The sequence below is a fragment of the Syzygium oleosum genome, unplaced genomic scaffold, assembly GCF_021117445.2.
Source record: "Syzygium oleosum isolate NSW1041296 unplaced genomic scaffold, Sole_v2.1 Sole_v2.03, whole genome shotgun sequence".
In the NCBI taxonomy this organism is placed as follows: domain Eukaryota; kingdom Viridiplantae; phylum Streptophyta; class Magnoliopsida; order Myrtales; family Myrtaceae; genus Syzygium; species Syzygium oleosum.
In genome coordinates, this window is record NW_026607487.1 from 14,556,384 (window position 1) to 14,699,134 (window position 142,751).

At 41.1% G+C, this 142,751-nt stretch overlaps 9 protein-coding genes and 4 long non-coding RNA genes across 18 annotated transcripts; 10 read left to right on the forward strand and 3 right to left on the reverse strand.

Moving 5' to 3' along the window:
- Positions 1-7,747: 7,747 nt before the first annotated feature.
- LOC115689806 (acyl-acyl carrier protein thioesterase TE3, chloroplastic) lies at positions 7,748-11,046 on the forward strand. The gene is made up of 5 exons (XM_030615961.2): positions 7,748-8,128; positions 8,424-8,524; positions 9,413-9,522; positions 10,388-10,483; positions 10,564-11,046. Exons 1-5 carry the CDS (start codon positions 7,923-7,925, stop codon positions 10,681-10,683), a joined length of 633 nt encoding a protein of 210 aa, XP_030471821.2. The 5' UTR covers positions 7,748-7,922; the 3' UTR covers positions 10,684-11,046.
- A 2,345-nt stretch (positions 11,047-13,391) lies between these two features.
- On the forward strand, positions 13,392-62,902 carry LOC115689802 (universal stress protein A-like protein). 2 transcript variants are annotated; one of them, XM_056310061.1, is made up of 4 exons: positions 13,392-13,821; positions 14,233-14,324; positions 61,463-61,581; positions 62,566-62,902. In XM_056310061.1, exons 1-4 carry the CDS (start codon positions 13,635-13,637, stop codon positions 62,642-62,644), a joined length of 477 nt encoding a protein of 158 aa, XP_056166036.1. In that variant the 5' UTR covers positions 13,392-13,634; the 3' UTR covers positions 62,645-62,902. The 2 variants fall into 2 exon arrangements, with proteins under 2 accessions (XP_056166036.1, XP_056166035.1); XM_056310060.1 differs by lacking the exons at positions 61,463-61,581; positions 62,566-62,902 and adding exons at positions 16,619-16,737; positions 17,773-18,158 and having other exon boundaries at positions 13,406-13,821.
- LOC130137795 (uncharacterized) lies at positions 19,711-25,051 on the forward strand. Of its 2 annotated transcripts, none has more exons than XR_008816235.1 (3): positions 19,711-20,064; positions 20,408-21,391; positions 24,315-25,051. It is a non-coding gene; the product is annotated as an uncharacterized LOC130137795 (long non-coding RNA). The 2 variants fall into 2 exon arrangements; XR_008816236.1 differs by having other exon boundaries at positions 19,720-20,064; positions 20,408-20,481; positions 24,799-25,051.
- LOC130134541 (universal stress protein A-like protein) lies at positions 32,224-34,134 on the forward strand. Of its 2 annotated transcripts, none has more exons than XM_056310058.1 (4): positions 32,224-32,658; positions 32,865-32,977; positions 33,519-33,637; positions 33,887-34,134. In XM_056310058.1, exons 1-4 carry the CDS (start codon positions 32,442-32,444, stop codon positions 33,963-33,965), a joined length of 528 nt encoding a protein of 175 aa, XP_056166033.1. In that variant the 5' UTR covers positions 32,224-32,441; the 3' UTR covers positions 33,966-34,134. The 2 variants fall into 2 exon arrangements, with proteins under 2 accessions (XP_056166033.1, XP_056166034.1); XM_056310059.1 differs by having other exon boundaries at positions 32,229-32,658; positions 32,886-32,977.
- LOC115662029 (uncharacterized) lies at positions 35,828-37,737 on the forward strand. The gene is made up of 4 exons (XM_030584200.2): positions 35,828-36,265; positions 36,770-36,861; positions 36,996-37,114; positions 37,373-37,737. The coding sequence occupies exons 1-4, from the start codon at positions 36,040-36,042 to the stop codon at positions 37,449-37,451; spliced, it is 516 nt and encodes a 171-aa protein (XP_030440060.2). The 5' UTR covers positions 35,828-36,039; the 3' UTR covers positions 37,452-37,737.
- On the reverse strand, positions 37,785-40,256 carry LOC115662030 (endonuclease 2). Its single transcript, XM_030584202.2, has 9 exons — positions 40,061-40,256; positions 39,789-39,960; positions 39,103-39,210; positions 38,954-39,009; positions 38,759-38,842; positions 38,595-38,687; positions 38,414-38,481; positions 38,182-38,255; positions 37,785-38,093 (listed from the first exon to the last, which is right to left on the reverse strand). The coding sequence occupies exons 1-9, from the start codon at positions 40,169-40,171 to the stop codon at positions 37,999-38,001; spliced, it is 861 nt and encodes a 286-aa protein (XP_030440062.1). The 5' UTR covers positions 40,172-40,256; the 3' UTR covers positions 37,785-37,998.
- LOC130137796 (uncharacterized) lies at positions 52,321-52,877 on the forward strand. The gene is made up of 2 exons (XR_008816237.1): positions 52,321-52,459; positions 52,540-52,877. It is a non-coding gene; the product is annotated as an uncharacterized LOC130137796 (long non-coding RNA).
- Positions 62,903-74,074: 11,172 nt separating the features above from the next.
- On the forward strand, positions 74,075-75,446 carry LOC115689833 (uncharacterized). The gene has a single exon (XM_030615997.2). The coding sequence runs from the start codon at positions 74,216-74,218 to the stop codon at positions 75,209-75,211; it is 996 nt and encodes a 331-aa protein (XP_030471857.1). The 5' UTR covers positions 74,075-74,215; the 3' UTR covers positions 75,212-75,446.
- A 2,298-nt stretch (positions 75,447-77,744) lies between these two features.
- On the reverse strand, positions 77,745-79,030 carry LOC115689817 (ribulose bisphosphate carboxylase small subunit, chloroplastic-like). Of its 2 annotated transcripts, XM_056309904.1 has the most exons (3): positions 78,767-79,030; positions 78,311-78,445; positions 77,745-78,193 (listed from the first exon to the last, which is right to left on the reverse strand). In XM_056309904.1, the coding sequence occupies exons 1-3, from the start codon at positions 78,938-78,940 to the stop codon at positions 78,179-78,181; spliced, it is 324 nt and encodes a 107-aa protein (XP_056165879.1). In that variant the 5' UTR covers positions 78,941-79,030; the 3' UTR covers positions 77,745-78,178. The 2 variants fall into 2 exon arrangements, with proteins under 2 accessions (XP_056165879.1, XP_056165878.1); XM_056309903.1 differs by having other exon boundaries at positions 77,745-78,445.
- Positions 79,031-81,745: 2,715 nt separating this feature from the next.
- Positions 81,746-89,929, reverse strand: LOC115684134 (uncharacterized). 2 transcript variants are annotated; one of them, XR_008816002.1, is made up of 3 exons: positions 89,810-89,929; positions 89,198-89,252; positions 81,746-81,834 (listed from the first exon to the last, which is right to left on the reverse strand). It is a non-coding gene; the product is annotated as an uncharacterized LOC115684134 (long non-coding RNA). The 2 variants fall into 2 exon arrangements; XR_008816003.1 differs by lacking the exon at positions 81,746-81,834 and adding an exon at positions 87,814-88,432.
- Positions 89,930-90,053: 124 nt separating this feature from the next.
- LOC130137801 (uncharacterized) lies at positions 90,054-95,579 on the forward strand. Its single transcript, XR_008816244.1, has 2 exons — positions 90,054-91,587; positions 95,147-95,579. It is a non-coding gene; the product is annotated as an uncharacterized LOC130137801 (long non-coding RNA).
- Positions 95,580-101,340: 5,761 nt separating this feature from the next.
- LOC115664858 (uncharacterized) lies at positions 101,341-102,184 on the forward strand. The gene has a single exon (XM_030586739.2). The coding sequence runs from the start codon at positions 101,506-101,508 to the stop codon at positions 101,854-101,856; it is 351 nt and encodes a 116-aa protein (XP_030442599.1). The 5' UTR covers positions 101,341-101,505; the 3' UTR covers positions 101,857-102,184.
- Positions 102,185-138,287: 36,103 nt separating this feature from the next.
- On the forward strand, positions 138,288-139,272 carry LOC115663219 (LOB domain-containing protein 41-like). The gene is made up of 2 exons (XM_030585239.2): positions 138,288-138,477; positions 138,623-139,272. Exons 1-2 carry the CDS (start codon positions 138,288-138,290, stop codon positions 139,228-139,230), a joined length of 798 nt encoding a protein of 265 aa, XP_030441099.1. The 3' UTR covers positions 139,231-139,272.
- The last annotated feature ends 3,479 nt before the right edge of the window (positions 139,273-142,751 follow it).

Consider the following 142,751-nt stretch of genomic DNA (forward strand, 5'->3'; position numbering starts at 1 on the left):
TGCCTCTGGCCGGTCGCCGAGGTCCGGCAACCAGCTAGAGGAAAAATGGAAGAAAAGAAAAAAAAAAGGAAAAAGAAAAATAAATAAATAGTTCGAAAAAATATTAAATTATTATTAAAAATTATCCATATCAGCGTCGGCCGCGCTGCGCCACATAGGACAGCCGGCGTCCATGTCAGTGATTTCTGGCCAAAATTCCAAATGAATTGAATCGGCACAAATGCAAAAATTTTAGGACTTAATTTGCAAAAAAAAAGGTTTATGACTGATTTGGCACAATTACAATAGATTTAGAATTTTTTTTGGTTTTTTTTCCCGATTAACTATAGTCCAAGCCATGTATAATTGCACGAGCTCATAATCGACTAAGGTCGCTGCAAATAATAAAGTCGGATCAACCAAACACGAGGCTGCCGACACAGTTTCCGACACGGACGAGATCCGAACTCATCCAAAAGCCCCACGAGGTGTCGTGTTGCGCCCCACGCGTGCGATCTGGTACGATGTGAAGACTCGCCCCATCTTCAAGGGAATGGTGGGGGGCTCGATTCACTGTACGCGCGGACCTCAAATGGAAGGGCAGGTGCATTGCGCAGTGGCCAATAATTGTCGCTCGTGGTGATTGGGGTGTGACACATTTCAAACTCGCTCCCCAAGTTTTCGAAACTGAGGTAGGTGACGGGTTTGTCCTTTATCCCAATTTGTGCAGTCGGAGAAGATGGCTTGTCATGTGAAAGCAAGGCCAAGAAGAGACCCCGTTCCTTTGTGCAATAATAATTCGTGATAGAAGTAGTGCTGTGCGTGTGCGTGTGCGTGTGGATAACATGCGACATATGTAACGCGTGCGGTCGCGCGTGTGGGGTAGGGAAGGTACGGTGGAGACGACGAGGATTTGCTCAGTGAATGGCCAGTGAAAAGTCACCGGCCGGTCGGGGCCCCTCTCGTTCTGGGCGCCTCCCTGTTGATCCGTCGCCCGTGTTTGTTTGACACGTGTTCGTAAAATTCTGCACGTCTCAATGAACGTGCTGTACAAGTAATATAAATATGAGAAAAGTATCGTCCCACAGAAATTGATCATTAATCAATCAATTAAATATTAAAAATATATTAATTCTAAAAATTATCTAACATATCAAAATAGAATTGAGAATAAATAGAAATTGACAATTTTAAAAGCGAAATTTTAGAAACTAAAGGCAAATAATCAATCAGATAAAATATGTTAGAGTATCCACTACAAAAAAACTGATTTTTTCCGACGAAATTTCCAACGAAAAATTCTGGAAAATTCGTTGGAAAACGAATTTCCAACGAATTTTCCAACGAAAAAAAATTCGTTGGTAATAGGTCGTTGGAAAATTTTCCGACGAAAAATTTTAATTTTCGTTGGAAATTTGCGACGAAAATATTTTCGTTGGAAATTTCGTTGGAAAACTCGTGACTAAATTCGTTGGAAACGAATTTTTTTTTCCGACGAATTTTTTTCGTTGGAAATTACAAATTTTTTTTTGATCGAAAAATCGTGGAAAGTTTTTTTCCATCAAATTTTTTTTTTGGTCGAAAAATTTCAATTTCAAAAATTTTTTTTTTGGCCGAAAAATGGCCCTCGCCGGCGGCGAGGGCCGAGCTCGCCCAGATCTGGGCGAGCTCGAGCTCGTCGCCGGCGAGGGCCGAGCTCGCCCAGATCTGGGCGAGCTCGAGCTCGTCGCCGGCGAGGGCCGAGCTCGCCCAGATCTGGGCGAGCTCGAGCTCGCCGGCCATGGCGAGCTCGGCCCTCGCCATGGCCGGCGAGGCCCGCGGACCGGCGAGCGGCGGTTCCAAGCAGCTCACGCGGCCGAGAAAGGAAGAGAGAGATCAGGTCGGTTGGACGGTGGCGGTGAGGCGGGATGGGTGGCGGCCTCGCCGGCCATGGCGAGGGCCGAGCTCGCCATGGCCGGCGAGCTCGAGCTCGCCCAGATCTGGGTGAGCTCGGCCCTCGCTGGCGACGAGCTCGAGCTCGCCCAGATCTGGGCGAACTCGGCCCTCGCCGGCGACGAGGCGTCGGGGGCGGCCCATGGTGGCGTCGGGAGCGCCGACCGCCGCGGGGGCCTGGCCCTGGATGGCCGCAGCGACGCCTTCGGGGACGGAGCCGACGTCGCGGATGACCTGGATGCCGATCTTGGTGTCCATGGCACCGGAGCCGAGTCGGAGGAGGAGGGGGGGTGGCGGGGGAGGCAGCGGGGAGAAGGTGGAAGGCGAAGGAGAGACCGAGAGAGAGAGAGGAGGAAACAGGGAGCGAGTCAAGCGTCGAATGGACTCAGCCGAGTTGAGGGAGAGAGGGACTCGGAGAAGGGAGGCTTGGGGGGAAGGAGATGAAGGAGACGGCCATGGCGGAGCAGAGGGAGCGAGCGAGAGAGAGACACTAAAATAATTGCCCGGAAAATTAAAATTCGTTGGAAATTTCCAACGAATTTTCCAACGAAAATTGTATAAACTGAAATAATTGCTCGGAAAATTGAAATTCGTTGGAAAATTCGTTGGAAATTTCCAACGAATTTTAAAAATGCCGAACGGTACCGGTTTTTTTGTAATTCGTTGGAAAATTCGTTGGAAATTTCCAACAAATTTTTTTTCGTTGGAAATTTCCAACGAATTTTCCAACGAAAATTGTATACAATGAAATAATTGCCCAAAAATTGAAATTCGTTGGAAAATTCGTTGGAAATTTCCAACGAATTTTCCAACGAAAATTGCACAAACTGAAATAATTGCCAGGAAAATTGAAATTCGTTGGAAAATTCGTTGGAATTTTCCAACAAATTTTCCAATGAATATAAAAAATGCCGAACAGTACCGGGTTTTTTGTGCTGTAGGAAAAATCGGGTCAAGGCCAAGAAGAGACCCCGTTCCTTGTGCAATGATAATTCGTGATAGAAGTAGTGCTGCGCGTGTGCGTGTGTGGATAACATGCGACATATGTAACGCGTGCGGTCGTGCGCGTGTGGGGTAGGGAAGGTACGGTGGAGACGACGAGGATTTGCTCAGTGAATGGCGAGGGAAAAGCCACCGGCCGGTCGGGGCCCCCTCTCGTTCTGGGCGCCTCCCTGTTGATCCGTCGTCCGTGTTTGACACGTGTTCGTAAAATTCTGCACGTCTCAATGAACGTGCTGTACAAGTAATATAAAGATGAGAAAAGTATCGTCCCACAGAAATTGATGATTAATCAATTAATCTAATATTAAAAATATATTAATTCTAAAAATTATCTAACATATCAAAATAGAATTGAGAATAAATAGAAATTGACAATTTTAAAAGCGAAATTTTAGAAACTAAAGGCAAATAATCAATCAGATAAAATATGTTAGAGTATCCGATTTCAGCATAACCACTAAATATGAATTTCAGATTATTATGCATACAAGGAAAATATTAAATATGTGATAGAGGAATTTCCTAGTCTATTTACTATCCTATCTCTAGGTATAGCAAACCTATTCAGTTATCAATTCACTAAATTTCTATGTGAATTTAAATAAACATAAGTGCATTAAAATCTGTGAATATTCCCGGTTTACAATGAATCTTTTGGATCATCTTATCACCGAAAGCTATGTAAATTTAATTCATGGTTATATATTATAAGGAGCAATTGCATATTATCACTTCTCGATCTCAAATATGCACATCAGATCATTCAAGTGATAGCCAGTCACTTAAAGGCATCAAGCACAATAATATATAACTCACATGAATGAAATCACTTGCAAAACATAAAAAAGCATGAAATTCATATCATCATAATTAGGCTACATCGTAGCTTTAACAAAGAAAGTTAGAACATAATAGAAGAAGAAACGAAAATATAAATTAAACCAAACATCTTGAATCAAAAAACAAGAATTCTGTCACTACTTTTATCTTCTCTTCAAAATACTTGAAAAACTCTCAGAACAATAAAAAGAACGATCTAAAGAAAACTAGCTGTCCGTCCAAGTTATCCTATTTATATGGTAACATCCAAGACTCCTCTTATAAGACAATTGCTTCTTTTTCGCATAAATCGCAGAATTCCCAATGTGATATCCATCATCTAACTCTTTTCTGGGTAGTATATTCATTTCCTTCTTTTTGCGATATTTTCTTTATTTTCTCCATTTCTTTATTTTCTCCATGTCTCATTACGCTGCATAAAGAAAGAAACTTTGAGTAAATAGAAGGGAATCCAAATATTTTCTCACAAATATTACGTTATTTATTGCTTAAAATAGGTAAAATAACTCTACTTCAAAGCAAAATAGATCCCGCATATTTCTCTTTATTGGTACCGACTGATTGTACTAGATGTTTAGGCTCGAATACTCTTCTACGAAATATTGCTTTTTTCTCCCTTTCATATCTGCTCTCGACTAATGATAGCCCCAAGTTTGATAGGTGACCCAGTGAATCAGTGATGCACGAACCTCGTAGTTTATGTCTATCTAGACCATCAGTTCGTGACTTAAAAGTTTTGACTCGGAATTTGATTTTGAATTTTCTATGATATGGACATACACGGAGGTTGACTGCTATTTTGTTTTGTTCGTCGAAGTAATTGCTGCTTGGATTGGACTCTTTTAATTTGGGATGTAAGTTCATGTGTTTCTTGGTCCATGATGTAGTTGTATGTGTTTGACAGTGAAAATTGTTCAAAAAGTTCTAAACCTATTGTAAAGCTGCAATTCAATTCTAAAATTTTTAATTGTGTCTATTTAGTCCTAAATCTTTTGAGGATTTGTCAATATAGTCCTTCCAACCAATTTTGATCGAAAATCGTTGACGTGGACGCTAGCCGTCTTAGTGGCGCGACCGACATTGACGTAGGCAATTTTTGTATTTTTTTAAATTTATTTTATTTTACTATCTTTTCCTTTTCCCATGTAGCCGGCTGAGGCTTACTTACACTTAACATCAAAACTCGAACTAAATAAACAAACATCAACCAATCAAATCAAGAGTACTAAGTAGATCAATCTAACTTAGCCTCTAGAATTTCACTTATCTTGAATGAAAGGTTAATTACTTCAAAGCAAAATAACCAGAGATTGAAAATAACAACTCCCAATCTTTTTGATATTAAGAAGACGAAGTCCAACGATTCACCTTGTAAACACTTGAAATATGGAATTAGAAGCTTCAGTAATACAAAAGTGGGACCTTCGCTTTTGCTCAAAAGGTTAGAAGGTAAAAATCGAAGAAGAACGTGACGTGAGACTTCCTTTCTTTCTTGCGAGAACAAGCTGGAATCCTTTTTAAAGCTCAAAACTTGTAGTGATCTTATGCGATCAAGAAAAGGGAATTCTACTAGGAAGACTATACAAGAGTCACAAAGGGATAATAACGATTAACTAAGGTGAAAATAATGATGACATTGAGTTAAAAACACTAAGTGGAGAATGAATAGAGAGGTGTTCAAATTAGAATGGGACAGATGACTTAACTATACAGCTCCAAAGTAGATATTATGATAAATTACTAAGATATCTTGCATTTCAGTACATAAATAAGGGAACCAATGTCCGTTTTAAACACTGATATTACGGAAAAATATCTTGAACCCACTAAAATGTTAAGCGAAAAGTATCGGACAATATGGGAATTATAACTCAGTAAGTTTCTAACTTGAAAATTATTAGATACACAATTTAAAGCACATCAATCCCCGACAACAATTACAGCGGCGATATGTTTTTCGCCGCCAGCCTAGATACTCAACCTACACGAAACCTATCAATTAAATTTTTAACAGAATTGCATTCAAGAAGCCACAGACACAAAAATACCTTTCGGATTTCCCTCACACTACAAAGTTAATAATTCAACTGAAATTTCTACTGATGGCATTTACCATATTTATATCCTACATATTATTAATTGATGTAGGAATTTCCATATGTTACAGTCGTGTTTGTCGGTAGTAGGCGAGTATTGCCTAAGTGACGGCGGCCCTCACCTGTGGTCGGCAGCTGCAGGCCAAGGGAAAAATGAAAAAAAAAGGAAAATATAAAGAAAAGAAAAAAGGTAAAAAAAGAAAAAAATTACAGAAATTTTCTATATCAATGCTGGTCGTGCCACATAGGTTGGTTGCTATCCACGTCAGCAATTTTCAACTAAAATTGGCTGGAAAGATTACATTGGCAAATCGTCAAAAGTTTAGGACTAAATTGATAAATCGTTGAAATGTTTAGAACTAAATTAACACAATTGAAAGGTTTATGACTAAGTTGGCCAAAATATTTAGGACTAAATTTGCATAATTGAAATATTTAGGACTTAATTGACCGCCGTACAATAAATTTATGACTTTTTGGACAAATACCCGGTGTTTGATGTGTCCTTTTGAAATAAGAGAAAGTACTAGTGCACTTGATTTTAGTGCCACCGAGTGAGTTTAATTAACCTTATAGATACATGCAATTTGATCTATCCATCCGAATAGTGAATCATCTTAAAGCTAAATTAAGATCTGTTTAATATTTCGAGACAATTACCAAAGAAGGTCTAAAGCTATTGTACGTCAGCGTCGGCCGTGTCACATAAGACGGTCGATGTCTACATTAGTAATTTTCCTCAAAAATTGATTGAAAGGATTACATTGACAAATTGTTAAGTTGTTTAGGATTAAATTGGCCAAATTGAAAAGTTTAGGATTAAATCGGCATATATCAATAGGTTTGTGACTTTTTTTGATGATTTTTTTCTAAAATTTCTAATGCCATAATTAGATTGTGCATTGTAGATAAAGGGTCGACAAATGGTTAGGTGTGATTGGTGGTGGTAGAATAATTGACCGCATTGGAGGAGCCAACTTCTTGAGCCCGAGAAACTATTACTTTCTCTATCAACTACAATATTCCCGATAAAGAGTCAATTACCACATTCCAACTATTTGAAAAATCGATCACTATGTGTCGAGCATCATGAATTCTCTTATTTTCTGTTAAAAAAAAAGAAGACAATTATATTACACGCACGAATATTGGCACGGATGGACGGGAATGTCGCGCATCAAGAGCTCCTAAATCTGAGTGGGCTCATTGCTATTCGATGAACACGTGAGGTGGGGTGTTAAATAGCACGTCAATGAGTAGGACACTCCAAAGCGGCACTTCTCGAGTTCACCTGAAAGTTTTCCCCAAACACCAATTGAAATATTCGGGAATAATGGTACAAATGATCCCTAAACCTTTAATTTATTCAATGTGATACCTGAACTTTAGCTAATCGTGCAATGTAATCCCTGAATTTTTAATTTGTTCAATATAGTTTCAAAAATTTTGGCATGAAAATATTCAATGTTATCTCTGAACTTGAATTAATAAAAGGATAATATTGAACATTTTCATATAGTTCAAGAATTATTTTTTTTTGGTCGAAAATGACTAAATTGAATATGTAACAAAAAATTTAGGGATCATTGCATATTAGGTTAAAGTTCAGGATTCACATTGAACAAATTAAAAGTTCATGGATCACACTGCATATTGGATCAAAGATCATGGATCATTTATGTCATTTTCCCAAATAGTTACCGAGGGTTTGGGCTGGTCAAGAAGGCAAGTTAATCCGACCTGCCGTCGGCCAGCAGCCCAGTCGGGCCTGACTTGTGGCCCATTGGATACTGGGCCTATACCTGGTTGAGGCCTGGCCCAAGTCCAATCCAAATTGCTCAATTCCTTCCAAGTCGTCCTCGTCAAATTAGAGCCTGCGTGCATCTGGTGCGCCTCTCGTTACATTAGAACCGTGCGATTTTGGTCCGCCTAGAAATCTTTGTTGCATGGATCGTATCGACATCGCCCTTTGAAAAGGGCGATTTGCTTCGGACACATCCATCATTCCTCGTCCGCGGTTCCCGTCTTTTTGCAACTTGCCGAATCGGTCGGGCCGGCCGCCACTTGTCGAAGATGTTGCTGCAAGCTCTCGCCTCGGCTTCGCCCGCGCACGCGACCCTCCATCTGCCCCGTGCCGCCGCTGCCTCGCTCCCTCTTCGTCGCCCTCCGCCGGCTTTCCCGGTCTCCCGACCGGCGCCGGCGCCCCTCCTCCGGCCGCTGTCCGCCGCGAGGGGCCGGTGCGCGCCGTCGGCATTTCTTGATCTCAAAGGTGGCACAGGGTACTCGCCCACTTTTTGTCGAACGCATTTTTCTGGGGCATTGCGATGATGATATCTTGCTTGCGTTAATTGGGTTTGCGAGAATTTTCCTTTTCCGTGCTTGCATTGATCTACTGTAGTGGCTTAGCTAACTTTGCTTGAAGCTATTGATTCGAGGGCGGATAGAGATTAGAAAGAGTTACCTGTAAAATCTGAGCAAGAGAATTACCTGCAAAAAACGAAGGAGAAAGATTAGAGAGACTGATCAAGTGGTGGTGATGACTGATGAGGTTCGCAATTCTTTTCGTTTTCGCAGAATGAGTGGGTTCATTGATGTAGAGCTCAAGGTCCGTGACTATGAATTGGATCAGTATGGTGTGGTGAACAATGCAGTCTACGCGAGCTACTGTCAACATGGTGAGCCTTGTAGTTTCTAAGTTCTGCGTGATTTTTCTTTATAGCATATGCCTTGTTGATGACATTTTTATAAAGCAAAGGCCTTTCCCGCATCCGGTCCTGCACCCTTGTGTGGTCGAGATTCTTTTTAAGGAAGGTTTGAATAGGAGGAGATAAGTTTAGTCTCCTACTCATGTCACCTCATTCGAGTAGCATCTGGCAAAGGCTAGTAAGAGCAACGTAACTACAGAGTTGGTTCTCTTCAAATAGTCATAATAAGAATAACTTACAGGAATAATGTTGAAATTCGTGGTTGTGGCCTAATTCGTGGTTTGCAAGAGAATCTAGGGACAAAGGTTAGAGCTTTTCATGAAAAGGGAATAAAATGGCTTGGAAGATATTGGTCTGGTTAGATTGCAATCTTCTCAAATCTCCATAGCGTTAGTTTGTCAGCTGTGCTGCTATACCTTTTGTGATCTGGCGGTTCCATCCTTTTTTCTGGGGATTCATATGTCAAAACCAGGAAACATTTGTATGCAATGTCCCACATAGAGCTTTGGGAGTGGTCTTGACTTTCTGGTGATTGAAAGGAGAACTCCAGTCCAATTAATAATATTCTGCTGGGGTTAATAATAGCCGAAATCTCATACTTCCGCAAATTGTTTCCTACTTCTCTTTCTAATTGAGCTTCTTTCCTTGGATCGGAATATGCTAATCATAAGACAATAATGACTTGTCTCAAAAGGCATTGTTTTGGCACCCTGCTTTGTGGTTGGAAACTGAGAGGTGAAGGTTCTCCTTCTGATGATTTTTCATTTTGTGCAGCTTGAATATTTTCTTTTATTCGACTAGATTAACAAGTCTGCGCATGATTCAACAACAGAACTAACTGTTTTGGTTTTAAATCAGGTCGACACGAGCTTCTGGAAATGATTGGAGTAAGTGCTGATGCTGTGGCCAGAACTGGTAATGCACTGGCATTATCAGAGTTGTCACTCAAATTTCTTGCTCCTCTAAGAGTATGTTTTTCATTTGTAATTTATTGCAAAGATACTTCAAGATAAATTTAATGATTTTTGGTTGTGAATTGTGGTATGCCTTGCCTTGCTTTCTTTGGGGTCCTCTTCACCTTTAAATTGATTTATGCAGAATTTACACAATTTTGATCCAAATCAGAGCTGGTTTTGCCCTACAAAATGTTCAATAATTCCTTATGTTGGCCCAAAACTATTGTAGAAATACATTTAGCACCTATATAGAGTTCAATTTAGTGGCAACAATGACAATTCAATAGAAAGATCGAGATATTTAAGGTCCTTCAGAGTTTGTCCTTGTCTTCTTTTCCCTCTTGCCTTTCATTTCATTTCACTCTTTCTTTTTTCTGAGAAAAAAATTTAAAATATTAAAGAGCACATACCGGGTGCCTCCTCTCTTGGCTAGCATTTCTAGCGTATTCATTTAAAAGTAGAAGTATTCTCTTTCAATGTGACAATAGCTAGTATTCCTTTTTGGTAAGGGCTAATGAGAAAAGAGAGGGAAATCCTAGGAGATTTCTAAGGAGCAGATGAGGGAATATAGTCCCTGAGTGGGCACAATCGCATAGAAGAATCTATACATGTACACTGAGTGAATGTAAAAAGGATTGGTGATTGGTGATGCTGTTAGGGAGACAGATGAACCTACATATGCTGTCTGATGGCAGTAAGGAACTCAAATGCTCCAGGTCCCTCCTATGCAAATAGACACAACAGAACGTTTTGCAAAAGCATTGTCTTTAACACTATATATGACTAAACGAATATATGCAGAAGTGCTTGCTTGTGATTGTAATGTCATTCAATATTCATTGACTAGTTGTTTTATTATCCATTCTTGTGCGACCAGAGTGGGGACAGGTTTGTTGTAAAGGTGAGGATCTCTAACTCATCGGCCGCTCGCTTATACTTTGATCACTTCATTTTCAGGCTGCCAAACAACGAGGTCTGTTTATCAACTACATCTTGCTATATCATACTAGATCTTGTCTTGGCGCTGAGATATTTTTGTTACATGTTTGACAGCCTATTTTGGAAGCAAAGGCTACGGCTGTTTGGCTTGACAAGAACTATCGTCCTATCCGTATACCACCAGAAATTAGATCTAAGTTTGTCCAATTCGTTCGTCATGCGGAGGCCAACTGATGTGCAGAAGAAGTGGCGATGGAGTACTTGGTTAGAGACCCCTCCCTTTTGCTGAGACCCCTCGTTTGAGCTCAAAATATGAAGACAGACAGGGAAAGGGAAAGAAAAATGCTACTGAAATTACTTTTAGGATAGACATCCACGAGGAAGAATTTTTGCACATGTCAATTCAGCTCTTTCCTTCCACACGAGCAGCTCATAGAGTTCAATTATGTTCGGAGCATACGATGTAGTCCTTCAATCTAAACTCCTGTAGTTGGGCATCTGTGGGAATCAACCAATTAATTGCGAAATACGTCTCTGTAACTGTAAAAAGTATCTTTGCATCAAATGACACATGAGGGAATACCTAACTAGTTGCTATGTACCGCTTGCAGATGTTACTGATTAATATACACGGAAACTATCCTGGCACATGCATCTATACCTCTCTACAATGGTGTCTTGTCCAAACACAAGCTCTAACACGATGATAACTTTTCTGTGCTGTACACTGAGGCAGGATGATAACTTTTCTGTGCTGTGCACTGAGGCAGTTAGCACCTTTAGAAGAAATTTTTGTGCTTGCTCAATTCAAGATTCACTAAATGAGAGACTCCAGAGGAAGAAACCTTCTTTTGTCTGAGTTCAAAGACTCAGTCGTTCAAAGTGTGTACGTGGATCTGTTTCATAGGTATTTGACAAGAGGAAAGGAGATAGTGTTTTTTTGTGTACTCATGCATGCTTGTGGCTACAAGTGCCTAGAAAGATCTAGAGAGCAGTTCCACTTCTTCCACAACAGGTAATATCAGGTCAAGTGGTCGTGCATATTGAATATTACAGTTGGCCTGTAAGCGTGACACAGTTTGTCATGTTCTATCAGAGCATATTGGTAACCCCAGAAAAAGGGGAATGATTCATATTTACAACGTTATCCTACACGGTTTGAATTGAGTCCATCTCGGGCTTCTTTTCCCGGGGAAAGACTTGACTGCATACTAGCGAATTTGGAGTTCAAATGTGTGAGCTTCAGTTTCTATTGACTGGGAAGTCAAAAAGTTTTTCTTTTGCAATGCATACATCGACTGTCATTGATTCGAAAGCCTAACATTCCTCGAGTTGGTCTCGCTAACTTTCCAATAAGTGAAATCACGGCAAATTGCAAATTTGTATCACTTTTATTATGCAGTTGCTCTCTTTAGTTACTCTTGGTGCTGAAGAAGCTGCTTAGCAAATATTGTTTCTTCTCAGCTTCTTTTTCTCCGAATAGATCTGCCAGAATGTCGGGGTTGTTAGTGGTTACTTAGTAACCATTTCTAATGAATGTGAAGTTCGATTCATATCTGTAGGTCCGCAATGATATGGAGAGAATACTGTGTATGTTCATGAGCATCTTCATGCAGGCATTAGCATAGTCAGAAATCGTGTCGACAATATGCAGCGACTACAATATCCACCCGAAGTTATTTCCTCTCCCTTTCAGATCACAGGAAGGGTCCATAAACTCGCTCCAAGCTGATTAAACCATTTGAGAACTTGCAAATTTTCTGCAGTTGGGTATCGAAGCCTACCGGAAAGTTGGTGCTAAAGGGCTATCCTGGATATCGTCGATTGTTGAACGCGTTTGTCTTTTGTGGCTAGTAACGTGATGACTCTACATGAATCAGATACAGAAAATAGAAGTAAGTATTTCTCGTGGGTGTCACTCCGTGTGGAACTGATTGCATTCAGCAGTAATGAGCACATGGATATGCGTATAGTGACTCCACCTGATGCACGAAGCGTGTGAGAATAGAGAAACTTCTAGGTACTCTTTAAAGCATAAAGTGACGCCTTTCTTCGTTTGAATTCAATCATCATATGCAGAGTAGCGTGAAACTTACAATGTCCTTCCCAAACGACAACACATGGGATACCAGTTAGCGAAGTGACTAAAAACCTCTCGTGACAACATATTTTTTGCCGAGAAATCTTAGGGTCCGCTTGTTTGAAAGAAACTGTTTTCGGAAAATTGATTTCCGCCTTACCAGTATTTGGGGAAAACTAATCGATCCATAGGAAAGGTTTTCCATGGACTAAAAACGACAAGCTTAGATATGGGGAAAACAACTCTCCCTTTTGGCATGAAAAAAATTGCTTTCCCTAAATTACTGAACAAATGAAAACTAATTATTTTTTTTAAAAATGATTTTCATGAAAAATATATTCGTTTATCACGAAGTTTTCAGTAAAACAAGCGCACCCTTGATGTAGGTTTCACGGTCGCTATCTGTGAAAGTACGCTGAGAATCCATACAGGTTTTACACCCTTGAGTTCAAGAAGCAATGAAAGATTGACGGTGCAAAGTGTGTATTTGTTTAATGAAAAAATTTGGGTGCTAAACTGGGGTTGTAATGCATAGCACAAGTTTTGAAATTAGTGTAATTGAAGATGATTTCTACAAATTTTCCTTTCTAAATGCAATTAACTTTCAGGTTAGTGAGAAACGAGTCTTGGAGAGTAATGCCCAGATGTAATTAACTGCAGACTGCCGTGCCGTGTGCGCACACGGTATACTCTCGAGTCTGGAGGGTTCCCTCTCTTCAACTCACCTAACCGGTTCCCCCCCACCAACTAACTTTGGAATGACCCGCCAAAAATTACATGCGCGCTTTGACTGGTAGTTGAGGTAGAATGGCTTCGACACATCAACACACTGTCGTGAAACAACGTTGTTTTTCTGCCACTAGGGTTCTGATTGGTTATCTCCATCCTGGTCTACACAATCCATGGTGGTTCAGGAACCACCTGATCACCTTGGACTGGAGTCTGGATTTCACTGGGAAGAGTAGGTGATGCAAAACCTTGCAAGGATAAGGATCATGACCCCGAAGCAGTTGGTTCTACCATAACTAGCGTTGATCCAACGGGGAGGGGACAGAAAGGATCTTGACGAGAGGAGAGCGTCCATCATTCTGAGAGTGTGAGAGAAATGGAAGAGGGAGGGACGAAGAAGAAGATCATGGTGGCGATTGACGAGAGCGAGTGCAGCCACCTTGCTCTGCAATGGGCTCTTGATAACTTGGGCCACACCATCGCCGGCTCCGAGCTCATCGTCTTCTCGGTCCAGCCTTCATCTGACTACGGCACCGTTTATGCTGCTTCTTATGGAGCTGCCCGTAAGACTCTCTCTCTCAAATCTGTACCTTGATCACTGAGTTCGAGTGGATCATAAAAAACTGCCCGCTGAGCTTATGAAAGCTGTTAATTCCTCGCGACTGTGGTGGATTGTTGTTATGTTGAGATTATCTTTTGATCATCCCGGTCGGTTAAGAATTTCTTACATCAATTCGCCTTGGTTGGGTTGGCTCCTTTATTATCTTTATCTTATTTTATGCTAGAATTGTTGGGGCTCACTTGCTGAATCTCTCCCTTTCTTTGCTCCATTTTGTAGCGCAGCTGGTTAAATTTCACTTGCTTAATCTAGTATAAACCATCTGGATTCTGCGTGCTCCTTTTCATCTTCTAACTTAATCTTTCTTTATCTGGGGAAATGCTTATGGTTCTGGATAATTCATTCTACCGTGCAGCTCCAGACTTGATTAGAATCCTACAAGAAAATCGCAAGAAGCTTACTTCAGCCCTACTAGAAAAGGCCAAGGAAATCTGCTCTCAGCATGGGGTAAGTAAGAGGACCACAGTTTGATTCGAAATATTTTGTAAAAATCATACTGCGAATCCACATCCATGTTTTTGTTTAACACATTAACAGCGCCGAGTGTGACATGGGACAAGAAATCATAACAGATGAAGTAATCAGGAGTCATAAATACTATGGTCTAGGTAACAGAAGACTTCACTGAAAACACTTATTGTCTGGTACACAGGACGATTCATTTTACTTTGAACACTTGTACACAATGCGCTGAGCGTTCCTATGCTTGCACCAACTCCTAATATATCAACTCCACACTTCGGCATTTCCTAAAGTAAACCCAGGTCGTAAGTCAAAAGTTGGAAGGTAGAGAAGGCAGAGGACTTGTGAGATAATGTTGCTGCTTCTAAAAAGGGATGCACAGGAGTTGCTAGTTGTCATTAATGGTGCAAGTCCGTGTAGAAGGAAGCTTGCTTATTCCTTCAGCGGGCAAAATCTCCATAACTAGGAAATCTAAGCATCAACTCGTTCTCTCTCTCTCAATCACATTTGAATCTTAGCATTGAATCGTGTTAACACTTCTTATATGGGTGGACTTTCATGCTCCTCCTTGTCGCTTACTCTCTTCTTCTAGTTATCATTCATCAACATTTCTTTTCAAGATTCATCGCGCGAAGCAAAGTCCACAAGTGATATTGGCAATTTATTCATCTTTGTGATGGCATCAATGTCCACGGACTAGGAAATACTGGGTTCTGGGCTGAACAAGTCATCAATTGATTATCATTAGCAATTGTATAATGTTACTATGGGTATGTTTGGTAAAAGCTCTTGGACAATTGCACTAGTCAAATACGTATCCATCCTAACTAAAGGCATTAACCGAAGCCTAGAGAGAACTTCATTTCCTGTCTCTAGCTGGTTCGGCTGAAAGGCATCTCTGTTCCCTCGAAGTGTTCCCCTAATGCGTCTGACATGTGCTCTCCTGCAATTGAAGGTTGCTCAGTGAATTTGATCTATTTGATCTATATAAAAAAGTGCTGCAGGAGAGGACATAATAGAAGAATAAAGGAAATGGAAGGAAGTGAACTGTTATACAAATAGCAAAGTAGGTGACAAATGAGTTATCTCCAGGAGACAGCCAGAACAAGCATAAGTTGGGAGTGGTATGTCCAGCTTGTGAAGTACTTGTAGTCTTACAAGAATAGCAGCTTCTTACAATAAAATTCTATAATTTAAAGAGGCCCAAGAGATGAAAGTTAAAGCTACCAAAGCACTTTATGTATTGGCTAAATAGCAAGCCAAGGATGAGGAGCTACAACATTAAAAGATAAAAGAGAGAGCCGACCATGAATCTGACAATAACCTGGCCATCTTACAGATCCCAGAGATTCAACAATGAAGCCTTTTCCATCTTTCGACTTTCCTATTTACAGCCTGATTACATCAACTTCACTGATCAATGTCTGTCTACATAAAAAACAGCTTGTCCATCTCAACTGCGGAACAGTTGAAGAGGAATAGATTGACAGCTTTCTCTTTTTAGTCCAATCCATCGTCATTTGTTGAGATGGATCATTGTCGATTAGTGCAGTTGTTGAAGGATTTGCACCACTAAGTTGACCAAGTTCATTGCTGTTGCACAGTGATAAAACCTACTGATGATCTGCTCAGCTGACAGCTTAGTCCTTCACTAGTATAGCGAAGCATGTTGAACTTGATATGCACTATCGCTTCATCCATTAGAGAATCCTCCGCGGATAAATAGATGAAATACAACAGACGAGCAAATTGCTAGTAGGGTATCGAATTGAAGTTTCGAGTTTGTGAATTTTGAGAGTCAAAGGATATGATAAATGGGAAGATAGTAGGTGTTGAGGGGGAGTGCAAAAGTCAACACCTAAGATGCTCGTTGACATCATCCATTGCCTAAGTAGATATGCATGTACAATTTGTCTGAGCAGAGAAAAAGCAAACGTTCCTTCTAAAGTGAATGATGGTCAATGGATTACTAATTTCATGGTGGTGAGTTTGCGATTATGATTTGTTCTATCAAGATTAGTCATTAGCTCCTCATCAGATGATTGAGCTGTCCATTTTGGAAGAACATGGAAGTTTAATTTGTGGAGCAAGATGACCAGTTCACTTTCATGAAAGCAGCATTTTGTTTCAGACATATTATCCAAGATCAGGAATCCAAAGCTCCCGCCTTCAATAACAATTTGGATACTTTAATTCTGTGAATTTTCTTCTGTATATGGTTCATGGAACTATACTAATTCCAGTAACTGTCTAATTTGATGGAATGCATTTTAAAATAGGTCAATGCAGAGACGATGACAGCAGTTGGGGATCCTAAACAGGAAATCTGCACGGCAGTTGATGAACTCAACATCCAGTTTATTGTGTTGGGCAGCCATAGTCGTGGAGCAATAAAAAGGTTGGTCACTTTCTCTGTCTTATAGGGCTGAGCTCAAGTTAGTTTGAACTGCCAAGTGCCGAAGCGCGCAGAACTTAGTTTTCCAGTTTCGTTTGGCCGGGAGTGTGCTTTCTTATTTTCCATTAACAAAATGAACTGACCTGTGTCATGGCAGTTCGGTTCGGTCTGAACTTTTCTCTGACAATACTGAACAGCAGAACCAAACTGAAATTTTCCTCTCCTTTCTTTTTTTTCCTTTTTCACTTTTCTTGGATATGGAGGTAGTTGTCAAAGAGGTTCTAAAGTGATTGAATCAATTGAAATTCAATAGGCAATCCCAGGACACGTTTTTTGGTTGCAAAAATTCGTAGTTCTAGCCTTTTGCCTACAACTATTACTAATTTTCACCGATTCTTTAGTCTGTGTAGCACTGGTTTGATGTTTACTGTTTAGTTAGGCCACCTTTTAATATGCTAATATTTTGAAAAAGAAAATGATTAATAAAGAAAAGAGAGAAATCCAATTCAGTTTGGAACTGAACTGGACTAGCCCATTCAATATAATTAAGCTTGGTTCCAGACCCTTTAATTAAGTTTGGTTTGTAATTTTCTAAGTCTAGATGGTCCTTCAGTTTGGCCACGAAAGCCCAAACCTACTAGGACTGAACCTATTCTGATAACTTTCTTTGTGATGACATGGCGCCATGATATGTCTATAGAAACTAGGTCACACGTATTGTCCATTGTAACCGTGTCTTTTACCATTGATGATGCTCAGTTACTATTGTTCTCTGTCAACTTCATTCTGCATAATTTAACCTGCGGATGACTAACATGTTTAGACTTGGTTTGCTACTCAAATTGTAGATAGCATAATATTAGTCACCTTACTATTAGGATGCTTAAAGCTATGTCTATATCTCGTGTTTCACATGTAAAAGTGATATGCTTGAGAATTATTCTGGACCCTGTCGAATTCTTTCACTTGTTTCCGTTTTCTGGGCTCATCTGTGAGACCATCTCCCGTATGCTTCTCAATGCCACTTCACTGTCACAGGGCGTTTCTAGGTAGCGTCAGCAATTATTGTGTTCATAATGCAAAGTGCCCTGTCCTTGTGGTGAAGAAACCAGCTTGACCTATCAGCATCAGCCATTTCCTATCTGAAGTTGAAAGTCAAGAAGTTCAGCAGAAGCTAGTACTATAGTTGCAAGCATCACCAATTCGTGTCATTGATGGGGGGATGGAATTTGTCGTTGCTGAGGTTGTTGAAACAGTTCAATAAACCTCTAGTGCTGTTTCATTACTTCATCACAGTGTCAAATATCGATGTCTTCCAATGTGATATATGTTTAAGGCGTGTAATATACTTGCTGATCAGCCCTCAAACCTTCACGCTTTGTGCATTCTCCAATCTTGTACATACAATATTATTCTAGCTCTTACACTGGCGACTCTTGGTATCGCAAGTAGATGTTTAATGACGGTGCTTCATATAAAGTTTCATTAATCAATCTCATCACTCATTAGTCTTTAATGTCACACCTCGAATCCTATCAGAATGGCGGAGTGACACGGCCATTCTTTCACCCAAAAGACGCGACTTCAAACCATATCCAAAGTCCCCATCGATGTTGCTCACTCTATTGGCCACTAACTGAAGAACCTGATTAGATTAGGAAGGAATGGAATGAGTAAGTATAGTTCGGTGGCTAGTACATTTCTTCTAAGCAAATGGAGTAGCTACTATGCATATATATAAATATAGAGCAATATCAGAAACTTATAATTCAACTCTTTAATATACATATCAATTCATATATGAGTTATTTTATTTCAACAAACTTTATATAATTCAGAAATACTAATTTAAATCATCATCTCATTTCGAACATCAATGACAATCTCAACCAAATCACACATTAATAGTTCATTCTATCGACTAAGCTCAAATCACATCTCAACGGTTCATTCCATCAACTAATCTCAAATTACACATTAATGGTCCATCCATTGACCAAATCCATGCACAAATTTTTAACCATGATCACGCATAACGTCTTGTGATAAGGCGACCAAGCTCCACCCCTTGGCAAGGTTTCCACCTATATTACTAGTAGCTAGCCCACAAGGATATCATAATATTAGTATGCAGACCCAGAAACCCCTCTGTTGCGGAAGCCAAACGATCGAACAATAAATTTGACAGAATAAGAAAATAAATCGAACACCAGATTTATGTGGTTCGGTCGTAGTGACCTACGTCCACAGGGAGAGCAGCACAGAATTCCACTATAAATCAAACGATACAACGGAGATTACAACCACACTCGAGTCACTCAAACACTCTCGGTGTTTTCTAAGCCCCAATTACACCCAATAGCTCACGCAGTGTTTAGCCCCATAATTCCTCACGAAATAATCTCTCAATCTCGCGAAGGAATTATACACAAATCTTACCACAAGATTTAATCGCTACGATCACTTGAACTCTTGGTGTAATTCCACGAACAAAACCACGAAGATTGCCCACCGCCAAGCACTCGGCACGCTAGCGGCGCTTCAAGAATAACTTCACGTATTCATCAACAACTGCGTGCCAATCTTGCGGCAAAAGAACAGCCCTTATATAGCCCAAAGAAAAATTAAAGTGGCCGACTTCAACGTGGAAGAGATATTACACAAAATTCAGTCAACAAGTCCAAGTTTGGACTTTCCTATTTCGTCTTTCTTCTGCAGACTTCAAGTGGGATTATATTCCCTTTCTTGACACAAGTCCACGATTTGCTTTCTTTCATAGTCAAAGTCCAACATCCTTTGGACTCCAAATTGGAAATAAAATCGCCTGCAACTAGGGGTGAGCACGGTTCCAGGGTAGAACCAGGAATCGAAAAACCGAACCGGTGGGTCCGGTTCGGTTCCCGGTTCTAGGGTGAGAGGTTCTGGTTCCCGGTTTCAATGTTTTAGGAACCGTCAATTCCGGTTCCGGTTCTCGGAACCGGAACCGGCTCAGTCCCTTACTAAAAAGTAAAAACCCTAACTTCCTTAGTTTATTCCCAAATTTCCCCACACTCAGTCACTCCTCCATTGCGCTCTCTCTCCCACTCCCAACACCCACTACTCGACGAAACCGTCTCGCCTCTCCTCGCTCCATTCGGCGTCCACCTCGGCTCTTCCTCTGTCTTCATCAACCGCGGTCTGGCTCGTTCGCGGTCTCTGCTTTTTCTAGGGTTTCCGATTCTGGCTAGAGGGCGCAAGAAGGGAGCGAGCAAGGACAAGAGTAAGCGTCAGTTGAGTTTGGGCGATCTCGTTCTTGCCAAAGTCAAGGGCGACCCTGCTTGGCCTGCCAAGGTTCACGCTTTTTGCTCTGTATTCCCTTTGATTGTTGCGTGTTTTTATCATTTTTGTTTGGGTGTTCAAGCGCAAGTTTTTACTTTCTGTCTTCTTCTTTTTTTGCCTTCTCGCGGTTGGAAAATGGTTTAGTTTGATTTAATTTATGTTGTGAAGTGAATAGGTGGTCGGCCGTTACATTTGGGGAGGCTGGTCTTTTTGGATTTTCTTACTTGCTTGCATTGTGTACTGTTTCTGCCCAACACTTTGGGAGTGAACCTTTCTGGATTTAATCAGTGTGATGCGGTGCGCATCTTTTGTATGATGGTTGCTCCGTGAATGATGATTTTTTTTATGTCTTCAGATTAGCAGGCCAGAGGATTGGCACCAAACTCCTGATCCAAAAAAGCACTTCGTGCTCTTTGGAACACAAGAGATGTAAGCTCACGATCTGCTTGTACCACTTGTTTATTTATGTATGAGTAGTTAGCTTAATGGCTTTATTGAGTTTTGTGTATAGTTTCATTCCTTTCATGCAGTAACTACAGTATCGTGTTCATGAGCGGCTCTCTATCTTTGTTTTTTTGGATAAACCTTAAGGTTATTAGACAGGCGAGTTCATCCACAAGAAGAAAAAGAAAAGAAAAAATCCTATTAGTTTGTCTTCAACATTTAGTCAAAAGGTTCAGCCCGGGCTTCAAGACTGGCTTGAAGCCAGCCTTAGTTTCATCTTTGTGCTATTTCTTCTATGTAGCACACATGCTTTCCAATTTTTAAGTGATTGGCACTCCCTTGCACTTGTTGCTTGTGTTTATGGATTTTTTCAGCCCTGCTTTCCTAGTGTGCGGGATTCCTGTAAGCTTGTCACCGGCTATCTTAGTTGGATGTTTGGTAGGACTGCCCAACATCACCTACATCTTTAGAAAGAGATGTTGCAGCTTTTGGAAGCTGGAGAGCAAATGCATCACAGTGCAACACTTTCATAGCTGTATGACCTCAAAGATACCAAATAGCGTCCGAGTATCGGATGGAAGTATGTCCTATGTAGTTGTTAACATGGTCTATCTGTTGTTCCAAGTTATTGACCTTTGTAGTAAAACTGAAAGTCGTGGACTTTTTCCCCCTTGATGAGAGAAAATAAAAGTTCGATGTTTGCTTCTTGAGAGAAGCTACATGGTCTGTTTGGTGTAATAAAATAGCCATGCTGAAATTCTTTGTGATGTAGTTGTGTTGTGATGAATTGGTTGGCTGGAGCAACTTCCTAGAAATAGCTTTAAGGTGCTGCCTTTGCATGTCAGTGGAGCTTTGAGATATTTGCCAAAGATGTTGTAAAAGCTGAAAAACCTTGGTTGTAAAAGCAGATGTCGCGACCTCCCTAAACCGGCCCCGCCGCCTAAGGGGTTAGGCTAATGGATTACTAAGTTAAACCTAGCTCGAGCTCTCCCAAGCTCATACCAATTCGCGACTTAAGTTAAAGTTATTAACATGGAAATCAATTTCACCTAGGAGTCGCCACTAATCAGTTTTTGGTGGGTCGATTAGACACCCAAGCAAAGCAGGGGAGAAATGCTTTACTTCTACGAACCAGAGATTCAATGGGTACGGGGACTTGATTACACTAATTGACCAACTAGTGCCCTTTCGGTACCTAATCTTGCTCAATTCACCACCTAACGTGTTCACACTAACTGGGAGTTTAAAAAATTCATTCCTAACCAAGCTAAGGGAAGCAACAATCACTACATGAACCTAACATGCATAATCAACCACAAGCGAGTTTAAATTAAACATGCAATTCAAAGCGTGCGAATCAAGCGAGGAGCAATCAAACATACGCTAATCACACAAAAAGGGAGAGAAAAGCAATTCTGAAGCCCAATTTCCAATTTTTGGATTTTCGAAATTTTTCTATTTTTTTTTTTAATTTTCGTTTTTTATTTAAAAAAATAATAATTCCCTAAATCGGCCTATGCTCGGTTTACGTGAACATGAAACAACTCAGAATATGAATATTACGAGAACCGGGCTCAAATCAACCGTTTCAAGATCGAAACTTGGTTTGGGCATTTCGTCGAGCATTTGGTGTGCATTAAAATGCCCCAAATGGCTTCCTCGAGCCATATTCGTGGCCTTCAATCTTACTCCGTGTGTAATATCAAGTGGAACCAAAGTATCAAGGTTATATTATCACATGCAAAGAACAATATTAGCTAGAAATCACAACCTAAAACGCACGAGAACCAAGTTGGAATCGGCCTCCAATATGTGGGTTCGGGCTGCTTTTGCAAATTTGGGTTTAAACCCAGGTCAAGCAAACCTGTTGCATGCCCAGGTTTAAGCCCCGACACTCATCACGTGCAAGATCTATGGGAAACATCACTTCATCTGAGAGAATATACGTAACATCTACTTTTAAATGAAACAAACATCATGGAGAATGATCAAGCGAACACGTCGAAACAACCCCCCCAAGAAGCATACATGCATGGTTCATAATGACTAGCCATGAATCAATGTGGGTTAGCTTGGCTTTTGACTCAAGTTGCAAGCGATCTCATGGTTCACACGGGGCTTCAAAGACCAAACCAAGTGGATCTCAGCCTAATTTGTACACCCATATAACATTCATCAAGCTCACGAAGGTAGAAAACGCATGCAAAGAGGAGTAGCAAGTCAAACATTTAGGGCTCATGAAGGAGCTCTAACACTTACAAAAATTCCAGCCTCAGAAATCAGTTCTCTGGGCTGGTTTTCTCTTGATTTTTTCATAACTAAAACATATTCAAAATTGAACAAAAATACATGTAGGATACTCACCTTGCTTCCTAGTTTCTCTTTGAAGTATCCCTTGGCCGAGGGAACCAAAAACCTGTCTTCCAAGGGCGCGGGGAACTAGGCTTCTTCAAACTGGAAAATGAGATCTGCAAAGAAGGAACTGACAACGAAGGTTTTTGTTGGTCTCCAAAACCAGAATCAACGACCTCCTTTTCTGACTAATTTGACACTAACCCAAACTAGATGTATTTTAGTTTAATTTTAAAGTCACAGGTATCCTCATATATTCCTCATGTCTCTCAAAAAATCCCACTTTCCCTCACCAGTAACCGTCTGACTTCAACACTTAGAAGATTTCTGGGTTTCTCTCTTGACCCGAGAATGGGCTGCTTTTCGAAGGGATTTTGGGTGGCTTCCCGACATCCATTTGGGGCGTGCGACCTATGGTTGGAAATATCTTTGAATGTAGTTCCACTCTCTAGTTGAAGGTTTTGGCTAATTTTGGCTCGAAGTTCACGAAAATCTCACTTTCCTTTCCAAAAGTCAGTCTGGAACTTTTCTGGGTTTGTTTTTTTTGAGTTGCGTCTGAGGGTGAGTTTTTGGAACGACCGTGAACCCCCTTCCTCTTGTCTCATCCCTTTATTTTTATCCCCCAAAAGAACGTGCTTCAGAGATCCTATCCATCAAATCCAACCCGATTTTTAGCCCGTGATTGCCCACTTACCAAGCCTGCAAACTGAGTCTCTTCACCAACTTTCTGACTCCAAAATCATCATAATTTGCAGCTGTTGAGTGAGCAGGTTTGACTGAGATTATCACGTGTCTTCAGTAGCTTATCCCTGGCAAATTTTTGTCCATTTGCACTCCTAATGATGGTCTCACACCTCGGCCAGAGTTCACGCTGATCGGCTGGCTGAGTAGGATATGGTGGGGCCACAAATTTGGCTACTCAGCAGCCTCGAATTGAGACCAAATCGTGGACCGGTTTTTGGAAGCTAATTTAAGTGCTTTAATCCATTCATTTGGTCGGAATTTTTGATCAGTTTGAAAGTTGAAGTATATTAGTTTAAGATGATAATCAGAATTTGCAATTTTCGATGCCCAAGTTTGCAGGAAAGTCCCTCAAAATTAGCCACTTTCTTGTCCGAGAATGCCCGATTTGAGCCAATTTAGTCCTTTTGGCTTGATCTGATCAATTTTACCTTGCCCGTTTTCAATTTCAAGCTTGATTAGGGGTAAAAATGATGATTTAAGGGCTTGGGGGCAAATTTTACAAATTTTGCGATTTGGTCCCCCAACTTTTGGAAATTGTATTTTGGCCCCAACTTGCTGGTTCATTTGCAATTTGATCCCTCTGGTCTCGGTTAGCTACACTCGAATCCTTGGCCCTTGCTCTTCCGTTTTTTTTTTTTTTTTATAGAATAATTCCAAAATATTTTTGTGGAAAAACAAGCTCCAATTTTTTTTTGAAAATGATTTTTGGGCAAAAAATTTAGGTGTCAACAGCAGACACTAGCACAGACAGAAGAATGGAAGGGCAATTTGTTGATTAGAATCTCTTCCTTCTAGCACTTTGCCTTATGTCATGCTTTTGATCTTTTCTTTTTAAAGTATATCTGTATTGTCCCATAGGAAGTATCTTTTGATGAACCATAGAAAAAGCAGGTTGTTGCCTTAGTCATTAGTACGAGCTTTTGATTTGAGGAGTGAAGTCACCCATTAGATCACTATCTTTTGTTTTGATTTAGAAAAAAGCAGGTCCTCTTTCCATTTTACTCTTTTGTTTTGATTTAGGCACTATCTTCTTGACTTGATGAGAGTAACTCCTCGTGTTGCAAACTATACTGGACCTGGATCTCGATTTTGTATTTTGAGACAGGAACTAGTCACAGCTTTTTGCCAGGTAGCTCATGCTATTACTGTAGTTAAGTGGTTCAGCCATCTTCATGATTTCCTACTTAAAATTTTTCTATTGAGAAGGCCCAGGCTGCAGAAAGATCGAAACATAGTTTAAGCTCTGATACTATCCGTGACTCACCAACTGATTCTTTAAGAGTTGCCAGAGATAACGGGCTTGGGAATGCTGATGCTGGTGTTGGAGGATTTTCCGACAGTAAGGTAGTTACCTTATCTTTCCCCTTCAATTGGTATTGGGCAATTATAGTTTAGTTCTATCCAGGCATTTGTAAACTTGGCATTATATCCCCTGAATATCACATCAGGGCATTGTGTATGTATCATTCAGATGATCTACTATTGCGTTTATTTTCGTTTTGTTTAATTCAAAACGAAATTAAAAAAAAGAACCTGTTGGAACCTGGAACCGACCCTGGAACCTGTGACAGGGTAGGTTCCAGGTTCCACGTTCCGACGGGTAGGTTCCAGGTTCCTCATTTTGAGGAACCTGTACCCGAGGGTAGGTTCCAGGTTCCAGGCGGAACCTACCCGGAACTTGGAACCGCTCACCCCTACCTGCAACTAGGAAACGAAAATTGCCATATACCGCATGCACATAGGAAATCCAAACTTTGAAATATTGAGACCTCCACAAATAAAAATTAATCTCGGGTTGGATTTCGTTTATCGGGCTCAAACTCGAGACATATTTTCAACATCCTCAATGGGTTTACAACGATATTGAGCACCAACACAAACTCACAACAACATTCTTCACAAGTCATAAGCCAATTCGAAATCAATATCACAAAACAGTTTTACAAACCATTTCATATAATCTTTCTCATAAACCAGAATACTTTCACAAACCAAATATATAACTTCTGGCAACTCAACTCATTCGCTAGAATAATTTTTGTAAAGTATTTCTCAAATCATTTCATAACTCATTTAGTAAACTAGAGGGAAAATATCACCAAAAATCTCAAACCATGCCACTTGTGACAAATTTACCTTAAAATTTTTTTTGTGATACGAAAAACCCTAAATTATGCCACTTGTGACATATTTGCCCTACAATACTTTAGCCCCTAGGCATTTTCGTCCTTTTCGTTTTTCTATTTTTTTTCCTTTTTTTTTCTTTTCTTCTCTCTTCCCTCCGCTGGTGTTGGCGTCGGGCGAGGGAGACCCTCGCCGGCGTCGGGCGAGGGCTGCCCTCACCGGCTTCCCTCCGCCATGGCCGGCGGAGGGAAGAGAGAAGAAAGGAAAAAAAACAAAAAAATGAAAAAAACGAAAATGCCCATGGGCCAAAGTCTTGTGGGGTAAATGTGTCACAAGTGGCATAGTTTAGGATTTTTTGTGTCACAAAAAAAAGTTCAAGGTAAATTTGTCACAAGTGGCATAATTTGAGATTTTTGGTGGTATTTTCCCTAAACTAGATTCATAAAGCAATATATATATAAATTTTCACAGTACCTTTCGCAATACGGTTCTAAAACTATTCATAAATAACCAAAGAGTAATAAATGCTCGATCCATATTTTTCTAATAAAAATGCCATTTCGTAACTCGTAACATATCTAATCCATATCGCATTCGAAATATAAATTTACAAACTCAAAGAAGAGATAGCATCACTCATCTGGGAATGTCTAAAAAACTAAACAAGGAAGCTCACTCGAACTGACTTAAAAAACAAGTAAAACACTATCCTGACTACAAAACGACTCTTACGCGACAAAAAATTGCTCACTCAAAGCGATTATTCAAATCTAAGTGTAACATGAAACTCACACGCGAAACCCTAAAATTCTCAATCCAACCAAACCGTTGCTCTAAACCAATATCAAGTCAAACCCTATGGCTCCACAATGCAATAATTTACAATTTCCATGAAATCTCATAGCTCAATAATTCAAAAATCGGACTTTGCGATTCAAATTAAGCATTAATTCGAAAAATTTTCCGATTGGACGAACGAAGAGTGCAAACACATACCGAACATTGTGAATCAGGGTTGAATCAACTTGGCAAAGTCCCTGTAACGTGTACGCACAAAATCCCTTTTTTTTCCTTTCTTTTTCTTTCTTTCATCTTCTTTTTGTTGACACCTAAATTTTAACTAGTCATTTAGGAGCAATTACATGGAAAATTAGGGATTAATTTTTTAACCCCTAAACAAAAAATATAATTAGATGGCATAGCATATAGTTTTTTGGAGCATTTATCATATAGCTTAATTGCATTTTGTATGTTAATTTGACTGGCGTCAGATGGATCTAATTGGATGGATAGAATATTTTAAGATTATTGAACTAGTGCGGGTGGAGTTTTGAGCACAATTAGTTTGTTTGGGTCTATGAAATAGAATTAATTGAATCACACCCATGGGCGAAAAATATGTTGTGCTCAATTGAGAAATTAATGTTACCAAAATTTTGGTCAATTAGCAAAATATTTCGAAATGGGCATGATCTTTCGAACACTTGAGGCGGCGATCCTCTTGGTTAAGGGGAAGGAAAGAAATAAAAGGAAAGGGGAGGAGGATCAGTAGATTTGGTTTCTTTTGTATCTCCGTGCAAAGGGGAAACAATATAAAGAATACAAAAGAGGAAAGTGGAATTTGGTCAATAAAGGGGCATATATTCTGATCAATACCAAGGTGGTCTTCATGCATCCATTGGCGTGAACCGAAAGAAAAGGACACAATAATGGGAAGGAGCTAGAATATAATATATTCTAAAATACTCATAAGAGGAAATTAGACTTAGGGTGTATTTGGCAACCATTCTATTCCCGAAAATAGTTTTTGTTTAGAAATTATTCTTTTTTATTTCGTACCCGTGAACAATTTCTAAGTATTTGAAAGTATTTAGTAACTGCGCAAAATTTCTATTATTGAAATAGAAAAAGAATAGAAATGCGTTTGGTAACGGCACGAAATTTCTTTTTATTAATAATATTTTGAATTTTTTAATATTTCTTTATTTTTATTTTTATTTTTATTTTCTTCTTCTTCTCCTTCCTTGGCCATGGCCAGGTTGCTGGCGTCGGCCACAGGCTAGGGCCGGCGAGGGTGGCTCGCAACTTGGGCGAGTGCCGCCCTTGCCAGCCCCAGCCGGCGGTCAACGACCGGCCACAGGCCAGGAAGAAGAAGAAGAAGAAAAAAAAATTTCTTTTCCATTTCTGATTCTTGTTTCTAGAATCAAGAAGCAACTCTTTTTTGCTTTTTTATTCTGTTCCAAAACTGATTCTGAGAACAAATTTTTGTAAATTTGTGCCCAGGAACAAAATTTTATCAAATGAATTTTGTTTCAAAATTGATTCTAAGAATAAAGTAATAGAAATAGTTACTGTTTGGCCGGTTGCCAAACGTGCCCTTACTCTCTTTCCTTGAAAGCCCAGGTCTTCCCTAAAAGGGTCACGTATAGATAAGAACGGGAGAGCTTTTCTTTTGGTCTGACCACATGCGAGAAACACAGAAAGAAGAGACAAGAGAGGAGAGAGAAGATTTATCTTCTTCCTCGGGCGTGTGCCTCCACTATCACGACCGAGGGCTCCACGACCAGACGTTGTTTCTTGCTGTTCTCGGACCTCCTCGTGGCTATTCTCCACTCATCGCTGCGTCACCTAAGTAAGTTGGCGGCAGTCCGTGAAAAAGTTGCTGCTGTTGTGCCCACCTCCGACAACGATGATGACGAGGAGCCGCTACGACCTCTAGCCCTCGGCGTCCCTGCTGTTTGTGCTGAACCAACGAGTCACATTGTCGAAGCTCTCTGTCCCGTGATGACCGCTACGACCTGCTTCCTGTCTTGGCCCCGGTGACGTTGCTCCTATTTTGTTTCGACGAGGACCCGCCGTCCACGAGCTGTTTCGCCCTCACTTGATGCTGTCCTTGCCGCGAGCCCAACCGAGACTGAACTTCTACGTTTGGCTGGATCTTCTCTGATTTTGCAGGTTCACCCCAAGGCTGGCCTATTGTTGACGGAGTCAAGATATTACGTCCAAGCAACGTCCAATTTGTTGATACCCTTGCCGAATTACTCATCATTGTTACTGTTTGCCTGTTCACCATGAGCCCCTTTGCTGCTAGCCACTTGCTTTGTCACCAGCACGATCCACGAACCACCGTCCGTCGGTCTAAACTTGGATAGCAAATATTCGAATTAGGTAAAAATCTCATATAATTTACTTTTCGAGTATAATGTTTCCTTGTTTGAAATATTACAATCTTATTTGAATCTTTGAATGATATTATTGTGTCCACTAAGTTCCCGAATAGCCTTTAAATTAGGAATTATTACCTAATTCTACAACGTGCATATGATCGACGGTCCAATTTCATGCTCGAAATATGACTCGCGATCGCACGGAAAATCGTTAATCCGATCTCCCGCTCGAGATATGATTTGTGATTGTGTGAAAGATTGGCCAATCCGATCCTCATGCCCGAGACATGATTCGTCAATTTATTGTTTCTAAATTTAAATGGATATGGATAATATTTCTTGTGATTGGGTGTTGTGTTCATTTCATTGCTATTTCTTTCCGTCTTTTGTTTGAATTGAATTGATTGTCTTTCCATAAAAAAATACAAAAAGGTTAGGTAAAATTTGAGTAGATAATATATTGCATGTTTAAGATAAATTTTGATTATTTTCTTAGAATAGATTAGATTCTTTTCTTAGATATTATTATTACAAGTTTAAATTAGGTTAATTGCTTATTCCGAATTTAAACTAAAAAATATAAAAAATACCACGTGCATGTCATATTAGAGTAGTTGCATACTAATTAATTCTTGTCATTAGACATCTCACATCTAAGTTCATTTGCATGCCATATTAGAGATAGTGCATTTAATTATTGTTAGAATTAGGACATCTAGGTAAATCATATGTCGCATGTCATGTTAGACTAGTAGCATGCATTGCATATAGTTTAATTTTCACTAAATAAGAGAAAACTCCAAAAATACATTGAATGGAATTGCGTGTTAATTAGAAACCATATTAAGGTTGTCAATGTGATTTTCTAACTAACATTGCAGATACTTTCGTTGCTTTGAGGTAAGTCCCTATCTTACAATTTATTTATTGCTTTGCGCTATTGAGTGTTATATTATTGGTTGCGCAATGCAAGTTGCCTGCATAATTTTTTTTTCTTAAAAGAGAAAAAATACCGAAAGGGCGTTAGAGTAATATAGCGTAATCAAATCCCTAAATCCATAATCTATGGTTCGTAGAAGTAAAATAAATCTCCAAGTACTTTACTTAGGTTTCTAATCTACCCAAAAAAAATAAATTAGTGGAGACTTCAAAATGAAAGATCTTGCATATTAAATAACTTGAATCTAAGTTGCGAATTGATATGTGCTTGAATGAGCCGAGTTAAGTCTGGGCTTAATAATTCATTAGCCGAACGCCTGGGTGGCGAACCCGAGGGAAGGTCGCAACACTTTTCTCTTTCTTTTCCCTGTTCGACCTCCTCTGTTCCTTTTACAATGGGCCGAACGTCCATTTTTCCTTTTTCCTTTTTTTTTCTTGTGGGCCCCGCCCTTGTCAAAGTTAAAATATTACAACTAGGTGAACCACAAGTTTCTGTAGATTTTACTTTTATTAACCCGGGACCCTTTCATTCTTTTCAGCTCTGTGACGTTGAAGATGCTAGACAGACCCTCTTTTTCCGCATGGTAAAGTACCCACCTTTTGCTGGTCCCCAGGAATTATCAGGACATGACTTTCCTTGGCGAGGTGAGCCAACAACAGTGAAAAAAGAAGCTTTCTTATGACCTGAGAGAATTGATTTTTGCTCGATCCGCGGAGCACCGAAAGTAGTAGAGCACAGCTGCTTAACGGACGACCTCAGACATCCAGAAAAACGTCACATCATATGCCAGATCCGAAATTAATAAGAACACCGTCCATCTTCTAGCTTTAGTCATCTGTTGAAATTCGATGGCTGGGAAAAATCGCATTGCGTTCGCAGGCAAGAAAGCGCGGATGCTTTTGGATCATGATTTATCAGCGGTTTGGCTTAATCACTTTCATGGGGTCCAATTTCTTTGCCATGTACCCTAATACTTTCCTTTAGTGGAGTGAGAGAGACTATTTGAACGATGCAACATTTAGTAAATAATTTGAGCAGCTATCCTATCAGTTGATTTTTATGGAAAAACTATTACTTGGTGCATGTAAAGCTCAGTTTACGTAAGCGCTTAGATTTGTAGGTCTCATATGGAACTCACATGATCCTATAACTCACATGTAGTGAGCTCATTTGTATCGGATGTGTGGAAGAATAGCTCGGATTTTACATGTTGCTCTGAATGATTCAATGATAGGTCCTTTGAGTGGCAATTACTTTGAAAGCTTTCCTTTCTTTTTTTGGTCGGAAAAAGCTTTTCATTACTATGTTTGTTGTTACAGAATTTTGCGAGAAAAGTTTTAGTACGAGTATGGAATGAATAGCTCCGCGCAGACTTCTAACGGATAGGAGTTTCATTAGCTCCTTTGGTGGTCAAAGACTTGTGTTTCACAAATACGGTCGATCTTACGACACACGGCACGAAAATATTTGCAATTTTCTACGATAAATTAGCTAAACATCGAATGAGTGAATGTGTGAGTTAAATCACAAGCTAATCTTGTGGATACTTAGAAACATAAGTGATGAGTGTATCGAAAATCTTAAAACTTTCCATAAAAGTGCAATCAAGCTCTAAAACTTTCAAAAAGTGTAATTAAGTTCTAAAACTTGTCACGAAAATGCAATTGAGTCCTAAAACTTGTCAAATTGGTCAAATCAAGTTCTTTCGTTGATTACGTTTTTTGAAATTTTTATGATTCGATTGCACTTTCATGATATGATTTAGGACTTGATTGCTTTTTTTGGAAGATTTAGGACTCGATTGCACTTTCTTGACAAGTTTTAGGATTTGACTGCACTTTTTAAGAGTTTTAAGACTCAATTGCATTTTCATGACAAATTTTAAGATTTGTAATGTATTTATCTAAAAAATTATTGTGTTTAGAGCTCGAAAGAGAAAATCAAACAGTATATGACGTGGGACTATCCTATGTTGATGTTCGATTACATAGACAATGAAGTCAAGTTCCCAATAAAAAGGCACCAACGCATTTCATAGTTCGACCAAGAAAAAAGGACACATTTCATAGTGCCCATGATTTGACACATTTGAATTACTCCAGCAGCCTCGGAAAGATTTTGAGGAACCAAAAAGGCCACCTTGCAATCAGCCTATGGACCACTTGTCTCAATGGGACTTGCTCCTTTCTCTTTTGTGTCTTGTACCTTTTCAACTATAATATGAACTTTCTGACCAAAAAAAAAACTGTAATAAGACCTTCATTCGCTATTTTGCAAGATGCATCATATGATATAAAGTCAACATCTTTATTTGATTCAGCATGCAAACAAATGGCCCACGTTGCTTATTATTTCACATGTGATCGACCTCTCACACCCTTAGGTTTGGTGGAGTTGATTGCTTCAGCATTCAGGTGACAGCTTAACCAGAGGTCCCGGAATTGGAATTTAGGTTCTTAATTATTCTTTTAAACGAGGCAATAAAGTTTGCCTCCTATGGGGCCCTTCCCTTCTTTTAAGAAGTCTTGTGCATATTGACGACGGATGCAATTTTGAACATCAGAAGTGAGTTTCAAAGATCAACGCCGTGGCTTTTGAGGTAAAGAACTTGTAGAGAAATGGAAGGAGGAGGGAAAGGGGAGAGCAAGAAGGTGATGGTGGTCATAGATGAGAGCGATTCCAGTTACTATGCCCTCATGTGGGTGCTCAACAATCTCAAGGAATTGATCACTAGTTCTTCGCTGCTTCTTTTCGCCACGCTGCCACCTCCGAGCTGTAACTTTGCGTTCGGAGCTCCGTTCGGTTTGGCTCGCCTATATTTTCAAGGCTTAGCAGGTCAAGTACCAACTTTGGTTGCTTCATTTCCTCTTTGTCCAGTGTTCGTTTTTCAGATATATTCCTGTTCAAGTAGTTTTCATTGTTCTGTTGAGAGATTGTGTATGGCTGGAGGCTATTGGTGGTTCTCAATCACTTTGCCTTAAAAAATTGAGGTTCTTGCCTTGTGTTCCTGAAGTTGATAACTATTGTTTAATCTGATGAAGATCTTTTGGAACGTAGGACAGCCCTGGAGGTTTTTAGCACGGCACAAGAACAAAGTAAGAAGATTTGCTTGGGAATCTTGAAGAAAGCCGAGGGCATCTGTGCGAGTCGAGGGGTACTGTAAGAGGATACTTCTCTTCACCATCTTCATTCTTCTTAATCTTTTCTAATCATGGTTTTATGGTCAATATTTAGACAATCTCAAGAGATGGCATGTTCATTGTTATCGCTTAATAAAGGTATGGCGCAAAAAAAAGGAGAAAAATTACTGTTGATCAATATTTTCCTACAAATTTTATTTGAGGAAACCTCCGCCTCTAACCTTTCAAAAGCATATAGCGCAAGGGCCTCAGCCTGGTAAAATATGGGAAATCACCACTTTTCTTATCAAACTTCAAATCCTGGCGTTATCAGCGAAACCTATCAGTCTTATTGCATCGCGGATTTGAAACGGGCTAGAAAAATATGGCTGCTACTTCATACAAAAAGTATGTTCAAGTTTGACTGCAAATTCTCGATCTAGCTCCCTTTGAAGCCAGCATTCCGGTTGCACAATCTTTCAGAACTTGTATTTGAGTCATACTCTTGAAACATCAGATTCTGAAAAGTTTTCCTAGGGTATTGCATTTCGAGAGGTGAATTTTGTTGTTGGACAGGTGAAAGTGGAGACGCTCATGGAGGCTGGAGATCCTAGGGTTACCATATGCAATGCAGTGCACAAGAACAACATCGATCTTCTTATCCTGGGGCATGAATCTCATGGAATCCTCAAGAGGTTTAAATTTTTTCTATTTGAGTCATGAAAAGTTGGTGCATATAATTCACGGACCGCAGGTTAATCGGGCCATTTTGTCAATTTCAATTCCATACCGTTACTCCAGCATTTCGTCTATCATTTTCTTCTTATGATATTTAGCTGATGTTTCCCATCCTATTGTTAATGACAATTGACAGCATAGTGCTAGGTCATATATCAAAGCATAAAACTTGGTTCTGTATAATGAAGTTGAGTTGGTCGTTGCAGGGTTTTCTTGGGGACTCCAAGCGATCACTACTTGAATAATGTGAAGTGCCCAATACTTGTGGTGAAGAGGCCAGAATAAGCGTTCGATAACTGCTTATATGGGTTTATGTCAGCTATATGACCACCAGAGTGTATGTATTAAAGTCCTCACTGTGTAAGAAGTAGCAGATTATCTCATCTGAACTAAATCTGTCAGATCTGTAAATTCATATTCAGAACCGTCTATAACTAATCACAGTTCACAAGAATCCAAGTGCGATTACCTCAGTCACCATAACCATGGTCTGTAGCTCTGTCTATCTTATTAGTGAAAGAAATGTTCTCACTTAAGAATATATATCTTCTTTTCAGCAAACACTATCTCGATTAACAATGCTCTAAACATTGATTGTATTGTCATGTTCTATGCAGAAGAGTATCTTTCTCTAGTCAATAAAATATCTTGCAGACACCAGTGAGACAACATGGTTTCCTGGTTAGGACGTTACTCCACATTCGCAGTTGTAAGAAGAGAATAAGTTGACCCTCGAAAAGCTTTGAGCAAGCCTGATTTTCTTCTTCAGTTTATTAGATTGAAAAGGAGCATATTAGTCGCTCCTGCAAAGAAAAGCAGAGAGCATTGTTTTAGCCAATTTAATGGTTTCAAGAGTAGTCTATGCAGTATGAGTGGGTCATCTCAAAAGATCGGTGCACGTAAAAAAGAGTTGGAAGGAGCTTGAATCTATCCTTTTCCTTAGCTGTCCGATCCAATGCTTTAAGGAGCATTGATCGTGAAATGAGAGAGAAAAGGAATGAGGAACAGAGCTTGGAGCTAGATGTTGTCATGCCTACTGTTAGAAATAGAGCGCCTTTTATCGAGTGTAAAACACAAGTACCACTTATACATGTTCGAGGGAGATTTGCAGATGCCATTAGAATCTAACTAAAGAAACTCCAAATTCACAGTGATGACATATTTCATCAGGTTTCAACACTGACAATGGCTAGCTTAGCAATCACTCGATAACTAGTCTAGATATAGAAATCAAGGACAAGAACTATCACTTACCGTGATATGTTTCAATGGTCTTGAAGTTGATTGAACAGATGAATCGTTAGTCCAGACATAAATGAGAGAATTGGAGACAGGAATGGACAAATGTTGCATTCCTAGCTCTCGACATTGCTCCTCCTAATAGAAAGAGAATCCATCCCGGTTCGCTGTCAACATAGTCTGAATGTATCCATGGTGAATGTTCATTTGGTACACGTCAAGTGGCGAAAAAGAACATATTACGCATAACTGAAGGAGGATGGCTCTGTTTCTCCCCTGAAACTTGCACCATGCTTCATATTTGCCCCGAAGTTTTACTCTGTTTCGGTTTACCACTTACCTTCTCACAATCTGCGTCAATTTCATCCCAAAATCCTCATGATCTCTACCGGTTCTTTCGTTTTGTCGTTGGAACTCAATCGCTTTCGAACTAAATGGCGTACAAAAGGAGAGCAAAGTTCTACATCACATAAATTATTGGTATAGTTACGGCCCGTTGCGTGCGCTTCCAGAAGCGTGCCTACAATATCTCGAGCATTTTTACACGAGCTTTACTAAAGTGAGGCGTACAGAGCGACACAAAGATTAACTTTTATGGGGGAAACCCATATGGGAGACAAACTTGCATAATCCAAATTGCCATTTTTCCCATCCTTCCATGGATTTTCGCCGCTGGAGAAGAACATGCTCGTGGCGTTTCTGCAGACAAACCGCGTGGCAAGAGCAAACCAAAGGATAAGAAATAATGCAAAAGAGAAGAAAACGAAACGCTAGCGAAGAAGAGGCTTATCCATTTTGTCTCTAGTTTCGTCTTCGTCACTGTAGGCGCGAAACTCCGAAGTCGGACTGGTTGTTCTGACCTTCGAAGAAAAAAAGAGAAAACCGCCTCCTGTTTCCCAACTACCATGACGGACCAATCGCTTCATCTCGAGAACCTCGAAAACCACCGAGGCACCGTCTTTCTTTCGACCCTTTTGGCACGTTCACACGCTCATAAACTCGTCGTACGAGACAAAAAGCCGGCGGTTTCGATCAGGAAGTTCTCACCGTTCGGTGTGCATCGTCGTCCCCCTTTTTCTGTTGGTAGTAGCCGAGGTTCTTGTCGTTAAACCTTAGAGATATGGCGGAGGTAGTGGCGATGGATGGCGTGGACAAGAGGAAGGTGATGGTGGCGATCGACGAGAGCGAGTGCAGCCACCACGCGCTCGTGTGGGCCCTCGACAACCTCAAGGACTCGCTCTTGAGCTCGCCGCTCGTCGTCTTCATGGCTCAACCCCCTTCTCCGCAGAATCTCTCCTTCGCTGCTAATCTCGGCCTTGCTCGCATGTACTGCCCTGTTTCTGCCGGTAAACCCCAAAACTTATCTCTTGCTCGCATGTACTGCCCTGCACACACTCTCTTTCTCTCTCTCCTTCGCTGCTAATCTCGGCCTTGCTCGCATGTACTGCCTTGTTTCTGCCTCTAAACCCCAATACTAATCTCTATCTCTCTCTAGAAATATCGTTCCTTTTACGCTTATTCGAACTTCGTTTCTCTCCATTCGTTCGTGTTCGGGTTGGTAGGTCCTAATGTGGTTTGATTTTCATTAATGTTGAGGTTTCATAATCAGGTAGATTTTGTTATCAGCTTAGCTTGACTGAAGGTTGTCAATGATTCTTATTCCCCTGTTATCACTCTGGTTCTACCCGGTGAACTTATAGCTTGTCGCAGCGTGCAGGATACATACGTATTCGGTTTCAATTAAAGAAAAAAACAGTTTTCCTTGTAGTTTGCATTGAAAAATTAAAGGTTTTTTTTTCGTATATTACAATATGTGAAGGATTAGTTGGATGTTGCGTTTGCAATTACAGCTCCAGACTTTGTGAATTCCATCCGAGAGCAACACAGGAAGCTTACGCTGGCTTTCTTGGATAAGGCCAAGGAAATTTGCGCTGCACGAGGGGTAATTCGTACAATTCCCTTTGATTGTTGTTCATGTTGGAACCAACGTGAGTATCAGGATAGGACACGCTTGGAGTCATTGGAATGAGCTTGTTTGTGAAGAATTTGAGTTTGCACTCTGTTTTGAAATTGCAGGTTAGTGCAGAGACTATTACAGAAGTTGGGGATCCGAAAGTAGCAATATGTGATGCCGTTGAAAAGAACAATGTCACGCTTCTCATTTTAGGCGACCGCGGACTTGGAAAGATCAAACGGTTAGTCTCATAGCTACATTAACAGAGGCAGAGGAGATGTCATTGTTTTCCTCTGACTTCCATTACTCATGCCTGATTGATTTACATTGTGCCACTCCCCAGTCGGACATATTCTGCATTTGCTAGTATAAATAAAACTCAGACGGTAAACATGAGCCAGAGCCATGGAGATGAGGAACTGCATGTGATTTAATCAAGGATCCTTCTCATTCTATCTCAATTTGTTGATGTGATGTTCTATCTTTTTCTAATTTACAGGGCTATTCTTGGGAGCGTGAGCAATTACTGTGTTCAGTATGCAAAGTGTCCTGTTCTTGTTGTGAAGAAGGCGGACTAAAGATAGGAAAGTTGGTACATGTTTGTGTTAAAATCTAATTGACAGTTTGCATATGTCAAAGGCAAAGGATACACACAGGCGAGGGTTTCATCCATTGATCTAGTTTAAAATATCTTGGCTGTTGAAAATATATGGAGTGTGGTTGTGTTATAAATTCATTCCCTCTGTGTCTGTTGTTGCATGCGATGGGACTAACAATCTATACTTGTAGTCTCATCCACACCTGTCAATCAGAAGCTGTACGATATTGTTCCACTCCCTTTATACTTTTGCACCTCATTTTGTATCTGTGAATTTCTCTATCTGGTGAGTTGACTTCTTTCTTGATAAACATATTAATAGACAGAATGTCTTTATCTAGTGATAATGGACTGAACAGTTGTTCAACACAAGAAGATGCTTAGTAGTAAGATATGAGCACCTGACCACCTATACAAGCATGAACTGCAATTGTAGTCTGTGATAGCTCTCTGTTACTCCAATATGCGTTACATCTTCACCTTATCCTCCTTTTAGTCCCATAATTTCAACGATAACTTGAAGCCACTCACTTGAAAATGCGGTTTAGAGTGGCTGCGAGTCGAACCCCCCCTTTAGCTAACCGAAGATGAACGGTTGGTAAACGGGACAGGAAATATGCATCTGCGAGATAATAGCATGCTTATCGTTAGTCATTTGCTATGAAGACTGTCTGAAGAATCTTCCAACTATTAGCAGTAGAATCGTGTACCTTTTAATACCGAACCTTCACTCACACCTTCATATGCCCACTGACAGGCTGCGGTGATACTTTCGGATGCATATCTGTGACATTCATTCATTCTCATCCAGTGTATGATAGATAAAATTTGCTGACTTAGAACAAATTTATGAAACATGTGATAGTTGATGATGGAAACATCGACAATTCTTCAACAGATTGTAGAATTATTTTTTTTCTCTAGTGTGGTTATTTAACGTACGTGTCTGGGCAAGGTGGCTTGGTAGAACTGCAGGTCTCCCAGTCTTTAACTTGATCTGCCCATTCATTCTGTCATTGAACATCACAAAGTAAGAAAAGAAATGTCCATCTCAGTGCATTCAACTCTCGAAAAAATAATAAAGTTCATTCGATAGATCTGCAAAGTTGCATATGTTAGAGACCGTGATGTTCTGCTGAATCGCGTCGACAAGGCCGTCTACGTTGGAGCTGTAGTATCTTTCTTCGGCTGTCTCAATTATATTATTATCCCAAACCTGCACAATTCACAAGTTCAATCGCAATTCTGCCGTAGCATTAAACTTTAGCATATATGGAGTTTGCATACATGGTGGAGGACTTGTTTCTGGGTGTACCAGCGGACGTCAATGGTGTTGGCCCCTCTGTCTGAGGTGAAGCCTACATGCAGAGGCTGCACATAACATGGCATAACAATAAACTTAGATGGTGGTGCGTTTCGTGATATAGAATACACGCATATATGTCCATACAATGCCGCATCTCGTTTTAGGAAGCTGTGTACCTGATGAATGTCTCCCATGAAATGAGAGAGAAACATGAGTGCTTCTGTAAGATTATCTGTTGCAAGTTCAAAGGAGGAGTTGCTTAGTGAGATCGACCAGACAAAATACGAGAAAAAGACTGGGGGAACGATGATTAAATAAATCTTACATGCAGCTCGAATAGAATTGCTTCCATAATCAAGAAGCTGGGAGGTGTAATTGTTGATGGCTCCTGCAACACACCGTCCCTTCTCTCCATTGTCATCCTTGCAGTCCCCTGCACACGTAAAGCCAATTCTCAGGCTCTTGATGATTCTTAGGACACTCACCGTTCTGGTACTTTCGAAACTACATTCGTTCAAGAGATAGAGAGACGACAAAATCACGGTCTAGTTCCTTGGGTGACATATCTTGAGTATGTCCAGGCTATAAAACTACATGCAAACAGTTCTGATGGAAGAAGTCTGCTTTTTTAAGGGAAAAATTATCCTGTGAACTTAGTACATATACTAAACTGAATATGAATCGTCTAATTTGGTCGGTTCCCTGTCCGATCTGGTCTAGGTTCAGTTCAGTACATATACCACACTCACGTAAAGACTTCTCTTTACAAGAGGGATTGTGTCGTTTTGACCTCAAACGTAATCAAAGCCACCGTTGCTGTGGCATAAATTTAATCTTGGCGACTTTTTGTCATGTAAAGATATCGAAGATTGATCTTTCGTTTCATCCATGTGTTTCTACTCTTTCTACAACATTAACAAGAAATTCTAGGAGTGGCCTGGTAAGGGAAAACGATTCAACCACAGACAAAGGGGAGAGACAAAAAAGGGAGTTGTGGTAGTAATGACATACTGCTGTACTGGTACTTGCAGAGGTTGTCGGGCGTATTGATATAGTGAAGCTCTGAGGACCAGCGATAACGGAACTTCACTCGGTCCGCCCACGCGCACACGCTCGCCAAGTCCTCTGCCGACTCCGGCAGCAGTTGCTTCACCGCGTCCGCCGCGGCTCCGGTCAACCGAGACTGTCCACGACAAAATCCCGAAACCCGTACAGACTTAAACTATAACCATAAAGCACAACGCGCTGAGCGAGCCCATTTGCGCTGTTACAGATGAACTCACCTCAGCAATCTTGCAAATGGTATAGTGCCCATCAATCCCCCAGCCGTGAGCAACTCGAAGGATCGACATTGCCAGCACGAAAGCCGCCATTTGAGCTCTGTGGCGCTCCATTTTCTTTACCTGGGAAGCAACAGGCAATGTGGGACTCAAGACTGACTCACCTTATATGCTGCTGTGATTGTGATTCGTGTTGTCATATATAAGGGAACTGGAAGATAAAAAAGGAGAAAGCCGAAAAGGAAAGAGCCCCTCCTTTAACGGTTCCGGGTGCTGGGGTTGGTGTGAACTGTACGACTGAGCAATCTCATGGATTGCTGCTGCGTGCCCCATCAAATGTCTTGATACAGACATCAATGCTGTCCATTTTCGTGCATGCTACCAGACAAATATGGCAATGGATCTTCACATATTACAGATTCTTTTCTTTTTGTGACGATGGAGCGAAACCCATTAAGTAAATAAATCCGGGTCCATTCAGATATGTCATTAACTTGATGAATCAGATAGGGTTGATTTGCGCTTTAGCGATGTCATGCAGTTGCCCTTACGAAACTTAGTTCACGAGTACGACATGATTACGTGGTTGGGAAGGTAAGGAGTCGCGTTGAAGTGTCGGATTTGAGGGACTGAAGGAACGTCGCCATACCTGTGGGCTCTTAAAGTGACAACTGATGCCGGTTCTTCGGCGAAAGGGATTCTGTCTTCATGGACTTGATTTTATTACAAGATCTTAATGATCTTAAGAAAGGAAAACGTGTGTGGGCTGTTGTTTCCTCCAATGCATGCGTGTAGAAATGGCAAATTTGAAACGGGAAAAAGAAGAAAGAAATCAAGGCAATAGGATTTCCATTTCTTACCCTTTCCATCTCTTGTTTCTTAGTTTTTCGTGCACGAAGACCGAATCTATCCCTTCAATCATATTGAAAGTAGGCCATTCATGTCCAGACCGGAAAAAGCTTAACGAAGAAATCATCTCATTTTGATCCTATCCCAAAATGTCGAAGAACACTTGTCTCTATTGGTGCATAATATCTTTCCACAAAACTTGGAATATTGCGTTTGAAATTCCAAACATCAAAACATGGGTTTGGCCCAACAAATCTCGGGACGTGCTGGCCCATGGCACGGTCCACTCAGAAAACGGGTCGGGCCTGGCATGGCAAACTACAGTGCCATGGCCCATCAGTGCGTTGGAAATGTCATTCGACTCTCTCTCTCCTTCAACTTATGCGATTAGTGCTCATCACATGGGTCATCGAACTTCTAATTTGTGCAACTGAATCTTTTAAATGGTACAATTTGTGCATTCGAATTCTTGGTCGTCAATACAATTATAAACTACTCACATTGTTGCTGACATGGTCATTTTATGTTAAAATAAAGAACACGAAATTATGTGAAAATCTTAACAATTGTTTGTTCAATCATGAGTAAAAGTTCTTAGAAGATGAAGAGAAGAACTAATACAAACGATAGAGGAACACAAGGTGGAATTTCTAGAGGTGCGCACCGGTCCAAGGTGGACCCTAGAACCGAACCGGCGAACCGACCCCAACCAAACCCATTTTAACTATATTTGTTATTTGTTTTGTTTTTAGGTGACCATAATTCATATTTTATGTTATGTTTTTTGAACTTTTTATTGTTTTTTTTTTACGTGCTCTTCTTTTATGGGTTGATGCTTTTGGTAAGTGGAGATTTTGTTGTTGCTGCTTTAGAGAAAAATGACACAAATGGTCCTTAAATTTTGGTCCAATGTCTAGTGCCGTCCCTAAACTTTTAATTTGCTCAACTTGATTACCAAACTTTAACTTAATGTGCAATGCGGTCGCTGAATTTTTAATTTGTTCAACGTGGTCTCTAAACTTTTTTTACATACTCAATTTCAGTCTATGGACAATATGAAAATGTTCAGTGTTGTTATTTCATTAATTGAAGTTCGCGGAATTTGCCGATTTGGCTTCTAATGTGACACGATTGAACAGTGAACAAGAAAAAATTACAAGTGGATTATCTACATAAGATATTCAACTCAAATTAAGATATAACAATCCTTTTAATTTGTTCAATTTGGAAAAAAATTATTATTCATGTTATTCAATGACGTGGATTATTCAAGGTTGGACTGGCCCAACCCTAAAACTGCCCAACCGTAGGAATTTCCTACACAACTTTAGGACACTAAAACTTAGTTCATTTACTTAATAGAAGTCTAAAGTATCGAAAAAGAGATATATATTAGAGACATAAATAATTAAACATAGATCATGTAGGAGTGAAAGCTAATCTATTACAATTTGTATAAATTGTAACATGAAAACTTGTCAAATAAGATGCTTAATTTACCTAAAAAAGAAAATTGACGGGTCGTGCCAGGCACAGGCCCAACCTTGCCCGAGATCGGCAAACGCTGTTGGTTAGTCGTAGGTAGCTCTGTGGTACTTGTTAATAGTTTTTTATTTCTTTTAGCAAAAAAAATAGTTTCTTTTATTTCAATTTCAAATATTTTTAATTACTTCTTCTATCATCTTTTTATTAGACTTAATCACTAGACTAAACACTTTTCCCTTTATAAGTAAGGTCATGGCAGTGTAATTATTTGTATCGATTCCAAACACTTGATTATATTCTACAAGTTACAGGACTCGACGTCATAAATTAAAAGATTGAGAGTTCAATTATAAAAATAAAGTAAATTGAAACAAAAAAAACATAATTACCCCATCAAAAAAATTAGATATAACAAAGTGTTTTGACCCAAAAACATATTATGCTAAAATGATTTTGTTGTGAAAAACATTGGGCTATATTTTCGGTAAAGTTCCTCTAATCGTGCTTCTAATTTATGAGTTACAGCTTATATTATTGACATTACCCGTATGAAAATTCAACTAGAACTAAAGGTAGGTAATGCCAATTCATTCAATCAACCAATAAAATAACTAATTGGAGAAAATTTCCTTCAATTAGGGATGGGGGAAACCCTAGCTATATTGGTGAACAAACGATAGAACGCACACAAGGGCTGATGTACACTAGAACATTATTACGTGGAGCTGTAACTAAGTACAAAATATGTCATAAAACGTCCTAAAAATATTTACAACATTATGATGCTTCGTGATCTAAAGTTCAAGTGCCATGACTTTACTATACATTGGTGTACTTCTGAAATTTCCTGAAAGCTAAGTATATACTAACGGCAAAAACCCCATTGTTGCACCGACATGAAGTACTTCATCTCCATCTTCGTAGATAGCAAGCCAGGCAATAATCAGCTACAAAAGCTAACCTTAATTTTGCCATTTTGAGAGGAGTGGTTGTTGATCATTAAACCTTTTTTTATTTAATTATTCCTAGCACTTACTTTATGGTACTCCATTATGTTACCAAAATAAATCAAGAGATAAAGAAGTTGTACAATTAAGTGCGCATAATTAGAATTGTTAATGATAGAAAAGAGCAAGGCTTTGATTGTTGGCTTGGTGATGGGGACGTTAAGTCCAATTTTCAATGACCTCCTACCTAATACAAAGCTGACAGGTGGACCGCACTAATCAATTTCGTGCTTGTTGTCATAGTCCACATTGTTTTTTGGACCTTTTCTTTTTCTTTTTAATTTGCGCCTCTTTTGGGAGTAGTTAGTCAATGATTAATAATTAATATAAGTTTTTAATTATTACAATCGTGGCCAACCTATTTGCTCCAAATCTCTATAGAATTGAGGGTCGATCATGATGGTTATTAGGGGTAATCGATTTTAGAGTGGGTCAATTCCTGCTCTGAAACTAGACATGATAGGACCGTTTCCCTGTTCATGAAATTGGGAACTGACTATTTTCATCTGGGAACTTGATCAATCAATCTGGTTCGGTTCCTTAGATGGACCGGAACCGACTATGCAGAATTTTTATATTAATTTTTGTTTCTTCAATTATGATTGCCACCAGAATCGTATTGTTCTTTTATTAGATAGAAAGATTATTACAACTTACAAGGTTGTCATACGAGCCTATACACGGATCATGCACCGAGAAGTGTCACTATTCATCTGAAGTATTGCGTGCTACATAGTAAGTGCCACTGTTCATCGGAAGTATTGCGTGGTTCATAGATTAACACAAATACGCTCCTAGAGAACAATGATCAATGAAGTTACATCCGCATGCGGTAACATCACTACTAGTGCCAACCTCTTTCAGTCATCCGATGCCTATGTGCTTCTACAATAATGTGTATTAAGGAAAACGATGTACTCTTTAGTTTGAAAGAGAAACATAATTACAAAAGAAGAAGAAGAAGAAGAAGAAGAATATCAAGGTATTCCAGCCTAGTCCAATCAGTCTAGCTGTGTACAAGGAACCGGGAGCCGGATCAGTTATTCTCAATTACAAATTTTGGGAATTAGGAACCGGTTAGTCCGTCTGTTTTCCAAGTTGGATCGAGATTGGTACTCATCCCTAATAGCTATTATCGTGGTTTGGCTTAATGATAGGCTAAGATATCTTCATCCATGAACAATTTTGAGGGTGCACGAGTTTAAAATAAGAAGGACAAACGCACTTGCTAATGCATGGGACCAACCTCATGGCCCTTGTTTGGCAGTGGGACAAACCCTGGAGATGGCAAGCCTCAAAAGCATATTCCTCCCTACTTTTGATTCTTTCTTTGATGCAAAAACCCCCCCACGAGGGAGCATCCCAAATGTGCCTCAACAGCGCTGTCGTGAAATTGAACTCTCTTTTAGGACCACCATCTTTATGTTATTGGCTACTCTTAAGGAAATCTCAAGAGCAAAACTATTTTTTTAGGGCAAAGAGAAAATTCGAACTATCTCTACTTGCGCCACTTGTAGCTGATAAGCTCCCTTGCAAGGGTGCAGCACGGGTATCACGATTGCATCGGATAAGTCCCGAAAGTTGCGCATGGGGTTATTAATTGCACAGGTTTACGAAGTGAAGAGCTCCAAGCCAGACGCAATGTTGTCGTAAGGCAAACAAAAAAAAAAATATTTGTAGATGTAGGTTTTATAATCAATACGAGAAGATTAGCTCAAGCTCAATTGATGAGGTAGGGACCTCAGAATTGAGCACTAGCAAAAGCATCGTTTCGAAAATTGGGTTAAGTACATTTTTATTCAATTTATTAGAGATGTTTTATTTTTTGGAATGGAATGTGAGTTGTTCTTGATACTGCCTTTTGAGGATATATATAGGCAAAACCTATACATATTATCCTTTTTCGATAAGGTTTCTCCCCTCTTTTTTTTTTTTTTGCTTCTTTATCCTCTTTTTTATGCTTCTTGATATAGTGCTTTTGAAGACAAAGCATTTGCATCGTGTGGTTGACATACAAAAAGAAAAAAAAAAAAGCTTTTCGCACAATTAGGTAAGGCACGTAAAGAGCATTTGAGTTCATTTCTCATTTGGAAATGGTTGACCAAAACCGATACGCGATATTCATCATTCCTATTAATACATTTGAATTAGCCTTTCACGGTGGCAACTCGTCATTATATCTCCATTTATATAAGCATATTATAGGAGGCTAGCCCTAGGCATTACCTCCAATGAATGCCTAGTGAGATTTTAAAAGGATAAGCCGAGTTGGTAGATTCCGAGCCTCTCGTTTCCTTCCTCACGAGAAATTTCCCTTGGCAAGTTACGAGAGTGTGTCCTCAAAAAACAATATGTTCCTCGTGCTTACGCACGTCACTATTTTGAAAATTAAAATTGAGACAAGTGCACTACAAGTCCTAAAACTTGTCACAAAAGTGCGTTTGAGTCCTAAAACTTGCAAAAAGTTCAATCGAGTCCTAAAACTTGTAACAAAAGTGCATTTGAGTCCTAAAGTTAACACCGTTAAATTTATTAACGGAAAACGCTGACGTGGCGCTGACGTGGCGCTTATTAATCATTTCTCTCTCCTACGTGGAAAATGGTTTAAGCAAAAATGTCAACGTATGCAAAACGACGTCGTTTTTGGACGTCCCCCTTTCTTCTTGAACGTCTCTCTTTCCTTTCCCCTGCGTCGTCTCCTTCCTTCTTCCTTCTGAACGTCTCTCTGAACCGTATGCTCCGATTCAACCTCTGCCGGAACAACATCTCTTCTTCTTCTTCTTCTTCTCAAATCGATGTCCTCTGAACCCTAAGCCCAGAGTCGTCGTCGTCCTTCTCTCCCTCTATACGAAATTAACATTTGGTCTCCCTTTGAACCCTAAGCCCCAAATCAAGTTCGACGATCTCGAGTTCCCTCGTGATTTGGGTCTCCTCGCGAGTTGGAGTTCGACGCCCATCGTCATCTGGAGTTTAATCGTGATCTGAAGTTCGTAGAGTTCGAGTTCGAGTTCGAGTTCTCTTCTTTGTCGATAGCGAGTTTGTGCGAAGACCTGTCCTGCGGGAGTCTCGACGGTGGATCGAGCGGCTTCGACGATGGAGACGGCGACGGCGACGGGGACTCCTCCTCGCGCAAGTATTGCTCTCTGCATTATAGCATTTGGGTATCGAGCGACGTGTGTTTCTATTCCAGTTCGGTTAGGACCTGCGTGTTCGGAGCGATTCGATTTGCGCTGCGATTTGCGATGAGGTAGGGTAGGGTAGGATAGCTGTTTGCCCGAAGGCGCTCTCAAGTTGATGCACAATCAACTATTAGCAGTCATCCTCCGTCCTCATTATAATGCTTAAACCTCTACCGAAGAGCATGATGAGTCAACTGAGAGTGATGGAAACTCAAAGTGCTGCTTCCGATATCTTCATAATTGATTCAGTAGACATGGGTTAGATTTTCCATTGATTGTAGAAGTTTAGGTTACCTGGGATCAGTAGACATAAATTCAACTCCGGAGTGTGCTGATGTACGCACCCTTCTCGTAGTAGCCAAATCATGCTATCCTATTTCGGAATGTGAATCAGCTACTTCTCCATTGGTCATTGCAAGTTTAGAAAACTTTGTGCAGCAGAATGTGTTCTTCATCATCTGATTCGGTCATCGGTCTTGCTCCAAATATTTTATCTCTGCACTATTTTTTTTTTACTTTTCACATGTTCATTATTTTTGCAAGATTCTTTTCTGCTATGAAGTTCTAGGAGCTGCTTCAATGGCAAAGGCACATCCCCAAGCCAGTGCACAACCTCGGCAATTAAGAACTTGTCCTCGAAAGCATGTTGCTGTAAAGCGAAAGGCACCATTACAACCCAAGGCTAGTTCCCAACCTCAGTCATATCATGCTACAACAGCTCAAAAACATGGTGTAAAGCGAACAACACCGTCACAACCCCAAGCGAGTTCTCAGCCTCAGTCATCTCATGCTACAACAGCTCCTCGAAAGCATATTGCGGTGAAGCCAAAGCCACTATCACAACCATAGGCCAGTCCCAGCCTCAGTCATCTCAGGCTATAACAACTCCTCCAAAGCCTATTGTTGTAGGACCATATATGGAAAAGCCCAAGAATTATGAATAATGTGAAGGTCGAACCTGCTCGACCTCCAAAGACCATATAATTGGATTGACATATTTGCTAAAAATGGTTTTTTTACGTGAATTTATGTCAATTATCAGCTGGTTTTTTGTATGAGACATGTAGCTTTGTTTGTTCGGAACTTGGCAGACAACTTTTGGACAACTTTTGGTCTAAGCCTAATCAAGTTTCTATTTTTTTAGGTGAATTTATGTCATTTTCGCTAAGCTAATGCAGGCATTTGTTGAACAGAAGCTTTTGTTCTCGATCATTAATCAGTATGTTGAGTATCAGATAGTGCTTGAGTTGCTACTTGCCTTTAGTACACTGAAAGTGCAGACATTTTGTTGAACAGAATATTCATCATCAATCGTTATCAGTACGCGCAGTATCAAAGAGTGCTCGAGTTGCTATTTGTCTGCTATAGCCTGATTTTTGTGTTTCTGCTCAACTTGGGCTTGTACGAGCAGTTGTATAGAACAACATGTAAACGAGAGTTATCTAGACAGAATTTAGATACATGTCAGGGTGTGGGAATCGGAATGCGATGCACCAATTTGTTAGAACAACATGTAAACGATAGTTTTCTATGTTTGGGAAAGCCTAGTTTAGGTGTATAAATGTATACTCATTATGTTTAAGAATACGTTAGCACCAACTTTGGCCAATGACAATGTTATTAAATTGCATGAGTGCATGGTTGGTTGATCAGATTGCCTATTTTGGCCATCCAAGATCGAAGTTCAGATTGCGAACAAACTAATCGAACATAACAATCGAAAAATAGGGTAATCTTGAACATTGTTATATGATCAACAGGGACATAATCCATGATAACATTAGATTTCATTCCCATCTCAATTACCCACAACTAGTCTTACAAACTTACAAACTTAGAAACAAGGTACTATGGAAGACTTAGAAAATTCCCACACGAAGAAATCGCAGCAACCCGGACCATCAAACTTAGCACATCCATGAAACCTTCTTCCTGCGTTTTTCCTTGTCTTTGCTGTAAGAATTGGTGATTGAAGACCACAATAGCATGTTGGCTCCGACTCGACCTCATTAGGAGTTACAACACTTGATTCAGATGTTGGCACTCTCATTCTTCTAGTCGTCATATTATAAGAACCTAATTGAATTATATTACCTGTATTTTGATTCTTTCCAGATATAAGTATATTATCAGTATCTTCAGACAACAAACTACATTAGCACAATCTTTCTCAAAATGGTTCATGCTTGGCATCATATGTCAATTGAGAAGAAACTCTAGAAAACGATAACAAAGTCGAAAATTTCATATATAATTAGGAAGAATCTGACAGACAGTATACACCACAAAAAGGGGGGAAGAACAGTATTGGTGCCAAAACTTGTGTACGGAGGCCACTTTGGTGCCAAAAGTTTCATTTGGATCACTTAAGTGCCAAAAGTTTACGCCGACGATCACTTAAGTGCCAAATCGGAGAAAAAACGATCACTTAAGTGCCAACGGCGAGAAATTCCGACCAAATTTAATACGTGGCTTTTATATTTAAATTTTAATGACACATGGCATTTCCATATGTATAATTCAATTTTTTAAATATTTTTTTCTGATTTTTTTCTTTTTTCTTTTTTCTTTTCTTTTTTCATTTCTGTCTTCTTCTTCTTCTTCTACCATGGCCGGTGGGCTGGAGGCCAACCACCGGCCATGGCCGGCCTCGCCGGGCGTCGCCTTCCTCCGGGCGAGGCCCGGCGAGGCAGCCGTGGCCTCGGCGAGGGCCGGCCGGCCTCGCCGGATCTGGCGAGGCGAGCCCTCGCCGGGGCTCGCCCTGCCCAGGCGACCTCGACCCTCGCCTGGGCAGGGCGAGCCCCGGTGAGGGCTCGCCTCGCCAGATCCGGCGAGGCCGGCCCTCGCTGAGGCCACGGCTGCCTCGCCGGGCCTCGCCTGGAGGAAGGCGACACCCGGCGAGGCCGGCCATGGCCGGTGGCCGGACGCCGGCCATCGGAAATAAGAAGAAAGAAAAGAAAAAAAAAGAAAAGAAAGGAAAAAAGAAAGAAAAGGAAAAAAAAGAAAAGAAATGCCACATCACCCTCCGGCGAGCCACATCAGCCTCCGGCGAGCCACATCAGCCTCCAGCGAGCCACATCACCCTCCGGCGAGCCACATCAGCCTCCAGCGAGCCACATCAGCTTGAGAAATTAATAAAAAAATGCCACGTCGGATTTCCGGCGAAGTGGCACTTAAGTGATCGTTTTTCACAACTTTTAGCACTTAAGTGATCCGATTGAAACTTTTGGCACCAAAGTGGCCTCCGTACACAAGTTTTGGCACCAATGCTGTTCTTACCCCCCACAAAAAGTATATCAAAATTCCTCAATCTTTCGACACACAAAATTTCCACCATATGGTAAAGCAACTCACTAATAAGGACCAGAAGAGAAACATTTGAAGCTAATATCACGAGTCAAGGCTCAGCTCTACATAAACCAATCAAAAACTCGAGACAAGAACCATTTCTCATGCGGTCGTGAACTGAAATTAGAAACCCAAGCAGCTATCCTACCCTACCTCATCGCAAATCACAACGCAAATTAAGGGTCAAAGCATAGTGGACTTCTTATCTGTTTGAACTTCATGTATTGAAAACAGGAGTCAAAGTTCAATCTCAATTTCACAAAGAATCTTACTGCGAGAAAGGTGTGTACATCAGCACACTCCGAAGCTGAATTTATGTCTACTGATCCCAAGTAACCTAAACTTCTACAATCAATGGAAAATCTAACACATGTCTACTGAATCAATTATGAAGATATCGGAAGCAGCACTTTGAGTTTCCATCACTCTCAGTTGACTCATCATGCTCTTCGGTAGAGGTTTAAGCATTATAATGAGGACGGAGGATGACTACTAATAGTTGATTGTGCATCAACTTGAGAGCGCCTTCGGGCAAACAGCTATCCTACCCTACCCTACCTCATCGCAAATCGCAGCGCAAATCGAATCGCTCCAAACACGCAGGTCCTAACCAAACTGGAATAGAAACACACGCCGCTCGATACCAAAATGCTATAATGCAGAGAGCAATACCTGCGCGAGGAGGAGTCCCCGTCGCCGTCGCCGTCTCCATCGTCGAAGCCGCTCGATCCGCCGTCGAGACTTCCGCAGGACAGGTCTTCGCACGAACTCGCTATCGACAAAGAAGAGAACTCGAACTCGAACTCTACGAACTTCAGATCACGATTAAACTCCAGATGACGATAGGCGTCGAACTCCAGCTCGCGAGGAGACCCAAATCACGAGGGAACTCGAGATCGTCGAACTTGATTTGGGGCTTAGGGTTCAAAGGGAGACCAAGTGTTAATTTCGTTTAGATGGAGAGAAAGACGACGACGACTCTGGGCTTAGGGTTCAGAGGACATCGATTTGAGAAGAAGAAGAAGAAGAGATGTTGTTCCGGCAGAGGTTGAATCGGAGCATACGGTTCAGAGAGACGTTCAGAAGGAAGAAGGAAGGAGACGACGCAGGGGAAAGGAAAGAGAGACGTTCAAGAAGAAAGGGGGACGTCCAAAAACGACGTCGTTTTGCATACGTTGACATTTTTGCTTAAACCATTTTCCACGTAGGAGAGAGAAATGATTAATAAGCGCCACGTCAGCGTTTTCCGTTAACAAATTTAACGGTGTTAACTTTAGGACTCAAATGCACTTTTGTTACAAGTTTTAGGACTCGATTGAATTTTTTGCAAATTTTAGGATTCAAACGCATTTTTGTGACAAGTTTTAGGACTTATAGTGCACTTGTCCAATTAAAATTTCTTACCTGGATATGTACGGTTCAATAAGCCCCAAAATTATATACGGTGCAACATTTATTAAAAACTGATGGCTGCTCAGTACCTCAGGAGTTTGACCAGCCAACCATATCCCGCCACGTGTCGGTGTCTAGATGGTCGGAGCTGTCCGTAACCTGAAAACCATAAATTTGATCCGTCCCGCTGGCATACCGAAATTATTATAGGGTCAGATTTTGCGCTCGTTTCTGGAAAACTCATCGTACGACAAAATGACGTAGCCTCACGCCACTGCATCCATCTCCAAAATGTTAAATAAAGACCCCCTCGCCCCTTTTCTGACATGGACGGGAAAGTCCCGCAACGCACGACCAATCATCGCCTTCCACGTCATCCCCCATGAACCGGGTCTTAATATTTTTTTTTGGGGAAAATTTCAAACCAGTACCCAAAGTGAGGTCATTTTCTAAAAAAAGAGTTCAAAGAGGACATAATATCAAATAAAGGCTTAAAGTGTCAAATCAGTCTCAAATAGGGACTCGAAATGCTCAATTAATCTCAAATGAGGGCCTGAGTTCGCCGGTCAAATGCTCACCGACCGGTGAACAGAGGTCCTTACTTGAGACTAATTGGGCACTTCGGATCCCTATTTAAAATTAATTTGGCATTTTAGGCCCTTATTTGATATTATGTCCACTTTAGACCTTTTTTTGATAAAATGACCCACTTTGAGGCTGTGTTCGTTTGAGGAAAAATATTTTTCCGGAAAATATTTTTCACGTTTTCCGGTGTTCGGGGGCGGAAAATGTTTTCCGTGGGAAAACATTTTCCTTCCCCACCCCCAAATCCTTCATTGTTTTGAGGAAAATGATTTCCTCTTTTCACAAAGAGAAAATCATTTTCCCCCAAATTGAAGGCAAAATTGCCCATGGGAGGGAAAATATTTTCCGTGGGAGAGGAAGTTGATTGCCGGTCACCACCGTTGGCCGCCGGTCGCTGGCCGCCCGCCGGTCATTCAATATTCAATGACTAGTTGTTTTATTATCCATTCTTGTGCGACCAGAGTGGGGACAGGATTGTTGTAAAGGTGAGGATCTCTAACTCATCGGCCGCTCGCTTATACTTTGATCACTTCATTTTCAGGCTGCCAAACAACGAGGTCTGTTTATCAACTACATCTTGCTATATCATACTAGATCTTGTCTTGGCGCTGAGATATTTTTGTTACATGTTCTACAGCCTTTTTTGGAAGCAAAGGCTACGGTTGTTTGGCTAGACAAGAACTATCGTCCTATCCGTATACCACCAGAAATTAGATCTAAGTTTGTCCAATTCGTTCGTCATGAGGAGGCCAACTGATGTGCAGAAGAAGTGGCGATAGAGTACTTGGTTAAAGACCCCTCCCTTTTGCTGAGACCCCTCGTTTGAGCTCAAAATATGAAGACAGACAGGGAAAGGGAAAGAAAAATGCTACGAAAATTACTTTCAGGATAGACATCCACGAGGAAGAATTTTTGCACATGTCAATTCAGCTCTTTCCTTCCACACGAGCAGCTCATAGAGTTCAATTATGTTCGGAGCATACGGTGTAGTCCTTCAATCTAAACTCCTGTAGTTGGGCATCCGTGAGTCATCAACAACTGTTAGCATAAATCTGGCACTCTTCCTCGAAGAAAATCGTGACAACCTACGAACATCCAAGTGAATTATTTCTGTAATATCTGTGGTTTCTCTAACAACCATACTGAACTGCACTTTCCGTCGTTGATCAAAGTCACAGCACTTGCATACATTCAGTTCATCAGCAACATAATCACATAGTAAATTTCTTTCACTTAGAACCTTCAGGCTTCTATCGCTAATGTGCCTCAAACGCATATGCCACAATTCAGACTCTCGAACAGATGCATTCAACGTCTCCGCAGCGAATTCCGTCAATGTCTCACCTTGAAGCTCATACAGACCACTTTGCTTGATTCCTTTTATTATCACCAAGGCACCTCGAACAATTTTCAGAACTCCACATTCTGAAGAATATCGATACCCAGCTGAATTTAGGGCACTCAAGGAAATCAGATTTTTCTTCAACTCTGGAACATGTCTTACTCCAGTCAATGTCCACACAATACCATCATGCATTTTGATTCTAACATCACCAATACTAATAACATCGCACTTTGCATTGTTCCCCAACTGTACTTTACTACTATCCGTGCACTGATAAGTAGTAAACCAGTTCCTGTTTGGTGTAGTGTGAAAAGATCAACCATAATCCATAATCCATCCATCAAACGATGAATCATCAGTGACAGACAAGACATAATCAGAATCATCCAAATTACTGTCTGCTATAGCAGCAACATCATCCGCAGACGCAACTCTAATTTCCTTACTCTTGTCATTTTTCAGCTTAAAGCAATCCCTTCTAAGATTCCCCATCTTACCACAACTCCAAGAGACAACACCACCAGTCCTAAACTCACTATGTCTATTTGAGTTCATACTCCTCCTACTAACACGTGTACCGGTTCTTCCTCTATTTTCATCTACTAAAGCAGCAGATACATATTCACCATATTCTCTTCTACAGATGTCTTCACTCAGAATTAAATCTCGAACACCATTAAACGTCAAACTTGTCGACCCAAAGGAATTACTAACAGCAGTAACAGTAGTATTCCAACTATTATGCAATGAGGATAATAGAATCAAATCACGTACCTCATCTTCAAAGTCAATATCAACTTAACTCAATTGACTAACGATCACATTGAATTCATTAACATGATCAATAACTAACGCACATTTGCTCATCTTCAAATTAAACAGACGTCGTATCAAGTAGACTTTGTTGATTGCAGAGGGCTTCTCGTACATGTCCGACGGGGCTTTCATCAAACCCGTAGTGGTTTTCTCATTCGCGATGTTAAACGCGACGTTACGAACCAACGTCAGCTGAATAACACCCAAAGCTTGTCTATCCAACAATTCCCAATCAGCTTGCTTTATCGTCTCTGGCTTCTCCCCAGACAGGGGCAAGTGCAATTTCATCTGATATAGATAATCCTCAATCTGCATCTTCCAGAAACCAAAGTCATTCCCATCAAATCTGTCGATTTTCACTTTTCCTTCTTCTGCCGCCATCGATTCGCTTCAACTCAGCCAAACTTAGCTCTCATACTAATTGTTGCGGAAGCCAAGCGATCGAACAATAAATTTGACAGAACAAGAAAATAAATCAGATACCAGATTTACGTGGTTTGGTCATAGTGACCTAAGTCCACGGGTAGAGCAGCACGGAATTCCACTATAGATCAAGAGATACAACAGAGATTACAACCACACTCGAGTCACTCAAGCACTTTAAGTGTTTCTCAAGCCCCAATTACACCCAATAACTCACGCAGTATTTAGCCCCGCAATTCCTCACGAAATAATTTCTCAATCTCACGAAGAAATTATACACAAATCTTACCACAAGATTTAATCGCTACAAACACTTGAACTCTTGGTATAATTCCATGGAGAAAATCCCACACCAAGCGCTTAACGAAACAGAGCTTCAAGACTCACATCAACGGCGACACTTCAAGACTTCTTTGTAACCAACGAAACAACCCACTGCCCACGGAGATAATCCAGAAGCACTCGACGAAACAGCGCTTCAATATTTCTCCCTCTCTGTTGACAGTCGCGGAATAACAAGCACTCAAGAATGTGGCACTTCGAGAATACCCCAAAGGTCTGCACCAATCTTGCGACTATCTTGACCAAAGGAGAAAACATATAATATATATACCCATGGAAGCCAACTTCAACACAGAATAGGAAAACCCACGTGACATGCTTAGCCCAACTTTCCTTTTCTGTTTTCTTTTCTTTGGCCGACTTAAAGAAAAAAAAATATCCGAATATTTTCTTTCTTCTTATTGTGAACCATGCTGACCAAGTCAAAGTCCAACATAAAGTCCATGTGGACTTTTCAGTTTGAGAACACAGAACTCCAATTCTTATACGGAATGTGCTTCAACAAACTTGGATCTATCCAAGGCCAATTACCAATTATTAATCGTGGCTTCAAAATAAAGAATTCAAGGATTGTTCATCATTCTTTATTTGGATCGGGTTTCGTACGATGGGGTCAAACTCGAGACATATTTTAACAATCTCCACCTTAGCTTGACGTTTGTGCTAAGTCACAATCGCTTCAATAGAATCCGAATTTCGCTACTACTCTTCCATAGCCCTCGATGGACTCAACAGCCATAGACATCTTTCAAGTCCAAGCCTCGTTTGAACTTCGCCAGAGCCGTGGATCTCATCAGAATACCAACTCCACATGCACCTTTAACTGCTCCACAAGGATTTTCCGATACAACCTCCTTAACTGCAGATAAAACAAAACCATCGTTGCATCCATATCTGTCAGGAGATCGAATACGCACCTTGTCAATATCAACAGTTACAGCAACTATTGGCTCAATAGGCTCCATCTCGCTATAAGCACCATATGTGTTGTGTCGATTACTTCATTAGTACTCGTTACCTCAGTAGTTTCTGGTTGCAACTCCACCTTAAGCTGAACACCGTTCAGATCCGTATGAACATTGCCACAAACATTCCTTGCCAGAAGTACTGGAGACTTGTCAAACATAACTTCTCTGCTGATAACATGTGAATTTAATTCTGGACACCACAACTTATAGCCCCGCTCACCTTGTGCATAACCTAGGAACATGCACTTTCTTGCCCTTCCATCAAGCTTACCATCACTTGCTCGAACATAACATGGACAATATTCTAATAACAAAATAATCAGTAACGTTACTTGACCACACTTCTTCGGGAGTCCGACATCCAATCGCAGTCGATGAGGATCTATTCTTCAGGTAGCTCGTCGTACTAAGCGCATCCACCAGGAATCTCTTAGCCACAACAGCACTAGAGAGCATTTTATGGGCTGTCTTTAATAACGTTTTGCTCATCAACTCTGCAACCTGTTGTGGTTCATTGGCACTAGTGCGGTGTTTCACTATGCCTTCCGTCATGCAGAATTCGTTTAACAGCTTCGAGCAAAACTCCATACTATTGTCAGTCCGCACCTACTTGATCGTTTTACCAATCTCCTTTTCGATCAAAGCTCTCAACTGCCTGATCCTGACAATAGCATCAAACTTGTGCCTAAGCACAAACACCCAAGTCTTCATCGAGTAGTCATCAACAACTGTTAGCATAAATCTGGCACTTTTTCTCGAAGGAAATCGTGACAACCTGCGAACATCCAAGTGAATTAATTCTACAATATCCGTGGTTTCTCTAACAACCATACCGAATTGCACTTTCTGTCATTGATCTAAGTCACAGCACCTGCACACATTCAGTTCATTAGCAACATAATCACATAGCAAATTTCTTTCACTTAGAACCTTTAGGCTTCTATCGCTAATGTGCCTCAAACGCATATGCCACAATTCATACTCTCAAATAAATACATCCAATGTCTCCGCAGTGAATTCCGTCACTGTCTCACCTTGAAGCTTATACATGCCACTATGCTTGATTCCTTTCATTATTACTAAGGCACCTCGAACAATTTTCAGAACTCCACATTCTGAAGAATACCGATACCCAGCTAAATCTAGGGCACTCAAGGAAATTAGATTTTTCTTCAACTCTGGAACTTGCCTTACTCCAGTCAATGTCCACACAATGCCATCATGCATTCTGATTCTAACATCACCAATACCAATAACATTCCATTTCGCGTTGTTCCCCAAGTGTACTTTACTACTATCCATGCACTAATAAGTAGTAAACCAATTCTTGTTTGGTGTAGCGTGAAAAGAACAATCAGAATCCATAATCCATCCATCAAACGATGAATTATCAGTGACAGACAAGACATAATCAGCATCATCCAAATTACTATCTGCTATAGCAGCAACATCATCCGCAGACTCAATTCTAATTCCCTCACCCTTGTCGTTTTTCAGCTTAAAGCAATCTCTTCTAAGATGTCGTCTCTTGCCACAACTCCAACAGACAACACCACTAGTCCTAGACTTACTAAGTCTATTTGAGTTCATACTCCTCCCGCTAATACGTGTACCAGTTCTTTCTCTATTTTCACCTACTAAAGCAGCAGATACATGTTCACCAGATTTTCTTCTATGGATGTCTTCATTCATAATTAAATATCAAACGTCAAACTTGTCGATCCAGAGGAATTACTAACAGCAGTAACAGTAGTATTCCAACTATCAGACAATGAGGATAATAGAATCAAAGCACGTACCTTATCTTCAAAGTCAATATCAACTGAACTCAATTGACTAACGATCACATTGAATTCATTAACATGATCAGCAACTGACACACCTTTCGCTCATCTTCAAATTAAACAGACGTTGCATCAAGTCGACTTTGTTGATTGCAGAGAGCTTCTCGTATATGTCCGACAGGGTTTTCATCAAACCCGCAGTGGTTTTCTCATTCACGATGTTAAACGCGACATTACGAGCCAACGTCAGCCGAATAATACCCAAAGCTCATCTATCCATCAATTCTCAATCAGCTTGCTTTATCGTCTCTGGCTTCTCCCTAGACAGGGGCAAATGCAATTTCATCTGATATAGATAATTCTCAATCTGCATCTTCCAGTAACCAAAGTCATTCCCATCAAATCTGTCGATTTTCACTTTTCCTTCTTCTACCGCCATCGATTCGCTTTAACTCAGCCAAGCCTAGTTCTGATACCAATTGTTGGGGAAGCCAAGCGATCGAACAATAAATTTGACAGAACAAGAAAATAAACCGAACACCAGACTTACGTAGTTTGGTCGTAGTGACCTAAGTCCACGGGGAGAGCAACACGAAATTTCACTATAGATCAAGCGATACAACGGAGATTACAACCACACTCGAATCACTCAAACACTTTAAGTGTTTCCCAAGCCCCAATTACACCCAATAACTCACGCAGTAATTCCTCACGAAATATTCTCTCAATCTCACGAAGAAATTGTACACAAATCTTACCACAAGATTTAATTGATACAAACACTTAAACTCTTGGTATAATTCCATGGAGAAAATCCCACGCCAAGCACTCAACGTGATAGAGCTTCAAGACTCACATCAATGGCGGCACTTCAAGACTTCTTCGTAACCAACGAGACAACCCACTGCCCATGGAGATAATCCACAAGCACTCGACGAAACGGCGCTTCGATATTTCTCCCTCTCTGTCAACAATCGCGAAACAACAAGCACTCACGAATGCGGCGCTTCAAGAATACCCCAAAGGTCTGCACCAATCTTGCGACTATCTTGACCAAAGGAGAAAACATATAATATATATACCCATGGAAGCCAACTTCAACATAGAATAAGAAAACCCACGTGACATGCTTAGCCTAACTTTCCTTTTCTGTTTTCTTTTCTTTGGCCGACTTAATGAAAGAGAAAATATCCGAATATTTTCTTTCTTCTTATTCTGACCCATGCTGACCAAGTCAAAGTCCAACATAAAGCCCATGTGGACTTTTCAGTTTGAGAACAGAGACTCCAATTCTTATACGGAACGTGCTTCAACAAACTTGTATCCATCTAAGGTCGATTACCAATTATTAATCGTGGCTAAGGAAATCTGCTCTCAGCATGGGGTAAGTAAGAGGACCACGGTTTGATTCAAAATAGTTTGCAAAAATCGTACTACGAATCGACATCCATGTTTTTGTTTAACTCATTAACAGCGCGAGTGCGACATGAAAAAAAAAATCATAAGAAACGAAGTAATCAGGAGTCATAAATATTATGGTCCAGGTAACCGAAGACTTCACTGGAAACACTTTTTGTCTGTTTCACAGGACGATTCTGTTTTACTTTGAACACTTGTACACAACGCGCTGAGTGTTCCTATGCTTGCACCAACTCCTAATATATCAACTTCACACTATGGCATTTCCTAAAGTAAACCCAGGTCATAAGTTAAAAAGTTGGAAGGTAGAGAAGTCAGAGGACTTATGAGACGAATGTTGCTGCTTCTAAAAAGGGATGCACAAGAGTTGCTAGTTGTCACGAATCTTGCAAGTCTGTGTAGAAGGGAGTTTGCTTATTCCTCCATCAGGCAAAATCTCCATAAATAGGAAATCTAAGCATCAACTCTCTCTCTCTCTCTCTCTCTCTCTCTCTCTCTCTCTCTCTCTCTCTCTCTCTCTCTCTCAATCACATTTGAATCTTAGCATTGAATTGTGTTAACACATCTTATATTGGTGTTGAATTTCATGCTCCTCCTCGTCGCTCACTCTCTTCTTCTAGTTATCATCCATCAAATTTCTTTTCAATGTGTATGAGTGAATACATATTGGCAATTTATTCATCTTTGTGATGGCATATCTTCTCAATGTCTGTACGAACTAGGAAATACTGGGTTTTTGGCTGAACAAGTTACCGATTGATCATCATTAGTAATTGTATAATGTTACCATCGATTTGTTCGGTAAAAGCTTTTGGACAATTGCGCTAGTCAAATACATATCCACCCTAACTAAAGGCATTAACCAAAGCCTAGAGAGAACTTTATTTCCTGTCTCTAGCTGGTTAGGCTGGAAGGCATCTCTGTTCCCTTGAAGTGTTCCCCCAATGCGTCTGATATGTGCTCTCCTGCAATTGAAGGTTGCTCAGTGAATTTGATCTTGTTATAAACAAACGCGGAAAAACAAATTCAGAACACAAGGATTTACGTGGTTCGATCACAAGGTGATCTACGTCCACGGGCGAGGCAAGACAAGATTCCACTATAATCAAAGAGCGTACAGTTTTCAGAAGTCGAAAAACGATTTAACAAGACCTCACGGCTGACAAATCTCTTCGAAAACAAAATTCTCTCATGTTCAATGAAAAACCCTAGCCGCAGTATAAATAGTGCTCCCCAGAAAAAATTTCTCGGGGGCTACGTCCCCGAAACATTTGTTCGCTTGCTCCAGCTCGGATGGATCGCCATAGAGATTTGTTCGCTTGCTTCGAGTTGGGCCGACAGGCCCAACCCTCCGCGTCATGAACAAAATCTCAATTTTTTCTCCACTTTCGGATCGCACAAAAAATATGTCCAGTCGGGTAATGAACCGGACCGAATACATAAAATTCAAGACATATTTAACAAATCTATTTGATCTATATATAAAAAAGTACAGCAGGAGAGGACATAATATAACAATAAAGGAAATAAAAGTAAGTGAACTGCTATACAAATAGCAAAGTGGGTGACAAATGAGTAATCTCCGAGAGACAGCCAGAACAAGCATAAGTCGTGAGTATGACCCTAGAGTGGTATGTCCAGTTTGTGAAGTACTTGTAGTCTTACAAGAATAGCAGCTTCTTACAATAAAATCCTATGACGTTAAGAGGCCCAATAGATGAAAGTTCAAGCTACCATAGCACTTTATTTGTTGGCTAAATAGCAAGCCAAGGATGAGGCGCTGCAACATAAAAAGATAAATAAGATAGCCAAGCATGAATCTGACAATAACGTGGCCGTCTTACAAATCCCGGAGATTCAACAATGAAGCCTTTTCCATCTTTCAACTTTCCTATTTACATCAACTTCACTGATCAATGTCTGGCTACTTACAAACAGCTTGTCCGCCTCAACTGTGGAACAGTTGAAGAGGAATAGATTGATAGCTTTCTCCTTTTAGTCTAATCCATCGTCATTTGTTAAGATGGATCATTGTCGATTAGTGCAGTTGTTGAAGGATTTGCACTACCAAGTTGACCAAGTTCATTGCTGTTGCACAGTGATAAAACCTACTGATGATCTGCTCAGCTGACAGCTTAGTCCTTCACTAGTATAGCGAAGCATGTTGAACTTGATATGCACTATCGCTTCATCCATTAGAGAATCCTCCGCGGATAAATAGATGAAATACAACAGACGAGTAAATTGCTAGTAGGGTATCGAATTGAAGTTTCGAGTTTGTGAATTTTGAGAGTCAAAGGATATGATAAATGGGAAGATAGTAGGTGTTGAGGGGGAGTGCAAAAGTCAACACCTAAGATGCTCGTTGACATCATCCATTGCCTAAGTAGATATGCATGTACAATTTGTCTGAGCAGAGAAAAAGCCTATCTGTCTAATGTGATAGAATGCAATTTAAAATAGGTCAATGCAGAGACGATGACAGCAGTTGGGGATCCTAAAGAGGAAATTTGCAAGGCAGTTGATAAACTCAACATCCAGTTTATTGTGTTGGGCAGCCGTAGTCGTGGAGCAATAAAAAGGTTGGTCACTTTCTCTGTCTTATAGGGCTGAGCTCAAGCTAGTTTGAACTGCCAAGTGCTGAAGCGAACCGAACTTAGTTTTCCAGTTTCGTTTGGCCGGGAGTGTGCTTTCTTATTTTCCGATAACAAAATGAACAGACCTGTGTCATGGCGGTTCGGTTCGGTCTGAACTTTTCTCTAACAATACTGAACGGCAGAACCAAACTGAAGTTTTCCTCTGCTTTCTTTTTTTGCCTTTTTCACTTTTCTTGGATATGGAGGTAGTTGTCAAAGAGCTTCTAAAGTGATTGAATCAATTGAAATTCAATAGCCAATCCCAGGACACGTTTTTTGGTTGCAAAAATTCGTAGTTCTAGCCTTTTGCCTACAACTATTACTAAGTTTCACCGATTCTTTAGTCTGTGGAGCACTGGTTTGATGTTTACTGTTTAGTTAGGCCACCTTTTAATATGCTAATATTTTGGAAAAGAAAATGATTAATAAAGAAAAGAGAGAAATCCAATTCAGTTTGGAACTGAACTGGACTAGCCCATTCAATATGATTAAGTTTGGTTCCAGACCCTTTAATTAAGTTTGGTTTGTAATTTTTTTAAGTCTAGATGGTCCTTCAGTTTGGCCACGAAAGCCCAAACCCACTAGGACTGAGTCTATTCTGATAACTTTCTTTGCTATGAGATTGCGCCATGATATGTCTATAAAAACTAGGTCACACGTATTGTCCATTGTAACCGTGTCTTTTACCATTGATGATGCTCAGTTACAGTTGTGCTCGGTCAACTTCATTCTGCATAATTTAACCTGCGGATGACTAACATGTTTAGACTTGGTTTGCTAAGCTATGTCTAAATCCCGTGTTTCACATGTAAAAGTGATATGCTTGAGAATTATTCTGGACCCTGTCGAATTCTCTCACTTGTTTCCCTTTCTGGGCTCATCTGTGAGACCATCTCCCGGATGCTTCTCAATGCTACTTCACTGTGACAGGGCGTTTCTAGGTAGCGTCAGCAATTATTGTGTTCATAATGCGAAGTGCCCTGTCCTTGTGGTGAAGAAACCAGCTTGACCTATCAGCATCTACCATCTCCTATCTGAAGTTAAAAGTCAAGAAAGTTCAGCAGAAGCTAGTACCATAGTTGCAGGCGTCACCAATCCGTGTCATTGATGGGGGGATGGAATTTGTCGTTGACGAGGTTGATGCAACAGTTCAATAGACCGCTAGTGCTGTTTCATTACTTTCTCACAATGTCGAATATTGATGTCTTCCAATGTGATATATGTTTAAGCCGTGTAATATACTCGCTGATCAGCCCTCAAATTTTCACGCTTTGTGCATTCTCCAATCTTGTACATACAATATTATTCCAGCTCTTACACTGTGGCAACTCTTGGTATCGCAAGTAGACGGTTAATGACGGTGCGTGAGATAAAGTTTCATTAGTCAATCTCATTACTCATTCGTCACTAATGTCACACCTCGAATCCGATCAGAATGGCGGAGCCGTCCTTCCACCTGAAGGACATAGCTTTGAACCATAACCAAAAGGCCCCATTGCAAGTAGACGTTTAATGACGGTGCTTGAGATAAAGTTTCATTAATCAATCTCGTCACTCATTAGTCACTATTGTCACCCTTCAAATTCTATCAGAATGGCAGAGTGACACGGTCGTCCTTCCACCTAAAGAAGGCAGTGTCAAACCATACCCAAAAGTCCCCATCGATATCGCTCTCGCTCTATTGGCTACTAATTGAGTAACTTGAAAAGATTAGGAAGGATTGGGATGAGTAACAACAACTCGGTGACTAGAACATTTTTTCTAAGCAGATGGTGTCACGCCCCGAACCAAGGCCGTGATGTTCGGTCCTTAGCCCGGTTGTGGTTTGCCTTTGTTCCGGGGATCTTATCTCAACGTCCCGTTATTGTTTCCTTCGATTAAGCACAATCGGAAGCAACTAACAAACAATAACGAGAACACAACGTGAGCTAAGAAGCATATTATACAAGCACGCATAATTTACATGATAGACGATTATATTACAAGCCTTATTTTTACTATGAGCCTTCACGTCTACTCATTTACATCTGGATCATGTCCGGTTCTTTACGTGCTATCCGCTCATATATTATCCGCATGGTTGGGTTAAACCTAGCTTCACTACCGTCCCTTCACCAAAAGCAAAAAGGTTAGCTTCTTCCCGAGCTTAGTCATCTCACTACAGCCCGTCTCCGGCGACCCCGGGTGGTCCACTAAATCCCAGAAGGGGCCCGATCACATCTCCATCCATTAAAACGAACCATGCCTCATTTCGGTGGGGAACCATCTCGTCCGCACTCTCTTGAACCCAAACGGTAATACTACACTTACGGTAGGTAATTTTGGTTTCAACATCAACTATGTCTACCATGCGGACATGCATTTCAATCGGAAGACCGAAGTGAACGGGAGGTGGTAGGGCCATACCTACAAAGCTAAAAATATAAAAAGTGAGTTACACAACTCAGTAAGTTAAATTCACTATATCTCGGCTAAGAAATAGCCTCGCTATTGAACAATAGAAACAACCATTACCGTTGACTTGTCGATGGTAGATCAATAGCAAATGCACCTTACCTTGCCTAGTGGCTAAACATGTTATGCTCACTAAACAAGAGAACATCAAGCATGGTATTTTATGTTGCATGCAAAGATCGACACATGGGATTCATTATTCATTAACCGAAATCCATCGGTTCCTCCGATTTTCTCCGGGCATCCGAGTCTCCCTCGAGCATCGCCTCGAAATCCATCAATGACGGCATTGTCTCGAAATCCATCGATGATGGCATCGCCTCGAAATCTATCGGTGGCTGCAACGTCCTGAAATCCATCGGTGACGGCCGTAGTCCCTCATGTGATCATGCAACAAGCAACAAACAATCCAGTTCTTATCTTGACAAGATTAGCCCATGCAATCATGCGGTGCTCATGTGTGAACCATGCTCTAATGGGCGAAATGCCCATCATGCCAACCACGGTCTAGGGTTCTCTCTCTCCTTCAACTTATGCCATTAGTGCACATCACATGGGTCATCAAACTTTTAATTTGTGCAATTGAATCTTTTAAATGGTGCAATTTGTGCATTCGAATTATTGGTCATCAATACAATTATACACTACTCACCTTGTTGCTGACATGGTCATTTTATGTTAAAATGAAGAACACGAAATTATGTGAAAATCTTAATAGTTGTTTATTCAATCATTAGTAAAAGTTCTTAGAAGATGAAGAGAAGAACTAATACAAACGATAGAGGAACACAAGGTGGAATTTCTAGAGGTGCGCACCGGTCCAAGGTGGACCCTGGAACCGAACCGGCGGACCGACCTCAACCGAACCCATTTTAACAATATTTGTTATTTGTTTTGTTTTTAGGTGACCATAATTCATATTTTATGTTGTTTTTTGAACTTTTTATTGTTTATTTTTTTTACGTGCTCTTCTTTTATGGGTTGTTGCTTTTGGTAAGTGGAGATTCTGTTGTTGCTGCTTTAGAAAAAAATGACATAAATGGTCCTTAAACTTTGGTCTAATGTCTAGTGCCGTCCCTAAACTTTTAATTTGTTCAACTTAGTTACCAAATTTAACTCAATGTGCAATGCGATCGTTGAGTTTTTAATTAGTTTAATGTGGTCTTTGAACTTTTTTTACATATTCAATTTCAATCTATGGACAATAAGAAAATGTTCAATGTTGTTATTCCATTAATTGAAGTTCACATAATTTGCCGATTTGGCTTCTAATCTGACACGATTGAACGGTGAACAAGAAAAAATTACATGTGGATTATCTACATAAGATATTCAACTCAAATTAAGATATAGCAATCCTTTTAATTTGTTCAATTTGAAAAAAAAATGATTATTCATGTTATTCAATGACGTGGATTATTCAAGGTTGGACTGACCCAACCCTAAAACTACTCAATCCTAGGTGTGACATCCACGATTCGGATCCCTAATCAACCAAGGGAGATGGCCAAGAAACAGGTATATGGATCGACCCGAGGGTCGGCCATAGGCCAAGTGATTTGGTCAAAATGAGCAACCAAAGGATCGACTATGGTTCGGTCGAAGGATCGACCATGGATCGACCTGGGAATGTGTAGTGGATCGACTCATCATTCACGCAATCGATTAGAGTAATTCGATCATGGAACGACCGTTCAACCAAAAGGGTCGGTCGTGGGACAATCACGCACCGAGCCGATCGCTGAACGGTCATGGATCGATGCCACTCGGACATGAGCCAATCGCGGGTGATTCCGCTTGGTAATGCACCAGTCGCAGGCAACCATAAACCAGTTCCGTGCGATCGTACGTCGGTCATAGATTGATTCCACGCGACTACATGACAACCAAGGGTCGACCATGGATTGTTAATGCTTAAACATGGATCGATCGCGAATCAGCCATGGATCATTCCGGTGGATCGAGATAGGCCATAGATCAAGTCAGGAACACTGTCGCTCGATCACGAGCCAGGCTTAGTACCGGTCGTGCGAGCTAGACCCTGTGCCTTGCCGTGTGTCAGGCCCCGTGCCCGATCGACTGGGCAAAGGCCAAGCCCCATGCCTGATCGAACGCCCGTTCCTGTGCCTGACAGTTATGCCAGGCACCGTACCCGACTAGACCAGGCTCAATGCCCTGTCAGGTGCTTGACAGGCCAGGCTTAGTACCTGGCACTACACCCGTCCATACCTTACTTGTGCCTGGACCGCCAGATTAATTCGGTCTTGTGCCAATCAGCCTGGATGTTGGTCCGGCTAAGTTTGGCTATTCTCAGGGGTACTCCAACCCTGAACCTTGGTTCGAATAAGATGGTCGATCGTGTATGGTCACGTAAACCCTCGAATACCTTGATTTGTTGACAAAAAGCAGGGTAAGATTTTAGAAGCCTAATGCCCAATAGAAAGGCAATCTGTTGGCTTAGGCAATTTGTGCCAATAGTTTAGTGTTCTTGAAAGACTAGAGGCAAGTCACACGCCTAGGATTTAGTGGGCAAGAAGACAAGTTGATTTAGTCAAGTCAATGGCTTTATTAGAAACTTATTTTGCAAGTTGGCCAATAATATAGACCAATCTTAGGTGTCCCATAATTAATGAAGGTCATTAAATGAGAAGGACACCTCATGGATTCTAAAACCATCCTCCTCTTAAAGAAGACTTGGAGAGCAAGTTAGAGAACCAAACTTGGAGAGCAAGTTAAGCATTAAATACAAGAAGATTATTGGTCCAATTGGCAAAACAATGATGAGGTTGAGGCCTATAAATAGAGGAGCCCCCTCTTGCATTTCCACCCTTTGGCTCACCATTCCACCATCACCACTCTCTCTCTCCCTCACGCACTCACTCTCTCTTGGCCGCCATCTCTTTCTCGGCCGCGCCTGTACTTGTGCCGCGCGGTGTCCTTGCTGTGCCCTTGCCGGTTGGCTCACCCCTAGGCCACACACGGCCACGATCTTGGAGGATAGTAAGTAGACCTACTAAACTTTGGTTAGGGCGATGTGTTACATTGGTTGAACGAGTCATGTTCTTGTTGTGCTTGTGTAGTATAGTAAGAAGACTTACTAAACCTTGGCTAGGGTGTCGTGTTATATTGTTGGACGAGTCATGTTCTTGTTGTGCTTGCGTGAATTTCGTTGATTATGAGCACTTGATATAGCTTACCACGCATGTGTATGCAATTTGTAAGGTTTGCTCATGTGTGAAAGCATGCCCCGGGCCATGAACGAGTTTCGCTTGGTTCGGATCGGCGTCGAGGCATGTCAGAACGAGTCTTGCTTGGAGGGTCGGTATTGAGACGTAAGTGTTCATAATCAATGAAATCCATGCAAGCACAACAAGAACATGACTCGCTCAACAACGTAACATGATACCCTAGCCAAGGTTTAGTAAGTCTTCTTACTATACCACACAAGCACAACAAGAACATGACTCGTTCAACCACGTAACACATCGCCCTAACCAAAATTTAGTAGGTCTACTTACTACCCTCCAAGATCGTGGCCTTGTGTGGCTTAGGGGTGAGCAGAGTGGCAAGGGCACAGCAAGGACACCGCGCGGCACGGGCACGGGTGCGGCCGAGAAAGAGATGGTGGCTAAGAGAGAGTGAGGGCGTGAAGGAGAGAGAGAGTGGTGATGGTGGAATGGTGAGCCAAATGGTGGAAATGCAAGAGGGGGCTCCTCTATTTATAGGCCTCAACCTCATCATTGTTTTGCCAATTGGACCAATAGTCTTCTTGTATTTAATGCTTAACTTGCTCTCTAAGTTTGGTTCTCTAACTTGCTCTCCAAGTCTCCTTTAAGAGGAGGATGGTTCTAGAATCCATGAGGTGTCTTTTTCATTTAATGACCTTCATTAATTAGGGAGTCTCGCTTGGTCCGGATCGGTGTCGAGGCATGTCGGAACGAGCCTTGCTTAGAGGGTCGGTATTGAGGCGTACGGATCCAAGCGTTGCTTGGTGTAGGTCGGCGCCATGACCAGTCGGTTCAGGCCACGAGCTTGGTTTCGTACCCGGCATGACTTAAGGCTTTAGAGGTAACATGGCATGATATACACTTCGTGTGATGTACTCAAGTTGGTATGATACTTGTTGACATGATTGCACAAGGGAAAAGAATAGCCGTCGCCTTGATTGGGGACGTTGCTTGATTAAGTTCAGATGCTTGATGAGTTCGTTGTCGGAGGATCGTCGTAACCCTTGGATTATGGGACGTTGCCCGGAGAATTTTCGGAAGAACCATACCAACGGTTAAGATAATGAATCTCTCGTGTGCATGCTTTTGGTTAAGATGTTGTTGCTTGAATAGAAAAGCATGTTGAGATCATCTTATGCACAAGAATAAGTGTGTTTGAAGCATCTTTGCTATTGATCTGTTGTCAATTGATATGGCTATGACATATGCTTTGTTTGATGGCGAGGCGTCATCCTATCCGGAATTTAGTAAGTTTTGCTTACTGAGTCATTGACTCACTCCGTTGTTTTTCAGATTTGTAGGCATGGAAATCTCACACTAGTTTTGGGAGCTGTAGTCACGCTAAAGGAGATAGGAATTTCCCCCAGCCTACGCGCATACGTATAGTGTGTTGAAAAAGGAAAAAAGGCCCGTAGAAAAGGAGCTTGTAAAATACACTCATATAATATAAGAAGTAGTGTATTGCAAAGTTATTTTTCCTGACTGCTTGTCTGGTTGTTTGTTGTACGCTTCCGCATGCTCTTAATGAGAAGATAAAAGAAACGGAACGGCGACGCACATGGAACGTCACATTAATAATCCCGAGGTGAGGATGTGACACTAGGAATTTCCAACACAACTTTAGGACACTAAAACTTAGTTCATTTACTTAATAGAAGTCTAAAATATTGAAAAAGAGATGTATATTAGAGACATAAATAATTAAACATAGATCATGTAGGAGTGAAAGCTAATCTATTACAATTTGTATAAATTGTAACATGAAAACTCGTCAAATAAGATGCTTAATTTACCTAAAAAAGAAAATTAACGGAGTGCCAGGCACAGGCCCAACCTTGCCCGCGATCAGGAAGCGTGATTAGTTAGGATGCGTTTGGTTCAGCTTTCCTAAGGTGCTTTATGAGAATGCAAATACCTTTAACTTAAAGCCTCTTGCATAAATGCAAATTGTGTTTGGTAAAAAATCCTTTGTGAAGCTATTTTGAGCCAAGTAGTATTTGGCAAAGGAATTTAGGATTTTTTTTATTAAAAAAAAAAAGTTTACCTTTCACTGGAGCCAGCGATGGGCTACAGCTGCCAGCGAGGGGCTACAGCCGCTCGCAAGCCAGATCTGGTGCCGGCGGCCGTCGCCCGAGGTCGGGCAACCTCGCCGGCCTCTCGATGGCGCTTCGCCGTCCCGATCTAGCCTCGGGTGGCTTTGGCCGGCCGCCCTTAGCCCAAAAAAGATGAACAGTCACAAGGGGCAAAATTGAAATATTAAATAATTAGTGAGGGTAGTTTGGGAAGAAAAAAACTGATTTCAGCATTAGGCAAATGCTGAAAGCTCAAAGTTGGTCTGGAGCAACCTCGGGCTTTTCGGCATTCCCAGTGCTGGCTTTCGGCCGAAAGCCCATTGAAAATGCTCGCCAAATACCTCAGCATTTCCCCAAGGGGCTTTCGAGGCCGAAAGTCCCTTGGGAATGCCGAACCAAACGCACCCTTAGTCCTAGATAGCTCTGTGGTAATTGTCAATAGTTTTTTATTTCAATTTCAAATAATTTTAGTTAATTCTTTTACCGTCTTTTTATTAGACTTAATCATTAGACTAAACACTTTTACCTTTATAAGTAAGGTCATGGCAGTGTTATTATATGTACCGATTCCGAACACTTGATTATATTCTACAAGTTACAGGACTCGACGTCATAAATTATTGAGAATTCAATTGTATAAAATTAGTAAGTTGAAAGACCAAAAACATAATTACCCCGTACTTTTTTATATGTCCAATGTAAAAAACTAAAAAATAGATATGACAAAGTATTTTGACCCAGAAACATATTATGCTAAAATAATTTTGTTGCGAAAAACATTGGGCATTTTCGTGAAACTTCCTCTAATCGTGCCTCTAATTTATGAGTTACAGGTTATATTATCAACATCACCTGTATGCAAATTCAACTAGAACTAAATGTAGGTAATGACGATGCATGCAATCGACCAATAAAATTACTAATAAGAGAAAATTTCCTTCAATTAGGGATAGGGGAACCCTGACTATATTGGTGATTAAACGATAGCACGCACACGAGGCTGATGTACACTATACCATTATGATGTGGAGCTGTAACTAAGTACAAAAAAGGTCATAAAATGTCGTAAAAGTATTTGCAATGTTACAACGCTTCGTGATATGAAGTTCAACCGCTGGACTATACAATACATTGATGTACCTCAGAAATTTCGCGAAAGCTAAGTATATGCTAATGGCAACAACCCCATGGTGGCACCGACACGAAGTACTTCATCTTCATAGATAGCAAGCCAGGCAGGCAATAATCAGCTACAAAAGCTAACCTTAAATTTGCCATTTTGAGAGGAGTGGTTGTTGATCATTAAACTTTTTTTATTTAATTCTTCCTAGCACTTACTTTATGGTACTCCATTATGTAACCAAAATAAATCAAGAGATAAAGAAGTTGTACAATTAAGTGCGCATAATTAGAATTATTAATGATAGGAAAGAACAAGGCTTTGATTATTGGCCTGGTGATGGGGACGTTAAGTCCAATTTTCAATGACCTCCTACCTAATACAAAGCCGACGTGTGGACCGCACTAATCAATTTCTTGCTTGGTGTCATAGTCCACATTTTTTTTGGACCTTCTGTTTTTCGTTTTAATTTGCGCCTCTTTCGGGAGTAGTTAGTCAATGATTAATAATTAACATGAGTTTTTAATATGACAATCGAGGCCGACCTATCTGCTCGTAATCTCTATAGAATTGAGGGTCGGTCTTGATGGCTATTAGGGGTAATCGGTTTTAGAGTGAATTAGTTCCAACCCTAAAACTAGATCTGATATGACCGTTTCCCCATTCATAGAGTTGGGAACTGACTCTTTCTATTTGAGAACCTGATCAGTCAATCTACTCTAGTTCCTGGGTTGGAGTGGAACTGGCTATGCAAACTTTTTATTTTAACTTTTTGTTTCTTCAATTATGATCGCCACAAGAATCGTATTGTTTTTTTATTAGATAGAAAGTTGATTACAGCTTAAAATGTCGTCATATGAGCCTATACACAGATCATGCACCGAGAAGTGTCACCGTTTATCTGAAGTACTGCGTGCTACATAGATGAATTGCGTGCTACATAGATGAACATAATCTCTCCCAGAGAACAGCCATTGATGAAGTTACATCCGCATGCAATGACATCACTACTAGTGCCATCCTCTTTTAGTCGTCTGATGCCTATATGCTTCTACAATAATGTGTATTAAAGAAAACATTGTACTCTTTAGTTTGGAAGAGAAACATAATTACAAACGAAGAAGAAAAAGAATATCAAGGTATACCAGCCTAGTCCAATCAGTCTGGCTACGTACAAGGAATCGGGAACCGGATCGGTTATTCCCAATTTCAAATTTTGGAAATTAGGAACCGACTGGTCCGTCCAATTTTCAAGTTGGATCGAGACCGGTACTCACCCCTAATAGCTATTATCGTGGTTTGGCTTAATGATAGGCTAAGATATCTTCATCGATGAACAATTTTGAGGGTGCACGTATCCAAAGTCTCCTATGCATATGTCGCATATAAATCATTGGGTAAGACCTATACAATCCTCCGTCAGGCTTAATTACACTCGATCATTGGCAAAAGCGATGTTTTGAACCTGAGATTAAAATAAGAAGGACAAACGCACTTGCATGGGACCCACCTCATGGCCCTTGTGTGGCAGCGGGACAAACCCTGGAGATGGCAAGCCTCAAAAGCATATTCCTCCCTACTTTTGATTCTTTCTTTGATGCAAAATCCTCCCACGAGGGAGCATCCCAAACGTGCCTCGGCAGCGTTGTCGTGAAATTGAACTCTCTTTTAGGACCACCATCTTTATGTTGTTGGCTACTCTTAAGGAAATATCAAGAGCAAAACTATTTTTTAGGGTGAAGAGAAAATTCGCGCTATCTCTACTTGCGCCGCTTGCAACTGATAAGCTCCCTTGCAAGGGTACAGCATAGGCGTCACGATTGCACCGGATAAGTCCCGAAAGTTGCGCATGGGGTTATTAATTGCACAGGTCTACGAAGTGATGAGCTCCAAGCCAGATGCAATGTTGTCATAAGGCCAAACTAAAAAAAATTATTTGTAGATGTAGGGACCCTAGAATTGATGAGGCAGGGACCCTAGAATTGAGCACTAGCAAAAGCATCGTTTCGAAAATTGGGTTGGGTGCATTTTTGTTCATTTCATTAGAGATGTTTTTTTTTTTTGGAATGGAATGTGAGTTGTTCTTGATACCGCATTTTGAGGATATATATATATATAGGCAAAACCTATACATATTATCCTTTTTAGATAAGGTTTCTCCCCTCTCTCTTTTTTTTTTTTTTGGCTTCTTTATCCTCTTTTTTATGCTTCTTGATATAGTGCTTTTGTAGACAAAGTATTTGCATCGAGTGGTTGACATACAAAAGAAAAAAAAAAAGAAGAAGCTTTTGGTACATCTTTGCAAGGCACGCGGAGAGCATTTGAGTTCATTTCTCTTTTAGAAATGTTTGACCAAAATCAATACGCGATATTCATCGTTCCTATTATACATTTGAATTAGCATTTCACGGTAGCAACTCGTCATTATATCTCTACTTACATAAAGCATATTATAGGAGACCAGCCCCTAGGGATTACCACCAATGAATGCCTAGTGAGATTTTAAAAGGATAAAGCCGAGTTGGTGGATTCCGAGCCTCCCGTTTCCTTCCTCACAAGAAATTTCCCCTTGGCAAGTTACGAGAGCGTGTCCTCGAAAAACAACATGTTCCTCGTGCTTACGCGCGTCACTATTTTTGAAAATCGAAATTTCTTACCTAGACATGTACGGTTCAATAAGCCCCGAAATTATAGACGGTGCAACATTTATTAAAAATTGATGGCTCACTCAGTACCTCGGGAATTTGAGCAGCCAACCATATCCCGCCACGTGTCGGCGCCCAGATGGTCGGGGCCGCCCGTAACCTGAAAACCACAAATTGGATCCGTCCCGCTGGCGCACTGGAATTATTATTATAGGGTCGGATTTTGCGCTCGTTTTCTGGACACTCATCGTACGAGAAAATGACGTGGCCCCACGCCACTGCATGACTTCTCGGGAATATTGCTGAGTCAGCCGTCCCCATCTCCAAAATGTTAAATAAAATGAAGACCTCCCCCCCCCCCCGCCGGCCGGCCTCTTTGCTGACGTGGACGGGAAAGTCCCTCACCGCACGACCAATCATCGCCTTCCACGTCATCCGCCACGAACCGGGTCTTAACGTTGTTTTTATATTTTTTTATGTGTATATATATATATGGAATGCAAGGCGGGACAATCGTTTTCCCCCGAGTTTAATAGCCCATTAAATCACTATTAAAAACAAAATTTTATGTTACACGACCGCGATTAGTTAGGAACGAGGATTGAATTTGCATCGTAAAAGCCTTTTGATTGCCGTAGTTTCGTCACCGTATGACCATGTTTACATGTCTCGTTCGACCAGCATAAATGCACTGATCTATGCAATTTAAAATAATTTGTTCATATGCCCGTTTGATTAGGTTATTAGCGAGAGGTGCATTAAGCTTTCGATGTAATCACGTGATTAAAAAGGACTGACATGACCAAGAAAGGATAAAGAAAAGGGCAAATGACTCCTTTCCTGGCATTTTGCCCTTATAAAAAGAAGAGACGGAGGAGTTCTCCAAACCTCCTTCCTCTTCCTTTCGCTTGAAGCTCCATAAGGAAAAAGCTCTGCTTCTTCTCTTGAATTCTTCTCCTTCCCTCTTTCGTTTCGCCGTCGAAACACCCCCGTTCGCTGAACGATTCTCTTCGATCCGACCCAGTTTTTCGTCTTTTGCAACGAAGAGACGTGGTCATTGAGATGCCGCTCATAAACAGAATAAGCGACTTCGAAGCGGGCATAAGCTCTCTGCAAGACCCATCTTTCCTCTCGCAGTTTCTCTCGTTTTCCGTCAGAACGATCTCGCAGGCCTACGGTTTCTGGAAGTGGGGCGCTCTGGTCCTCGCCCTCGTCGCTTCTTTCGGCACCATAGTCAACCGCATCAGGTTCCTCATCATCAAGTACCAGAACGACCTCGTTTCGGATCCGCCGTCACAGTCCCGACCCTTTCTCAGAAGCTGCCTAGATCGTAGCGAGGAAGACGATGCCTGCTCGTCAGCGTCTTGCTCTGCTCCTTCTTCGGAAACAGAGGAGGACGAAATCGAGCTTGTGAGCTCGCCCCTCGAAGACCCATTTCGAAACCGCGAAGTTTTCGTCGTCAAGGGCTCGGCGAGTTCGCAGCGCGAGGGCGTGAGCTCGAAACTGCGGCGACGGCAGAGCTTCTTCTGCGACCACTTGTCGGACTTCTGCGACCGAACGGACGTCGTCAAGCTCTGGAATCTCGGGCTCGAGATTGAATTGGACCCCGAAGGGGAATCTCCGACTTCTTTTGGGGACGCCATCTCCGTCACCGACTTGAACACGGGACAGAGATTGAGCTCGTTCTCGTCCGGCACGTCCGGGATCCCGGCGATTTCCGCCTCGCCGCTGCGGTCGCCGGCGGCGATCGTGTCCGCTGGAGTGAGCAGCTCGGGGAACATGGCGCTGAGAGTGTGGGACACGCGCACGCGCCGCCGGGCGCCGGCGATAATCGCCGAGTGGGCTCCTCGGCCGGCGGGGAGCGTCGAGCGGGTCGACTGCGGCGGCGTGGAGAAGCTGTTCTTGGAAGCGGGCGGGGAGCTGATGCTCGGAGACATGAGGAACGTCAGTTCGCCGCTGAAGCGCGTGGCGGAGGCCGACGTCGAGACGTGGTGGGACGCCGACGCGGTCATCGTTTCGGACGAGCTGGTGAGCGAGTCGAGGGCCAAGCGGTTCTGACGGCCGGGTTGCGAGTCAGGGGTTTTCCTTCATTTCGCCGGCGGTCCGGCGTGCCGTGCTCTAGAATAACGGCCGACGTGGTCGGATAGGAAAAAGAGAACGTGGTGGATTTGACTCGCGTCTGTAAATACGAGTTGTCCTTCCCAATTTCCTCCTCAATTCAAGAAAAGATCAATTTAACAAATGATTTGGACAGACAACATATGTTAATGTATTGATGTTTGATTTCTACGTAGCTTCTGCTTCGGTACACAAATCTTCTTTCCTGATAGCTTCCTTGCAAGTGAAGGGCTAATGATCCTTCTTCTTCTTCTTTCAATTTTTGTTCTTTCTGGGACTTTTCTTGCCAAGTAATTGCTCATTCGAAGGCGATGGGTGTTCACTTGCGTACTAAGACTATACCCGTGTTGTGTTTTTTTCACATGTGCCGTCTTTTCCTAGCGATAGCTCCATCGACAATGTAGAAATGCCAAACACGGTGCGCGAATAATTTCTTACACTCCAATTTTTGACATCACAGGAGAGAATCCGGCATACATTTTTTTTATGGCTCTTCATGATGTTTTCTGCTTCCAAGCATCGACATTGGCGAATTTGCTCGGCCCACGAAAGCTCTAAATTCTTTCAGGTCAAAGGTTGATTGCCCACTAACTCGCAGCTGAAAAGAAAGGTTAGCTAAAGAGAACAAATAAAGTAATGCCCTGCTACTTAAATTAAGTATCTGAAATTCTGAATTCTGAATTTTTTTTTTGGGGGCTAAAGTATATCAAATTGTGAATTGGAGATTGGAAAGGTCGTTGAGACACGTGAGAACCTCATTATTTTGGAAGGACATACAGACAGATTCAGGACATTGCAATCAAGTCCAGCAAGGAAATGAAAGGTGAGTGCTAACCCCATTACTTCAGTGATTGTACGTCTGTGTTCCTTAATCGGAGATGGGAAGTCTGTTGTACCTAATGAGGTCGGGCCATTTCTCTTGAAAGGCTACTTGGCCCTCGCCGGCTTATCTTCGGAAGCTCCGCGAGCAAACATGTCACGGGTCAGCGCATACAAAGCTCGGCACGTCTATCTCGAAAGCGCTAACCTTAAGAAAAACAGAGCCGGGTTTATGAGCATGCAACTTGAACCCGTTCGTATGTGCTCGATCTGGGACTTCGTTCACTTCAACTGCAACAGACTGGCTTAGCGACGGCTAGGCTGCCCGCTTCAAGCCCTGATTGACGCTTTACGAGCCAGGCCGGGCACGGCGAGGATAAGATATTAAAGGGTCATGCTAAGCATGGCCTATTAATGTGGTCCATGCAGAAGACTAGATTATGACCTCGCCCCATGATTACATGAACCGTATGGGCAAAAAGAACAACGATGCCTCGTGATTTAACTTTTCACGTTTTGTATTTGTCTCTTATAAATTCCGAAATTCTTAAGCTTAAGCGATCCTTATTCTCACTACAAATGCAATCTCTTAAGCACTCTCATGCTCCCTACGTTTTCTTAATAAGTTTAAGTAGGGAAAATCACTCAATCAAGTACTAAACCATTTGTACGGATGCCAACTCAATCATATACTTTCCGATTTTGCAAATTTAGTATTAAACTTTTGCGCGAAATTCCAATGTACTCTTCCTAACCAATTTTCGCCGGAAATCGCTAACGTAGCAGTTCAATCATCGCCGGCCATCCTCATGGTATAAGACCACGTCAGTGATTCCCGGCAAAAATTGATCGGAAGGACCAGATTGAACTTCCACCCAAAGGCTTCGTAGTGAATTGGCAAAATTAGAAAGTTTAGGACTGAATTAACATCTGTATAATAGATTTATGACTAACCGGATAATTTCCTCAGTTTAAGTCTTATATTCTCGTGCACTCTTGTTACTTAGAATCCCCGTCTAAACACCTTGTTCTTTCGTTTAGGAGTCTGTTGACAAGAGACTTGTCGTACTTTTATGCCTTGACTAGGCAAGTGAGGCGGCCGACGAACTGGCTCCACCCGGACCATCAATTGAATGATTGAAGCCACTTGAAGGGGTCGCTCAAACATCGCGGCGCCGAATGAAGTTGAGAAAGGGAAGTGAAAAATGAACAAATTCTAGGACGGGAATAAATCAAAGAGCAAGCGAGAATGAAGTCGATAGAATATTCTTTCCTGGTTTTTAACTACATGCAATTTCTTTGGGGGAAGGATCATGCTTGGCTTGAGCTTTTAGAGAGCTCAAACTGTACGACTCTGTACAAGTCGTAATGTGTAATTAGTTTCCCAGTACGAGGTCGTTGTTGAAGGTTGAGCCTGTCTATCTTATCAGATAACAGCAAATGAAGAACATGTTTTCCTGGATAAGCTTATAGCTGAAAACCGTACCCATTTGCGAATGTGCTGCGGATGGAACCGATCATAACAGTAGGAAAGAGTATAAAAAACACTCGTATTTTCTTTTTTGCAGGACTGAAAGTTTTGGGTTCTAATGTTTCTTGACGTGTGATTAGTTTGACTTAGTAGAATGTGTGCAGAGAATCAAAGACGACCCAGTTTGGTGTGATAAAAGGACTTGATCTGACATTAGATTTACTCAATTATGTACATTGAGGCCCTTCTATCATTCCGGGTAGTCCAAATTGATCAAAAAACACCACAAGGGAAAAAGACAACAACTGCAGCAGGCATTGCGAAAGCACAAGTGATCCAAAGAGTTCAAAAGAAAAGTTCACGGCATAAACCCTTTATTCAACCCGAGCGGGTAGTGAATTTAGAAGCCCCGGGGGCTTGTAGGCGATGAAGCTGATGCACTGCACTTGGCGCTTGTTGTCGAACCCGATGATCCGGATGAACGAGTGGGGATAAGCCTTCTTGGCCTCCTCCAGCTCCTTCAACACCTGGGCCGAGTCAGTGCACCCGAACATGGGGAGCTTCCACATTGTCCAGTAGCGCCCGTCGTAGTACCTGGGGGACTTGTGGTTCTCACGTTACACGAACCCCTTTTGCGCGACGTTGAGGATCACAAACACAACATCAGATTTGGGAAGGCACATTCCTAAATGAGTGCTATTTAGAGACATCTAGTTGAGTATTTAGAGAGGATGAAGAGGAAACGTCACCTCGAGCTCAAATTCAAGGCAGGGAATCCATCCCATGCGAAGGAGGTAGTCGACTTCCTTGGCCAAGGATTCGGGAGAGAGGGGAAGGAGGTAGGACAGCATCTCGAACTTCTTCTTGCCGACCGGAGGCCACACCTGACAGTCGCCATGACAGTCTTCTTAGTACCATGTTCCACTCTTTAGTATTTTTGTCCTAGAGCTCGAGTACATAGAAATCTCAAGATCGATTAAGTCCGAATGTCGCACCGAGCACGCCATTTCGAAGCCGAGTTGAGTTTAAGTACAGTGGAATTGAGTCCATTTAATTAGTTATCTAGAGATTAGCATTGTTGTTGTTAATCATCACAAAGTGAGGCAGTAGACATAAAATGCAATTGGATCTACATATCCTAGGGTCCACATTTATCGGAGAGTGATAGTAAAGTCCACCTAATGATAACAATCTAGTGTAAGCACCTGCATGCATTGGACTCTTCCACCATTGCTGGAGAGAGAGGTGATGTCCTCGTTCGACTTGCGGATGACCGGGAAAGCGGAGGCGGACTTGAGGCCAGTGAGCGGGGCGACCATGGCGGCTTGAGCCGGGGCGGCCTGGACAGCCGGGGACGAGAGCATTGAGGACAAGGCCATCTCCGATCTCCCCTTTTGTGCAAAACTGTCTTCAACACCACAAAAGGCTTATCGCTCTCTTCTCGTTGCTTGAATGCACATTGCAAACCATGCCCTCTATTTATAGCCCCACTCGACCTCTCGATTTTTAGGATGTGAATTCCACTTGAATTGGGAAGAAAAATATTATAATTTGCGAAATAAATGAGAAAATGGGAAAAAAAAAATCGTGGGCTTGGACGGATTTAGCACTCGGGCCATTTTATCCGGATAAGAGACGGGATAGACACGAAAACGCCTCTAAGGAATTGATGCTAATCAAGAGTGTGTCATCTTGAATTTTTTTCACTTTTTCTTTTAAAAAAATTTAATTATTTTTCCTCGATTTTTACATGAGCATCTCGAGTCTTCCCATTTGATTAAGAAAGAGGACAAAAAGGACCACCAATTGGGAGAATTCTATGACAAATATGTCTTAATCTCGTAGTGGTCCCGACCATCAATTGTTCGTTTGGTTCGATGAGGACGAATGAGCCAATGCTTTTCAGTACTCATTCGCCGGATCCGCGTCGGTTTTGAACGAATCCAAGTTATATTGAGATATCGATTGCAAGAGTTTGGAATTTGTGGCCACGCTTTCATGGTACTGAAAGCCTTGGTTATCTTTGATCTTGGTAAATAAAGCCTTAATTGTCTTAAGATATTAGGAGATTGACACGACGGGCTGATTACAAAAAAGTCCTACATCTATTTTACGGTTGTTAATTTGGTACTGAACCTTTCAATTTAGCCTATTCGACGGAAAAAAAATTGGCTTAAACATTTTGACAATTTGTTAATATAATCATTCTCATTAATTTTGGCCGAAAATGACTTATATAGAGGGATAAGTGCACCGGAAGTCCTAAAACTTATTACGGAAGTGCAATTAAATCTTATAACTTGAATCAAGTCCTAAAATTTGTTAAATTGGTGCAATCAAATTCTTCCGTTAACTCCGTCCAATTTTGTTAAAGGAAATTACTGACGTTGCTATTTTAAATATTTTTTCTCTCTCTTACGTGGCTAAAACATGAAATATATGACTAAAACGACGACGTTTTGATCCAAATATAATTTGTAATATAAATTTTATTTGAATAAAATTAAAAAATAAGCTAATTAAAAAAAACACACACACACAAGTGAGAAACCAGCAGCGAGTCTCCCCCTCCCTCCCCCCCGGCGATGGTGGGGGAATGGTCAACGGGGTCCCTTGCCCAGATGTGGCTGAGGGCCAGCGACCCTCGCCGCCATGTTTTTCACCTACCTTTCTTTAGTTTTATTTTTTTATTTAATTTGAATAAAATTTATATTAAAAATTAGAAATATACCAAAACGATATCGTTTTAACTATGTCATCGCCACATACGATAGAGAAAATAAAAAAAATTAACATCAGTATTTTCCGTCAGCCAAATTTTGACAAAGTTAATGGAAAGACTCGATTACACCAATTTGATAAGTTTTAAGACATGATTGCATTTTCGTCAAGTTTTAGAATTCAATTGCACTTTCGGGACAAATTTTAATACTTCCAGTAAACTTATCCCTATATATTATATGGGGTAGATGCCCTTATTAATTCCGCCCACATTTACCCAATATATGGTATATGGTATTTTTTTTGTCGCTAGTGCGAGGGCCGTGACCCTAATTAACTCATCGCCAGCCACAATAACAAATAAAATAAAAATTTTAAGAATGTCTACGGCGGCGCCAATCGTGCCAGATAGGACTACCGATGTTCATGTCAAATATTTCTAGCCAAAATTAGTCGGAACGACTACATTGACAATTCGTCAAAAGATTTAGGACTAAATTTGATCAAATTGAAAAATTTGGTCCGAATTAATATCCATAAAATATATTTATGACTTTTTTGGTAATTTTCCCTTGATATTGCCCGGGGCTAATGGGGATTTGCGGCCTCGTCGAGGAATTAGGTGCTCCGTTCTGATTCAATCATGTTCTATCATCTACCCACAGGATCCTCTCTCTCTCTCTCTCTCTCTCTCTCTCTCTCTCTCTCTCTCTCTCTCTCTCTCTCTCTCTCTCTCTCTCTCTCTCTCTCTCTCTCTCTCTCTCTCTCTCTCTCTCTCTCTCTCTCTCTCTCTCTCTCAAGCTTTGCTTAACTTGATAAAGATCATTTCTTGTGGCGCACCGCAATTCATTGAATTCGATGATGGGGTCTCACTCTCGATGCTGCTTCTTATCTTGCACGATAGAGATCAACCGTTTAGTTTGTGGTTATGGAGTGGCTTTAAACGAGAGGCAAAGACTGCCTCATCGGTGTTCTTATGGTGTTCCCTTCTTTTTTTCCAAGTCTAGAGAACTCGTTAAGTTTTATGGTTCCTGCTCTTCTTCTTCTCAGACTGATCAGATCACCGCCAGCCCCGTCGTTTTCATCTTCTTTGTCCCCAAATGGTTGAGATAAATTTTCACGGGTCTAGCTATAGTCCCCCGACTCCCCACAGGCACGGCACCACCACAATCTTTCGCCGTTGGATTGAAATGTGGCAGAGCTTATTCGTTCTAACATATCTCAGTTTGGGTTATTGTGCTATTTTGCTTTTTGATCCAATGAGCTCACCCGTTAAACTTTGAGCATTGACTCAAAGTGTCACACCCTGAACACAACCAAAACGGGATCATAACACGGCCGTCTTTTTACCCAAAGGACGCAGCCTCAACTTAAACAAAACCCAAATAACATCATAGCTTTCTAAAACCATCAAAAGGATATATACAAATCCAACAAAAAGCTATTCCAATAGCTCAACGTCACTATGTATAACGTACCCAAAATCCCACAATCAAAAAGAAATCCTCCGACTAACGCCCGCTCACGCCCTACTTGCGGCCAGCAGAAGAACCTGAAAGATATGTAAGATAAGGGGTGAGCTACCACGGCTCAATGAGTAACATATTTCTTCTAAGCGGATCGAACAATCAGTATGCAATAGTATCAAAAATATCACAGCCCATAACTCAAACTCAATGTACAATATAGCCAAAAATATCTCAAAGGTATAATAACTTTTCAATAAAAGTCATCCGTATCAGATTACTCAATAAAAACTCACTTAACAACAATAGCCAATCATCAATGGTCTATCCATTGACTAATCTCATCACATAACACATTGATGGTTTATCCATCAACCAATCTCATGCTCGTCATCAAACTATGGTCAAGTTTAACGCCGTGACAAAGGCGACCAAGTTTACCCCTCTTGGCAAGGTCTACCACCTATTATAAGCCGGCGGTTCGGCCCAGAAGGATATCCTAACAGTATGCATACTCCCCCCTCAACGGGTTCTCAACATAGGAATACGAGCAGCAGCAACTTATAACTCAATCCAGAAATCCATAATCAACACCAATAAATCCATTTCACAAAACATTTCGCAACAAGAATAGCCCTCGGCTAATCCTCTTCACAAAACCTTTAATATAAGCATTCACAAAAGCTTCATTTCAATAACGTCATAAGACTTTTCAACTCATTTCACAATCGACAAAAGGTAGTAAATGATCGATCCAATTTATGCAGAAAACATGCTCCACTGTATTAAAAATTATATCTCATTATCAAAATATGAATTTGTAAATTCATAGAAGATATAATGTCCCTCACCTGGTAATCCAAAAACTAACCCATATGTGTTACTCGAGCCGACGGTTTCAAAATCCTATCAAACATACGGAAAACGAATCAAAACGAGTAATACTTCCCCCTAACGTGCGATTCGAATAAGCTAAGGCTAACTAGCCAATAATCCGACATCCACGTGCCCACAACGGCTTTCTTAAAGGAAAAAAATCTAATGCCAACCACAACGAACAACTCGCGCGCCAAATTTCCACGCGCCATAACTTCCTCCACCGGACTCCGTTTTGTGCGCTCTTATAGTCAAAACGAAACTCATCTAGCATACTATGGATGTCCCAACACAACCAACCCAAACAACAGCCCAAAAACGACAATAAAAGCCCTGAAAAGTACTGTTCACGAAATTCCAGATTATGCTCTCAACTTGAAAATTTGATTCCGGACAAACCGTAACTCCAAATCGATATCCGTCAAAACGCACAGCCCCACAACACCATAATCTTTCATTTTCATGGATATTTAAGACTTGACAACTCAAAAACTTGGACTACGCAGCTCAAATTCACATAACTCTTATTTCCGAGCCCTAATCGAAAAATTACTTCGATAGGACTAACGAGGGTTGCGAGTACTTACTAGTCGTTGCGTTAAGTAGTCGGAACGGCTCGTCGAGGACCCACGCGCACAAACCCTCCCTTTCACTTCTTCCCTTTCTCCTCTCCTTTTTCCTTTTCATTTCCTCTGTTTTTCTTCTGTTCTCCCGCGACCAGCCGCTGCTTTCTTCCTTTTATCTTCACTTTTTGACTTTTTCTTCTTTTTTTTTAATCCTCCTTCGGCCTAAGTCTTTTGACCTGGTCAAAAGAAGAGGCAAATGTTACATTCTACCCTCCTTAAAAAATTTCGTCCTCGAAATTTAGCTTTACCTTAACTTTCAAACAAATGAGGGTATTTATTTCTTGCTTCCTCCTCAAGCTCCCATGTGGCCTCTCTCTCAGTATGATTTTGCCATTGAATTTTCACATAAGGGATTGTGTATCGCCGCAGCACTTGCTCCTTCTTATCCACAATGCGAATAGGCTATTCTTCATATGTCAGGTTTTCTCTTAACCTCAAAGGAGTGAAATCCAATACGTGTTCAGGATTTGGCACATATTTTCACAATAAAGATACATGGAACACATTATGAACTCCAGATAACGCTGGTGGCAAAGCCAGTTTATAAGCAACTTCACCAATCTTCTCCAATATCAAGAACGGTCCCACATATCTTGGACTTAGTTTCCCGCGAGTGCTAAATCTCATAACACCCTTCATAGGTGAAACCTTTAGGAACACGTGATCTCCCACATCAAATTCTATCTTGCGCCTCTTAAGGTCTGCATAGCTTTTCTGACGGCTTTGAGCTATTTTCAGTCGCTCTCGAATCAACCTGACTTTTTCTTCTGATTGTTGTATAAACTCAGGGCCAGTCAACCTCTTCTCACCAACATCGTCCCAACAAACCGGACTTCTGCATTTTCGACCATATAGTGCTTCAAAAGATGCCATCTTAATACTGGAATGGTAGCTGTTATTGTAGGAGAATTCTGCCAAGTGAAGATAGTCATCCCATGAACCACCAAAGTTAATAACACAGGATCGTAGCATATCATCTAACGTCTGAATCGTCCTCTCCGATTGCCCATCTGTCTGTGGATGAAAAGCCGTACTGAAGTTGAGTTTAGTACCCAACGCCCCTTGTAAGCTCTTCTAGAAGTTGGATACAAACCTAGGATCTCGATCAGAAACTATGCTCACTGGAACCCCATGAAATCTCACTATCTCATTGACGTACCGCTTAGCCATGTCTTCAAGTGAAAGGCCAAATCGATACGACAAAAAGTGTGCCGATTTAGTCAACCGGTCGACAATCACCCATATAGCATTCTTGCCGCTTGGCGTTCTCGGTAAACCGACGATGAAGTCCATGGTAATATGCTCCCATTTCCACTTAGGTATCTCAAGTGGATGTAGTTGTCCACCTGGTTTCTGATGTTCAATCTTTACTTGCTGACAAACCAGACATTGATCGACAAACTTTACAATGTCTTTCTTCATGTTGACCCACCAGAAATGTCCTCTCAAATCTCTATACATCTTAGTACTTCCTGGATGAATCGAGTATTTAGTGCTGTGAGCTTCCTGCAATATTTCCTTTTTCAACTCAGGATCATCAGGAACACATAGCCGACCACGAAACCTCAATGACCCATCTACATGAATACTCAAATCCAACTGTCTCCCAGCTTCTACGCCTTCTCTGATCTTTCCCAACTGAGAATCATCATTCTGTTTAGCCTTAATTTTGTCAATCAATGTCGGTTGTACTCGAAGATTAGCTATCTGAGCACCCAATTGATGCACCAACACCTCCAAATCTAGCTTCCTCATATCCTCAAGGATAGGCTGCTGAGAAGTGAGCAACATTGCCATGTTTCTAGAAAATTTACGACTTAAGGCATCCGCTACTACATTTGCCTTACCTGGGTGATAATTGATGGATAAGTCATAATCCTTCAAGAGTTCTAACCATCTCCTCTGCCTCATGTTCAATTCTTTCTAAGTAAAGATGTACTTCAAACTCTTGTGATCAGTAAAGACCTCACATTTCTCACCATACAAGTAGTGTCGCCATATTTTCAAAGCAAATACAACTGCTGCCAATTCAAGATCATGAATGGGGTAGTTCTTTTCATGTCTTCAACTGTCTAGAAGCATAGGCCACCACTTTATTGTCCTGCATAAGAACGCACCCTAAACCTTCTTTAGATGCGTCACAATAAATTGTGAAGCCACGAGTTCCTGAAGGTAAGGTTAATATGGGAGCCGTCACTAACCGCCTTTTCAATTCTTGAAAACTGCGCTCACACTGATCAAACCATACAAACTTAACTCCCTTTTGAGTTAGGCGAGTAAGTGGACCAGCTATTTTGGAGAATCCCTCTACAAATCTCCTGTAATAGCCAGCTAGCCCAAGAAAACTTTTCACTTCTGTTACATTGGTAGGGCGATTCCATTGAACAACCGCTTCAACTTTTTTGTGTCAACTGCGATGCCATTCTTCGAGATAACATGACCCAAGAACTCAATATGATCAAGCCAGAAAGCGCACTTACTGAATTTAGCAAACAATTTCTTCTCACGCAAGGTCTGCAACACAAGCTTCAAGTGTTGTTCGTACTCCTCCAAACTCCTCGAGTACACCAGGATATCATCAATGAACACCACAATGAATTGGTCGAGGTAATGTTTGAATACCCTGTTCATCAAATCCATAAAAGCAGCAGGCGCATTTGTCAATCCAAAAGGCATGACAAGAAATTCGTAATGCCCATACCTCGTTCTGAAAGCAATTTTAGATACATCATCTGCTTTAATCTTCAATTCATGATATCCAGAACGAAGGTCGATTTTAGAAAATACCCGAGCTCCCTGAAGTTGATCAAACAAATCATCAATCCGTGGCAAAGGATATTTATTCTTGATCGTTACCTTATTGAGTTCGCGGTAATCTATACAAAGCCGCATGCTACCGTCCTTTTTCACAAATAGGACTAGAGCTCCCCAAGGCGAGGCACTGGGCCTAATAAAGCCCTTATCCAATAATTCCTGCAGCTGTGTTTTCAATTCTTTCAATTTAGATGGTGCCATCCGATATGGTGCCTTCGAGATAAGTCCTGTACCAGGCATCAGATTAATAGAGAACTCAATCTCTCTATCAGGTGGCAAGCCGGGCAAATCCTCAGGAAACACATCAGGAAATTCTCTAACAACTGGAACATTTTCCAGCTTCACAACTTCTTTACTAGTGTCTTTTACGCAAGCTAGATATCCATAACCACCTTTCCTTAGAAGCTTCCTCGCTTGCACTGCCGATATTAATCTTGGAAAAGTACCCTTACAACTTCCCGAAAAAGAGAATTCGGGCTCATTTGGGAGTCGAAAGGTAACTTTCTTTGAATGACAATCAACATTAGCATGATATGTTGATAGCCAATCCATCTCTAAAATAACATCAAAATCTCGAATATTCAACAACATCAAATCTCCAGGCATTTGAACATTATCGACCAAAAGCATACATCGCTTAAATACACGGTCCACAATAACGAAGTCACCCGTAGGGGTCTCAATACGCAATTCATATTCAAGAATATCAGGTAGCATATCAAGTTTCTTTGCGAATTCAATAGAAATGAAAGAATGCGTAGCACCAGGGTCAAACAATGCATAAGCATATTGCGAGGTAATTGAGATATTACCGGCAACTACTGTGTTAGACGCTGCCGCATCCTCTTCCGTCATTGCATAAACCTTCCTTGTCGCCCTCTGTTTTGGCTGATTCTCTTGGGGCCTACCAACTGAGGGAACATCCTTCCTCATGGAACTAAAGCGAGCTATATGACCAGGCTGTCCACATACGAAGCATAATCTACTACCTGCTGGAGTATCTCTCTGCATTGGACAATTCTGCCGCATGTGTCCCATCTTCCCACATAGAAAACAAGTTCCCCGCTTCCAATAGCATTGGCCACTATGATATTTCCCACAAGTAACGCAAGCACCCCGAACAGTTTGACTCTTCCCCCTTTCAAACCTACTAGTGCTTCTTTGTTTGTTGCTGTCACGAATACGGATCTCTTGGAAATTAGTGAACTTCGGCCTCTTGGGCTGAGGAATACCCTGGGTGCCACTCTCCATGATCTCTTGTTCAATCTTAATTGCTCGCTCCAGGACATCCTCATAAGTGGTGAGTAAAAGAGATGCGAGTGTAAAACGAATCTCAGGTCGAAGTCCTCTCAAAAAATGTTCAGCTTTCTCCTTCTCATTTGCCATAAAATGCTCCGCAAACCTGCTCATCTGATTGAAGCGACCCGCATAGTCTAAAACAGAAGAATCACTTTGCGATATATGCAGAAAATCGCCCTTCGTCTTTGTTTGGAAGGATTTTGGAAAGAACTGGGCGTTGAACGCTTCCTTGAAGTACTTCCAAGAAATAGTAGCATCTTCATCTCCAAGAGTGGACCTCTTTCCTTCCCACCAATACTCAGCTTCACCTTCCAAATATTGGGTGTCAAAGTCCACCTTCTTATCATTCGGAACTTCTTCAACTCTGAATATTCCCTCTATCTTCTTAATCCATCGCTCAGCTGCAAGAGGATCAGTTTTCCCATCATAAGTGGGCGGCTTTGACTTTCTAAACTGGGCAAAGGTGTAGCCTCTGCCACTCCCAGGTTCACCAGTTTCAACTACAACGTCTTGGGCCTTTGGCTATTGACTTTTCCCTCTTATTTCTTGCGAGTCTGCTCCTACGTCATCTCGCCTTCTTGTCGGAGACCTTACTCTCGGACCTCGAGGCACATCTCTCGAGTCGAAGGTAATGGCTCTCTTTCCCTTATTATTCTTACGAAAAGAGATGAGTGGCTCCGAGTCGGAACTCATAATTACCTAAATCCAGAATCAAGAATACACCTTAGTATCTAAAACTAACGCATTAAAGTCTATCACACAATCTCACAACGTCCCACCCAAAAATCATAACCTACGCTCTGATACCAACAAATGTCACACCCCGACCACAACCAAAACGGGATCATAACACGGCCGTCCTTTCACCCAAAGGACGCAGCCTCAACTTAAACAAAACCCGAATAACATCAGAGCTTTCTAAAACCATCAAAAGGATATATACAAATCCAACAAAAAGCTATTCCAATAGCTCAACGTCACTATGTACAACGTACCCAAAATCCCACAATCAAAAAGAAATCCTCCGACTAACGCCCGCTCATGCCCTACTTGCGGCCAGCAGAAGAACCTGAAAGATATGTAAGATAAGGGGTGAGCTACCACGGCTCAGTGAGTAACATATTTCTTCTAAGCGGACCGAACAATCACTATGCAATAGTATAAAAAATATCATAGCCCATAACTCAAACTCAATGTACAATATAGCCAAAAATATCTCAAAGGTATAATAACTTTTCAATAAAAGTCATCCGTATCAGATTACTCAATAAAAACTCACTTAACAACAATAGCCAATCATCAATGGTCTATCCATTGACTAATCTCATCACATAACACGTTGATGGTTTATCCATCAACCAATCTCATGCTCGTCATCAAACTATGGTCAAGTTTAACGCCGTGACAAAGGCGACCAAGTTTACCCCTCTTGGCAAGGTCTACCACCTATTATAAGCCGGCGGTTCGGCCCAGAAGGATATCCTGACAGTATGCATACTCCCCCCTCAACGGGTTCTCAACATAGGAATACGAGCAGCAACAACTTATAACTCAATCCAGAAATCCATAATCAACACCAATAAATCCATTTCACAAAACATTTCGCAACAAGAATAGCCCTCGGCTAATCCTCTTCACAAAACCTTTAATATAAGCATTCACAAAAGCTTCATTTTAATAACGTCATAAGACTTTTCAACTCATTTCACAATCGACAAAAGGTAGTAAATGATCGATCCAATTTATGCAGAAAACATGCTCCACTGTATTAAAAATTATATCTCATTATCAAAATATGAATTTGTAAATTCATAGAAGATATAATGTCCCTCACCTGGTAATCCAAAAACTAACCCATATGTGTTACTCGAGCCGACGGTTCCAAAATCCTATCAAACATACGGAAAACGAATCAAAACGAGTAATACTTCCCCCTAACGCGCGATTCAAATAAGCTAAGGCTAATTAGCCAATAATCCGACACCCACGTGCCCACGACGGCTTGCTCAAAGGAAAAAAATCTAATGCCAACCACAACGAACAACTCGCGCGCCAAATTTCCACACGCCATAACTTCCTCCACCGGACTCCGTTTTGCGCGCTCTTATAGTCAAAACGAAACTCATCTAGCATACTATGGATGTCCCAACACAGCCAACCCAAACAACAGCCCAAAAACGACAATAAAAGCCCTGGAAAGTACTGTTCACGAAATTCCAGATTATGCTCTCAACTTGAAAATTTGATTCCGGACAAACCGTAACTCCAAATCGATATCCGTCAAAACGCACAGCCCCACAACACCATAATCTTTCATTTTCATGGATACTTAAGACTTGACAACCCAAAAACTTGGACTACGCAGCTCAAATCCTCATAACTCTTATTTCCGAGCCCTAATCGAAAAATTACTCCGATAGGACTAACGAGGGTTGCGAGTACTTACTAGTCGTTGCGTTACGTAGTCGGAACGGCTCGGCGAGGACCCACGCGCACAAACCCTCCCTTTCACTTCTTCCCTTTCTCCTCTCCTTTTTCCTTTTCTTTTCCTCTGTTTTTCTTATGTTCTCCCGCGACCAGCCGCTGCTTTCTTCCTTTTATCTTCACTTTTTGACCCTTTTTTTTTTTTTTAATCCTCCTTCAGCCTAAGTCTTTTGACCTGGTCAAAAGAAGAGGCAAATGTTACACAAAGGGTGTCTGGAGTGGCGTTCGCTTGCGATAGTAGCCTAGAGATGGTCAAGAGTAGAAGGGGAGACTGGAGAGAGATGGTATTGGTATCAGGTGATTTCCAGAAATATGGTTACCCTTTTGTTTCCCTTTTAGTCTTTGGGAAAAACAGGAAGAAGAGTTGTCAGGCGAGTTCGCAGATTGTCAAACGCCTCCTTGCAAACTATCACCATATGATTTTCCATGCTTCATGCTAAGTGGTGAACTGAACTCTTTATTTTGAAAGCCATTTCACCGAAAAGTTTAATGTTCTTGTGGTCATCATAGATATCGTTTCGTCAACAAAGATTAAAAAGAAAAAAAAAACAAACTATTAGAAAACTTAAAGGTTGTTTCAGATGAAATTAGGATTAAAGTATGACTTTACATGCTGTGGAATGTAGTTAATCCCAGAAACTAGGAAACTAGTAAGTAATGATATGGTTCTTCTTGATGAGAAGGTGCGTCAAATGATTCTATATCTTAACTATCTTGCTTATTAGTTGAATTTTCATTTACCCTTTTGTCTATTATTTAGAATGAACTGATCCCTTGGACTAATCAAGTTACAACATGCGTTATCGTCTTCAAGATTTGCTCTAATGGAAGAGGAAATACGTATTTGGTGGAGGAATTTTCAAATGTTAAGAACAAGGACACTAATTGTGTTGTTATTGTTAGTAATAACAAGCTAACGATTCACTTTTCATGCCAACGTAGCCGGGGAAGAAATTGGAGATGATGACATGACAATATCTCTGATAGATTCGACTTCATTGAGTATCAAAACCAATGTAGTAAGATCGAAAAAGATGATGTGTTCGTAAGTGTTAGCTTTGATCTAATTATTATATCTAAGGCGATTTTCCAAAACATAAGGGTAGGAACTACTGATAACAAATGTCATTGGCCAAATTATGAAAGGAGCAATGAGCTTGAGAAAGGCCAATGAAGCCAAAATGAAAAGCATCCCTAAGCTTAAAGATAAGAGGTATAGTATGATAATAAACGCTACGTCTGCTAATGATTGGATAACTGGCACCCCTTGGGGATCTTGGTAGATAGATTTCCTTCTAGAGTTCTGTAGACTCAGATATTCAAAAGAATGCTAAGGTGGCTGCTGTAACAGAGGGAACTTTGGTTGGATCTGGCCTTCTCCCATATCTGAGGATCTACTTGCCATTCAAGTTGCTGTCCGTGGAGTTATATTCCCCAGGTCTAATGCTGTGGATCTGGTAAAATTCCTTGGTGCTCATCATGGGAAGTTGAATAAAAAAGAAGCCTGGACGTTACTAAGCCCTCCGGGTGGCCAAGGTTTAGCGGCACAAACTCATATGCTTTAGGCCCAGTGTTCTGAAGCACGCTCTTATCAAAAGGCTTGCTACTTTACATAGAATGCAGATCCAAGATAGGATGAATGGCAGTGTTCAATTGATGGGTGCTTGTCTGCTGTGAGAGAAGGAAGATGAAACAAGAGAGCATTCACTTTTCCAATGCTCTTTCTGAAGACAAATTTGGGTAAGTGTTCTTTCTTTGTTTAATTTGCCTAAGGCCAGCTAAGGCTTGGTCGAATGAATGCTCTCAGTTACTTGGAATCAAAAGAGTTTAAGGGTAATTCTGACAAACCTTGCTTGGAGCTCCTCCATCTACTATATATGGAGTGAGGAGTTTTAAGTGTTGCATGATCAGTGTGCTCCTATACTTGCAAAATACTTGCTAAGATACTTTTCTCTGTATGAAATACTTTTAAAGGAATGCTACAGGATAGGGAAATACAACTTCCTACCGAGGTTCAATCTCTATATAGCAACCAGAAGAGAAGATGTTGAATGCTGAGATGTTTCTAGAGCCCTTTGAACCTCTAGACACTCTTGGGCAAATGCCAAAACTGTTTGGTAACTATTTTTTGGGGCACATTTGGAAGTCTTGCGATGGCCTTTATCTCAAAGCCACTGGCCATCAGCATTGTGCATTTAGCATTTTTGAAATATTGGAGCCGATAATTAATGAAAATTTTTGTTCCTGTTTTGCCCTTACCAATTTTCTGATTCCTCTTTTACCCCTGAAGGAACACTGTTCATCTCTCCCACCGCTCGTTGTCCCTCTCTTTGAACCAAGGCAACGTGATTGATCGTCAAGGGTTGAGTGTCAACAAGGGTCAACGGTTGCCGAGGTACACGCGAGGCTCGCATGACACCGGCCAAGGGTCACATGACGCTCTTGCTCGATTTCGAGCCCTAGTCGACGGAGTTAGCGTAGCCGAGTTTGAGATGCGACTTGTCAGAGGTCGTGCGACGGGGCGCTGACTCGCCCGGGTTGCGCGATCCCAAGTGACCCTCGCCTGAGATCATGTAATCTCGAGGACGGCCGCCGATGACAGATCTAGTTCGTCGGTAGTTCAATTTTCTTTTTAGTTATTTATTATTATTTAAAATATATAACTAGAATCCTTAACAAGTGTAAATTTTTTCAAATAACAATTAAATTCCAAGACACTTTCCAATTACACTTTACTAAACGCAATTCCATTTCGAAAAAACCTTTTAACTTAAAAGTCTTTGCGTTGCCTTAAACGCGGCCATAGAAGACATTCTAGCTTCAGAGCAATCGTTGGTGTTCTGTTTTGGATAAGCTATAAAATCTTTTTGCCCAACCGAGAGAGGGGTGGCTAAGCCCCTTACAAGCCAATGTTGCAACTAACTCTTCAAGCACAGCCAAGTTAGACCAAATAAAGGTGCCAACAGACCATCCAAACAACCCAATCAGACGGGAAAAGTGCCAAAAAAGTCCTAAATCGTTTGTATTGATGCCAATTTAGTCCTAAATTATTTTTTTGTGCCAATTCAGTCCTAAACCTTTTGTATTGGTGCCAATTTAGTCCTAAACCTTTTTTTTGTGCCAATTGAGTCCTAAACCTTTTGCATTTGTGCCAATTCAGTCCTAAACCTTTTGTCTTTGTGCTAATTCAGTCCTTTCAATCAATTTTGGTCGGATTTTACTGACGTGGACGCCGACCGGCCGGTCACCGGCGCTGACGTGGACAACTTTAATAATATTTTAATATTTTTTTGAATTTTTATAATTTTTTTCTTTTTTTTTCTCTCCCCTCCTTCCAGCCGGTCGCCGGTCCGGCGACCGGCCGGTGGCCAGAGGCCGGCGCCGGCGAGGCTCGCCCACGCCGGCCACCGGGCGAGGGCGGCTTCGCGGCCGGGCGAGGTCGTGCCTCGCCCAACCGCCGGCGAGGTCGTGCCTCGCCCAGCCGCCGGCGAGGCTCGACCTCGCTAGATCCGGCAAGGTCGGGCCTCGCCCACCACCGGCGAGGCTCGCCCTCGCCAGCGACGGCGAAGGCAAGCCTCACCATGGCTAGGCAAGGCCCGACCTCGCCAGATCTGGCGAGGTCTTGCCTCGCCCAGCCGCCGGTGAGGGCGGCCTCGCGCTGGGCGAGGCTCGACCTCGCCAGATCCGGCGAGGTCGAGCCTCGCCGGTGCCGGCCTCTGGCCACCGCCTGGTCGCCGTTCCGGCGACCGGCTAGAAGGAGGGGAGAGAAAAAAAAAAAAAAAAAAAAAATTAATAAAAATTCAAAAAAATATTAAAATATAATTAAAGTTGTCCACGTCAGCGCCGGTGACCGGCCGGTCGGCATCCACGTCAGCAAAATCCGGCCAAAATTGACCGGAAGGACTGAATTGGTACAAAGACAAAAGGTTTAGGACTGAATTGGCACCAATGCAAAAGGTTTAGGACTCAATTGACACAAAAAAAAGATTTAGGACTAAATTGGCACTAATGCAAAAGGTTTAGGACTCAATTGGCATCAAAAAAAGGTTTAGGACTCAATTGGCACCAATGCAAAAGGTTTAGGACTTTTTTGGCACTTTTCCCCCCAATCAGCTGTACACTACCTAGGAGAAGATAAAAGACTACATTCTACTACTATCACGAAGACGTTCTCAGAGCAACAACACTCGAATTCAGTTACCAAGCTAGAATCTGATTCTCCATTTTTCACATGATTTACTGAATTCAGCATCAATCACTTTCTTCCCATCACATTTAAGTGCTTCAATGGCAGCTCGAACCGAAAGGAAAATTGCGGCAACAACTTTTCTACCTTGGAGAGTACTCTGTTCTTTTCCTTCCAAACATCGTGGATTGAAGCATTTCATTTGAAGGACAAGAAGGCAGGAGATTCGTAGAAGTAAAAGATGTTCCTCGGTCCCCTTGAGTTTCAATGTGAAATGTTTGCTACTTTCTTCAACTTAATAAAACTCGGAATTCTGTGTTTTCAGATTGATGCATTATGGAACTCACAAATGTTGTCTAATTGCCAAGAGCAAACAATCAAGTCGATCACTTTTTCCCTGTTGAATTCAACTTGCAGATTTCTCCTCGATGACGACGGCATAATGTAGACCCTTCTTGATGGATCACCTGTCTTGCTGCGATACAGCAGCAGGGGTAGTGCGGATAAACCACAAGATGATCACACTGCATCATATCTGTCCTGATGGGGGCAATAGCTAGTTAGTAACTGGACGTGTCAATGAACGATGAGATGATTGCCATGAATCCAATAACAAAAAGCTTTAGAAAATTGCTTTTTTATTTTGTCACCCCAATAGGACCATACAGACTCCAGAGTTGCTGCAAGTTTTTAAGCACAGTGCCAACCAAGATTGTGGCAGGCAATCTTGATGACTATCTTCAGACAGGAGTATAACTGATGATATCTAAGGGGAAGCAGTAAAATTTGTTGATTGAGGCTGGCAACGTTGGTTTATTCTGTGGATAGAAGTGATGACAGTATGCTCTGTTGCATTTCTCTGCACCGGCCAAAAGTGAATCCTGATATAGGGATCAACAATTGCTAGATGATAATCCTTCTGTTCTGTCTCGGTGCTCTGTGCATGCGGAATGAGTATTACTTTGTGTTTCCCTTCTCGTGGATGAGTCATTAGTGTCCGGTTTCTCACTGCAATTGTGAGAGATGGTGCGTTAGATATCTGTTTAACATCAGTGTTTGATCTATAAATCGGCCATGCTGAATTAGACTGATGGAAATCATATATTGTGATAGTTGAAGGGGATGATAGTTGAAGATGAGTGCGCAGATGCTACACATATTGGGTCCACAACTCCGATATCGGTAGGATATGGAGGGGGTGCTTTCTTGTTCTCTTTCAAGCGAACCGCTGATGACGACTGCTTCAAATCGGTGTGTTCTTGGAGAGAATTCTAATTTAATCACCCTCTTTCTCCTTTTTTATCTTTATTTAGAAAAAGGCGGCATGAGAAGATTGGTGCCGTAAATCACAACAAAATTCCTGAGCTGCCTATTTCATTTCATGCATGTAGCAGCACATGTTAAGATTTTCAGACACAATATTTCGTGTTTGACCCCAAAGAAGTCGATTAAGTTTAAACCTAAGATGCACTAGAATTGTGATATCGTTGACATGCAGATCCTTGAATCTTGTTCAAATATGCAATAGCATGATCTCTTCTAGTCATTTTATCTTGAGAAACCAAGGAGTAATTCCGAAAAATTGACCAGCAGGCGACTTCTAGCCCAATCTAGTTGCCGTTGCCAAGCAAAATAGGCAATCCCTAATTAAAAGTGTCTACCTGTTGATTGTCAAACTTAAGAGAAAATACATCCTGGATCCCAACTCTTGAAAATGGTCACTGCAAATTCCTCTCGACCCGTTGAACATTTTAGCAGCATAAAACAACACGATGAACAATTTGATGTTTTAGCCTTAACATGTGTGCAGAGAGCCACTCCTCCATAAGCAGAAGCATATTGCTCAAGCAGCAAAACGAAAATGTTCGTCAAACCAAGTATAGGGGACTTATATGTGCCCAAAACATCTACTGGGGGACGCTCTGAAGAGGAGTTTTTGTCACCAAAGTGGTGGTTGTTCTTATCGTAGCAACAGGAATGCTTTATCAATATCTACTGCTATATGTACTTTGACGAAGGCTGGAAAAAAAAAAGGCGAATCATAATGCAACTCGATCAATCTCAGATGTTGGGATGACTGGGTATGCATAGAATCAGCTCAATCGGGGTCTAAATAGCTGTAAGTCTTCAATCCATCTAGTGCTGATGTATGGTGCTATGATCACCAATTCATCGCGGAATCTTGCATTTTCAAGATTATGGGACGTGACCAAAGCTAGTGTTAGGACAGTCAAACAGCATATCAGCCTAAGATTGCAATAAGAAAATGTTTATCAAAGAACTGAGTGTACCAAGCAAGGTTATCGCGACCCTGTCCTTTGAATCAATGTCAATGCCTTTCTATAAGAACACACGTGCCAACCCGCTTTCAGAAACATATAAATCAAATATTTGATGCATATTTTCCGCTAGCCTTTTGCAAGTAATCTTAGCAGTTTGGCCTATTGCACGCCTTGCCTTTGTGCCATCCGATGTCGGAGGGATTTCTTTCTAGGTTCATTTGCCCCCACCGACGATGAACATCTTGATGTCACGGGGTTAAATCAAGACTGCTTTTTGGATACAACGCCGGAATTCATATAATTCAGTAGTCAAAGACTACACAGAATAGTTCGTATTCTCTAAGTATCAATTTGGCTGCCAGGAGTTCATTAGCGAGTATTGAATGACACCGGGAGCTATACCTCCCTGTTTGGGCACGTCCATCATCTTAAAGGAGTCCCTTTTCTTTCACTTCTTTTTTTTTTTTTTGGTCGACCCTTTTCTTTCACTTCAAAGGTCCAATTTAAGACCGCTTCACTTCTCCAGCTAGGAATTTCTTAAGACAAACAGTAATGTTTGGCAGAGACAAGCAGCAAACTCTTATCCTCGTGCATTGTCTTAGACTTGGGTCAGGTCACTGGATTTTCATGATTTAAGTCTACTTACTCCCCAAATTTTTTTCCCACCGCAATCCATCTAGCTCAGATGAGTATTACGTGAGGAATTATCGCGTAACCGCAGTGCTCATACCCAGCAAAAATTAAATCTTGAGAAACCAATTGAAGTAGCATCAAGATTGGACTATACCAAAAGCCAGTTGCATCTACCAAAGCCCACCAAATATTCACTTCACCGCAGGTTGAAATTCTCTATTTCGAATAGAACCATCCAATCCTACCCCACTACGAAAATGTATCTCATTGTAAATACCACACCATGCATAAAGCAGATTCAGTACCTTCTTTAATGTTCCTTCTTTCTTTTACTTTTTGATAGAGAGAGAGAGAGAGAGAGAGAGAGAGAGAGAGAGAGAGAGAGGAAAAGGGCAAGGAGAAGAGGGCAAACGCAACGGGACAGAGGAAGGGGATTGCAGAGTGCAAAAGGGTCAAAGAGAAAAGGGCAAGACCCAATCAAAGCCGGCATTTAAGTCAGCCGAAGTGAAAGATCAGCGGAAGAGTTGGCAACCTTTTCATTGAATTCAGAGAGCACCATCCCTCCACTTCATACAACCACATTCATTTCAACTTTGGTTTTATCTTATTGTATCTTTGTTTTGCCTGAGGAGACTAGGATTTGCCTTTCCAGCAACGCACGCACACCCGCCCAAAAGCAAAATTTAATAAGCTGGCCGCTTTCTTTTCAACCCTTTTCCTTGAGACAATCCTCGAGTTCAAAAGCTTCTTCTTCTGCTTCAATCCCTCTGGCGGTCATTTCTTCATCCACAGCGCGTCCTCCTCACGCTCTCCCTGGATCACGTGCCTCGGAAGATGGGTTCTCCCAGTTTTCTCCTCCTCTTGTGACTGAGGAGAAGGAAAGTGAAAAACGATATTGCCGGTGGTAAATAATACAGGAGTTACAGCAGCTCAAGAGACGTGGTTAAAAACACATTCGATGCCATGCAGTTCTTGGCCTGGTCAATCCACGTGAAGAAATGACCTTTCCTTAAACTCGATTATCATCTCGTTTTTTCTTGATACTGTTAACGTGAGTGGCCAGCTAAAAGCAACTATCAACACTTACAGAAGGCAAAACCCCGGAGAGTTCAGCGGGTCTAGTTCATCACTCCATTTGCTTTTTTTTTAACTCTTTTTAACAAATTTTGAGCATGGAAAAATATTACAAGAATGACAAAACTAGCTTCTAATTAACGATTATTAATGACAGGTATTAACAGGATAATTGCGTGGCAATTAGAGGAAGATGCACATGATAAGGTGCGGTCTTAAATCTCTATATTTTCGGCTCGAGTCATTGGGATCCGTGAGGGTTTTGCACGTGATGCTACTGCACATACCCATCGACATGTGAGATTGTACCTTGTCCCAGCTAGCCATCGATCCAAAAACAATAAGTAAATTGCATGGCACATAGCGGGGGCTTTCACCAGCATTTACTAGTCTCAAATGTAGGTGGCAACGACAGATATTTGGGAGTCATTCCCAAACTCATGATATTTGATTTGATGTGTCAAGACCACAAGCGTATACGATTTAACTTTCTATCGTGCACTTCGGGGCACTTTCGACTGACCTATCAACTTGCATCCCATGAGACTCCAGCTAAAAGTCGACTGATGCGGCCCCAAATTCATATCGAGTGAGAAACCCTGCGATTTAAACGCGGGTCTATTGCATCAGGAAAAAACAAATAAGCACTTGTCCACTCAACCAATTCTTTAAAGTCCGAGATTCGCAACTGCAGCAAGGGCGGTTTGGTTTGGGGCGCACTCGATTCGATTCGAGAAAAATTGAAACCTCGAGGGGTCCATTGCATCAGAAAAAATAAATAAACGCTCATCCATACTCAACCAATTCTTTGAAGTCTGAGATTCGCAACTACAACAAGGGTGGTTCGGTTTGGGGCAAGCTCGATCCGATTCGAGAAAAATTGAAACCTCGACTCCAATGACGCTCCACGGGATTCTTTTATTTACACAATTTTCTTTCTGATTTCCCTGGTCCGTATATATAAATTATTTCGTGGGACTCTATAGCTATTTTGCACAGTATAAAACTCAAATCACCATTTAATTATACAAGCGTACTTTCGATGCGAAACCGAGCTTAGGCTAATTAATTGCCGCCGTACTTTTTCCACCGGCACTTTCTGTCCGAATCGAGCTAAACAATCCTTTTTAATCGACCAAACGTCCTCCAAAATAAGCTAAGATATTCACATAAGTCAAAACCAAAGATTTCAGACGCGAGCTGGGTCAAACCCACTTTTTGCAATTTTGAAAGTCCCAGGGGAAAATCATGTGGTAATACCCATTGGTTGCCATTGAAAGGACGATTTGGGTTCTTCTCAAACGAGGGGGAAATCACAAGATTGCATCAAAACTTGGTAAAACCTTAGTACGAACCCTTTGTTTAAACCTTTGCCTTCGTTATGCAACACACTGTATACGTCGACACGAGGGTGTCAAGCACCGTGCCGGGATTCCCGGGCCTCCCCCTCCAACCTTTACTTGCACGACTCTTGTCTAAATTGCATGCTCTTATTCAATAACTTATTGACGATTAAATTAATAAATGAGAATACGGACATGGACATTGTACCAAAAAATTGAATAAACATAAATAAGAGGGACAGAAATTAATTTCTAGGACAGATCATAGGCGCGTGCGATGTGTACGTTCTTGAAAATGCTCATAAAAGTGACAAAGATGGATGGGGCTTGGTGTCTTTCTTTCTTTTTTTTCCTTCTTCTTCTTTCGTGAAATCTTTTGGGAAGACTTGGTCATTTGAAAAGAAGGGTCCCATTTATAATTTTGATTCGTTGATGGCGTACAGGAAAGGGAACTATGATGAGGTATTCGGACAACAGTCATACGCACGAGGTCCAGTCTAGGGCTTCAATGAGGGAATGAAACTTGAATCACACCAGATTCTTAAACCTCTAGTTTGGAATGACAAGGGAGTGTTTGTTAGTCGATTGGTGTCGTTCCTTACGAATGTAATGATACAGTACTGACGTATGCATTATTCGATCGTGTCGATGCTCCGAAATGAACGTACATTACTCAACCCTAGTTTCGGCCACCTTGATTGCTTGATTCGGGATACAGTCATCGATGTTTTTCCTCCGACGAACATATGAGCGTGTTTCTAAATAGGCTTGATGTTTTTCCTTTGCCAACGACTCGATCGTCAAAGCCTAAGGATGCGCCGACTTAAGTCTCCATTCGATCCGTAAGAGGAAGTTAGTCTCGGCCTCTATCGACTTGTTTCTGAGTCGATGCTAAGATACGTGCTATAGTTAATGTATGATCAATCGAATCTCTTTTAGTGACGCTAGTATGTTGTCAGTAATATATCACCCACATCGTCAGCGTCAGCAAAAGGGATTTCAACTCTTGCCAAAAATAAAATTTTAAATAAAACACACGTCTTTTTCCACATATAAGATGGGTGATTAGTTATAGAGACGTGGACATTGAGAGAATATAGGGTAGCAAAAGTCGTTGATGCACCTAATAATTCCACAAGGGCGTTTCATTAATTTAGGATAGGAGCTTGCGGAAATGTCGAGAATGGATGAGACGGGTTTCGAAATAATAGCATACATAATTATTATATACCCTACTAAAAATGATTACTTATATGTATTTGGGGGCGAAAAAGAGAATGGAAAAAAAACCGAGACAAGTACAGTCTTCTCGCTATTACATCACCGACATCTAAACCTTTTTGAAGGTGCCCAAGACAAACAAAGTCTGCTTTTTAGAGCTCACACTTTTTTAAGTCCCAAAGGGGGGAATTGATATTGTAATGAAATTGTAAAAAACGACTGTAAAAAAAGTTTGTGAACTTTCTACTCGAGAAAAGCGAGCTCAAAAATATTAAATGCCGGGCTTAAAATATGAGGTGGATGGTGCATGCCTGTCTTGACATTTTGAGCACCATAATTTGGTCATGTGAAAAGGTACTTAATGGAATATATGGAATGAAGAATATTGGATCTCCGGAATATTAATTAGCGAAGAAAAGGAGTTGTTGGATAGAAAATGACAGAATTTTTCAGTATCTTAATGTTTTGTTAAGTGCTCCAAAATTATGCTTTTCATAATCCTTAGTTTTCTCTAACATATGCCGCTAATACTGCTAGTTTATATAATTTTTCATCACGTGGGTCCCCGTAATCCATGGGACAACTTAGCTTATCATCCTCCCTCTCTCTCTCTCTCTCTCTCTCTCTCTTCCAAAATAGCAGTCACTTCTTTGTCGACCGGTGCTACATTATAGCCTGGAGAAGGAGAGAGAGAGAGAGAGAGAGTGAGACTGTGTGTGTGTGTGTGTGTGTGAGTTTCTGCATTTTGTTGCACAAGAAATCAGAGAGAAGAAAATTTTGTCAAAAGGGCGCCGTAAGATCCGCCGAAGCTTGAATCTTTTTAGCTTTTCAAGAATCTTTCAAACTCCTCATTATCCTACAGCGAGGCACTAGCGACCGGCTTGGGCTTTGTTGTTGACTTTATGAGCGCATCGAAACGATGCCGCCTCCCGTTCGCACCAAGAGACGACCGGCGCTCCCTTCTCTGGTGCTGCTTCAGCTGTTGATGATCCTGCTCCTGCTGCTCCCCGCATGCGTCCTTCGGGATTGCAGAGCCGACGCCATGCGCTTGATGCCCGGGAGAATCGGCGGCGGCGGCGTCGGCTTGATCGTGACGGAGAAGATGACGACGAGCCAATCGCAAGTGGTGGGCTCGCACAAGAAGACCAAGCAAGAGTTGTTGCACAAGTACTTCGATGGAAGACGCAACGCGAGTCCCACTGACTCATCGTCGGTTCTTGAAGAGAGCAAGAGAAGAGTGCCCAGTTGCCCAGATCCTCTCCACAATTGATCCCCAAGTGTTCCTTCTCTCTCTCTGCGTGTTTCTTCTTTCTCTGTTCCATCAGTTTCTTGAATTTTGTTATTGAGTACCCAAAATACCCACGATTTTCTCATCTGGAAGCTGGGCTCCTAGTAAGTCAATGGAGGGAAAACCGGGGGTATTTTGGCATTTCCAAACCCTTTTTGGGTTCGTTTTCTCGACTGAGGAGGATCCAGAAATATCTGGAGAGAGGTTCCTGATGTGTACAGAGAAAGAAGTTCGAGAATTGATCAGTTTCCACAGTACAACTTACATGGGCACTCATTTTTTCTTTGTATTTACGAGATCTTCCAGGTGACTTCTTGCTTGCATCTTTAGATTTTCTTATTTATTTGGCCCCTTTTGGTGGCCCTTTGGGTGGTAGAAGAAGAAGAAGAAGAGTGGCAGAAACGCAATACCTAGCTAAAGCCTCATGTCAAAATGCTATCCATCGGTCTGTACCCGGCAACAAAAAATGGAACAAAATAATTACCTCCTCAAAAATCAAGCTTGGAAGCGGAGGCGATTTCACTGTGTGCGCCCTGTACTTGGGCCGCACAGAGTGTTGTCAAGGAAGATCGCAATCTTCTATTCATCAGAAAAGAAACCTGCCATCTTTTCAACCCATCTTTTCCTTGGATTCTTTCTAGGAAGCTTTTCCTTCAAGAGTAAATAAAGTAAAAAACGATGAAGGAGGAGGAAAAGGCTATTTCTGGCGCAATTCAGTAAAACTCTTTTCCCTTTTTCTGAGCTTTACAACTCGGGGTTTTGTTTTGAAGTGGCTTGTCCTTTTGATGCATCTCCTGGTGAATTGCATCACTCTGTACTCGTTGGCTCTCCCAGAGGGGGTACCCTATCTTCCCAGAAGAAGTAAAGTGTGATTCATTCAGATGTCCTTTGGGATTATCCATAAGAAAAAGATAAAAGAATATCAACTGCCCCATTTCGTGAGAAATCAATGCTTGATGTGGGGCGTTGTCTGTCTATATTGGAGTAAACCTATGTTGAAGTAGCCCTAGAATGTGATGGACTCGTTCATGATTCCGGAACATACCAAAATCTGATCTGATTTCTCCACATTGACCACCATAAGCTCACTGACGCTGCAGTGTAAAATCGAGCTTTGCATACTGTGAGATTGACTATACTATGGCTTTGTGTGGGTTGCACGATGCACGAGGAAGATGGAATACACTCCTCGACTGCTTAGTGATACAAAAAAAAAATCGCTTAGATTGGACAGGTCACAGAGGTTACCTAACAACTCGTGTCCGGCTAAAATATCTCAAGTCACAAACTTTGAATTGGATTTCGGAGGTGGCCGTGCGTTGCATGGATCGAAGAGTACAATCTCATCTTTCGAAAAATCAAATGAGATAGTTATCTTTCGAAAATTCAATCAATCCATACAAATTTAATGATTTTATAAACTCATTTTAAACATATTCGCTCTCATCAATGGTAAACCGGTAAGATATATATCAGGAAAAAAACACCACAAGTGTTAAAATTTTCGTATGGCACTCACTTAAGTATTATAATTTTTTTTATCACTTGAGTGCTATAATTTATGTACGGTACTCACTCGAGTGCTATAACTTTTTTTTTCAATCACTTGAGTTTCATATAACTTTTCAATCGATCAGTTGAGTACTATAACTATTTAAAAATGTTCACCTCAAGTGCTTTGTTGTGGTAGATTTACAACACATGGATGAACATTTTTTTAATAATTTGACACTTAAGTGATCGATTGAAAGTTGTAGCATTCAAGTGAATGTTTTAAAAAAGTTACGGTACTTAAGTGGTAGAAAAAAAAGTTATGACGCTCAAGTGAGCGTCATACGAAAGTTATGGCACATGTGATATTTTTATCCTGATTTATATCTAATTAGCATTTACTTATATTTACACGTTACTATGAATATGTGCCATCTGTATTGAACCCATGAAGAAAATTTGATGTGGGATATTTTCTTAAGTATCTATATTGCATCATTACCGCCCTAAATGACACTAACATCAATTTACATCTGAATATATATATTTGCGCATTTATGATTTCATTATCATGAATTGTACTTCGCCTAATGGGTTGGAGCTACATAGCTCCTATATAATGCGAGAGTCAAATACTTGTTCATCACAGTATGGCCTGCAGCCCTCTCCCACAAGGCAAGACAGCAAAATTCTGTAGCGTGATAAAAATGTGACGAACATAAGATTCATGCATTTTTTACCTTCTAGCTAGTAGAAGCTTTAGGGTGATATCGGAATCTATCAACTTACCATCTATTAAAAGTATACTTAGGCGAGGGTTTGATAGAAGTTCTAAGAAAAACGGGGATTGAGATAAGTCCATTGCATGATAGATATGGGTAGTCATATCATATGCACTTAGAGAGTGAGGCTTGCCTTATATAGACGAGTCTAGATGTATCAAAACCCATTTCTTAATATATATATATATATATATGATGGGTTGAGTTGTTATATGAATTAATTATATTTAGTAAATGGGTCATAAATAGGTTTAAACATAATATGAGTGTTAAATGGATCATAAATTGGATTATAACTTACTTAGACACAATCCATCTCTATGACTCTCTTTTCATGTTCTCTTGCCCTCATTCGATCTCGAGCTCACTTACCGAGTTTAAAACTGAATTGGCAAACGTGAAAAAGTTTAAATGATTGCGTATCGTCGCGGCTCGGCTACTCATCACCTTATTCCTATCCTCTCCTTCCTTCTAATTTACGATTTAAAATATTTAAATATTTTTTTGAACCTTTTATTCTTATTTTCTTTCTTTTCCATCTTTTTCTTATTCCTTTATTTACTTTTTTTTATGATTAAGGGCCCGATAGGGGCTATCGGCTGAGGCTCGACAACCATTACTGACCACTAGATGAGGACCTAAGAGCCCTCGCCAGCTACTGTCGATGGCCGCGGCCCTTGCTCAAAGCTAGCCGAGGGCTGCGAGTGTCACGCCCCGAACCCCGCAGGCGCACGACATCCCGCTACGGTCGTTAAAATGCGACGTCCCAGGACCCGTCACTGACCCTTCATTTTATCCTTTAGTACGCATGCGGAAGCGAACACAACAATTCCCGGACAACAATAATAAGCAGGGATAGCATAGGAAAACTAGACATAACAAAAGTCATTTTAATATTCACTTGATTAACCCCTGGGAACATACTTACAGGCCCACTCCGGGCATTTCCACAAAGACCAGCAAAAGACAAAGGTTAGGGTTAATCTACTCCATCCAAAAGATCAGCTTCCAGGCCTAACCCTCAAGGACCAACCAAAAACTGCGGTACTCCAAACCGCATAAGAAGCAACGACAAGCTAAGGTCCTGAAAAAGGTTTAACAACAACAAATGAGATAAAATCTCAATAAGTTAACGGCCTAAGCCCCGCTTAGGAGGCCAACTCGCACGGGGGTCCCTAAACAGGCGAAACGGCGACAACAACATCATTAACAACCACAGGCATCCTCACCTCGCCTTGGTACACACGTTGATGAAATGCATATGTCACATACTCGAAGCATTTAACGAGATTTTCCATGCATTAATGCAACACAGTCGCGCGTGTCTCGATTATAAGGCAAAACCCGCTTGGGCACGTCCCATACCATGCCTAGCAGTTTCTACCCCATAATCAAGCACTATGCATCACACGTATTCCAATTATTACGCCCCCCTCGGGGCCACCACACATCAAGCGATACGCAGCAAGATGGCGGTCTACCGGTAAAAACCGGGCTCCGTCCCGCCCCGTCGGGCACGGCTACGTCAAACGATACACAGGATGACGGCATTCCAATACGGCAACATCAAACGATACACAGTAAGATGGTATCCCGTAAGGAGCATCGAGTCCGGCCTCGGGCCACGACAAGGCATCCGGGGTATCGGCACTCCAGATTATCCCCCAGGCATCCGATAAATCGGGCAACGTCAAGCGATACACAGCAAGACGGCTTTAACGTGTGACCACACGAGCACACAAGCATTCCGGCCAATTATTATCTTCTCAATTAGCCCATGCATACATGAATCGTGCTCTCCTCGATGTCATACAATAATACCAAATGGCCACACATGCAAACAGTCAATCAATTCTTTCAATCTTCGATATCAAACACGAATATCAACCACAAAGTATCACTAACATTACTTGGCATAACAGAACAAAATAATTTAATTCCAAAAGTCTCATAAATTTTTCCACGGAAACTTTCGATCAAACAATTTACCATAAAATCAATTTAATACGACAATACGCGGCAAAATCGCCAACATTCAAGCTAGAAATCATAATTTGAAATTATAAATTTTCCGAAATAACAATAAATTAAATTCGGAATTAATTAATTAATAATATCCGAAAATAATTTAATTTTCCAAAATGTCAAAATATTTCCTCGAATCGAAATCATTCAAATCATTTCCTAAATACGCCAACTTATACGGCGAAAACCAACATTGGCATCACAATTTGACGCTAGAAATTTTCCGAAAATAATAACATTTAATTTTCGGAAATTAATTATTTAATAATAAAATATTAATATTTAATTAGGAATTAATATATTAACTAATAAAATAATATATAAAATTCCGAAAATAATTGATTTAATAATAATAATCAATAACAATAAACTAATTAATAACTTAAACCCTAAACACAATTAACTAAACACTAATCCGTAATTAACACATAATCGTAACTAGACAAACTTAATATTAATCTAAACACTACTTAAACTACCCTAAGCAAGTTTAACACCCTAAACGCGGGATTAGGAGTTAACTTACTCGGCTAACGCCGGCGACGACGCGAGGACGACGGCGGCGGCGAGGGCGGTCCGCGGTGTCCTCGGGTTGCTCCGGCGAGCGACGAACGGACATGGCGAGGGGAGGTAACTACTGTGGTGGCTGGTTGGGGCTGCTCCGGCGGCTGGGATTGCGGCGGTGACGGTTGGAGGTGGACGGCGGAGTCGGTTCCGGTGAGGCGCTAGCCGGCGGCGGACAAAAGGTCCAGCGGCGGGGTGGCGCACGGCCGGGCCGGCGTTGCGGCGCCACAAACAAGCGAAACAGCCGGCGTCGGGAGGGAGGAAAAAGGGAAGGAGCTGGGTGGCGCGACGGCGCGAGGCGACGGTGGCGGGCGGCGAGGACAAGCCGGCGTCGGTCGGGCGCAAGAAAGAGCAGCAGATACGGTCGTGTTCGGGAGGGGCAAGCCAGCGAAGGAGAAGAAGAAAAGGGAGAAAGAAAAAGGGAAAAGAAAAGAAAAAGGGGAAAAGAAAGGAGAGAGAGAAGGAGTGGGTGGGGGTCGGACGCAGCAGAGGGGAAACGTGCGGGCAAGGGGTTTCGGCGCGGCAGAAGGAGAGAGAGAGAGAGAGAGGATAATAATTAAAAAAAATAACTTCATTCAAATATTAAATGTGATCCGATGGCCCAAATTCAAAATCGAAAACAATCTACCTGTCTAAAATGAGCCTCGCATATAATAAGAGACAAATGCCAAATTAATTAAACCCAATTATAACGAGGGAGGTCTACTAGTCCAAATTCGTACCCGGTCGAAAATTCACTTTTCCACTATTTCTGACAATCTCGATGTTGGCCACGACCCGATCGACACCGTCCAATTTATTTCGTCCTAGAACTCCGAGAAATTCGACACCAAAGTTTGGGTTCTAAATAACGGTCAAATTCGATCGAGTGCGATTCTAGCGAAATCTCAATTTTAAAAACAATAACCGGGAGTGATCAGTTCCCGGGCGAGATTTTACTATAAGCACACTGACGAATTACACGTTTTATAAATCCCAAAAATAGGTCGAAATTCGGAATGTCACAACTCTTCCCCCCTTATAAAAATTTCGTCCTCGAAATTTACAATCCAACCCAACTATTCAAACAAATGGGGGTATTGGTGTCGCATCAACTCTTCGATTTCCCACGTGGCTCCCTCGGTCCCATGATGTTGCCACACTACTTTGACAAGGGGAATCGTTTTGTTTCTTAATACCTGCTCCTTCCGATCCTCAATTCTCACGGGTCTTTCCACGTACGACACTCTGTCATCCACGTCGATCTCTTCGTAGTTCAAAACGTGGGTCGGATCCGGTTCATACTTTCTTAGCATAGACACGTGAAATACATCATGTACTTGAGCCAACCTTGGTGGCAATGCTAGACGATATGCCAACGCTCCAATTCGCTCCAAGATTTCGAATGGTCCTACATATCTTGGGCTTAGCTTGCCTTTCTTGACAAAGCGCGACGTCCCTCGCATTGGTGATACCTTGAAGAACACATGATCTCCGATTTGAAACTCCAATGGTCTACATCGCCTATCTGTATAACTTTTCTGGCGACTTTGGGCAGTCCTTAGCCTATCGTGTATCACCCTTACTGTATCAGTTATAACTGGTATCAACTCCGATCTTGCCAACTTCCGTTCTCTTACCTCACCCCAGTAGGCAAATGTTCCATAAGCCCTTCCATATAAGGCCTCAAATGGGGTCATGTTAATACTTTTCTCAAAACAGTTGTAAACAAATTCTACTAGATGTAACTTCTCATCCCAATTATCCTTGAAATCAATCATATATGCTCGCAACACGTCCTCTAACACTTAAATCACCCGTTCTGATTGTCCATCCGTTTGCGGGTGGAGTGCAGTACCATACTGAAGTTTCGTTCCTAGAGCCACTTGGAGACTCTTCCAAAAATTTAAGGTGAAACTTGGGTCTCGATCCGATGTAATGGTCATAGGCACTCCGTTCAGTCGCACTATTTATTTAACATATAAGCTTTTATACTTTTCAAATGTATAGTCCACTCGCACAGCCAGAAAATGTGCAGATTTAGGCAATCCATCCACTATTATTATCCAAATAGAATCGTGATTACTTGACGTTCTTGACAATCCTTGTACAAAATCCATAATAACAAGCTCCCATCTCCATTTGGGAATTTCTAAAGGTTTTATCATATATGCAGACTTATGGCGTTCAGTTTTCACTTGCTAACACGCCAGGCACTTCGAGACGTGCTTAGCGATATCAACCTTCATCCTACTTCATCAATAATGTTGCTGAAGGTTACGATACAGTTTCGTACTCTCAATGTGGATACTATATCTTCTCCTATGCGTTTCTGACAAAATCTCATTCGCAAGTCCTTCCTCTTTGGGCACGCGGAGACGTCCATGAAGCCTTACAATTTCATCATCCGGTACTTGAAAATTCCGATCTTTCTACCTTCTGCTACTTCTTTGCAAACCTTTGTAATCTCAAGATTTGATTGCTGCATTATTCTAATCCTTTACATAATCTCCGGTTCAATCCTAAGTGCAGCCATCACACTCGTCAGTTCATTCATATCTAGCTTAGACTCCAAATTTGAATTTTCCTTAAGCAAATTCCATTCCCGATTAATCATATTCACCACCGTCATTGAAGATTTCCGACTAAGAACATCTGCTAGCATTTTCGCTTGCGTTCCAACCAACAATCTACCTGACCTCCAATGTATTGCATCTTTTCATATCCAGCATGATCTGAACTTTCAGAAACCATAAATGAATCTATCAAGATCTCTATCATCTTAATTACGACATAACCTAAGAATACCTCTCCCTCCAATTGGAGATTCACGAAATCAGAATATTAAATCAATGGCTAAAATACTTCCAATCATAATACTTAGAAAAAGATCAACTTCTTCGAATGTCGAACTCATTATCTCCCAAGCAATTGACTGTATTTGTCTCCATGAAGTTTGATACCGCCTGAGTAAGAACTTGTCTTTGATCACTATTTGAAAGATCGACTCTTAGACATGAGTGACTATCATCTTCCAAATCATCAAAATAAGATGTTGTCCTCAATTCCACATAACTTAACGTGAATATTATTACTTAAATGATCATTACCTAATTGAATAACTTCAGCTCCTCAAATCTCCCAAAGGTAAAAACTTACCTATATTCTATTCAATGTTCCCCAAGTTCTAAACCTCGAGAATCATCATTCAACTTATCACTTCTAATATTACAACTTAAGCATCCAGCCATTTTCCTTTAAAGAGGGTACAATCCTTATCCTCTAATTCCACAAAACTAGTTAAAATCAAGTTGGATCCTACAATCATGAGGAACATACCTATCACTTCAACCTATAAACCACAAGTGAATTTACACCACATGTAACAACTCAAGCTTATAACTTCCAAGGTCATTACTTATCATACTAAGTATCTTCATGTGATACACCAAGACTTTGGATATAGATTCTCTTTTTTCCAATAGGAGATCGCAGCCTAACTCAATCAATCATAACTTAGTTTTCAAAATCATAACTTACTTTCTATAAATCATATCTTGGCCAATTCATCTAGTTCCACCAATAATCAAAACTCCTCCATCTCATTCGAAGACCTTTGCGGATAACATCCAAACATCCAAAAGATAAGTACTCACCATCATAGCTTAAAATTTAAACTTAATATCTCTAAAATACATCATTGTCTTGATGAAAAATAACCAATACTAGCATCCTTGATTCCTCTGCCAAAGTGTCAACTACAGTTGCCAAATAGCCTTGGCAACCCTCATCTAACATCCGAGTAACCTTAGGTGACGAAATCAAAGGGATCGATAGTCCTCCTCGATTCTCGTCAAACTCAAATCCAACGCTTCCTATAGGCTCAAACTGAATCGTCTTACGATAACAATTTACTGTGGCTCATTGCTTGGTGAGCCAATCCATCCCAATAATCGCACCGAGGTCAAATATCGTCCAAACAATTAAATCTATGTTGTCTTTACGACCACCAACAGATAACTTACAACTAGCACAACCAACTGCGGACACTACGCTATCCTTTAAAGGGGCAGAAATACTATAGACCACTCTCAGTAATTTCGGATTTAACCCCACTAAGTCCACAAATTGCTTAGCCACAACAAAGGCGTAGATCCAGGATCAAACAAAGCGTAAACAGCATGGTTGTGTAACGAGACTATACCTATAATTATGGCAGGCGAGTCTTCCGCCTCCTTCCTCGCGACAGCATAGACCCTTCCTTATATTTGGGGTCGGATCAACAGGTTTGGTGAGACATTCCTAGCAGGTTGTCCTACCTGCTGCACTGGTCCATGCGCTCCTGCGGCTTGTTATGGACAGTCTCTTACATGGTGGCCGTGCTAGCTACATCTTAAGCGAGCTCCCGTCTTCCCTAAGCACGGGGCTGATCCACGGCTCCTATGATAAAAGCGGCACACACCATTTGAATTGAATGTCAATTTCCTCATACTACCTTTCTCGTGAGGAGGGTTGGGAAACCTATTCCCTGTCATCAATTTCTTCCCAATCCAATGATTATCCTTGTTTGGCACAAACCATGATCTAGACGAGGCTGCCCTCTCAGCCAGGTTCCTTTCAATTAACTGTGCCCTCTCATACAACTCATCATAATCCTACAAATTCTGGGGCACCAGTGGGTATTAATATCGGGCTTTAACTCATCCCTAAACCTCCTTGCTTCCCAATTCCAAAAATGAATTAGGAACCATAAACAATCCGTTGAAAAACAAGAAATCTAATGACCAAGCACAGGCACATAGTGTTTTCCTAACTTACTATCCCAAAACCTATCGCACCTTATCACTCCAGGTCTCGACCAAACTTGGATCGAGCTGACCTTGCTCTGATACCAATTCGGACGGGGATGTCACGCCCCGAACCCCGCGGGCGCACGACATCCCGCTACGGTCGTTAAAATGCGACGTCCCAGGACCCGTCACTGACCCTTCATTTTATCCTTTAGTACGCATGCGGAAGCGAACACAACAATTCCCGGACAACAATAATAAACAGGGATAGCATAGGAAAACTAGACATAACAAAAGTCATTTTAATATTCACTTGATTAACCCCTGGGAACATACTTACAGGCCCACTCCGGGCATTTCCACAAAGACCAGCAAAAGACAAAGGTTAGGGTTAATCTACTCCATCCAAAAGATCAGCTTCCAGGCCTAACCCTCAAGGACCAACCAAAAACTGCGGTACTCCAAACCGCATAAGAAGCAACGACAAGCTAAGGTCCTGAAAAAGGTTTAACAACAACAAATGAGATAAAATCTCAATAAGTTAACGGCCTAAGCCCCGCTTAGGAGGCCAACTCGCACGGGGGTCCCTAAACAGGCGAAACGGCGACAACAACATCATTAACAACCACAGGCATCCTCACCTCGCCTTGGTACACACGTTGATGAAATGCATATGTCACATACTCGAAGCATTTAACGAGATTTTCCATGCATTAATGCAACACAGTCGCGCGTGTCTCGATTATAAGGCAAAACCCGCTTGGGCACGTCCCATACCATGCCTAGCAGTTTCTACCCCATAATCAAGCACTATGCATCACACGTATTCCAATTATTACGCCCCCTCGGGGCCACCACACATCAAGCGATACGCAGCAAGATGGCGGTCTACCGGTAAAAACCGGGCTCCGTCCCGCCCCGTCGGGCACGGCTACGTCAAACGATACACAGGATGACGGCATTCCAATACGGCAACATCAAACGATACACAGTAAGATGGTATCCCGTAAGGAGCATCGAGTCCGGCCTCGGGCCACGACAAGGCATCCGGGGTATCGGCACTCCAGATTATCCCCAGGCATCCGATAAATCGGGCAACGTCAAGCGATACACAGCAAGACGGCTTTAACGTGTGACCACACGAGCACACAAGCATTCCGGCCAATTATTATCTTCTCAATTAGCCCATGCATACATGAATCGTGCTCTCCTCGATGTCATACAATAATACCAAATGGCCACACATGCAAACAGTCAATCAATTCTTTCAATCTTCGATATCAAACACGAATATCAACCACAAAGTATCACTAACATTACTTGGCATAACAGAACAAAATAATTTAATTCCAAAAGTCTCATAAATTTTTCCACGGAAACTTTCGATCAAACAATTTACCATAAAATCAATTTAATACGACAATACGCGGCAAAATCGCCAACATTCAAGCTAGAAATCATAATTTGAAATTATAAATTTTCCGAAATAACAATAAATTAAATTCGGAATTAATTAATTAATAATATCCGAAAATAATTTAATTTTCCAAAATGTCAAAATATTTCCTCGAATCGAAATCATTCAAATCATTTCCTAAATACGCCAACTTATACGGCGAAAACCAACATTGGCATCACAATTTGACGCTAGAAATTTTCCGAAAATAATAACATTTAATTTTCGGAAATTAATTATTTAATAATAAAATATTAATATTTAATTAGGAATTAATATATTAACTAATAAAATAATATATAAAATTCCGAAAATAATTGATTTAATAATAATAATCAATAACAATAAACTAATTAATAACTTAAACCCTAAACACAATTAACTAAACACTAATCCGTAATTAACACATAATCGTAACTAGACAAACTTAATATTAATCTAAACACTACTTAAACTACCCTAAGCAAGTTTAACACCCTAAACGCGGGATTAGGAGTTAACTTACTCGGCTAACGCCGGCGACGACGCGAGGACGACGGCGGCGGCGAGGGCGGTCCGCGGTGTCCTCGGGTTGCTCCGGCGAGCGACGAACGGACATGGCGAGGGGAGGTAACTACTGTGGTGGCTGGTTGGGGCTGCTCCGGCGGCTGGGATTGCGGCGGTGACGGTTGGAGGTGGACGGCGGAGTCGGTTCCGGTGAGGCGCTAGCCGGCGGCGGACAAAAGGTCCAGGCGGCGGGGTGGCGCACGGCCGGCCGGCGTTGCGCGGCCACAAACAGAAGCCCGAAACAGCCGGCGTCGGGAGGGAGGAAAAAGGGAAGGAGCTGGGGTGGCGCGAGGCGCGAGGCGACGGTGGTGGGCCGGCGAGGACAAGCCGGCGTCGGTCGGGCGGCAACAAGAAAGAGCAGCAGAACAGTCGTCGTTCGGGAGGGGCAAGCCAGCGAAGGAGAAGAAGAAAAAGGGAGAAAGAAAAAGGGAAAAGAAAAGAAAAAGGGGAAAAGAAAGGAGAGAGAGAAGGAGTGGGTGGGGGTCAGACGCAGCAGAGGGGAAACGTGCGGGCAAGGGGTTTCGGCGCGGCAGAAGGAGAGAGAGAGAGAGGATAATAATTAAAAAAAATAACTTCATTCAAATATTAAATGTGATCCGATGGCCCAAATTCAAAATCGAAAACAATCTACCTGTCTAAAATGAGCCTCGCATATAATAAGAGACAAATGCCAAATTAATTAAACCCAATTATAACGAGGGAGGTCTACTAGTCCAAATTCGTACCCGGTCGAAAATTCACTTTTCCACTATTTCTGACAATCTCGATGTTGGCCACGACCCGATCGACACCGTCCAATTTATTTCGTCCTAGAACTCCGAGAAATTCGACACCAAAGTTTGGGTTCTAAATAACGGTCAAATTCGATCGAGTGCGATTCTAGCGAAATCTCAATTTTAAAAACAATAACCGGGAGTGATCAGTTCCCGGGCGAGATTTTACTATAAGCACACTGACAAATTACACGTTTTATAAATCCCAAAAATAGGTCGAAATTCGGAATGTCACAGCGAGCCCCTCCCCTAGTGGCCGATATGAGGGCTTGCTGCCCTCACTTGCGGCTGTTGAGGGCTTGTAGGCCCTCTCCCCGTGGCTGGTAGGGGTTGCCAAGCCTTGGCCGATGGCCGATGGCCCCCTTCTGGCCCTTAGCAATAAAAAAAGTAAAAAAGTAAAATGAAATATTAAAAACTTATTAAAATTGTTTACGTCGGCGATTTTCGGCCAAAATTGACAGAATGGACTCAATTGGTAAAACGTAAAAAGATTTAAGACTGAATTGGCAAAACAATTAGTATAATTCATGCACTTTTAACCTTCTAGCTAGTAGAAGCTTTAGGGCAATATCGGAATCTATCAATTTACCATCTATTAAAAGAATAGTTAGTCGAGGGTTTGATGGAAGTATTAAGAAGAACGGGGATCAACATGAGTCCATCGCATGATAGATATGGGTAGTCATATCATATGCACTTCAAGAGTGAGGCTTGTCTTCTATAAGCAAGTCTAGACCTGTCAAAATGAGTCATAACCCCTTTTCTTAATTCATATATGATGGGTTAAATTATTATATGGATTAATTATATTCAGTAAATGGGTCTTAAAAGGATTTAAACATAATATGGGTGTTAATGGGTCATAAATTGGATTATAACTTATTTAGGCCCAACCAATCTCTGTAACTCTCTCTTCATTTTCTCTCGCTCTCATTTGATCTCGAGCTCACTCACTGAGTTTTTTTAGATCGTGTTGAATATGAAAGTGTTTTAGCAATATAGATTGGGTCAAGTACGAGTCACTAGATTTGCATTATATTAAAATTGAGTCTATTTGAGTCAGAAATTTTTCACCCGACCCACCCGTTTGGCAGGCCTAGGCAAGTCCAAGCTCTCTCTCTTTAGAAAACTGTCTTATTGTGAACTTTGAGTCTTTCCAAAGTCACTTTGATATGTAAAGAACTCTAAAACAAAGATAGTCCGATACAAAAACCCTAAAACAAAATACCACATTTAAATGTTCATCCAAAAAATTTTCTAGGCTCAAAAGCCGCTTTGTAAAGCATTTCGAAACGATTCGACCAAAAAAAAAAAAGCATTTCCAAACGCGTCCTCCGTGTAGAATAATTATGCAGAATTCTAAACTCAGCTTCAGTGCATACTTCGCATTCGAGTCCGTTTAAATTTCAGAGCTCTGGACTCTAACTTGCATGGACTTATGATTAGGGCTGAGCAATTGAAATAAAGTGCAAAGATCAATGAGTTAAAAATACTAGGATACGATGCTGGGCGCAATCTGAACACACCGGAGATCAGAAACCGAGCACTGTTGAAAGACATGGTGTGGGGTGGATGTTGAAAGTCTGGTGGAGTTTAGCGTATGGACTGATTAGATTGGCATTAAAGAAACCTGTGTATCTTGGCGTTGTTTCTTGCAGAGAACTTATCGTCCCGTTATGGAATGGAGGGGGTGTGTGGGGGGTGAGGACAAAGGCACCATCGAGTAGAAGACGAGGTAGAAGACAAGGCAATTTTATTACCAGCTTCAATGACTTTGTATAATTCTGCAGGAGTCTTGCAGAGAGAGAACACTACGTAACGAGAGAGAGAGAGAGCGAGCGAGAGGGAGGGACAGCCACGTACTGTGCGGCGGAACAGAGCATGTTTTTTTTTAAGGAGAAAAGAAGAGAGAGAGAGAGAGAGAGCTGCAGACTGGGAGTTCGGATGAGCAGTGGAGGTTTGTCCGGTTGCGGTTTGGATTGGGAATCAAATTGACTCTCCCCCTCGCCTTCCTTCTTCATTGATTGATTTATTCGTTTGGTCATCAAGACAAGTTTCCTATCCGATCCATGCGCTCCCTACCTAAATTATTCTAACCTCAATAATTACCGTAATAATGAGATTTCTGCCCTTGTGGGTCTGTGCCACGTAATGCCCGAAGGGCGAGATGGAATAGATTATTTTGCGATTTAAATGATTCCGTATAGTCTCGACTTGTCCGCTCATCCTGGTATTCCTATCCTCTCCATTCCTCTAGTTTCAGCAATCCGTATATCGACATTTCTTCCTATTACACTTTTATTAATTCAGTCCTAACCTTTTTAACTGTGCCATTTGAATCTTAAATATTTTTCACGTTTTGCCATTTGAGTCCATTAGCCTATTTTGATCGAAAATCGCTGATGTGGACACTGGCCTTCCTACGTGGTATAACCGACGCTGACGTGAATAATTTTAATAATATTTAATTATTATATTTTTTATATTTTATTTCTTTTATTTCTTTTCTTTTCCTTATTTTTCCTTTTTTACATTTTTCAAATTTTTTATTATCAAGGGCCTCCGATCCTTGCAGGCCACTGGGCAAGCGCTCACGGCCCTCGCTCACAACTGGGCGAGGGTTTGCTACCCTCACCTAGTGGCCGACGAGGGTCGCCAAGCCTCAACCGATGGCCGACGGCCTTCTACTGGCCCTTAACAAAAAAATAAACAAAAAGAAGTAAAGAAGGAAAAAAAAAAAAGGGAGGGGAGTGAGAGTCATAGGCTAATTCTTGGACAAGAAACACGAATTGACGATAAAATTAAAAGTACTAAGACCAGAAGCAATCGCGGCTAACAATGTAAAAGGGTACTACGTGTAAAGATAATAATGAGATAAAATTTAAAAGATTGGTGCTCATTGATTGATCAACGGTCCGTACTACAAAATACGATTCAAATATTTACTTTACTACCAACAGCTAACAATGGTTACAACAAAAGCAAACAAATTCTATGGAACTCCTAGAATTCAGCAATATACATTTACCAGTAGTTACTCAACAAACCTACTACTTCGATAGCCATTACTTCTTCACTCTTTCATGCCCAAACACCAACAATTCCTTCTGCAACTTGCAGCTCAACTTTCTGATGCTTATAACAGTATATGTTTCTCAACCTTTATGGTTAGAGGCTTCCGAGATTGACGATCCCACTACATCACGATAGTGTCAGTTTCAAGCGAATTGCGTTCGAAATTATGGTCCCATTACTGAGGCAGTTACCTGATAACCAGCTCTTCGTAAATCGTGTTAGTTGTGGCCCTTTTGTCGATCAAACTGAATTAACTTCATTTACCGACACTCATGTCTCAGGACTTAGTAATTTTCCTTTGTTTTTGCTGCCGGCAAATACTAATCATCTTGTCGACCATATATATATGCCGACGAAGAACTCTCAATACTATACGAATTTCACCTTCGCCGTGTCTTGCTCGATTTTTCCTAGTCTAAGTCGACGGTAGGAGACTTGGGCATTTTGTGGTGTCAGCACAACCTAACCCCAAATAGTTGGTTTGGAACAATCTCAACCAAACCTAGACCAAATCAATAAAATCATAACTTAAAACAATGGAAATATTGATTAGTTATCGGTTTAAAACCGTTAGCATCGAGCAGACATAGAAATCAAGAAGCTTAAGAGATTAAACTCGCAGAATCTTAAACCGACGCTCTTCAAGAAGGCCCAACATATGCAAAGCAAACTCCAAACGTTGGGTGGCTCCGAATCGTTGGACATGTTCCTTCCTCGGTGGGCCTCAGTGTATAGTACATTAAAACCGAAACTGGAAAGGCCCATTACATGTGATTGGGCCTAGCAAATAATTTCAATGCGATGAAAGAAGTCGTACGTTTGAGGGTGTTTCTTCACTTGATTTTGGCGTTTAAGGATTTAAGGTTGTACTATGGTACATTTGGTCGAACCCTTAGTGCATCATCTCTCTTTTCGTAGATTCACTCTTTCCACCACCTCATTTCTCCTCCTCAGCTGCCGATTCGAAGCCCTCCACGAACCGGCTCACCCCATGCATTAGATCGACCCTCTTCTTTGCCTATGTTTTGTTCATTATTGTCAACTTTCTCCCACGGCAATAGAGATTGGTACCTCAGAAATGAGCTTCCTCGAAAGAGTTGTTACTAATCCGGGAGCTTATGTGTTTGTTTGAGTAAAAGTGTTTTCCGAAAAATTGATTTTCCAAACTTTCACCATTTTTGTCCTCCAAAAATAACTAATTAACTGATAACATTTTCCAGTCAACGAAAATGTCATGTATAAAATTACGAAAGCGAATTCCTAATCTAAAAAGGTAAAAACACTTTCCCTTTTTATCGAGTCTCTCATCCTGCGTTTCTGAGGTACATTCTGCTCTTCCTTCACTCTTCTTCAACTCTTCTTCACCGACGCTCATCTTCTTCGTCATTGAAGGTCCAGCTCTTCTTCAACAACGCTCAACACAGCTCCAAGTTCTCTCTCCCCACTCCGATTTGATTAATCTCTGAAAATTTGATCAATGCTTTATATCGTGAACTTCTTGTTGATTCCGTGTGCTACGGTCGTTTGGTTCTCATTTCTATTCATCTTCTTCTAGCAAATTTTAGAAATCAATTTCAAATTTTCGTAAATCCTAGAGATTCCATTTATCAAGGTCAATTGGAGATTCTATCCTACCACAAGAGATATAAGGTAATATATTTAAGCGCTTGACCTTTTTGCTCGAAATTTTCAGGGATATGTGCTTTTATGAAAACACATATCAAAGGTAATCTATCAAGATGAGCCGAGATGGTTGGTGTTTCATGGTTTGATGAGTATTCCAATTTTATCATTCGTTAGGGTTCCATTCTTCAGTTATGTGATTTTACGTGTAACATATCTGCCCTGTTAGGATGGGTGATGGGTTTTTACATGTTCCTTCAGGAGTTGGTTCTACTCTTGCTGAAATTGCGACCCTGTTTTTAATCCTTGGGCCTTTGTGAGGTTGTTCATTTTTCTTTTCTTGTTTCTGTCAAGAACGAATAGTGCTTACAGTGGTGTAAATTTGAATAAATTGACTGAGAACCACTTGACGCGGCCATAGGTTCGGTGGTCCACGGCCTATCCATTTGTATGCAGTGACAGACCGGCAGTGGGTTCTATGAATGCGTTCCTTATTTTAGCATGACGGTGACTGCACGCCCTACCCCCCCCCCCCCCCCCATTGTTATCTGTATTTTTGTTTTCTCTAGGTACAAGGGAATACCCACCGGAAGTTTTACATATTGGGGGATCCCGAAATCCGAACGAGACTCAAGATGAAGTCTTTTAAGGTCCTATTTAGGACCTATATTGCTTACAATGGTGTAAATTTGAATAAATTGACTGAGATCCACTTGACACGGCCATGGGTTCGGTGGTTCACAAGATCGGGGGTTGGGACTTGGGTGGGGTTCGAGGTCATAGACTTGCAAAATTGAACTAGCCAAAGACAAGCAGGCTGACTGCTCATTTCATTTGGGGAACGGTTTCCTTATTTGGTTCTTATTCTTGGTAAACTACTTCTTTGTTTTATGATTTCGATAGTGCAGGGCCTTTGTAGCATTGGCCCTTTCTCTGGCATCCTTGAGAATATTCTTTGGCAAGTTGCTTGTGTTAAATTTGAAAGGGCATTCGGAGTTCTAAAAAGGCGTTTTCGTGTATTGGATGCCCAACCCTTTTGGTCTGTTGATACTCAAGTTGATGTGGTTTTAGCATGTCGTATTCTACATGACTTCATTATGGGAGTTGACCCTAATGATCCTTTTATGCAAGAACTAAATGTAGAGGTTGAATCTCAAAGTCAAGAAAGAAGACATCAATGATCACAAAGAGAGGAGAGGGAGGAAAACATGGGCAGCAAAAAGAAAGGGAAAAGTGTCAAAAAAGTCCTAAACCTTTTGCATTTGTGTTAATTTAGTCCTAAACCTTTTTTTGGTGCCAATTCAATTCTAAACCTTTTGCATTGGTACCAATTTAGTCCTAAACCTTTTGTATTGTTGTCAATTCAGTCTTAAATCTTTTATCTTTGTGCTAATTCAGTCCTTCTGGCCAATTTTGGCTGGATTTTGCTAACGTGGACGCTAGGGGCCGATCACCGGCGCTGACGTAGACAAAATTTAATAATTTTTTTAATTATTTTTTCTTTTTTTCGTTTCTTTTTTTTTTCCCTCCCCTCCCTCCTTCCTCCAGCGGGTCGCCGGACAGGCGACCAACCAGAGGACGGCGAGGTCATTGGCAAGGCTCGACCTCGCCGGCCTTTGGCCGATCGCCTGTCCAACGACTGGCTAGAGGAAGGAGGAAGGGGAGAGGAAAAAAAAATAATCAAAACAATTAAAATATTATTAAAAGTTGTCCACGTCAGCACCGCTGGCTGACCGCTCACTACAAAAAAACACGAAATTTGCGACGGAAATTTGCAACGAACGTTTTTCCGTCGCAAATTTGCGACGGATTACATTTTCCGTCTCCGTCGCAAAATTGCGACGGATTAATTTTCCGTCGGAAATTTGCGACGGAAAATGTAATCCGTCGCAAATTCCGTCACAAATTTGCGACGGAAAATACAATCCGTCGCAAATTTGCGACGGAAAATACAATCCGTCGCAAATTTGCGACGGAAAAACGTTCGTCGCAAATTTCCAACGGAAAATAAAACCGTCGCAAAATCCGTCGCAAATTTGCGACGGCATTGTAAGTTCGTCGCAAATTTGCGACGAAAACAACGTCCGTCGCAAATTCGTAGTTTATGAGCTCGTGATAGTCCAACCCTATCTCTCTCTGTCGCTCTCTCTCGCTCTCTCTCATTTTTCTCCCTCTTTCATATGTCTGAAATCAGCAAAATCCGCGCACGCACATATTAATCTCGGTGAAGCTTTTGTACCGGTAAGTGTCATAGCTAGCTTCGTGACTATTCGTCGTTGCATTGTAATTTCTTTTTTTTTAATATATGTTTATGTTTGTTTTTTTTTGGTATCTGCATCACCGATTTAACGACCGGCGACACCTCGCCGGCCTTTGGATGAGGCCGAATGGCCACGCCGTTTTGCGACGGAAATAGTTTCCGTCGCAAATTTGCGACGAATAAATGAAAATTCTGTTGCAAATTTGCGATGGATACTATGTGCCGTCGCAAATTTGCGACGGATACCTGATTCCGTCGCAAATTTGCGACGAATAAATGAAAATTCCGTCGCAAAATTTGGGACGGAGTTTAGTATCCGTCGCAAATTTGCGACGGAACATAGTATACGTCGCAATTTTGTGACGGATACTCTATTCCGTCGCAAATTTGCAACGGAACATAGTATCCGTCGCAAATTTGCGACGGCACATAGTATCCGTCGCAAATTTGCGACGGCACATAGTATCCGTCGCAAATTTGCGACGGATACCTGATTCCGTCGCAAATTTGCGACGAATAAATGAAAATTCCGTCGCAAAATTTGCGACGGATACATTCCGTTTCCATCGCACATTAAAAATTATTAAAAAATGATTCTTAAGTGATTATTCTTTTTTGGGTATGTGCCTAATTGAAGGTCTCGCAATCCAAGTGGACGTTGCAATTCTCATCAAATTGATCACTTTCTCCTACAAATATTTCAGTCAAATATTTGGGTAAGTCTTCTTTACATTGTAATTTTTTCTATTTTTGCAATTTCATATTAATTGTTGCGTGAATCACAAAAATTATAATTTCCAAAATTTTATGATTTTAATTAAGAACAATAGATATGATATTTTAAATATTTTACCAGAATTTTTTATTTTAATACGAGACACAATGCAAAGAGAAAGGGCTTGGATGTATAATAAGAACTTACCGGACGTCAAGGATTGACGAGATGAGTTTAAATCTTGGGTTGGAACTATTTTTAGACTTTGCTAGTAGTAAATATGAGTTTATGGATGGAAATAAGTTAAGGTGTCCGTGTAAAAAGTGCGGTAATGATAAATTTCTTGTGTGTGATCAAGTTAGAGGTAATGTTTTCTTTAAAATACAGTTCAAATGAGTTTATCATATAATATGTCCCGATAAACTTCTTTCTATTTCAACTAGATTCTTATATCATTTGAAGAAAAAAGTGAAGAATAAGGCATATGTTGAAGCTTCAATTTGTAATGCATATATTGTGGAAGAAGTGACGACATTTGCATCATACTATTTTGAGCCGCACGTTCAATGCAAGAGGCGGAGAGCAGGCAGAAATGATGGTGGCCCCATTGATCCCAATTGCACAGCATTCTCTATTTTCAATTATCTGGGTCGACCAAGCGGCGCTTGTCAATTTCGTTAATTATCAGGCGTAGAACTTCATGCAGCCCATACTTATATTTTACTGAACTGTCCAGAAGTCGAGCCATACTTCAAGTAAGTGTAAATTTGTAAATATATATTTTGCGTGTCAAATATTTGCTAATAATGATATGGTTTTTAATATTAGGATTTTCCAAACTGCAATGTTTGGACTGCAACCAAATGAGTTTGACCGTTTGTGCGATGAATAATTTGCAGCATGGTTCAAGACATATGTAAGTTGCCTATGGATCAAAACCAAGTTATTAAAATTATATACATCATTTAGTTAAATATATATTATTAACTTTGCATGTGTAATCTTAGGTTCACAGTAATTATGAACACTTTGGAGGGCAAGGATTGCTACATTATCTGTCATGGGGTCCACAGTTAAGAGTTCGAAGTTGGCCAGCATATTTCATAAATGGATATAATTTTCATACTCAAGAATATGGAATGGGAAAATCCACAATGAATAGTGGTGTGTCTGTTCGGTCATCCAATGGTGACAGTTCGAAAGATGATTTTTATGGCTTGTTGGATGAAATCATAGAGATAGAGTACCCTGGACCATTAATGATGCGGATTGTGTTATTTAAGTGCACGTGGTTCGACCCCGTCAAAGGAATGAAGGTGCATACGAAGTTCAATTTGGTTGAAATAAATCACAAGAAAAGGTATATGAAGTATGAACCATTTGTCTTGGCACAACAAGCAATTCAAGTATGTTATGCATCATATCCTAGTTTGAAACGTGATAAAGCTTATTGGTGGGCTGTATGTAAAATCAAAGCACGGAGGAAAATTGAGGAACACTGGAAGGATAGAGCCTACCAACAGGAGGAAGTGTCTAAGACGGTTGAAATTGAGGAATATAATATACCAATTTTACGAGATCCGTGTGGAGCAATGATAGATGTGGATCCAACTGAAATTTGCGAGTTAAATGTACAAGAATGTTCAGAATCTGATTTTCAGACAGATGACGAAGACGAGGACGAGGATGAGGACAAGGAGGAAGACGAAGACGAAGACGAAGATCAAAATTTTTGTCACAAAACACTACAGATGTGTAATTATTAATGCTACAAGTGCTATTTTGATTGTTATTATTATTGTTCTTGTTATGATTGTTATTGTGCTTTTTTATTATTGTTATTGTCGATTATTCTTTTTATTTTAATTGATCGTCCGAAATTTTGTCCCTAAATGCCGACAAGTCTAATATTATTAACGTGCCCTAACATTTCCGATATTCTAATTTCTATTGCAACATTTGAGAAGCCTAAATTTTGGATTGAAAAAAAGATGTAGCAAATTTAGGACCCAAATAAATGAGATGCTAAATTTTTGATCGAAAAAAAAAAAGTCACAAATTTACAACGTTCATGTAGTATGTGCATATTTGCGCCGGACTCAAGCTGTCCGTCGCAAATTTTGCGAGAGAATTTGTACCGTTCGAAATTGTATACGGATAATTTAATCCGTTGCAAATTTGCAACGGAATTTTTTTTACGTCGCAAATTTGCGACGGATTTTTATTTCTGCTGGAAATTTTTTGTCGATCGCAAAATTTGCGACCGATATAGAAAGTCCGTTGCAAATTTGCGATGGAAAGTTGATTTTGCGATGAGATTTTTACCGCTCGAAATTTTCGGCGTAAAAAAAATCCATTGTAAATTTGCGACGGACTAAGATTTCCGTCGCAAAATTTGCGGCGGACTAATCTGTCCGTCGCAAATTTGCCTTCAAAATTTTGCCGTTTAAATTTGCGACGGAAAAATTAATCCGTCGCAAATTTGCGACGGGAAATTAATCGATCGTAAATTTGCGACGGACGGCTGAGTCGGTCGCAAATTGCTGTCCGTCGCAAGTTTACGACGGATAGCTGGACTCCGTCGCAAATGTGCGACGGACAACCACAGTCCGTTGCAAATTTTTAGGAGGGAAATTTTGCCGTTCAAATTTGCGACGGATTAATTTTTCCGTCGCGAATTTTTATCGGTGGAAAATTTGCGACGGACGTCAGCGTTCCGTCGCAAATTTACATCGTTATTACCCCTCCCCCTTCCCCGACGCCGCCCCCCGCCCGATCTGCGCATTCCCCCCCGCCCGTCGCCGTCGCAGCCGTCGCCGCCGTCGCCGCCCACCCGTCGCCGCTCGTCGCGGTCGGCCCTTGAGCCCCCCCGCCGTCGCCGGTCGCCCCCGGCCGCCCGCGGCTCCCCCCGCCGTCGCCCGCCCCGCCGGTCGCGCCACGGCCCCACGCCTCGCCGAGCCGCCCCCGCCTCGTCGCGCCCTCGCCCCCGCCTCGTCGCCCGCCCCGCCTAGCAGCCACCCCGCCAGGCCCGTCGCCCGCCCCTCCGCGGTCGCGTCCCAGCGAGGGCCGGCCGCCGCCGCCGCCCGGCCTCGCCGCCGTCGCCCTCCCGCCGGGAGAGCCGGCCGGCCGCCGCCAGACGCCGTCGTCCCACTTGTCGCCGCCACCCGGCCGCAGGTGCCGCCGTGCGCGCGCCGACCAGCTGCCACCAACCTCCCGATCGCAGGCCGAGGCTGTCGCCCCGACCCGCCGCCGTCGCCGCTGCCCGACGCCGTCGCCGCCCCCCACGCCGTTGCCGCCGCCCGACACCGTCGCCGCCCCTGACGCCGTCGCCGCCGAGCTCCGCCGTCGTTCGCCCGGTCGTGGCCGAGCACCTGGCCGACTAGTCACCATTTGAGCTCACGCTTGCGCCGGGACCGCCACTGTTCTATCGGCCGATTTTTATTGTCCTTGAACCAAGTAAGCAACTCTCTAAACCCTAGTTAGTATAATTAGGTAATTAGTCGGAATTGTTTAAGGATTATTTAGGATCACTTTTCGTTGGCTAAGTTACGGGTCGATTTCAGGATTGCATGTGGCTTTGATCGATGGTCGACTGGTTAATTTGTCTATTATGTGGATGATTAAGCGTTAAATGACGATAAGGTGATTGATTAAGCGTTTTCACAGAAAATGCTTGAAAATTGAACAATTCTATAAAAAATCAATGAAAATTATGGAAAATTAAAACAATGGTATATGTTGGCAACAAATATGAAATTTGACCGTAAAAATTTTTTAAACTTTTTAAAAAACAAAAATTTCAGAATATCACAAAATGGCAAAAATTAATAGTGACCACCCATTTTCAATGAAATTTAGATTTTTTAACTTTCCGGGGAAAAAAATATTAAAAAATTAAAAATTTCCATAACCTTATAAAATGGCTTAACATAAATGTGGTCACCCATTGTGAGGAAAATTTTTATTTTTTTTTGGGTGTAAAAAAAATTAAAATAATATAAAATTTCAATACTGCACAGAATTGCCTAGAAAACATGTGGCCATCAACTTGCAGTGAAATGTAAATTTCTTTAGATGGCTAAAAAAATTAGAATTTAAAAATTTTCAAAACTTCACGGAATGACTTATAATACCTGTGGCCACTCACTTTTAGTTATATTTAATTTTTTTAACGTGCCCTAAAAATTATTAAAATAAATAAAGACAAAAATTTTGAAAACTTTACTTAATAGCTTAGACTACCTGTGGCCACCCAATTTTAGTATGGACAAATTTTTTTATTTCACGAAAAAAATTTATATTAAACAATAATAATTTAAAAATGCTTAAAATTTTAAAATTTCAAAACTTTACAAAATGTTTTAGAATATCGGTGGCCACTAACTTTTAGTGAAATTTTTTTTAGGGCCCAAAAGATTTTTTTGCAATAATAATAATTTTTTTCTTACAAAACTGTACAGAATGACTTAGAATACCTGTGGCCACCCACTTTCAGTGAAATTTAAATTTTTGTACGTTGTCAAAAAAAATTTAATCAAAATGAATGCGATTCATATAGTGATGTTTAATACCTGTAGCCACCCAAATCGTGCTCATACATTGATGTTTCATATCAAAATGAATGGGGTTCATAGTATATTTGTTTGTAGGAAATTGCACGTCATAAACACTCGACATTGGCTCATTTCAAGAAAACATTTTCTCAGTCTTTCCATCAAAATGGTAAGCTTCGTCATGTATATCATTATGTGTTCGTAATACGTGTCAATAGTGCTTTACATATTCGCATAACCTTCCTACTTGTCAGTTTAAACGTGGAGATCACATGCCTAGAAGACAAGGCTCTTCCTCGTCCTCGTCCCCATCCCTTTCCTCTTCCCCTGTCCCGGCATCTAACCCTCAACCACAGTATGGTCCGTCACAATATGGACACGTTGGCCCTTCCTCCAACACTCAATAACATGTTACGGGACTTGGCCACATGCGAACTGAACGTTCTCCAGTTCAATCTCCTTTAGCTCCCTCTCCTTCCGTTCCACCCCATTATTCGACGGAACAATCGAATATTGACGGAAACAGAGGTCAAGAAGATAACCGATTCTTCATATGCCCATTTGGAGATTCGTAAGTACTTCATTTTGATTTTAGTATATGTAATATTTAGGGCTTTAGATATTGATGTCAATTGAATTGTCCATGTTGCACAATATTCATATGAATGCAGATTCACGGATGCTCCGTCTGTTGTGAGGGAATTGAACAAATAGTAAGAAACTTTTGGATGGGAGAGTATATTACTTACAGAAATGTTCCACAAGAAGTGAAAGAAATGTGGTGAAACGAGTTCAAGGTAAGTTTTACATATTTCATTTTCTCACCAATTAAGTGTGGTGTAGTATATTGATGGTCAAGAATGATGTAAATGGACCAGAACAACTCTGTAGTTTTCGATACCTAAAGGATCAGATATTTTCCCCAACATGAACTTTACAAAATCTGTCTATATTTGTCTGGTGCATGGTTATGGATATGTAATCATCATAATAATTTTCAATTTGTGTTTTTATTCATTGCAGCGGAAGTTCAAGTGGGAGGAAGCGGAAGACAATGAAGTGAGAAGAATTTTCGATAAGAAAACAAGTGATTTTATGCGAAATGTCATGAATAGAGCGAAGAGCAAGCAAGCGAAGCCGTCTTTCTTTACAGCTGACAATTGGGAGGCAATTAAGACATTTTGGACATCTGAACAGAGTCGGCAACTCTGTGAGCAGAATAAGAAGAATCGATCTTCTAGTTCTAGTGATGGGTCAGCCACATATGCTGGGGGCTCTATCAACATTGCAGAGCATCGCAAACGACTGGTAAGTCTGTTAAATGAGTTATAAGTTTATTTAATTCAATTACTCATGTTTACATTTTGTAGGCATCCCAATTGGGGACGGAACCGACATTTGCAGCTACATTTGAACGCACATTTCAAAAGAAAGATAAGACATGAACTGGCGATCGAGCAAAAGCTGTTAAGGTATGTAAGGTTATACTTTGGCTTATATGTAAACTATAATGAAAATCGTGAATGCTTTCAATATTTTTGGTAGATATATATATAGTGATTTTATTTTCATCTACATTATTAATGTAGGAAAAATATGATGAACTTTTAATGAGCAGTGCTAGTGGTAGTGATGATTATCTTGAGTCCCGGCCACCAGTTGATAATATGGCATTATGGATGGAGGCAACGGGTGGGGCGAAAAAAGGGAAAATATTTGGGATGGGATCATTATCAACGATGTACATGCCGAATACTCCTGGAAGTTCATCATCCACTGGGACTGGTCGAAGGAAGTCACGAGGAGACGAGCAATTGACCCAAGAAGTGAATCGTCTGAATAATTTACTTGTTAAGAAGGATGAACGAATATATAACTTGGAAGAACAAATGAGAATCGTTATGCAACACCTTAACATCAATCGCTATGCCGATCCTCCTGTACCTCCAGCCAATCCAGTAGGTGATGGGTACAATGATGACCAACACATTGATGCCGAGAATGCTGCTGATGATGATGATGATGAAGATTTTCTCCGGTCTTTCTAGTTAAAATTCTCAAAATCGGGGGTAAGCTTGCTTCATAATCTTGGTTTTTCATAATTTCACTCATATTCATATGTAAGAACATTTATGTTCGTCCCGAAACGTATTTTTGTTAACCCTTTTGTTATTTTACACCTAGTTCCACATCCATGCATAAACGTTTTTTTTATATTCTGGATTGATTTATGTATCGACATTTCATCAGGTCTCGACAAAAGTGACTACTTTTGGTGTCCTGCCATCGTACCAAAGCCGCGTCTTCTTCTGTATGGTTTTTTTGCGTCTTCTATGGTTGTCCCGTCTCTTAGTTCATGTTTTGACTATATTGTAATATTGGATATCAAATAGTATTATGTCAGACTCAACAACTTTCCTTCTGTTATTTGTTTTAATTATATGTCATTGTGGCTGGTTTGTCAGAATTTATGGTTTGTTCGTTTTTCTGTTTCAATTATATATCATTGTTTCCTTTGATTGATATGGATAAGAATTTATGGCCGAAATGATATAAAAATAGCGACGAATATTTTAAGCCGAATTTTGCTATCATTAAAGTTTGTCACTAATTTGCGACGAAATTCGCGATGAATTTTCTGACGAAATTCCCGACAAATTTTACAACGATTTTGCGACGAAATTGCGACTGATTTTTGCGATGAATTTTGCGACGAAATTGCGACGGATTTGCGACGAGGACGAGGACGAGGACGAGGACGAGGACGAGGATGAAGACGAAGACGAAGACGAAGACGAAGATTAAAATTTTTGTCACAAAACACTACATATGTGTAATTATTAATGCTACAAGTGCTATTTTGGTTGTTATCATTATTGTTCTTGTTATGATTGTTATTGCGCTTTTTTATTATTGTTATTGTCGATTATTCTTTTTATTTTAATTGATCGTCCGAAATTTTGTCCCTAAATGCCGACAAGTCTAATATTATTAACATGCCCTAACATTTCCGATATTCTAATTTCTATTGCAACATTTCCGATTTTTGCGACGAATTTTGCGACGGACAAACGTTCGTGGCAAATTTGCGACGAAATTTGCGACGAATTTGCGACGGACTTTTGTGACGAATTTTGCGACGGACAAACGTTCGTGGCAAATTTGCGACGAAAATTGCGACGAATTTTGCGACGGACAAACGTGCGTCGCAAATTTGCGACGAATTTTGCGGCGGACAAACATTCTTCGCAAATTTGCGATGAAATTGCGACGGATTTTTGCGACTAATTTTGCGACGGATTGAGTTCGTCGCAAATTTGCGACAAAATTTGAGACGAATTTGCGACGGATTTTTGCGACGAATTTTGCGACGAACTCGATCCGTCGCAAATTTGCGACGAAATTTGCGACGGATATTTGCGACGAATTTTGCGACGGACGTTTTTCCGTCGCAAATTTGCGACGGAATATTTGCGACGAATTTTGCGACGGACTATGTGCCGTCGCAAATTTGCGACGAATTTTTTCTCGTCGCAAATTTGCGACGAACTTGTGAATTTGCGACGATCTAGTAGCGACGGAAAAATTCCGTCGCAAATTTCGTCGCTAATCCGGTGTTTTTTTGTAGTGGCTGGCCACCGTCCATGTCAGCAAAATCCGGCCGAAATCATTGAATTAGCACAAAGACAAAAGTTTAGGACTGAATTGGCACAAATGCAAAAAGTTTAGGACTAAATTAGCACCAATGCCAAAGGTTTAGGACTTTTTTGACACTTTTCCCCCAAAAGAAATGGTATCGTGCGTGTAATGTGGGACGACTATAGTAGGCATAGAATGAATGCTTATTACTTGTATCTTATGAGAAGTTGCTCTTGTTTTTAATGTGACATGAAGTGTAGAATATTAGTTTGTGACTGAAGGAGTTCTTGTAAATGTGAACTTGATTTACTATTCTACATCGTTGTGATGTTTCCCTTGTCTCATTAGTAAAATGACGTCTATTTTTGTGTTATTCTTTGTTTGTCACAATTTCTTGTGTTGGATATATCCGATGATGTAGCAATGGGCAAGACTAGAGACCGGAAGACCAAGCATTTTAGATGGTCAGGACCGATGGAGCATATGTTTTTAGAGATACTAGCCGATGAGGCTTCAAAGAGGAACAAACCTTCAGCCACCTTTAAACCATCTTCCTTTGTTCAAGTTGCTCAAGCTATAAATGAGAAATTTGGTAGTGAATGTGAGACTGAGCATGTGGACAATCATCTTAGAACTATTACAAACAATTGGTCTACCATCAGTCCGAATGTTTCATGGGAAGACAGAGACATTGGTAATAAACCCGACTATGAAATGTTTAGCTCGTGTACTGCGTGGGATATTGTGAGGAAAACATGTAATGAAGACCTCTCGTTTTCTATTTGTTTGCTTTTTAGAGCTATACTTGCTATAGCAGCCTGAGAGACACGAACCTGCTTGGTGGCTTCACCAAGAGCAAAACTCATCAGCTCGGGTTGCTCGGCGAAATTGGACGCGTCCTCCGCGGCGTTCGCGCGCGATTGGGGATAACTCACGGAGAGCTGCACGGAAGGCGCCTCCCTCTGAAGAGTGCCGAAAGTATTGAAGGCGATCGGTGCGATCGGGATAACTTGCTATTGTAACTGGAAAATCATGCCCATTTTTGATTTCGTATTGCAGAGTTTCTAATGCATAAGGAGCTCACATAATTCCACAAAGAGGAGTGCTAGAGATAGTCGCGGGTCCAACGAGGGAAATATGCATAGGAAAATTAGGGATGCACACAACGGCAAGGTAACATAGGAGAGACGTCGATGACAAAATTGTAGAGGAAGAGATCATGTTAGAGGGGCTGGAGACAGCAAGAGAGTCACCTTCAATCCGAAGGGGGCGCAATGGCAAGTGGTGACAACAACGAATACCGACGAGATTCGACGGCGGAAGTCGGCGAGGTACGACGGAAGCATTGCATAGGCGGATTCAGGAGAACTTGCGTAGGAATTCGGGTTTCCTTTTCATTATGCAAGTTCAAATTCTAGATCTACTAGACTGATCAAGAAAATCCATTTATTGACTCGAAAAATTAATTTGAAACTGAGAGGCACACTAGTGTATATTGTTAGTTCAGATGTTATTCATGAAGTTGAAATTATTTTCCAAATGAAATCCAAGCACCAAAAAAGATTGTCGATCACATATCACCAAATAAAGGAAAACTAATCATTTTCCTGAAAATTGATTTCTTGGAAAGCACTTTCATTTATCATGAAGTTTCCCCCAAACAAACACATCATAAGAAATCTTTCTCAACATGCTCTTGTAAAGCATTTAGTAAATATAATTATTAACTAGAAAACCCGTTTCATTTTCTAAAGACCGGTAAAATACGCTATTGTGAAATGATTCGGGCGAACTCGAAACCATGGAAAATTCTTGCGTCGGCAAGTGTTTATGAAAACACTCTTTAATTAAAGCTCCGTTTGTTTCGTGGATGCTGAATTACTCGCAGAACGTTTTCCTAAAGACGCTCGCTCGAAATATTAATCAATGAAAAATATTTTTGTTATCTACGGTAATTTATGTTTGAACATTTTTGTCGACGGCGAAAATGTTTTTCCGTGCATTGATTATCGATTGAGCAATAAAAGTGATCTTTGCAAGAAATTATGTTCCAGATCGTTCATTTTTTTTGCAAACTGATATACCTGTGACAATATTTGCATTTGGGCCTCTACGACCAGCAAAGGAAGAAGGATAAAGAAAAAGAAAGAAAAGAATAACATAAAAATTCAAAAATTCGATTCTTTTAAAAATATTACAAAAGTTGTCCACGTCAACGCGGCCATACCACTTAGGATGGCCAGCGTCCACGTTAGCAATTTATCACTAAATGAGATTTTCCTTACCAAACAACGAAAAATATTTTCCAATTCATTTTTCAACTTTCAGCCAAACACCAAAAAAAAATTGTCATTCTCCTAGAAAATAATTCCCCAAAAAATATTTTCCAAAAATGTCACATTTTACGCGAAACAAACTGAACCTACGTGTTGAAACGGAAGGATAATTAATTGCATGAAAAAAATTTGTGTTTCAAGATATATCAAATATGAATTACGTGCATCAAGTTAGTTTGTCAAAGAAAAGATCACTTGCCATACTCAAAATCACTTTTCCTTATATCAGCTTCAAAACTTAACTATATAAACTTGAGGAGTGCCGGTTTAGGTCAACGGTAACATTATTATTAGAAGCAAGTGTCATGTTAAAAGATAAATACGGGTTCATTGGTCGTACAGATTCACTGTTAATCCAATTTGAAAAACCTAATCTTTTTGGCTCGATGAGTTAGCTTAGCCACGAGAGTTCCATGTAGAACTTTTGCTTTTACTCCAACACCTATTTTACAGAGAAAAAAGCATATATCCCTTTAATATTTCGTGGACGGTATATCTAACACCAGGAAACAGCAGACAGACGTGTATGATAATTCCTACGTAGAAGAAAGATTCAATATGTCTTTGGTACAACATCTAGCACCTAACGATGTTATTGATTTGCAAGTGGCTGTCAGTGTGAAACTAGGGAAAGATTCTGTTCAATTGGATCAATCGCAATATATTTTAGAAGCCATACGAAACCAACTAGAAATGGAAAAAGTTCTTCCGTTCACCTAGAATCTTGCATATAAGACAGGTCAAAATCGTGGGAAAGATAAAATAAGCAAACCCCCCTTTGCCGATCCCTGCTTGCCTTATCTTTTTGGCCTTTAGAGGTCGGGACAATAGTGCCCTTCCAGTCAGCAAATTGGAGGGGCGACAATTAGTGGACATTTGCACGTAATAATTTAATGTACGGTCCATCTGCAGATGATCATGCCACCACCAGTTTTGCAAGAAAATAAGGACCATTCCGAGCTTCTATGGGCATATTTTCATGTTATAAAAATACTATCGTCCGTCTAAATAACTCGACGCCAATTGATGGGAATGGTGTACTTGAGGGGAAATAATGACAAAGAGCGATATTGCGTTCGAGCCTTTCCTTGTATTACTAATTTTATAAGTGCATAGTATGTAACAGGGAGTGGCCCCTTAGACAAAATGTCCAACTTTAGCTTAGTCTTGAGCTAGACAATGGCTTCACTAGATTGACATAGGTTTTTTTTTTCTTTCTAGTACATTAATGAAGCTTGATGCACACTAAAAAGTTCAATGTTATGTCTATCTTGAAGCAACTTAATTATACGCAAAGAACTGCTGTTAAGCTATGACAAAACATCGATAGTGTTTAGCACTGTGGCGGTCGTACTAATTAAGAATCATAACTTCTAGAAAGCTTGTTTAGTCTTCGCTAACCACTATTTTTTTTCCTTTATTTTTTTCTTTTCCTGCTTTTTTGACTTCAGTTTTCCACAACCAAAAAAAAAACAAGAAAAGAAAAATCCATTTTATGATATGGTTGCCCAGCCTTGTTCCAGGAAAGATCTCTCTTTTGGACGCCAATTGGACCACGGATTTATGACCTTAAGCTTTCTAATTTAGGGCATTTTTTATGGAGCTTTTCATCGTTTACAGAAAAAATCGGCCTTAGTCATCTATGGTGATGATGAACAGGTTTTATTATTCGAGATATAAGATCAGCTAATCAATTATTCGTTTGTGCTGAAGTATTGAGAGGACCCATCTAGATGAATTGATGGGTACAATGAACTCGGCTAATTCTTGGCTTAATAAAATAAAATAATGACTGATGGAGACAGCTAAGTATAATTGTTTATAAACCGTGAAATGAATTTAAAAATAGAAGGAGGAAACTTGGGAGCATATTTAATTAGTAGGCAATGTCAATTAGGACTCAATGATCCCAAGGAAGACTATTAGAGATTTTTCCAGGAAATTGTTCAACCGATCATAAATCTATCATACGGATGTTAATTCAGTTCTAAATTTTTCCATTTAGCCACTTTAGTCCAAAACCTTTGCTAGAAATTTCAATTAAATCATTCGGGCCAATACATCGAAAAATCGCTGATTTAGCGATGTGCCACGTAAGATGGCCAGCGATAACTGATATGTCACATCATCAATTTCCAACGAAAATTAACCAAAATGACTATATTGTAGTTCCGCGCAAAGTTTTAGAACTAAATTGACAAAATTGAAAAGTTTGGAACCGAATTGACATATAATTTGCCTTTTTCTTCCACGGTTGCCGTCAGCATACATACGAGGAAAGTATCAGTACATTGAATAGAACCAAGAATTTGGCGAAAATGGCAATAAAAAAAAGAAGGAGAAATGGAAAAAAAAAAACAGAAGAAGAAGAAGAAGAATAAAAGAGGAGGGGAAAAAGCAAAAGGCTTAGCTAATTGCCTTTTGTAAGGTTCCACACAAGTTGGAGTAAACAAAGCCATAACAGGAAAGAAAGCAGCAGGCTGCATTACATGGGGCGCCCCCAGACTGATGAATGGAATACCATAATAAGTGGTTTCCAAGAGCTCCATTTTCTCGCCCCACTAACCCTAGATTACATTCAATTATCGTTTTCGCTATAGTCGCACGGGTCTGAACGCGAAGCTTTTATACATACATACATATATATATATATATATATATATATATATATATATATATTGATTATCATAGATATTCACGCTCTCTTTTGATGTAATATTTTTCGAGTTTTATCGAAACGAAGCATAAATCGACGCTGCGAGCTGGATAATTTCCCTAATTATTGAGATGGGGTTGTGTATGGGATGGGAACTCCTGAAAACCAGGAATTTCAATTGGGTACGATTCCAGCGCTCGAGATAGGAGAGAATACAGTATAATAAGGGGAAATAATGTAGCGATCCCCCACAGTATGTAAAAAATATAGGGCCTTGTGCTGGCCACGCGCCTTCTGAAAAAACTATCGAGCCCACTAGATTCCCACTGTATTCTTCCCAACGTGCTTCCCCTCGTCATTATTATATTTCAACTCAACTGTTCCACAAGTCAGATGGAGAAGAAATTGGGAACTAAAGATGAAGCTGATCCATGCGATTTCCCCGCTCTTTCCATGCGTTTGGGATGGAAAATGGTGGAAAGAAGATGATGTTGGTAACTCGAGATGCAATTACATGAGGAGTTTGTGGAAGAAATTGGTCCCGTTTGACATTGTCGTCGCTTAATGGGCTCGGGCGGGTGTTCTCTTCTGTCCCCGAGCTTTTGATTGGCGGGTAACAAATATGTGTAAGATGTACATGCAAACTTAATTAAGAATTATTGTAGGTAAGGTTCACATCCGTGGCCGATCGACCAACCAGATGGGATATAATTTTCTCCGGTCAAGGATGAGAAAACTATTGTCCTACTTTTCTGTGGATGAATCTCTTAAACTTAGCATACCGTGTGGGTTTGGCTTCCATTAGAAAGATGCTAACCTTATTCAAGATAACAATGAGTGCCTGACAATGCTTTTTGGCCCTTCATCCGGTTTTTTTTATAGCAAAAGGGATCGTTTTTAATTTTGAATAATTCAGGTTATAAGCTAGCAATTTCTGATATGAACTAACATTTTTATACACGATTATATGCAAAGTCAAAAGGGACACAAATTGGCACGAATTTAATATACATAATTTCTATAGCATAATCAATTATGGTATAGTGTTTTTAAGTGACATGACTAGAAAATCCGGTTATGACACATGTACACGAGTTGTTGGTCCTTTATGATGGACAAAATCGATTAAAATCTATAACTAAGCATGCGAAATTCAAGTACCTACTCATATAAGATGCCGTGTATGTCGTACATGATTTTTGGAATTGAGTCGACTCCATTCGATAGAAGAGGGCAACGTGTACAAACACTTCTTCTTGGTTCGCAACCAAAATGACATTTTGGTGGAATCGTGATTATAGTCGTGCATGCAGGGTAGCTCTAGTAATAAATTTCGGACATGCCAATTACCATTTTTAATTGGGAAAATTTCATATAAAGGTTTGAAGTAATTTCATTTTCTCAAAAGAGGGTTCAGAGTTGACATTATTTCAAATAAAGGCTTGAAGTGAATGTGACAGTTTCAAATAATGGCATGACCTTGCCGGTTGGCCAAAAATTCTGGCTGGTCAAATGCATTTTCGTTCGCAGACAGTTTGTTGATATTTCTTTTTCTTCTTCCTATTCATCTTCTTGTTCGTCGCATGCTTAAATTGAACGATCTTCAGTGACAAGTTTCTTGCTCGATTGCAAGGTTTTTTAGGAGACAGAGCATCCAAGTCATCTCGCCCTCCAGCTCAGCGCGCCTTCACTCTGCCTCTAGCCTCAAGGCCTCCCTGGCCTTCGCCATCTCCACCTCGACAAGCTTGATCCTCAGCATCGACTCCGAGAGCAACTTGAAGCTTGTCACGACAGCGGTCCATCGAGGCGACTCGCTGGCCGCATCTAAGCTAGCCGAGTCGCCAGGGTCCTTGTGAGAAGTGTGCACGCCGGAGAAGAGTTTGGCATGTTTGAGGCAGCCGTTGTCGTCGCCAGGGTCTTTGTCCAGGGTGTTTTGAGGGGAGGGATCCGCCACTGGAGGGAGTGGAGGTGTGCGCGCTCCGTTCGTCACTGCTTTGGGGATGAAAAGGCAACACTACTCAATCCCTAATCTGGCGACAAAGAAGAAGATGAACAGGGGAGAACAGAAAGAAGAAAAAAACTTATCTTTGCACGAAAATGCCCAATGATCAGTCGGAAGATTTGGCTGGCCGGCAAGGATAGACCCTTTTTTTAGACTAATATGGCAACTTCAAGCTTTTATTTGAAAAAATATCTACTTTGGACCATTTTTTGAGAGAACAAGGGCCTTTGGAATTTTCTCTTTTTAATTCGTCAAGTAATAAATTTGGAAGGCCATGTTATCGTTTATGTCGATAATATTTACAAGTGTCCGTGCACTCCAGATTTTTTTAACAAGGTGTGACTCGCTTTTGATGAAGACTAATGCCGAGAATATTGAGATCAGTACCCAAAACATATTTATATATCATTTTTAAGCACTTATTAGGAGTTTGAGACGTTGCATACAGCCTCTACATAATTCTAATAGTATTATTAATCAATCAAAGAAAAAAGGAGACGATAATAAAGTGAGTTGTCAAGTAGACAAGTCATAACTCAATCAAGAAAATCGGATACGGTCATTTATTAGTCTTTGCATCTCTAGTATTATTGATTGTCAAAGGATCGGATAAAAAGGAAAAAAGACACTAGAGATTAACGAGTTTACCGCCCGAATTTTCGCGACCCATAAGGTCGCATGAGGAAACTTGGTGGGGAGGACCAGCTCACTAAACAAAAACGAGCACAGTTGAGACACACTTGGGTGTATTTAATCTTTTCCTTCATGAATAATGCTAAACATGTGAAAGATTAATTTACAAAATGATGCTTCGAATTACGAGCAATTATTTACTGTTCATCCTATAGTAAATACTCCGTATCTTTTATCGCTGAACTACCCTAAAAATAAAAATTTGTCGTATCATTTTGTAAATTAATTTCGAGAAAATCGATTTTAGTAATATCTGAGTCATGGCATATTCTTTTTATTTTTTGACCAAGAAATTTTTATTTTTTTTGTCAAACATGAAACCAGCTGCATCCTCCTTCCCATCTTTTTCACCAAACCCCTCCTTGCTGATAAATAGCCCCCCTCTTCTCCTTCTCCTCCTCCTTCCTCACATGCGTCCGAACTCTCTGTCCCTCTCTCAAACTTTGAAAAGGAGAATGAGAATGAGCTGCAACGGGTGCAGAGTCCTCCGGAAAGGCTGCGGCGAGGATTGCACCATCAGGCCTTGCCTCCAGTGGATCAAATCCCCGGAGTCGCAGGCTCACGCCACCATGTTCCTCGCCAAATTCTACGGCCGCGCCGGACTGATCAACCTCATCAACGCTGGCCCTAACCACCAACGCCCAGGTATTCAAATCCTTCTGCTCTGAAAAGAAGAGGAAATGATTCAGGTTTGAGTTATCGTGTGAAGGGAATGAGAAGATGCGTTTGGTAAATGTGTTCGCGTTTGCCGCTGTCTGAGGGTTTCTGAGAGCGTCTCCTTCTTGGACAGCCGTGTTCAGGTCGTTGCTGTACGAGGCCTGCGGCCGGATCGTCAACCCGATCTATGGCTCGGTGGGGCTGCTCTGGTCGGGCAATTGGGCCGAGTGCCAGTCGGCCGTCGAGGCGGTGCTCCAGGGCTCCTCTCGGTTCTTGCAATCTCCTTCGCTCGACTCCGCAGGGCCCAACCTCAAGCCCTGCGACATCCGCCACGTCCAGAAGACATCCGGCCCCGGCGACGTCCACAAGATCAGGACCAGGAACCGGTTCAAGCGATTGTCGAATCGGGCCAAGTCGGAGACGGAGCCCGACGCGGTGTTCGGCAGTGAAGGGGGCAAGTGGATCTACCCAGGCCCCATCTACGAGGAGACGAGCCACGACTCATGGGTGACGCACGCGGCGGTAGCTGCGGCGAACCGGGACAGCGCGGAGGCTGAGTGCATCTTCTCGGTGGAGACCGTGGAGGCTTCACTGGCAAACCTGGGCAAGCCGAACCGGATGCTGAAATTCGACAGGCCGGCAGAGGAGAGACCGGAGAGCCAACTCCGGTTGGAGCTGAGTCTAGGCGTCAAACCGTCGTCCCATCCAAGCGAGCCCCGAGTTCGGTTGGCGTTGATCTGAGTGGTGGGTAGTGAGACGAGCAGTTTTGAGACCGAGGAGTACACAGCATTTCCATCTGGGTATAGATTCGGAGTACATGCGCTTATGGATTTTCTTCTTCTTTTCTTTCTTTTTTTAGCCTCATCCTTTTGTCGCCATTTTTAGTTCAATTCGTCATCGAGTTTCGGTTTCGCTGTTCCAATTGTTCCGTTGCTTTGATCTCTGTGGTGAGGCGACAGATTTTGATGTGTATGTATTAGCACATAATATATGATGAGACTAAGACACCGAGCAGAGGTATATCGTTGTGTGACCAGGGCGTGATGCTTATATCCAGATTTCATTGTCAGATCGAGACATATTTTTAATACCTAGAACTTGACCTAGAACTTGACCGAGGAGATACAGAACAAGCATCACCAGCGAGCCCTAGAAATTCATTTTTTTGATATTTTTTTCATCAGCGAGCCCTAGAAATTCATTTTTTTGACATTTTCTTCCTGTGGTGTTGTGATTACTGTCCCCTGAAAAATGGGGATTACTAAGGCACATCGATTACGCAGAAACTCAAACGATCCATTACCACTTATCACATGACAACGCTCTGCTTATCTCGAGAACCTGTCATGATGCATCTGATTCAGAGTGTGGTGTGGCAGTGGGCTAGGGGTGCACTTAGAAGAAGGGCACGGCGGTGGAGGAGTGTGGAGGACACGTGCTGTCCATGCACTGTGGACATTAACCGAGAAGTTTGGGAACTTCTGAGGTCTCTTGGTGCAACTGCAGATTCACTCGCAGGCACTTTTTTACATACTCCACCATTTCTTGGAGGAGAGATGTTCGGAGTTGAAATAGATAGTGAGGAGAAGCTAGTGTGCGGCTGAATCGTGAGCGAATGTAAATGTCCGGGTGTAATCCATACCACCATCGACAGAAAGGTACGGGAGTCAAGCTCTCCCGGGAGCAGGCGGGATTCTGAGAGGCCACCTCAATAGGGGTTGCAGAGGGTAGCACCTCCGGGTCAACGCCTTGGTGGTGGCCTAGGGTATTCTTGACCTTTAGGGTTTGCCTATACCGTTTATATATAATTTCAATCTCTTGTGATTGAAAATTATAACAGAAAGATAGGAGGTGATAATTAATAATTATAATTGAATTTTCTACTAAATGTAATCCCAAATTAATTAAAGGTGAATTAGGATAAACCTTATATCTTAATTTCTTTTTATCCATTTACTTTTTATTTCGATGTGTTTGCACACTTAATTCTAACAGTGACGGGAAAACAAGCGTGTTCTTGCTCAAGCGTGTGACAATCCATAACGTTGTTGGAACGTTAGATGATGAAAACATAAACACAAAAGGGGAGTCTCGGTACCCACTAGACAAGAAAACGCGGAGGCGCACAGAGAGGACACTCTCCCTAAAATTTCTGTATGTTCAAACCACTGAATATTTCTGCTTTAGCAAAACAGACAGATACTGTCACAACCAAAATCTAGGAATTAAATAAAGCAATCCAAGAGAAAAGGAAATGACAAAGAAACTGTAAAAAGGTCAAAAAATAATGCTAAGAAGTACGAATTTGACTTGACATCAGATATCTGGTTTAGTAAGTCACCGTTTTTCAATCGATCGAATACGAACTAAGCCGTAAGAAATCTGAGACTCGGTCTTCCTCTCTTTCTCCTCCCTTAGACGGCCTTCAAGGGTATGGATTTAGGCTATAGATTTTGATGATTTCCACGGGTCGAAGAGAAGACGAACGAAGTGCCGTGACGCTGCGGATTTCTCTTTTGTTGATTGTGTGAAACACGTACTGGATGAGAGTTAAAAAACAAGGGGGCGTTGGGTTCTGATAACAAACCCTCTTTAGGACGCAAATTTGAGTATTTGGGTTATGTTTGTTTTGCGAAAAATAAATGATTTAGAAAATATTTTCCTAAAAATGATTACTTGTATAGTTTACAAAAATAAATAAAGGAAAAATATTTCATTATCCATGAAAATATTCAGACATAAATTGTCATCGATAATGCAAATATTTTTTATTGACTAATTATTTCAAGCGATAATTTTAAGGAAAATATATTCCAAATCATTCATTTTCTGCAAAACGAACAGAGCTTTGGTGGTTGAAAGTGTTAGCTGTAGTTACTTAGGGCACCTCACCATAGCAAGGGAAGCAAAAGCCTCCGACTAGGGCCACCCCGCCTGTCCAAGTGTATACACCTGGCGGACTGATAGGATTGCGTTCTTTATTTTAACATGTTGATACCCGCACGCCCAGCTCCCCGAGTTGGGGGAATGTTTTTCTTCACTCACCTTAGGGAACACCTCCGAATTTAACGTTCCAAAGTCCAAACGAAATAGTTTTAGGACTTACTCGAATCCACAAATCATTCATTTTTTGCAAGACAAACGAAGCCTTGATGATCAATAGTGTTAGCCATGGCTAAGCTTCTAGTGACCAAAATTTTGCGCTTGTCTGGAGAATGAGCCTGGAGTGCTCCACAAAGGTGACGAAGGGACGTGGCACGCCACAGGCGGCTTGTGGCACGAGCACGTCGAGCGGTCCACCGGGTAAGATCGTCCTCCGCTTGGACCTGAAATAAAGGGTTGCGACGATGTAGATCGTGAAGAAAATGAAGCACAGCATTCGAACACGGTCGAGATTGAGAGAGCGACCAAGCTTGAATGGGAACACCAACCATGATTGGCATGAGAAGGATGACAATGTACTTGGAGTGGACTAGTTGTGACTTTGAAAAGTTGGTGACGAACTCTTTGATCTTCTGCGATTTGTTTCGCAAACAGCAGAGAAAGATTGGGGAGGGGAATGATGAGAAAATATGGTGGTAAGGAGTACGGAAATCAAAGATAGGAAAGATGACTTGAAAAGATTAAATTATTGATGACTTAGGACTATTGAGTCCATTACTCTCCTGCGTTCGAAAAATAAATACGTAGGTGTTTCTGTTGTATCTGTCGTTGTACTTGCATTTCATCACCGAGGTAACCTCCAATCAAGACCACTGGAGATTGCAAAGACAAATTCTTAGTTTTGTTTGTGAGGATTAGGTTAGTGTAAGAAAGTGTGATGTTCAACAATCAAATATTGAAGAACCTTTAAATAATTCGTTTACATGTCAATCGCTTAAACTTTTTAATTAGAGAAACTAGGACCAACTTGCTAGATTTATACATTAAAATGTACGAATTCGCATTTACACTCAGCTCTTGGTGATCTCCTCGTAACGAAGAGGGATTGAACTTCGGTTAGTCAAGTGCTTTTGATGATCTTGTCGCAAAAACGTCCCTCGAGCGTGGGTCTCAGAATCAAACAGATATGACGCAGAGAATCGAAGCACCTAACCACGAGATTTATAGACAGAGCTAAGGGTTATGATCCCATTAGTAGTCGTTACTCGAAGTGAAAATTCTTGCGTGGGTTTTAGACTCACCAAGTCCGGTTCGCGACAGAGTGCTATTGGAACTGGTCAATCTTATAAGTTTTGCACCAAATCTTTTCATCATGTTGA

What these genes read in the sequence shown, in the direction of transcription:
- LOC115689806 (XM_030615961.2), top strand. Translation starts at nt 7,923, where the DNA reads ATGTTGCTGCAAGCTCTCGCCTCGGCTTCGCCCGCGCACGCGACCCTC. An exon ending in CGCGAGCTACTGTCAACATG is followed by an intron (nt 8,525 to 9,412) that starts GTGAGCCTTGTA and finishes GTTTTAAATCAG; the next exon opens with GTCGACACGAGCTTCTGGAA. An exon ending in TCAGGCTGCCAAACAACGAG is followed by an intron (nt 10,484 to 10,563) that starts GTCTGTTTATCA and finishes CATGTTTGACAG; the next exon opens with CCTATTTTGGAAGCAAAGGC.
- LOC115689802 (XM_056310061.1), top strand. Translation starts at nt 13,635, where the DNA reads ATGGAAGAGGGAGGGACGAAGAAGAAGATCATGGTGGCGATTGACGAG. An exon ending in TGCTTCTTATGGAGCTGCCC is followed by an intron (nt 13,822 to 14,232) that starts GTAAGACTCTCT and finishes TCTACCGTGCAG; the next exon opens with CTCCAGACTTGATTAGAATC. An exon ending in AAATCTGCTCTCAGCATGGG is followed by an intron (nt 14,325 to 61,462) that starts GTAAGTAAGAGG and finishes AATTTAAAATAG; the next exon opens with GTCAATGCAGAGACGATGAC.
- LOC130134541 (XM_056310058.1), top strand. Translation starts at nt 32,442, where the DNA reads ATGGAAGGAGGAGGGAAAGGGGAGAGCAAGAAGGTGATGGTGGTCATA. An exon ending in ATATTTTCAAGGCTTAGCAG is followed by an intron (nt 32,659 to 32,864) that starts GTCAAGTACCAA and finishes AATCTGATGAAG; the next exon opens with ATCTTTTGGAACGTAGGACA. An exon ending in TCTCATGGAATCCTCAAGAG is followed by an intron (nt 33,638 to 33,886) that starts GTTTAAATTTTT and finishes TGGTCGTTGCAG; the next exon opens with GGTTTTCTTGGGGACTCCAA.
- LOC115662029 (XM_030584200.2), top strand. Translation starts at nt 36,040, where the DNA reads ATGGCGGAGGTAGTGGCGATGGATGGCGTGGACAAGAGGAAGGTGATG. An exon ending in GTACTGCCCTGTTTCTGCCG is followed by an intron (nt 36,266 to 36,769) that starts GTAAACCCCAAA and finishes TTGCAATTACAG; the next exon opens with CTCCAGACTTTGTGAATTCC. An exon ending in GGACTTGGAAAGATCAAACG is followed by an intron (nt 37,115 to 37,372) that starts GTTAGTCTCATA and finishes TCTAATTTACAG; the next exon opens with GGCTATTCTTGGGAGCGTGA.
- LOC115662030 (XM_030584202.2), bottom strand. Translation starts at nt 40,171, where the DNA reads ATGGAGCGCCACAGAGCTCAAATGGCGGCTTTCGTGCTGGCAATGTCG. An exon ending in CTGCAAGTACCAGTACAGCA is followed by an intron (nt 39,211 to 39,788) that starts GTATGTCATTAC and finishes TTACGTGTGCAG; the next exon opens with GGGACTGCAAGGATGACAAT. An exon ending in AAGCCACCTTGCCCAGACAC is followed by an intron (nt 38,256 to 38,413) that starts GTACGTTAAATA and finishes TGAATGTCACAG; the next exon opens with ATATGCATCCGAAAGTATCA.
- LOC115689833 (XM_030615997.2), top strand. Translation starts at nt 74,216, where the DNA reads ATGCCGCTCATAAACAGAATAAGCGACTTCGAAGCGGGCATAAGCTCT.
- LOC115689817 (XM_056309903.1), bottom strand. Translation starts at nt 78,940, where the DNA reads ATGGCCTTGTCCTCAATGCTCTCGTCCCCGGCTGTCCAGGCCGCCCCG. An exon ending in GAAGAGTCCAATGCATGCAG is followed by an intron (nt 78,446 to 78,766) that starts GTGCTTACACTA and finishes GGCGACTGTCAG; the next exon opens with GTGTGGCCTCCGGTCGGCAA.
- LOC115664858 (XM_030586739.2), top strand. Translation starts at nt 101,506, where the DNA reads ATGCCGCCTCCCGTTCGCACCAAGAGACGACCGGCGCTCCCTTCTCTG.
- LOC115663219 (XM_030585239.2), top strand. Translation starts at nt 138,288, where the DNA reads ATGAGAATGAGCTGCAACGGGTGCAGAGTCCTCCGGAAAGGCTGCGGC. An exon ending in CCCTAACCACCAACGCCCAG is followed by an intron (nt 138,478 to 138,622) that starts GTATTCAAATCC and finishes CTTCTTGGACAG; the next exon opens with CCGTGTTCAGGTCGTTGCTG.